Genomic DNA, 144,179 nt, shown 5'->3' with positions numbered 1-144,179 from the left:
GTACGCCAATAGAAATTAGATCGCTCACAAATTGATATTGATGCATTTTATAGAGCCAATCTGTGTTTTTGTTGTACTATGTAAAAACTGGCTTAGATTTGATGCTCTAGCTAGCTGGATGCGAAAGGGTCATATCAAGGTATTTGCGCTTCCTTTTGGAGGATTTCTTCTGTTCCTGAAGCTTTGAGTGATTTGCTTGAGCGCAAGCCAATGATTGTGCTCAGCTCAAGGCAATGAAAGATAGAAGTTAGTAGTCATTGCGAAGTAAAGGACTGGAAAAAGTACTAGCTTAAGACTTTGAGAAAAATTACCTGAAAATCTCTGAAAACACCTGGGTGAGGAAATGAAAGGGCAAAGGAATCAAGTCAGGTAGGGAAAAAAGTAATTTTCCTTCATCCATGTCACAAACAGAGTGATGTACTTAACTCATAAGAGTGAAACACCAATATATTATTGATATAAAACAGTGAGTTTACAAAATTCAGTGTTAAATGTGGTTTTACAAGATTTGATGGCAAAGTACACTAGACTATTAATAGTGTAGAGGGCAGAGACAGATAAATCTGTTGGAGAGGCTTTGCTGTTGTGTCATGAGGTTCAGAAAGGACTTCCTTGCTTTCTAAACTCGTCTCACAGAGGAATCAATCTAGGTCCAACTAGATCCTCTCCTGGTTCTAGGCTTAGTCAATGCTTATGTCCAAAGGACTGTACGTGCACAATCCATCCTCTGTAGCACTTAGCTAAGATGTCAGAGTTTAGCATGCTGTTAATCACTTACTGAGAATGTGCTGCTGCAAGGAGTCTTTCAATTCCTCTAGGAGTAATCTTGAGAGGTCCCATCTCAGGGAGAGAAAGGAGCAGTACTGGGAGATAGTTGCATGAGTTTTCAGTTAGGCATTATTTTTTGCATCGGTTCTCAGATTATCACATTTCCCACAAAGTTTAAATGGAATTTCTATCCTGGGGCATTTTATAGATAGTTGCTTTTAAATCTGACGGAGTAGACTGGTGAAGCATAGGCTTATCAGTTAGAGTGACTCGTTTGCGAGCCCTTTCTGTTGCAATGTCCAGTTAGATTTTTTTTAATAGGTAAATAACAACACAGTGGCAATATATCTACCTTCAGAAGTGTTTTGATTTGCCTGCAGTGTTTAGTATTTATTTCTCCATTTTAACAGGTTTTTTTCAAAGATAGCTTGCAAGTTGCTAAGGGAAAAAATATGTACAAAGCATGGATTCAAAAGAAGCTTAAAAATATGTAGACAATGTCATTTTCAATTCACATTTGAACACTGACAAGTAGTGACTTCCTCAAATCAAAGAATTACCCAGTGTCATGAGTATTCAGGACCTCCTTTTTCTTAGTCCCTATATTGGCATACTAAAACTGTGAAAGATGTAGATCATGTTGCATGATGACATAAATCACCAGTCTCCATCTTCTCAAAAAAATCCTCAGTTGAATCACAAATGACTTGTACTGTTGAACACATATTACATTTTCTGCCTTGAAATTTCTTGAAATAATTCTACTGCCTTGCATGTGTTTTTTTTCATGAGCTTCAACTCTGAAGTAAATTCTGTTTTGAAAACTCTGTATTATAAAATGCTCCCCTGATTCAAAGATACATTTGCAGTAACCAATTGCTAACTACAATAAAGTGGCACTATGTAAGGATGGTCATATCATTTTTTTAACCAGACAGGGATAGGTTGACCTTCTCAATTGTTTGTGCTACCTGTTGCACAAGGCAGGTATATCTTTGGATTGAATCATAGACAGAAAGTTAGAGGAACTTTTGTTCTAAGTGGCATGATATATATGATTTGATAAGATAGAAAAGGTATGGCAGCTTAGAATGAAAAAAAAAAAAAATAGTAGTGTTGCTTCCTCCCATTAGCGAGTGTCATAATTTAATTTTGTAGGAAACATGAAATGAAAATTTAGAAATATTCATTAATTATTGCACATGATATGAAAAATAACACTCTTGATACTCAATTACCATCATACTGTTTAAAAGAAACAGGTTCATATAGGCTCTACTTAGGTGGGTGTTTTTTTAGGCTAAGAGCAAGAAAATTGACCTGTAATACATAAAGTATACTTGTGTGGAAAAACAGCCTGACTAGCAGTGTGAAGTCAAATGAAAAATCACTGTGGAAGAACTGGCTTTGGGGCTTGGTATCTTGTGTTTCCTGCAGCACAAGGTGTACTTGACCTACGATGCTGGTTTCAAGAAGGCTACATAATGGAAAGCTTACCAGCCAGAAAAGCTGGGATACATCATAATTGAAAAAGTGGTTGTAGAAAACTGAATTAAATGTCCTATTTGATTCTTACTGATGGGTTTCATTTCAGAAAACAATGTACACATTTATTTTTGCTATGTTTTCTGCCTAGAATATGGGGCTTACACATAAAGCTGTATGGTAGGAACTGAAAGTTCCAGCGGAGTGTTCATGAGGAGTGGTTCTTGATAGCAAAGGAGGGTGGATGTCGAGGGAATACAAAAATTGTAGGGACTTGTGTGAAGTGTTGATGAAAGAACTACATCCAAAAGATGGACTGGAAATGATTTGAAACAAGATAAAACATTTTCTAGGAGCTGTTTCACTTCCATCAAGCTGCTAAATTTGCTAAGACTTTATACATCTGCACTAGTTGAGAAGCAGACTTCGTAAAGTTCTTTGTATGTGACTGCATATTTCTAAGGCTTTTTTCTTTCTTTTGTGAGAAACTGCAAAGTACTAAGGATTGTGAAGATGAGAGGGCCACTTTCCAACTTTTGCACAAAATAGTTTTATTGTGATTACTCTTAATTGAGTGGGGGACATATTCTTGGTTTCTGCCATTATATTTCCAAAAGTTTTGTCTGTTGCATTGTGTTATTCATTTGGTACACATTACAAAGCATTGATTCAGTATATTTTCAGACTTGATACTGCATTATAAAGCTATTTTCCAGCACAAAATACTTAGGAAAAAAACAGCAAAGAGAGCTTTATTTAATGGGTTGTACAAAGCATTTAATTGGTTTTGAAAAGTATTTGGCTACTGCATCTGGAATTGCTTTCAAATATATATTTCTTGATCTTCTGTGGTATTTATCTACTTTTAATAAGAAGTGGTTTATTAATTATTCAGTCTCTTTCCAGAATGTCAGTCTTTTGCTCTTCAAAGGTTAAAGATTAAAGAAAAAATGCCAGAGGCAAAATCATACAAAAGTTCTTTTGTGGCCCTGAAAAATAAAAGGCTCAATTTAAGCACTACTGAAAATGTTTCTGAAGTTGATTTTTTTACATATATATATATATATATATATATATATATATATACAGCTTTATTTGAAATATGTTGATATTTAGCCAGGCAGAACTGAATGCAACAAGAACTCTTGCCTCGGCCTCCTTGGCGTTCCAGAGTAAGACCAAGGCACTGTGGCCCCTGAGCTCACAGACAGCAATTGTACAATGCTGTCGTATTTTCTTCCACTTGGTATGCCAGTGGCTAAATCTCTTTTTCACAGGAAAAGACTGTGTAATTCTGCAGTGACATTATCACAAGTGAAGCAAAAAATAGTGTGTAGGTTTGCTGGTCCAGCAAATAATCCACTTTTGCATGTTTGAGACATTATTTTAAAACCAGCATTTCTGTAGGTATGACTTTGCAAGTAGAAGCACATTTAATCTTCCTTGCTACCAGCCAGATGCATCCCAGGCCTGGCCCAAGGGCACGGTGTTGTGTCCGTGCAGCCAAAGGATCCAGCTGTGAGGAGGGTTCATTTCCTGAGGCGCAGTGCTGCGCGCTGGAGGACACAATCAGTTCTCTGCAGCTGATTGCAGCTAGCTGGGAGCTGCGGGGCAGGCTTGCAGGTGCCAACACACAGTGCTATCTACTTCCTCAAGTGAAAGAGTTCTCAAATTGCAGGTTGAAATTTGGTTTCTAAGGTTTTCTAAGATGATGAGACAAGTAGTCTTTGCAACATCAATGTAAAATACTTTTAAAGGCGGTCAGTTATTGTCTTAAAATTTGGACATCTTTTCTAATAACACTTTCAGTACACTGTGATCACATGCACAGTTCCCTGTTGCTGTATTGTACACCTGTTCTATTTGCAGGTTTTTAAAATATCTTTTCAAGACCACGGATTGTAGTATATTCTGTACAAACATTACGGAATTTTTTCTTTTAATTTATTTTCCAAGATACCTAAAGATACGAGATACAAGATAAAGATACGAGAACTCCATAAAACATTTTAATCTTATTTTAGGCTTCAGCTTAAATTTCTGCATTCTTTATTATATTCCAAGACAGAGATAGTCTTATTTTTTTAGCTTTTTTTTTTTTGTTTAAATTTCCCAGTGTTTTCCAATTCTGCATACTTATGAAAAACATTACTTGTTTTGGTGTGCTCCTTGGTGCACCTAGAACAGCTTTGTTTCAGTCTCCTGCAAAATGCAGATGAATTGATAAAAACATCTGAAGTGCTATAGCAGTAAGTGTGAAATTAAACAAAAAATAGCTTTTTAACCACATGCTGGCAGGGAGAAGTGGTGTTAGCCAATGTGTTAGCCTTTTCCAATGCTAAGTTTAAATTCATCCTTTCCTGTTTTTGAAAGAAAATATTTGTATTTCTTGGGATCATCTCTATTTATAGAGAATGCAGTTGTTATTTGCTACAGACCATACACAGTTAAAATACTGTTACTCAATTTATTATCTTCTCCTGTCTAAGTTGGTCTTCATGATGCCATTTACTGTGGGTAATTTTTGGTGATCTATTTTTCATCAGTAAAGAACCAGGTGTTAGGCTTTGTTCTACAGTTTGGCTTAGGTTTATATCCATCTTTTTAGGAAAATAAGGGTGCCAGTTCTGTGTTTGTAAGGTTAGAGTGGCCAGCCAGGCAACATGCTTGTGAACAAGTCCCAGGAAAGTCTAGTTTTCATGGTTTGGAGGCAGAGTAACTATCCAGACAGCACAAAAGTTTAGTTAAAAGAACTCATTAAATAAAACAGAGAAGAATTTATTAGTGGCTACTGGACAAGTATGAGCTACTACTCCAGGTTTGTAATAGGAATAATATTTGTGTTGTCGTCTTGGTGACTGAGTGTTAACTTCTTATGTATAGGTACAAGCTGTGCTAAGCAAAGAATGGTACACGTATCAGCTCATGTTCCCAGTGTAAATCAATAGTGAGAGGGACATTGGTTTTCTGCAGTGCCTTGTTTCTTGTAGAACATGAATATGAAAATGGAACTTCAGTTGTAAGCTTTGAGAAACTTTTATAGTCTGCATTTCTGAACTGTGTGAGTCAGTTTTGATCTGTTTGCAGTCATTCTGTTAACATAACATGAAAGAGTTCAAACTTGTATTTTACCTATGTTATTTGTGATTAAGTAAAATACTATGCACCTTATGAAAAAATGGGGTTTTTTCTCCTTAATTCCTGTAATTCTGAGGAGAATCCTCTCCAACTTCCCTGTAGTTCTCCTTTTTCCAGTGCTTCTGCCAATACTATTTTAAATTCATACACAAGTCAGCTAGAAACAGTAGAGAATGTATGCCATCTTAGACAGAAGCTGGAAATTTGAAAGAGTTCAAGCTAGGTATTATTAATAACTCAATTTTCACAGTCACAATCAGTAATATTTTAAATGTTCTAAATCATTAGCACTGTATAGTGCTTTCTCTACTAAAAAATGAAATGAAGGATGAAAGACAAGTTGCCATAAACAATAATCAGTAGATTATTGTTAGCTAGATATGTAATGTAGGTTACCATAAACTCCACTATTCCATTTACCATCTGCAGATTTGAACATCTCTTTGGCTTGTAAGATTTTCTTTTACAGGACCTGTGGGAAATACAGCAAGCTACCTTTAAATACATTTATTATTTGTAAGTTAATTTTACATTGCTTATCATGACGCTTACTTTAACACAAAAAAATTATGCTCATGATGTTTCAAAGCACACAGAACATAGAGAAGGCCATGCAGTATATTTGCATATTTAAATATGCCAAACTGTTTGTGCATGAACTCAAGCTTCAAAGCATCTGACTTCCGGCTAATACAGAAAGGGAAGATGAAAGAGTAAGAGCACAGCCATACTGGATCCAATCAAGATCATGTTTTGTCCAGAATCATGTATGCAAGTTATCATGTGTAACACTCCTCTTCCAGTTTTCAAGTATCTCTAACTAGAAATTTCCTGAACCAGATGTGCATTCCGTGTGGGTTGTAAACTGCAGTGGTTTTGTCTTCCATTGAGTTATTCAGATCCCTATTAAGCTCATTACATTTAGCCTCCAAAATGTTCTTTGCCAGCAAAGTCTACAGGTTTGTTCTGCTCTGTGTAGTCACCACCTCAGTTTCATTTCTGACTAGTCTGGCCCCTCTAGCTTCTTTTGTTTTGTCTAACTTCATTTTTTTTAGAGGAAAGCATTATTATTGTTGATTCTAATTTAACCTCATTCAGAAGAATGAGGATTTGGGTGGTTGGTAGTAAATAGCTGCATTTTTTATTTGTCTACTTACTAGTGTTTCATATTTTCAGCTGTTGTAACTATGAGGATTATAAACACATGCATTAAAATTAAGAGATTTGTAAAAGTTACATAACTAATTCAGGAAACTTCAAGACCATTTTCTCTAATAACTACATAATAAAAATCTATAGTTGTCAATACTACATCAGTGTGATGAAACTCCTCCTCTATCATTAGATGATAAAATGATGGTGGAGGATATAATGGTGAAGCGAACAGGAGAAAGCAAATGGGCTGGAATTTGTGGCCGTTGGTATTTCATATCATGATACATGTTGAACATCATCATAAGATGGGAAAGGGGAAGAGCATGCCTCTAAAGACCTCTAGAGGGATGTTCTCTCCTTGTTCAGAGACTAAAGTGAACAGACCCTCTGGAGATCATGAAGAGAGAAGCTGACATGGGTATATTTTGTTTCTAAATTTTTCTTGAACTAAATAATGAACAGTTACTTTAGCAGGTGACTCATTAGTACTGTCTCATTGTGTAGCAGGTAGATTGTAAATGTAAATGACACAATTGCAATCTCTTATTTGGTTTGAAAGTAATACTAACAACTGTTGTTACTCTTTTAGTAGTAAATTTCAGTTTTTACTTAAAATTAACAAAAGAAGACATGAACTAGTGACAGCTTGACTGAATTCCTAAAAATTGGCTTTGTTCATTTTAATTATACTTGAATGACTGAGAATAGGGGAGGAAAATGCCTATTGTACATGAACAGGCATAGCAGAATTTCTTTAAGCATAAATGTTTAAGGGAGACAAAATTATTTTCCAACTAATTATTTCCCATCAGTCTGACAATGATTAACTTTTTCTTATCACTTGCAGTGAATATTTTCTGAAGAACTAATCTCTGTTTTACTTTCTTTCACTTCTTTATATTTCCTGATTCTGACTGGAGGAAGAAAAACTAAAATAACACGAATTACTTTTCCTTTTTTTGCTGTCCATTGAAACTGGAAATACTTACTAAATGACAAATTGTCTTCTGTGATAATTTTACTGCATTAAGCAGGAAATAAGATGCTGAGAGAGACAGATTAGCATTGACCACTTGGGAGCTTAATTATAGTAACAAGCCTTCCATGAGAATTTTGTCAACTCAATGGTGAATAACACAGATGTGTTTCAGTAACTGGACATTATTTAGATGTTTTGACATGCAGCAAGTATTGGGTATTTGGGTATTTTTATGTAACTGTTGTGTCAGCAAATGATCATGAAATGCTTCTTTGAAATGAAATAAAATTTATGTATATTTGTGCTTTTAAGCAGCCTAAACATTCTACAAATTCCCCTAATTTTTTGCTTTTGTGAATTAAATATACAGCTCTGCAGCAGCAGAGTTACTGGTTACTTTTGAAACTGATTTACACAACAAAGATGGAATAGATCACTATAAGAAATAGTAAATAAACAAAAGATAAATAGCATTATCTGTATATATATATAGTGTTATATATTATTTATATATAAAATTATTTATAAGAATATAAATTATTAATAATTATATTTTAATATAAATAGTGGTTTATGCTTCTTAATGGACCTTGCAGTTATAGATATCACTTCAAGCTGGATTTTTACCCTGTATCTCAAGTTTTTCTGAAACTTGATATACAGTCAAACTTCTGTAGTATTTTCCGTGGTGATGATTACTGAACTTTAGGGTATGGGAAATCAGTCGGAAGAAGCATTTGCTCTTTTCATTGATCTCTTCACAGTCCAAGATCACCATCGTATAGCAACTTTTCCTAAATGCACAATTATCAGAGTTCCGCAAATAATCACATATAGATACTATGGAGATCAGCAAAAGATTGCGTAGAAAATTTATTTTATTCTTTTCCACATATGAATAGTTTACAGGAATTAAAAAAAAACTATATACTTTTTTTCTCTAATATAGATTAAAATTAAATACATCTGAAAGCTTTTCCTTATTCTTTTCCAATTTGCTTTTTGTTCAAAAATTTTCAGGTAAAAAATAGTTATTTCTCAATTTAAGTAACCTTTATAACTAATTACTTGAATGAGGGAACACTTGTATTAAATTCTTGCTTTAGAAGTGAATGGAGCTAAAATAATAACTAAACTAAACTAAATAAATAACTAAATAGTTATTTATTCTTAGAAGTTTTACTTACTGTCATTGGAATTGATTTTAAAATGAGTGATGTGAGTTTGAAAAATATGTTTGGAGTACAGAAGTCCAGTTGCTAACAACTATGAATTTAGTTATGTATCTATGTATGAGGAAGTATGGTTTAAATCTCTTACAAGCTGTGATATGTGTGCCACAAATGCCACTTTCAACGTCTTGTACCTTTCATTAAGTCATAATTGAATGTTGGTTTCTTAGAAGTATTTGGGTTTATTTATACTCTACATACTAATTTTTTTTTAAATACTATTTTTTTAAAGCTCTCTTTCACCTTGTTTGCACTTCCAATGTTGATGTGAAAAATGCACTGACCTTTAGTGGGCCTCTGGAAGATATGTTCGGGTACACAGTCCAACAGTATGAAAATGAGGAAGGGAAATGGTAAGCTCTTTTTCTTTTTTTTTTTAACTGAACACTCCAAATTATCAGGTATTCAGTGACTCAGGTGCTGTGCTTTTATTTTCAAGTTAAAGTCATATTCTGTCAGGTATATTTCTTAAACCTATGCACAAGCCCTTAGGAAATCTGGAAAGATTGGGAGAGAAAGAGATCCACATGCATGCCTCCAATTATGTCCTCGAAGACACAAATGACTTTACAAAATGGGTAAATTCCCTCATTGATGGAACTGAGAAAGTACTGTGTTTTGCGGTCTGTTTTTTCCATTTATCAAATGAAATCTTTACCTTTTTCTCTTGTTAATGTATTTACAATGAAATTACTTCTGCATTAAGGGTTTGTTTTTTTTTTTCTAAAGTTTTCTGTCAGGGGTTATCTACACTGAATTTTTTAATTCTGTTGGTTGAATTTTTTAAATATGTTTAATTCAGATTTACCTGTCAAAATATTAATTAGTACAGTACTCCCTCTGCCTTCCCTTTTGGAGGGCTAAGTATGTCTTGTAACTGGTAATATGTTTGCACTGAGGACCTGGAGCCTTTATCTTAACCTCTTTTTTCCTTCCTGTTGTTCTAAGTAGAGGCTGTAATTTGGTATGCTCACCCATGTCATTGCTTCTTGGTCATTTGATAAACACCTGCCTATGCTTTTCCCTTGTTAAATCCCAGAGGCTGATGACTGGGCTGGAGGACTGAAATAACAATTGTATGGTAAAAGGTTTGGGAAAGAGATCTTTATCGTTCTTTGCAGCTGGCTCTGGTTTTCCCAGAGCCCTTTTGACAATTCTTGGTAAGCCAGGGACTCCTGCAGCATGCAGCAATGACAGGCAGCAGGAGTCTGTGACAGACAGGCCAGACTGTTCTGTGGTGAGCAATCACCACTGCATGTGCTGGGTCTGCCAGGCTCTGAGAGTCCGACCACCACTGCAACACAGAGACTGCCTTTGAATGTGCTAGTTCTGGACTGCTGCAATTGTAGGATGTTTAAATACACATTTGTATGAGGGTCGTGAGAGAATAAGAATAATGACCTTCTTTGAGCTAATTTAGACCTTCAGGAAATGGAATCTGTTTTAGGAGCTGGGAATTTGCAAAGTAAGCTGTATTGTTGTAAGCAGTCCTGAGACCTTTCAAAAGCAAGCAATAATATGATCTGGAAATGGTGGATCTACCAGTAGTGATATAAACTATTGTGCTACATCTGGACATCTCTGAAATTGAACTTCAGAGCTCCTGTAATTTGTCAAGCTTTCAACACATCAGTATTTAAAGCAGAAAATATGTAAGTTGATAGTTAAAAATATACAAAAGATCCTTGAGAATTTTTCTACTGCTTTAATGCTACCTATAGGGCACCAATAGATCTTTCCAGCATCAAATGGTCTCTGAACCTGACTGCATCTGTTTCTCAATAACTTGGGTATTCCCTCATACAAAAAGACAAAATAAAATAGCCTTTCAGACCACTCTTCATGGGGCTCTTTCTTTCTGAGAAAGGAACAGCACAGGGGCATGAACTTGATGCCTATTGATCACCTCCCAGGGGATGTCATGTACACGCAGCTTCTCTGCATTTTATAAGTTTAAAATTGTTTTAATAACCTTTTTTTTATTAATGACAGGGAAGAACATGTCTTTTACAGTGCTACTCCACATTATTTTAAGACAAAATTCTTACTCTGAGTGCTTGTAATGTCTCCTTTAGCATTTGGTCCCTGAGCATGGAAAATAGGTTTTCATCTAAGCTCTTGTAATGACCAATATTAAACAAAGCATATTTTTCCTTCTGTATTACTTCTAAGACTTGTTGTCTGCCCACCTATATTGCTTTGATTTTCCCCTGGAGTTTTTTAAGTGTTATTCTATTCTGTAATTTGGTATATAGGCACATTTCCTTTTCATCTCATTATTTCTCTTGCATCTGGACTGGTATAATAGATACTTTCTTTTTCTCAATCCTATACTGGTAGCGTGGAGCTTGTTGCAGCTGTCCTCTCTTTGCAAGTTTTATTTGCTCACCTTAGTCCCTTGATAGAAAGAAGATATTTCAGGTAATTTATTTAATTTGCAGGGTACTTATTGGTTCACCACTAGTTGGCCAACCTGAGAAAAGAACAGGCGATGTCTACAAATGCCCTGTAGGAAGGGACAGCCCATCACCCTGCATAAAACTGAATTTACCAGGTACGAAAGGAAATAAAGCTGTGTCACAGCTTTTCTAGTGAAAATTTGTTGGGGCTTCAGAGCTAAATGTGAAGGAAGTTGTGTTTGTAACATTACAAATAATTATATTTTAAGGCTTCTCACTATCCTGTAGGAAACATGCTAATACTTTTAGAATGGGGATGTGGTTGTGTTATCAAAACTTTATTATGACTGACTTTAATTGACTGTGGTTGGCAGTCCTGGCCATTGAGCCAGGAAGGTCTTAGACTGTTATTTCATGGATTGCCTTTTCCAAAGCTTTCTGAAGCCAAGAGCCTTCATAATGCCATCAGTAATCTTTTGATGAAAATGTAACTAGGCTGATGCATCTTAATATGCCAAAGGTAAACTTTAATAATTTTTTTGGTCAAGTCAAGAGATACTTGATGTAGACTAGAAGGAAATTCCTGTTGAATATGAACATCACTAAATATACCTGCTGTGATATTTTTTATCTCCTTTTATTCCTTGAAAACCTAAATGTCAGTAATGCAACATAATAGTAACAAATAGAAAAGCTATTAAGTCAGTCATAGCAAGACAAGGTAAAAAAATTAATTTTTTTTCCCTAATCAACAACACTTTGTGCATAGTAGTATCTTGTTTTCTTTGTGCTGTTATTTTTACTTTTTTTTCTCTTCTTGCGGTTCAACAAAACTATTTGAGACAGCAACCCAGACAAATTTTCTGGGATAAAAGCCAGTCTCAGAAATTTTTCTTGATTGTTGCAGTTGAAGAATGAGGGGGAAGGGTGCTAAAATATTTGATGAAACCAGTGTCAGTCTGGGTTTTATTTTAGAAGCTGGAAGCTCCATACTAGGGGATATATAATTTAACATTTTGTTTTCATGTTCCCAAATACTTAACATTTTAATCTATTTATAGCTTCTACTTCAGTTCCTAATGTCGTGGAAGTAAAAGAAAACATGACTCTTGGAACAACCTTAGTGACTAACCCAAAAGGAGGGTTTCTGGTAAGAAAGGACTTTTTGCTAATTTTGAAAGTCTGTTTTTTTCTCGGATATCATAACAAAAACATTTCACCCTTTTTTATTTTTTAAAGGCATGTGGACCACTTTATGCTTATAAATGTGGACGTTTGCATTACACAACTGGAGTTTGTTCTAATGTCAGCTCCACTTTTGAAACTGTTGGGGCCATTGCTCCGTCTGTGCAAGGTATGCATGCTGCAGGAATTTTCCCGTGTGTCCAAAAATAAAGAGTGCCAAACAAGACAAATGTATACACATAGGCATACTGAAAAAAATGAACTGCCTAACTTAGCTACCAGCATTACCAAGTTAAGTAAATGTTTTCTTTGTCTGTATATAACCTAAATTCTTCCTACTTTTGGAATTTATCTCAGTATAAACAATCATTACAGTGCTATGTAACATCCAAACACAATTGCTAAAAATAGTTGCTTATGTTATTAACTTATGGCCAAAAGACTCCTTTTAAATAATGACGGCATACGGAGACCTAATACAAGCCCAGTTTAGTAATATACATACAAATCTTAAAGACCTGGTCCTAGAATAGACTGACATTGGCAAAAGTAGGGGGATACTCCAGTTATGTGATCTTCTTCCATTCTTAAATTTCTGCTTACAAAAAAACTCCTTCTTGATAAAGGGAACACAAGCCGTGTGAAATACAATGCAAAAGTTGAACAATGATAGTTGGCATCAAGCATGTCAGTTCAGCCACACTGCAGAATGATATACATTTGTTACTGATGACAGAAGCAGGTGGAGCTGTGAGAGAAGTCTGATCCTTGTTATTACTGTCAATTCTTATGTGACAATTTGTGTTGCAGAGTGTAAAACCCAGCTGGACATTGTCATAGTACTTGATGGGTCCAACAGCATTTATCCATGGGAGAGTGTCACAGACTTTCTGAACAGCCTCCTGAGAAACATGGATATAGGTCCTCAGCAAACACAGGTAACATGGTAGATATTTTACGTTTTTTTTTAATTTAAGAAGAAAAAATAATTTACAGGAAATGGTATAATAGTGTCATCTATGGACCTCTTCAATTCTAAGAACTTGGTGCAGCAGGATACTAAAGCAAAATAGCTGAAACCACAACTAAGTCAGTACTCAGTCATCAAGCAGCAATGTCAGGAAGACTATCCCTCCCCCCACTGCTCAGGCAGTCTGGAGAAACAAACTTTCTAACCTAGAGACAAAAGTAAAGTGCATTAAGTGAGGCTGCTTGAACACTGTCCTTTCCCACTTCCTTCCTCTCCACAGCCCCTTCTTGTCTTCCTTTGTACTTCATTGCACAAAGGTCATTTCTGCTCTTCTGAAGTACACATGCGTGGTTTGGACAGCCTTTGATTGTAAGCTTTTTTGGAGCAGTGTTCCTAGTACTGTGGAACATTGGGCATGCAGCTTTTAAACCTTGAGATCCTAATTAGCAAGTGGCTGTTTAGCTGCATGTCATTAATGGCAGAAGCTGCATTTATATAATAAGTGGAGAGGGCCAAATTCCCAGCTGCAGTAAATCAATGTGGTTCCATCAGAATTAATGGAGCTATGACCAATTACCCCCTGAGGATCTGGCATATGTCCCACACGCTGTTTAACAGATTATGTAAATATCAGTTCTAAAAGAACTCTGGGAAGGGAAAAACAGTTGAGTCTGGGATACATATTAACACAAAAACCTTTATTAACAGCAACAGAAGAAACTGTTTCTTCCTTTCCTTTCTCTATTTTCCACCTCCCAAAATCAAGGGTTTTCCAGGGCCTCCTGTAATTAATTATATGCTACAGGCAGTTTTGCAATTGTGGATTAGCTCCTAACATTCAGCTCCTGCCTTCATAAAGGAGACTGTGAGAAGATGTAAAGGATATCTCTGTCTGCAGAGAGTTATGCATCATTTTCCATGTTAATTAGGGTTTTTCAGTTACCACCCAGGCCCTCTGTTGTCTGTACTGAACCCTGGTTGATAAAATAACTTACAGACTGTCAACTTCGCAATCATATCCTGTTACTTTAAACACACTCTTCTTCAGATATTGTGAGGAAAAAGGAAAAATACTTTGTCAAATTCAGCAGAAAGGAAAAAAATTGTTTCTGTTCCTTTAAATAGATGATTACTTGAACATGTATCATTTTGAACTACTTAAATCTGAACTTCCCAGTATAGAGCATTGGCTGCATGGAAATCATCACTGTTTTCTGCCCAAAGGTCTTCATGGGAGTGGTACTCAGGGCAATCAACTCCACTGCACCCTCACTGCTCTTCCTCACCCAGCAACTCCTAAATTTTTACAATGCCACACCTCTGTTATGTTCAGTTTTGGAATACTGCCTCATCTGTGTGGCTTAGCTGGTGCACAATAGGTCCCTTTCTGGCCTGCACTCCAGCAGTTTCCCATCTCCACCTACAAAATCCCTTGTGCCCACAGTTTGGCATCCTTCTTCTCACACGTACACATACTCACTTGAGGACGTCAGCTTTGGCATCTGGCTGCTACAGAGCAGAAACATTTGAAAGGGAGATAAGAATGGTATAAGGAGGAGAGAGGCTGAAAAACTGGAAATGGACAACAAAAGCTCAGTGGAATTTTCTCAATCCCTTTTACCTTCCTCCTTCTCCATCTCATCTCTCCTCTCCTCTGAGCCCCTTGCTTAGGAGCCCTACTGCAGCTGAAGTTAGTAATGAATTTATATTCTGTCACCCACCCACTCTGTCTGCTTTCTCAGAAAAAATGTTCAAGTGACTATACAATAGGAAACAGGAGAAACAGCAGAGCAGGCTTTTTTATCCCCTCTCCTCTGAGAGTCCAGAAGAGAAGCATTGGAACAATAATTTACTTTTTTTCTGTTTAAATTGACTTTTCCAATTTAAATTTTTATTACTGCTTATGTAGAAATCAGTGGACTTTCACTGACTTACGGTTGTTTTGCACAGGAAAGGAATGAGGTGATTACAGAATAACTCCTTAGCAGATTGGGTGTGACTTGTTCAAAACTGTGTTTTGATTAGAGGCTTTTGAAATTTTTTTTCCCACTTACCTCTTTCATGAACAATGGTCATTAGACTAGTAGCAAGACTAGTAGCAAGTCGAGAGAAATTGCTCAGTGTCCCATGTTTGGCAGATTTAAAAATGAAGCCTGAAGTTTCAGATGCAGAAAGTCAAAGTTTATGGCATTTTTTTCCTTCCCTTCCTCTTTCTCTTCTCCAGATATGCAGCACCATACTGATGATTAAGCTGCATATCTTGAGTTTTGGGATTAAAAAAACAAATGGAAAGTGATGATAGAAAAATAGAAAAAGAAGGAGGAATTACGTAGAAATAGTAGAAGTAGAAACAAAATCAAGATATTTCTCTTGGCCTTTTTTTGCCTAATTTTTAACTGTTTTGAAGATAATTATCTTTTTGCTATGGAGGGGTAGGTTTTTTAATCATTTGCATATGAGTAACTTTCTGTGGATTTCTCTCAAAAAAGAAAGCAGAATACTTGAATAAGTTCAATTCTTCTTCCAGCATAGCTTCAAAACTTCAAAGCTATGCTGGAAAGGCCTTCAGAAATCTTTAGACCGTTTCTATTTTTACATTATTATATGACCTAGGCAGTTATAGATGTTTGGCCTGTACCTTACTGCATCTCCAAAGGGACTGTATCAGTACACTGATAAGTCATGCCATGTCATATCTTATGATTAGTTTTGTCTTCAGAAGAACAGAAGTGTATTTAAGAGATACTACAAAGATTAAAGAAAGGTATTTGCAAGAGTTTACAAGTAACTTGTGTCTTGAAGTAAACAAAATGTGGTAGAATTAAAATTTTTTCATTCAGATGCCTTTAAAAAGATCTCCTTATGAAAAAATATATTGTCCATTAGTGCTTCCCAAGGCATCTCTGCTTTTCTTTTACATTAAGTATCAGAACATCCAAAAAAATTCCTGATTTCTCTCCACATCCCAATGCTGAAAAATCTCACATATGATTTCATGTACCAAATGGTTTTCCTTTCATTTTGTTATTTTAGTTGTTGTTTTTTTCCAAATTGATTAGCTTGATAATTTATTGGTAAAGCCAGAATGCGCTTTCCAAATAAGGGTCTGTATTCATTTATAGGACAACAATAAATCATAGCCCTGAGAACTGCTTTGTTCCGAAGTAGAACAGTCCATCACTTGCCTGTTCTCTTGTACAACATTTTTCACAGGAACTGGGGACAATTAAAGAATTATTCCCTTGTGTAATGTAAAAGCCATGGAATGCTAGGGAAGGGAACATAAACTTAAGAATTACAGGAATGTTCAATAGATTATGGTCAGTAATGCTGGGAAAAATAATAGGTTCTCTGGAGTACAGCAGAATTATGTCCTTCTGTGTAGCACTATTGCATTTTCCAGATATATATTAAACAAGGAAATCAGAACATATTATGCCTGTAAGCATCATACTTAGGGGCTTGCTAAAGTTCCATAAAGGCACATTTGCATCATGTAGATGTGTCACTTTCAGTTTTTCGTAAGATGAAAAGGCTACAAAAGTTCAAACCTTCATTGCTGTCTAATAGAATATAACTATAAATATTAATTTTGCAAGGTGATCATCTTGTGATCCTGTAGGAGGCTGGAACATGGAGCCTAGTAGCATTTTCTCAGGGACTTTTTGTTACCTTTTATTAAGGAATGGTTCCTCTTTGATATCATGGACTATGTTGAATATAATGACCAGTATTTTTGAAGCTAGTGCTTAGGAAGGGTCGCACATGACAATTGTATCCTATAAGATAACCACATGCCCCCCTTCCTTCCTGATTTACAAGCTAAGCTGCACAGTGCTGTTTTCAGACTCAGATGTTCTTCCCATTCACTTCCTGAGAAGGAAATGCTCAAAATGTGTACTTGCTGTGATCATGGACATTTCCTTTCAAACAGGAAATTATACAACTCAATGTCAGCCTGTAATCTTTTTTTAGGAGAATGACAACACCAACATGGGTCTCTAGAACCATGAAAGACTGGCAGATGCTTTTCACACTGGCAGCAGTCAATAGATGATTTCATTATTGGTACCTCAAAAGCTGCACAGAAGGAGACATGAATCCACACCAAACAGCTTCCCAGCATACTATAGTCTCTGGCTACAATTGGTGCATGACACTGGAATTTTTAAGCCATATACTCCTCCTCCAGAAAATCAATCATGATGCAAATCTCTTGTTCATTACCAGTTCACAGCAGTCCTTTTAAAAGACTAACAGCATCCTATTCAGATAATGTGGTGTGTCATTTCAGATGCATGCCACAAAATAGTTGCCTTGGAGGGAACAGGTTAAAAATTTCATCTTCAGGTTGTAATTTATTCAGTGCCACATGAGTGTTCTGAGTGATGAGACAGTGTGCCCTGGCCAGTTCTGTAAACACTGAACAGGGTCCATAGCCTGCTGCTTACAGGAATATTGCAGCCTCTGCATTCTCTCTGCTGCAGATAGAAGAGGGCATACCTCTTCTATCAGAGGTCTTTTTCAGAGACAAATATCTGAAAGACAGAAACTTGTTATAAGTTTGAGCCTACATTAGTTATTACAGATATGACTGTGTTTTCAAAAAGATACGGACATTCAGTGGCAGAGGTTTTGCTATCACATGCCAATATAATTATAGTCCCATAATCATTTATAACTATAATTTCATGATCATGTTATTGATATTTACTGTGAAATATTTATCCAATTCTAACTCTTCTGCTACAAGTAAACAAATGTTGAGCAGGATCTGAAGGGCTATGAAAATACCTAAAAAAAACCCTGTAAAGCAATTGTAAAGTACATACTAAGCCACTTCTAAAGTAATACGATGGCAAAAACATCCCATCTCCAATAACTTTATGCTAGAGTGCTTTTAATAATAGATGAGTGAGATATAAATGCCACGCAATGCTGCATTATCCTAAATAACACCTATAAATTGCCATGTGCAACGTAAAATTGAAATATGCTAATGGAACATTGTGTGCCTTCTTCCCAGTAAAAGCTGTCAGGAACCTGACAAAATATTAAAACTGACAGAGATGAATGGGAGAAATAAATTAATATTTAAGAATATTGCTCGTCTTTTTATTCCACTCTTGGTTTTGCAGCAGGTTTCCTCAAGCATTTTGTGATTATTGCACAATCCCATGTTTTGATCTTCCAGACAAAGACTTGCTCTGCTAAGGTCATCTACGGACTTTGCATTACCCTCCCTCATACCAAAGCTTCCATTTCCTTCATGTTTTACCCTCTGGTGATACTTCAACTTACCTCCTTCTGGGAGAACATGCATGTAATGGATGACCCTGCTGTCTTCATCAAGACAAGAATAATTGGGTCTTCCTGTTTCTAGGCTGAATTTAGGGAAAATAAAGTATGGGGTGTATGAATATTATATTTGAGTGTAATGAAGAGAGTTTTCAGTGAGCCATGACTTTGTATGCCATAAGGAAAACATTTTTGAAGAGTTGGGACTTATGGCTGGGGCATTGGTCTGCTTGGCTTAGAGGAGAGCAGAGCTCCCGTCCAGATTCAAGCCAGGAAGACCAAGGACTTGAGACAGATTTTGACTTTATTTCAGTTTCTAATAAAAGCAATTTAGAAACTTCAAAATGTTTCATGAGACTATCATATATCTAGGCTTGCTCAAACTCATATAGGTGTTTCATCCTGAGGGAAATGCAAAGAGTTCAATTCTTCCCCTGGCTGTAAGTACAAACAGACATTTACCCTACTACAAGAGTCAGGGATATTTTCTTTAAGGGCAGTTCTTTTCAAACATGAACTCTGTGTTTCAGGTTGGAATTGTTCAGTATGGACAGACTGTAGTCCATGAATTTTACCTGAATACATACTCAACAACAGAAGATGTGATGGCTGCAGCCTCGAGAATACGCCAGCGGGGCGGCACGCAAACCATGACAGCCTTGGGAATAGACACGGCCAGGTACGCACACAAGGGAGAAGCTAACAGGGCAGGGTGGTGATTCTGATTCTATGTGTTAAAAACATGGCATGCTAGTGTCTGACTTCATTTTAGCTAAGCAAGCAATATTTATGATGGATAAGCATACTCTATCCAGCACCTAGAGCAATTGAGTATGAAAGGCAGCTGTCACCTGAGTGGAGGAATTAGGAAAATATAATAGATACGGAGCAAGGGGCTGACATTATCTGATGTCCACATAGAGCAGGTAGGAACTGTATATGTAGCAGGATGAAGAAAATCAAGTTTTTCAGAGGAAAAGCAAAAAAAGAAAAAAAAATTTAATGTTAATTAGTTTTCATTCTGAAGTTGAATATTACAATGTTTGGGCCCACACTTGACAGAAGGCCTAAAAATTTTATATTCTAAGTCTTTGAAGTTTCTCAGTCACTGGGAGATTAAAGACCTGTTGTAGCAATAGCAATATTTAGAAATGTTTCTTTTATAAGAAAAATGAAATCTGACTTTCATAGAACAGACAGTAAATGTAAAATCTCTCAGAAAATTTCAAAATGTACAATGTTGTCCTAGTAGCTCTTTTCTTTTCTGGGTTTGTTTCTTCCATCACAAAAGCGTGTTTTATTCTGCAAAAGATTGTATTCACTCTTTGCAAACAACCATTTAATGAAACACACAGCATCCTTCTGAAGAACAATTTGATTATCTGACCAAAATTTTGTTGATGTGGTGTACAATTGAATTCTTATATATTAAGGTTTTCCTGAGATACAAGTAGAAGCTTGAGGAGTCTAAACAAGTTCATGAAAGTGGAGCCAGTTGAGAGTTGCCAAATATTCAGAAACCACATCTAGTTCAGAAAGCCCCTGTATACCACAAACTACAGCAGGCTTGTATATACAGAAACTATCATCAAAAGCTTCCTCTGTTCTCACAGTCATCCCCCCTTGGCCATTTTCAGTGGTAAACTTCAGCTTTTACTCATGTGGCCAGTCCTGGGATTCTGTGGTATTTTTCTGAAAAGAGGAAGCCCTGTTTCCTTCCTTCTCCTTCAGAGTCCTAATCCAGCCTTGCCTTGTTAGGTCCAGAACAGCTGACCAAAACCTCAGAGCCTTTTTGTCCATCTGCAACTGTAGAATTCAAATGGGTGCCCCAATATTCCTCCATTTACCTGCAACCTATTTCTGCCACGTCCCCAACACCCAGTGTTAATTAACATGGGTGTGCAGAGATGTGCTGGTAGCTGAGTAAACAGTTTGACCACTTGAAGTGCTACTGTAGGGTGGAAGTAGGTGAGAGTTTTCTACATAGGTTTTTGGAAAGGTAGGGTGTTGGCTGTGTCTTTTTTTAAGATGCCAAAAGCTGTTTTAAAGTCCCAGAAGTTTATTTGTAGAGGGGAAGAATTTTTCACTATCCAGATTTGTATTTTTTGCTGTTGCTCTCAAGTGAGTGAATGATGAATGAATGCTTGTGAAACTTTGGCTGTGAACTGTCATGTAAGTTCCAATTGAAGCTGCTTGTATTTGTTCATGGTTAACATTAATCTCCATTTCCTGCTTCCTGGTTAATATAAAATCTTGTATTTTATGGTTGGCTATGCAAATATGATGCATATGCTAAATGCTGACACTGCCTTTCTCCAAAACACTTTATGGTCCCTTTAGGGAAGAAGCTTTTACTGAGGCTCATGGTGCACGAAGAGGAGTGCAAAAAGTAATGGTTATTGTGACTGATGGGGAATCACATGACAACTATAGATTACAAGAAGTGATTGATGATTGTGAAGATGAAAACATTCAGAGATTTGCTATTGCTGTAAGTGAAATTTAATGGGAAAATTCAGAATGTTAAAAGCATGTTTCATTTTCTAAATGTAATTTCAGTTTTAGAAGTTCATTTTACAGAATCTTTATGGAAATATAATTATTTCAGAATGGAAGAAGCTGAAAAAAAACATTAGAAATTTGCTTTCTGATTTTATAGCATATAAGAAAAGCAATTTATCTGTCTTCTGTGTGATGACAAGTGTGTGTCTGTGTGAAGAAAAAGGAGGAAGAGTTTGAGGGACAGTTCTAAATCAAATAATTTTTGTTAAAAGCAATGCTGAGCAAAGGAACTAATACAGTTCTAAACAACTTCTATGGAAACATTACCTATTTAAAAAAAAAAAAAAGCAAATGCAAGCCATCAAAAAATACTTGTTCATTATGTCTCTGTTGTATGCTTGCATTCTAAAGCTGTCATTTTCATGCTAAGCAAACAGTAGCTGAATGAGAATAAAGACTAGCCTGTATCAAGAAATATGAAACCACTAATTATGGATTTGGTATTAATATTCCACTATATTTGTTTATTTTATACACAAATCTTCTATTTTCTCCTGTTAATTTTGAAGGGACATTGGGTTGTTTCCTGTCCATTATTATCTTTCTTTGTTTTGCGATCTTATTTTTTGGTAAAATAAGGTGGTATGAAACCATAAAACTTAAAGAAACAAGTTATACTTAATTTAAATAAGGATATAAACCAAAAGTTGAGTCCAGCAGCACACAGATTTTTGGTGGTTTTCTTCATAAAATTAGAGATAACTAAAGAAAAATTTGACACTGCAACAATTTTAGCAATAAAATCCCTGTTTAGAACCAAATATGAATTGCTCCAGTGGGCTGAGATGCTACACCATAGGAATTTGGTTTTTGTCTCCCTCTCAAATCAAGTTTAGTCTATATGAGCCATTTTTCATATGAAAAATGTCTGTTTGTCTGGGAATTAAGAGAAGTGCGGTGTTTGTTTCTGAGGTATCCTGAATACAGCAGTGTTGTTAAAACTGCAGACCAAATCTAAAGTCTTGTATCATTTTGAAGTTGTTCACTGAATGGAAGTGTTGTTCCTATATGTATTTGTAGGGCAAATCTTCACAGAATAAAGAACTATTCTATGCCTAATCCACTTGTCATTAATTGCATGTATAGCATGTTACGATAAGAACTTGTGGTTATGCAGAAGCCAGTGTAATTGTACTCTGGGTTGGGAAGTGTTTTGTTGGTTTTTCCCAAAATTATGGCCTACTTCAACAAATCAGAGAACAAATTATTACAATTTTGTGAAGATGTGAAAACTACAGTTGAGGATAGCAATACTATTGCTTTGTTTCCTGTCAAATGGTATTTTCAAAACAACAACTGAGCCATCACACAGTTCTGTTCTCCTTGAGAAAGAATGGCTTCAAATCAATTTGAGTGAGGTTTTAACAAAACAAATTAAGGTCAGATATGATTTTCCACCATTCCCTGACAACTTACGTCAATGATATCCTTTTAAACAGGTTATGAAATATATGCTTGACTTTTTTTTGTTTCTTTGGTTTTTTTTAATTTTCTTTAGATTCTTGGCAGCTACAGCAGAGGAAATTTAAGTACTGAGAAATTTGTAGAGGAAATAAAATCAATTGCCAGTAAGCCTACTGAAAAGCATTTTTTCAATGTCTCAGATGAATTAGCTCTTTTAACCATTGTTGAAGCACTTGGAGAGAGAATATTTGCCCTGGAAGGTATGACATTATTTAAGATTTTCCTTTATGCCTGCATTACAACTGAAACAAATAGAAGAACACCTATTTTTACCTTCCTTTGAAAATGCATTGTGCTGTGTAAATTTTATTATGCAATTATTTCTTCCATGCTGGTTATAAAGATATTTCATAATAGACATCAAATAGTAGATACAGATGCAACTACGTGCATAGGAGTTAGAGCCTGTGGAGACAGTAGCCTAAAAGGGTAAGTAACCAGAATTGTTTGAATGTGATAAATAGGAAGTTGCCCTGTTTTAGGTAAAAAATATTACCAGATCATACCCCAATTACCCTGTGATCATCTGGTTTTCTGCCTAAATGTTTTGAGTCTCTTTTTGGTTAATTATTAATTACAGCATATTAATTTGCTATACAAGTCAGCAGGGACTTGCTGTATAGAGTTAACAAGAGATGATTTTTCTTTGGGAAGGTTGACAGTATTCAGATTGTAGCACAGAAAAGTCATTCTCTCATGTCTGCTTACATTCCAAATGAGACAACACTGCCCAAACAACTGTTTGTTTCAAGTACTACTGGTAACAGGAGACAGAGTTTATTAGTTATAAATTATACTGGCCAACTCTGAAGGGATTCGTGTAGTACAAAGAAAACATCCATCTATTTGGACTATTTTTTGCAACACTTCAACTTTCCAAGTAGCTAGAATACTGTAGTTTATAACTGGAACAAAAGAAAATATTGACTTGAATGTACAAAATTGAGAAAGTATTTTCCCTTTTTTGACATTGTAATTGTATTTCTCAGACATATTTAGATTTTTTTTGTGTATTATTTAGTTTGGTCAAATGTTAATGTTTTCAGCTATTTCTAAATATTTCCAGCAATAAAAATTTATTAAAATATAATTTATGTTCTTTTTTACCTTCTGGACTATTTGGTTTCCTCAGCTTTGCAACAAATTAATTTGAGAAGAATCTAATCTCTCTAAGCTCTAAGTTTAGCTTACTTAGAGCCATTGAGTACTTCAAAGTTAATTGAATAGGGTGTTCTTTTCTTAAGTCACTGTGTACTAGGAAGTGTACTTTTAGAGGGAATATAGTTGTTCAAACAGAGGTTGAAAACTTGGTCTTCAATTTGTCCTTTACATTTCTAAAAAAGTGAGAAAAATACTTGACTCCATTGTCAGAATGAAATGTTAGTTGCATCTATTAGCTATAATGAATATAGAAGTTAATGTTTCAACAGGTGAAGGATTTAAGACCTAACATGACTGAGTTTTTGAAAATCTAATTAACTTCATTACTGCCAAAAGGCATCTTGGTTTGAAGATTTTCTGTAGGAACTCAGAGATGCACTAAGATTTCTACATAAGACTCCTGCAATATGAGATGAGAAATGTCTCCTCCTCGAACTAAGTTCCAGAAATCATGTAATTTTTATGCAAGAGAATCAGAATAGAAATAAAAAGAGGATTTTATTTTTTTCTCAAAGCATAGCAAGGTCAAGCTGCTCCAGTGGGTTGGAGCTAGATAATACTGACTAAATCGATTTCTGCTGATTCTTGAGGCATAGCTTCTTGTCCTATCCCAAAACCTTTCAGTTGAATTCTGGATTCACAACTGTGTCCATGTATGCATTTGTCTGGTGGTGGAAGCAAGCATTAATTCTGTACCCTGCAGCTTTTGACAAGCCAGTTTATTGGATGTGTTCAATTGGAGATTAATCAGCTCTGTACATAGTAGCTTCTGTGCATCACAAGAACCTTGGCTGTTGAAATTTGATATCTGAATCTGTTTAAATTATCAATCTAAATTGTTCCTTTAAATTGCTAGTAGGGTAGTAGTACATTTGATTCTTTTTCCTGGATTTCTTAATTTCATTTTGGTTCGTTAAAAAATTCAAAGAAGAATTGGGAGAGATTTAAAAAATCAAATCCAACAAAAACTCCTGCTTGACAGCCAGTGAATTTTTACACATAATCTTTTTCATATGCCTCTGTGTCTCATGGCATGGACATTGCTTTTAACAGCAATTTTATGTTTTATCCAACCCATAGGCAGGCACAAATGTTTTTTCACAAAATATCCTTTGTAAGATGCTTGGCAGTTTAAAACTGAATGGAAAGTTAGGCTAAGGGCCATTATCTAAGTAGTATTTTGAGCTGCACACACCAACAGTACCAGCTTTGTCCTCTGCCTCAGGCTGTGAGAATTCTGTCTTTCTCAGCTCATTAGGAGTATCCTTTGCTGCATGAAAATATTGTTTATCAGCAGATGTGCAGCTTAAGAGTTTTATGCCTAAAAATGACTTGTTCAGACTTAGCAAAGCAGCTACATCTTGTGAAACATGATAGTCTTTGTTTGTACGTCCAACACTGTATTTGAGATCATGTCTCCTTCCTAGGACTGGCTGTAAATTACAACAATTAGAAAAGCCATTATGTCCTCCGGAGCAACCACTGGGGTTTGGTTGCTGAGTATGAAAAATTCAGTATTATTTAATAGTCCAGATGTCTGAAATTCATGCAACCATGGCTTGCTATGGCTCAGTTTCATTCACACAGTTGAAGGTTTGCTGCAGCTCTCAGCTGGTAGCAAACTGTGGATTCTTCCTGGACGAGTTTCAGAGCAGATTTCATAGCTTGTCTCTACTGCCTGCTGGAATATCTTGCTCTCAAGGAAGAATCTACATGCAGAATATGGTTCCCCTACTTGGCCACTTAGAGTGGCAAAATAGCCCTTGACTATTAAGGGCTACTTATCTTTCTTTTAAGTAGAGGAAAAGGCAGAACTTTTTTTTCCATGATGATATTTTCAAGTTTACCTGGAAGAAAAACAGCCCATCAAAGTTTAATAACTAGCATATGACTACTTGACAAGATATTGAAGCTAGTACAAAATCATCTGATAACTTTTTTATACGAAGTAATTTAAGAGAATCAGATCTTCATATAATTGTCAGGGCAGGGTTATCATTCCCAAGCACTTCGCTGAGGCATATGAATCTTGGACAGCAGAGATTTTCCTTGTTGTTTTTGCAAAGGTTCATACAAATATCAAGTGTTTTTCATTTAAAGTTCCTCCAGCTGCCTACAAAACTTTAGTTGCTTGAATATAAGGCCAGGGTTACATGGCTGGTGTTTTATTGTTCACTTAGCTCAAGTGGAAAATGGCTTAACCATATTAATCAAACATTCCAAACATACTTACCATCAGCCTGAGTTCAAATCTGGTCAGTTTTAGTCCAGAAACTTTGTTGGACAAGTTCTGAGACATGATCTTAAATTAGAAATTCCTGTACTTAATAGTAGCATTCAACACAGGTCTTTATTTCTGTGTTTATTATAAAACTCTATAGTAAACTACAGTCATTGAATAGATGATAGTTATTTATGCTATCCTTTACAATCACATGGTTGTTTTCATAACACTCTTCAGTTACTTTTTCAGATTGGAACAAATCTATTTTTGAAACTTATTTTTTTCTGTTTAATAGCAACAACAGACCAGCAGGCCTCCTCTTTTGAAATGGAGATGTCTCAAGCTGGTTTCAGTGCTCATTATTCTCAGGTAAACAAGCTGTTTGAAAGTAGAAGTTATTTTGCAAAGTAGATTTTTGCTGGTGGTTCTGTGAATTTGTAATAAGTGTTTCAGATTTATTTGTATAGTCCTGTTTGCTGTTGGAGGTTTTGGAGTGTCCTGTGATCCAGTTACCTTTTTTGTAAAATGCATGTAAAGAACACTTATGAACACCAAAAGTTTGAGAGAGTACATATATACTTCACATGAACTCTAAATTTAGTGTTCCCACAGCACTTTCTATCAGGAAAATACCCTAAAAATATGTTAAGAAAGACTGAGTAAAAACTTTTAACTAGAACCTTTATTGACAAAACAAGGGGCAGTGTTTTAACTTGAAAGACAGTTCCAGAGCAGGGCCACAAAGATGACCAGAGGGCTGATGCACCTATCCTGTGAAGACAGGCTGAGAGAGATGGGGTTACTTAGCTTGAAGAAGAGAAGGCTCCAGGGACACCTTAGAGCAGCCTTCTAGTATTTAGAAGGGGCTTATAAAAAGGAGGGAGAATGACTTTTTACATGGGTAGCTAGCAATAGGACAAGGAGGGAACAGTTTTAAACTATAGGAGCAGAGGTTTAGATTAGATGTTAGGAAGAAATTCTTTACATTGAGCAATGTAAGGCCCTGGAACAGATTGTGCAGAGAAGCTGTGGATGCCCCACCCCTAGAGGTGTTCAAAGAATTGGGCTTTGAACAAACTGGTCTAGTTAGTGGCATCCCTGCAATGGGGGGTTGGAACTGAGCAATTTTACCCAGGCCTTTCTATGACCCTATGATTGTGGGACCTGTACCATAATAGGAAAAGCAAAGTTACCTATGTAAATACGCAGGAAGCATTACCCAGATGTAAGCATCCTGAATCATGAATGTCTAAAGATGATTCACAAACAGAAAAGATGATTCACATAGGGAACAGACTTTTTGTTTTACTCTCCTTAAGGACTGGATCATGCTCGGAGCAGTTGGAGCATATGACTGGAATGGCACAGTACTCATGGTGAAAGACACTGGTATTTCAATGCCAACTAATGACACCTTTCGTGACAGGCGTTCAGAAAGAAATGAGCCTCTTGCAGCCTACCTAGGTAAGAGAAGTAGCCCACTTGCAACACTTTTCAACAAGTGCTACAAGATGCCTCTCAAAGGTCATTCAAAAGGAGTATGTTACAGAATATTTTATATTGCAGGAGCCTGGGAGCAAGTCTACTCTCTGATTTTTATGTTCTTTTAAAAAAAATAAAAACAACTCCTACAACTAGAAAACAAGTCCAAACATAGACCTAAGTATATCTAGACTTTCCCAACAGAGGTGCATAATCCGTTCAAAGATTTCCCAGATTGCTGTAGTATCATTATGAAGTTTTTCTATGCCTTGATAGTTAAAAACTCTTATACAATATTAAGTCCAAATATTTGCTTAAAATTAGCCTGTTTTCTGTCACTCAATGGACAAAACCGGCAAGACCAACATCTTTTTTTTATAATAATGTTTTCCATATTGGCAGGGTATTTTCCTATCAAAAAGCTTCAGTGGTGTTACTCTCTGCTCTAGGTCTTGCATTTTATACCTTATGCTTCTCTTTGCTCTGTTATCTCATTTAATTCATACTTCTAAAGATGAAGAATCAATGCTAGAATATTATAATGTTTTTCCCTAAGTACACTTTCTTCATTGTCAAATGCCTTCAGCTGTTGCCTTTTATTACAACTCTCAACTCCAATATGGTAATGTCATTTTCAAATTAAGATTGTAAACTCCCTTAATACTTGCAACTCTTTCACAGTTTTAATTTCACTGCAAATTTTTCAAGTCTTCCTTCACCAAAGTTGTTAAACTGTTGTTAATATTAAACGAACAGAGGTAGGTTCAAAATGCCCCCAGGATCACTTTTTGAAGACTCCATGAGTTTGACAGCAGGCCAGTGACAACTGTTCTTTGAAAGCAGCTTTTCAGCCAGCTATTCATGAGTTATTTCTTACACTGTGTGAGAATGGCATAATGAACATGGCTCACCAGCCTGGGAACAAGTTTAATAACACAGGGATGCTCCTCATTCTGAGGCTGTAAAGGCCTTTTAATTAACTGTTATTGCTCTCTACCATGAATAGGGCTAAACGGTTGTGGAATAAACCTTACAAAGGCTCTGAATCACAGCAAGTATTTCTGATGCATTCTGTGTGTATTGCATTTTGATTTCTTTCATCTCCCTAGGATATACTGTGAATTCAGCAGTGACACCTGGAGGTGTGCTGTACATAGCAGGACAGCCACGATACAATCACACTGGCCAAGTTATCATTTATAAGATGGAAGGAAAAGAGGTGCAAGTGATTCAGAGATTAAATGGAGAGCAAGTAAGTATGCATTCACAGTTAACATACAAAATTAATATAGCAGAAGAAATAAATATTTCAAATGAGAACACATGAAACTGGGAGTTGTAAGCAAGATCAGAAGGAAAAGTTAGGCAGATCCTCTGGTATTATTAGCAATGCAAATTGGACTGTATAGTAGGTACTTGGGAATTTTGTCTTTGAGGGTTAAATCTTCACCAATGTCAAAGTGGTTGCTGCCATCTCTGTATGCACAATTTTTTCTGTCTGCTGAAAGGAAGAGCATGTCACTGGCAGGAAAGAGTTTTGATGAGTTTTGGGATAGACTGAAATATTGAATAGTTGCTTGTTATGCTGGGTAGCAGCTCACTGAGAGCTGCTGTAGGAGGAAAAATCTCCACCTAATTGCATAATTAAGGATGGTATTATTAAGATAATATTATGCTTATGAGAATTGAAAGACCTACCTATTTTCATGTCCCCAGGCTGCAATATCAGCTTCTCTCTGGAGAATTCAGGTTACCTAATCTTCATCTATAGCTGATGTCTGCAACTTAGCTAATCAATCACTCAATCAAACACACTTTTTAGAGTCAGTGAACTAACGTAGGTATTAGGGGGCTGGGCCTATTCAGACTTGAGAAGAGACAGCTGAGAGGGCACCTCATCTATGTCTGTCAGTGCCAGCAGGGAGGGTCAGAGCAGGGGCCAGGCTCAGTGGTGCTGAGCAATAGGACAAGAGGCAATGGGCAGGAACTGAGATACAGCTCCATCTGAACACAAGGAAGAAATTCTTTACCTCATGGGTGACCACTGGAATGGTTTGTCTGAATCTCTCTGGTTTGTCCAGAGAGATTTTGAGTCTCCATCACTAGAGATATTCAGGAACCATCTGGACACAATGCTGTGCCATGTGCTTAAAGATGACACTACTTTAGCAAGGAGGTTGGACCAGATGACCCACTGTGGTCCCTTCCAGCCTGACCCATTCTGTGATTCTATGATTTTTAAGGTTTGAGACATTTGGACTACATGAAGTATCTCTTTGAGAGGAGATGTATCTTGGTAGAGGAGGCTGCTTCTCCTTTTAAGTGTAAAAGAAGTGCAGGGTATCTTGCTTATCTGTGAAGTGAATATAATCAGATAAATCCTATAGCTTGTACCTGAACTATGAATGTATCTATCTCTTCCTGTAGATTTTGTTCCTCTGAAAATAATAACTTGAAACTTTTGGTGGTCTGCACTGAGCTGTCTCAGAGGTTTTGTCCAAGCTTTTTTACTTGTTTTTTGTAGAGAAAACTAGCTTCCCCAAGATACTCTTATTCCAGTGCTGTCTTAAGGGGTCATACTCCCCATAACAGGTAGAAAGTACCCTTTTATCCTTTCAAACTCAGAGGAGTTGAAAGTTAAATGGCCCACTTGTTAATAAAAAAAAATCAGACAAATGGTAAAACTGAAAATAAGCATTAAAAACAAACAGACCAAAAAAGTCTAGCTAGTAAAGAAATGTTATGCCTAGTGGTTAATATTTGTTATTGTTGCAGGCAAGAAGTAGGTCTCTGAAAGGAAATGCAGCATTATGTTGCTCACTCTGTCTCTGATGTATACTTTGTGTTTTCCTACAGATTGGATCATACTTTGGGGGTGTTATTACCACAGTCGACATTGACAGGGACTCATTTACAGATCTTCTTCTTGTTGGAGCTCCTATGTATATGGGAACTGAGAAAGAGGAGCAAGGGAAAGTATATGTTTACAGTCTGAACAAGGTAAAGCAGTGATTTTTATTGATCAGGAATAGAGCATGCTCTTTTTTGCCTTCTTATCCGTATTTTAAAGAAATACAGTAATTTGAACTGGGGAAGATGACCTGTTGAAAATAGGGGAAAATGGTATTGACAAATGAGATTATAATGCAACTCCTCTCCTCTCCTCTCCTCTCCTCTCCTCTCCTCTCCTCTCCTCTCCTCTCCTCTCCTCTCCTCTCCTCTCCTCTCCTCTCCTCTCCTCTCCTCTCCTCTCCTCTCCTCTCCTCTCCTCTCCTCTCCTCTCCTCTCCTCTCCTCTCCTCTCGATATTTTTGACAAGGAATTCTTACAGTCTCTACATGCATGTTGCCAGCAACAAATTGCTGGTGAATAGGGTTGGTGAGAAAACAAGAATTCTATGTCCTCCAGTAGTGTGGGGTTTGAAATTTGTTTTTCCTGTGCTTACTGTTATCCAGCTCCAAATAAAGGAGATGCAGTAACTGCTTGCTACTGCTTATTTCTGACATGGAATTCATGGGAATGATTGGTTATGTGCCCTAGTGTCTGTGTGGTTTAGGTCCATGATACACACTGGATCAGAATATATATGTTAGGCCACAGTGTATGTGTCTACTGGAAACAAAATTCAGTCTGTGTGAAAAAATGCTATCTTTTGTTCTGAAATAAGAGTATTGCCATCTGTGTTTCATTAGAAACTTGGCTAACTTCTCAGATTAAGAGAATGCCTTTAGAAAAACTCTTTGCACTCCCTAAAGAAAGAAGTGGTTTACTTACAAGAACATTCAAATATTGGTATGATACTTTGCTTTCATGTGAACTGTGCTTTCATATTTGAGAAATATGCAGAAGCATCTAGAGGCAGAAAGAGAGGGAGCAAGTATGTTACTGCCACATGCTGCTCAAAAAGAACATATGAATTACAGTTGTAGAATCACAGTTTATACAGTGCACATAGCCACTAGGAATAGTTTGTAATTGTTCTGTTTAATTCATCCATTTATCTCCTGGACAGGAGCTCTTAAAAGCCTGCATTGATGAAATGTTGGTGGAAATTCACAAACTCTAAATCTGTTCTTCCACAGACAAAATTTGAGTATCAGATGAGTCTTGAACCCGTAAAGCAAACATGCTGCTCACCATTAAAGCAGGATACCTGCAAAGTTCTCAAGAATGAGCCTTGCGGTGCGCGCTTCGGGACTGCCATTGCTGCAGTGAAGGACCTCAACCTGGACGGGTACAATGACATTGTGATAGGCTCTCCCTTGGAAGATGACCATCGGGGAGCTGTTTATATTTATCATGGCCGTGGCAAAGCAATCAGTAAAAAATATTCACAGGTATGAAGTAAAACTCTGCAGGTTGCCAGCTGCGCTAATGTATATGATGTTTTTAATCCTGCCTTCCCAACATAGAATGAGGCTGTGACTTGACCAGTTGTAACAGCTTCTTTTTTAAATTGCTCTATACTTTTAAACTCATACTGATTTAACTGAATCCAAGTCTTAATATTGTTAAAAAATATGCTCACACACTTTTATTAGAAACCTTCTGACATGCTCTGAACAGCCAGAAAAGCAGATATTTTGCAATCTGAAAATTTATAGTGCGTTCATCACCATGGTAACTGTTTTAGGGATATTGTAATGAAAATTTAGCGTAGTTAAAGAGCCTAAACCCCATCTCACTGCTGTCAAATGCATCTTGACTGTTACAAAACCCTTCAAAGTGCACTGCATTAACCTCTTTATGCATTTCACAGCGTATTGCATCAGGTGGAGATGGGGAAAAAGTGAAATTTTTTGGCCAGTCTGTGCACGGAGAAATGGATTTAAACAATGACGGGCTAATTGATGTTACCATCGGAGGCCTTGGTGGGGCTGCCCTCTTCTGGTATGGAGAATCGCAGCAACTGTCAGGACAGAAAAAAACTGCTTGGATACCAGTGTAACTTGCATGCATGATTGTTTGGACTTTGTAAGGTTACTGGTTTCATCTCATGTTTTGACACTGACTTCAGATATTCATCTTTTCACATCTCTCTAGAGGAATGAGTGTTAAACTTAATTTACACTGTTATAAGTACAGGGATATTATAGAAATCTTGCTAGCCTAGAATGAAGAACTTGTCCTCCTAGACCACCTTCAAAATAGAAACTGATTCCAGTAGTGACACTAAGTAAAATAGGAAAAAAACTGAATTTCTCTCTTTTTCACAGTATATTGCATGTTATTTTATTAATAATATCAATAAGAGGTTCAAACATAAAGGGGTCACTGAGAAAACAAATTTTATTTCTTAGTAGGAAAACTGCAATTTGAGTCCCTACAGTAAAATCTGTAAAATTAAACTAATTCTGCTTGTGCTTAATAGTCAATTCCTTCTGTTAACAGTCAATTAATTTTCTTTATATGAGTATGATTCTGATCTAGTAGTGAGCAATATAATTTTTAAGGGAAAAGACAAATAAACAATATGATATTAAATATCTCATTTCTAAACCACAACTAAAACTATTTCTATTTCTGGTAAGGAAATTGCTAACCCAGCTCCTTGCTTTCTCTGTCCTGCTGCTTCACCTTGAGGATGATAGCAAGCCTTGACAAATTTGATCACTTACCTACTCACCTAGTAGGTAAGTGATCAAATTTGTCAAGGCTTGCTATCATCCTCAAGATCCCAGGTTCTTCTGAACTTCACCTAATAGTTTCTTCCTAACTGTTCCATGTGTAAACACAGTGTTATGTCCCTCACTGCATTGTTGAGACCGCAATTCTGAAGAAAGTTACTTTGCCAGCTAAACTTTTTGATGGTACACTGACATGCTGCATCTCATGGCCAAAAGGGAACTGAATCGGACAGGAATGCATTTCAGGAACTAAGAACATTTAAAGTGAAACAAACTGGGGACAAATATTAGCCTGTTTATCTACATACAACCTAAGAGATGGTTTGCTATCCTTCAACTTATGTAAAATATTGTGTTCATCTGTGATACTCTCAAGGATAGGTCTAGGCCTCCAGTCTCTCTTAAAAGTGATCTGGATCTGTAGAGTTGCTTAAATGCTTTTGGAAATATTTCACCTGATATCTTTTCTGAAAAAAGTACAGCGCTGTAGAGAAATCCTGTGAGTGTTTTCTCCATAATTCCTCTTTTACTGGTACTAGATGTAGGATATATAGTTAATTACTCTTCCAGACCATCATGTTGTTGTTGTCCCCAGTTCTTCAGGGGCTTTCCCTCCTGAGTGATAGCTTTAAAAATATGCTCTAATGCTTTATAGGTTTTGGCTGCTGAGGACATTTTTTTGCCTCTTCTTTTTGTTGCTCACTTTTTGGTTTTCTGTATGATGAATGCTCTCTGTGATGGCAGTTAACAGGCATGCAGTACTCTGGAGAAAGGCAAATGCAGACTGACAATGGGCCAGAGAAGAGCCTTGCAACTGCCAGTTGTTTTTATAGCATCACACAGCCAAGACAGAAAACATGAAATAATATATGGCCTCTTAATTGGCACAACATGGCCAGTGCTGTGTCAGCTACTGTACTACAGCGTGGTGCCATCACCATGTGTCACAGGAATCTCACTTCAATTGTGGATTTTATGCTTCTGTTATTTTTCAAAGAACATTAAGGAATTTTTTCTTTTTAGCTATAAACTTTTTGACAGTTGGACTCAAATGATCTTAAAGTCCTTTCCAACCTAAATTATTCCAATGTGATTCTATGTCTGTATCTGAATGTTGAATGCTGCATATTTTGTGTGTTAATTCTTAAGTTTAAAAAAGTTGCTGTTCTTATTTCCAAGCACTTTCTTTGTGTTTTTTCAAGGTCTCGTGACGTGGCGGAAGTAAATGTTTCCATGCAATTTATACCTAAAAGCATCAATATTCAACAACAAAATTGTCAGATAAATATAAGAAAAACTATATGCATAGAAGCCACAATTTGTTTTAAGACCAAACTAAAGTCAAAAGAAGATATATTTGAATCCAGTAAGTAGATAAGTACTAAGCTATGGAAGCTTTAAGCTATAAAACTCCTATGCTTGCATGCATTTATTAATTAAAAAATGGAATTCAAGTCTTCTAAATTCAAAGCACATCTAAGATATATTTTGGGAAAAAATAATGTGTAGCGGCAAAGTGCTTCACAATATTGATCTCAACCTCCTTTGCAGGTCTGCAGTATTGGATTACCCTTGATGCACAAAGACAAATATCTCGAAGTTTGTTCACAGAAAGCCATGAGAGGAAAATGCAAAAAAATATAACTATCAAAGGGTCTGAATGTACGAAACATAACTTCTACATGTTGGCAAGTAAATCATTTAAAGTATTTTTCTCATGTTGATGCTAGTGTAACCCAAGTATGTATTCCATTAATTGCAAATTGGACAACAAAATCTCTGTTCAAAGTTAATCTTAAGAGTGTGCATAAAATTTGTTTAAAACTTAGAGTTATTTATTTATACATGTATTAACAATGTACTTTTATATGCAGTCTTTTTAGCTATGTCTCTGTGTCTGTTGTAAGAAAGAGCATAACTCACTTGGTGGAACCAAGCAGCTGTCATGGTTAGCAGTTCAGGTGCACTCAAAACTCGGCAGGACCATGTGAGAGAATTTCAGTTTGCATTTTAGTGCAATTCCTCCTAATAAAATACTGTAAATAAACTTTCGGGTTTGCCATAGAAAGTATTTCTTTTCTGCAAAACAGAAGCATAATTAACAACTGTGAATATGAATTTGCCCAGATTGTAGCTAATGTGTGGAGTGATTGGAATTGCACACTGTAAGTACATTTAAAATGTTTAGTGATTTCACAATTGTGTCTTAATGCAAAACTAATGGTAAATGATACCCAGAGTTTCCTTCACCAAACAGCAGGCCTAAGTTTGACATCACAAAAGGTGACACTGCTGATACTTATCTTACTGATCCTTTGAGCACAACTAGAAGAGAAACATGAAAGTTTGTAGGATATGCTCAGGCTATTTGAAATTTTGTGATCAGGTACACTAAAACCTTAGTAAATATTTATAAGTAATGCTTGGCACATCTAATATGTTTTCATTAACTGCAGGCATTCAGATGCTTCTCTAGAAGAATGGCAGCAGTGTGACAGGAAAATCTTTTACCTCAGCACTTTTTGGTTCTTTCTAACCTCCTTAGTTACTAACGTGACTTTTCATAACAGCAGTTTTGTTTTCCTTATGTTCTAGGATAAGCCTGATTTTCAGGACTCAGTAAAGGTTTTGCTGGAATTCAATTTTTCTGATCCAGAGAGTGGACCTGTCCTTGATAGCAACTTGCCAAATTCAATAGCAGAATATGTAAGTCAGAAAATGCTGTATCAATAACCAATGTATTTAAGGTAAAAAATCATAGCCCACACAAGAGCTGAAGCTGTTGCCCACAAATTCACTAGAAAGGGGGGGTCATTGATCCTGTCCAGGAGATGCTTCCTCTAAATTAGTATTCAGGAGTGAAAAGTTTGATTCAATGTGCTTGTGAATCATTCTGGGGTTTCAAAGCTGTCCATAGCTTACTGAAGATAGAAGATAGTTACAAACAATTTTATTGTCAGGTTTTAGGCAGGTGGAGCAGAGTGTTATCAATTTCCTTTGGTGGTGTTCGCCATCATTCTTACTTCTATTAATGCCTCTTTTTAGAATCCAGGGGAAAAATTTAGAAGGGAGTGATAATAATGCTTATATTTCACCCCTGCATTTCACAAGATTTTGGCATGTTTAACTGGTTAATATAAGGGAAGACTTCTTTGATCATTAAACAGAAGGTCTTACATAAAATTAGTGCATTAAAATGCAAGTATTTGATAATAAATGTAAGAAAATTAAGACTAGGCATATTATTTTTGCAGATTCCTTTCACAAAAGATTGTGGAGCCAAAAATAGATGCATTTCAGACCTTGTTCTGATCGTAAAAGCAAGCATAGCTGGAGACAGGTAACTGCACTGTGTTTAATGTATTACTTGATATCTTTATAAAGTTTCTGTGTGAATTATACATTCTGCCAGGGTTTTCTTTCTAATTCAGAAACATGATAGTCTGGACACAGAGGTTTCTCTTGATGTCAAAAACTGATTCAATAGTTAAGATGTCCAACATTCTTACTTTATTTTACAGCTCTTCTCCATTCATTGTAAAGTCACGCAATGATAAGTTCACCATCCAGCTCTCTGTGAAGAACAAAAAAGATAGTGCCTATAATACCAGAGTTTTGGTTCAGTATTCTCCAAATATTATTTTCGCTGGCATTGAGGTAGGATTTGTTTTTACATTATCATAACATATAATGCTATAGATATATGAGGAAGCCTTTTTATTAAACTTTAATTTGTCTGCTTTGGCATCATTTCAGTTGTTTGAAAGCAATTTTCCAGGGCTGCTCTTCTTGCTTATGCCTTCAAAGAGTGTATTTATTCTGATATGAGTGGACTCTTGCCTAGCCCTGTTCACAAAATACAGATGTAAATTTCGTAATGGCACTTAGAAAAAGTGCCTGCCTCTTAGACAAACATCAGATGTACATCTGCAGAGCCAGAAATTCCTTGTTCTTTATCAATAGAACTCCTGAGCCTCTAAAATTCTCCTTTTGCACATGTGTAGAAAAAAACCACTGTCATGGTAGGACAAGATATATCAGTACCTCTGTGTACCCTACCTCAGACAGCATTTCCAAAAGTGGCTGTTTTCCTTCCTGCCTCAGCAGATATGGTACAAACACACCTCAGTTCAGATGGGAAGCATTTAGGGCAGTTTCTTTTCTGTCAGCAGTCGTGACGCTACACATTAGGAGTCAGGGATCCATAGCACTGTTGCTGATCCTATGGCAATAATTGATGGCATATGAATGTGAATTTATTGCTACATAAAGAACACATTTACAAAATTTGAAAACTGTGTGATTACAGATATGTTGATTGCTAGACCCCATGACTATTTTGCGTGATGTCCAGTAGACATATAACTGTGACTGTTCCAAACACTGTCTTTGGGAAGGCATAATGGCAAGTAATTGGTAAAATGTCCATAGGTGAAAATTGTCTTGCAGAATTCGTAATTTCATATTTTTGTTCTAGTTCAACTAAGGCTTTGACTCTCACAATATATTGATAGTGAAAAGTGGCAGTGGTGTATAGGTTCAACAGGTCTGTCTGTGATGCTCAGTCAAAATTTTAAAGGAGTTTGCACAAAGCCATGCTTTCACTGTCTTTTTCCCTTCAGGATATACAGAAAGATAGCTGTGAATCTAATCACAACATCACCTGTAAAGTGGGATATCCATTTCTAAAACCTGCAGAAGAGGTAAAAAGTCCCCTGCATGCAAATTCTCCTTGTCCCATGTTATTCTAAAGGCAGGGCAGTTCAAATCAGCTCTGAAGTTCTTTTGTTCATCCCAAAAAACTATCCATGCATGTTTCCCAAGCTATCCTTGATGTCAACTCTACACAGCCAGATGGGAAACCATCAGATTTGCAGTACCTGGGCAGTCAGATGTGGTATGTGAGGATGTAATATATGCATATTGCCATCCTTGACACTGTCAGAACACAAGTGACATGCAGGTGGCTCACCTGGCCACAAGTGTCTGTCTGGAGGTTTTCCACAGCCTGGAGCCTATAAGTTTACTTACTTAGTATATGAAATGTAGTTCCTCGATTGAAGAAAAATAAGATGTTATGTAGAAGTGCTAACCCAGATCTGCCAAAATCAGACTTCATGACTTCACCTCTGCTCAGTGGGGCATGAGAGGCCTTTCCAGCAAGTAGTCCACTTAAACTCCATCTTGGGCAATTCCAGTGGTGTCTGTATCTCTTGTTGGAATGGAGAGGGAGCTTTAGTTAAACTAAGGCTTCGAAAAGCTGTACTTAGATATTGCTCTTTAATTGGGAAATATCAAGTTGCATGCAAATAAGACAATCTTTCCTGGAAGTTTCTTGTTTGCCCCTCTGTCATGCACTGGGAGGATCATGAGAGATGTCGTCTTACACTGCCTCCCACACAAATGTTCCACCTTGTGTCTTGGACTTGTAGGCATAAAGTTAGCTGTTACTTTCTTGAAGCCAAATAAGTGTATTGTCCAATGCCTCTGCCCACAGTGTTCCATTCCCAGCTTTACTAGATTTTTCACATTTTCCTTTCATGCTTTGCTTTTTAGTTTGTCTGTAGCTGTAAAGCCCTAAATTTAGAAATTTCACACTTTTCTTTGCATTCAGAAATCAATTAATCTCTGATTCACAGATAAACATTCCTAGTATATTCCTTTCAAAAGCTGTTTTTTGTTTTAAATATGAATATCTAGGACAACTTTCTGTGGACAACTTTGTAATAAAGATTTGCACACATAAAAGTAATGATAAAAATCTGAATTGAAAATTCTATATGGTAACAAATAAGAAAACTTCTGCTTTGTATAAAATTACCCTTAAGCATCAGGATATGATGAAGAGCATTTGGGACAGTGTTCCTCATTTTTTTGTAAATCCAAATTATGATAGATTTGCCCTGATTATAATAGCAATGAGATTTTTTTTGATATCTAGTGGTTTGTCCTTTATTTACATTGTAAACATTTCTTTTGATATTCTAGGGGTTCTACTATATATTAAATGATAATCCAGCAGCCTTCTACAGGGCAGCTCATCTCCACTGCAAAAGCCAGGCTTTGAAGCTTTTTTCTTTCTTATTAGAAAGAAAAAAGATGTTTTGATAAATTGCTTGTAAGACCAATTGCTTTTGATTAAGCTGTATTTAGCCATCTGTTTATAATACACTACATAGATTTTTTTTCTTGAGGTTTGTGAAAATTTGAGGCTTCTGTTTAATAAGTGATAACTATTGGATTTCCTTCTTGGTTGAGGCAAATTCCAAATAGTGAATTCATTCAAATTCACAGAAAACTGGTAAAACATAAATAAGAATTCCCTAGATAAAAGCAAAAGTTTGGACATTTTTCATTATATCAATCCCTGCTAGGGTGGGCTTTTTTTTCCTTTCAAATTGTGCAATGTATTTTTTTACACAGATTTCCTTCAAAATATCATTCCAATTCAACGCATCCTATCTCCTGGAAAATGCTACTATTCATGTATATGCAACAAGGTTAGTTGCACTCTCTGCCTTCTGAGTTTGTTTTTGTTTGTTTGTTTTGTAAAGCTCCACAGTTTTTTATTTCGTGGTAAAACACAAGTGGCTTCTGAACTCACAAACAGTTAAATTTTCTGTAGAGCTGGCACTCTTACAGATGTATTCAGTCCAGCTGTTTATTAAGTAGACTAAATAAATGTTGATACTCTCTACAGCCTTAGAGTTACAAGTGAGTCATAATTTCCGTTTATTTCACCTTCAGCAAAGGGTTATTGTCCTAGAGAATTACTGCGTACTTTAGCATGAATCACAGTTAACAAAAAGCTTGGCCTTCAAAGAGTAAGAGCATTGCAGAAGTTGTCCCTGATAGGGTAAAGGAATGCACTTGCCCTCAGTGTTTGCTGTCCCTGCAAAATCCAGGGATGGTGTGGCTTTTAATTGATCTGTTTTAATTCAGTCACCTGCCATCTGTAATTTTAACAAAGATGCATCTATGAGCTGGGGCTGGGGCAGGACTTAGATCATTAATTCTTGGAAAAGGTATTTTTAATTTTTAATTTATTTTTAGAAGATAGTAGTTGAGTGGAAATGAGTAGCATACTTTCATATCCAGAGCCAGTGGTTGTGTTGTGTGTGCAGCAGTCTGATCTGAGTGATGTATGTTGTTTTGTTTCAGTGACAGTGAAGAACCACCTGAGACCCTCAGTGACAACAGAGGACATGTTACAATTCCAGTAAAATATGAAGTAGGATTAATATTTGTAAGGTATTGACACTTCCCTGTACTTTACTTGCTTGCACAGTAAATTGCAGGTATTCAAAGAATATAGTGTTGTTTTGGTTTTGAAATGTGCTCGGTATCTATAGGCAACAGCTTCAAAGCTCATAAAGCAGAAGCACAGGCTTCAGTGAAAAGGTAAGTCATGAAATAATGGAGCAGTTACTGTCCCTAAGTTGATGAAACTCTATTTGCTCTATGTAAACTTGGTCTACAGTTTGCAAGTACAGCAGCAGCTTTTGCTTGGCTCCTGTACTTTGCTATATTTGTTCAAAGGCATTTCAGCAATGAAGGAAGCATAAGAAAGTATAACATAAGAGAAAAAATACTTCCAGCTTCCTGATGGCCATGGATTTGTATTGCTATAATACTGCATGGTGTGGTGTTTGATTTCCATCTTCAAAAATTAGACTTAATTTTAGGTTCTTGGGTGTTTGGTTTTTTAAGTTCAGACTTACACTTTAATGCAGGTCTTGTAGTACATTTTATTTTCAGAAACAGCCAAAATTCAGTTAAATTTCATCCCTGAAAACTGGTAAAAAAAAAAACATTTTGTGGTGTGCAGGTGAAAATAATTAACCCAAATTTATTTTGCATGTATTTTGTGGTTCACATCCAGACTTGTTTGTCCTATAGGGAATAAGGCTGAATTTAGAATATGCTGGCTTTGTTCTGGTTTTGCTTGATTATGTCTTTTACAGGATCCTGCCTGTTTCACATGTCAATGCCCAGGATAAGGGCACACCTAGAATAAGGACAGCAAAATCAGACCCTAATGTATTAATTTTGGGAATAGTATTTATTTTCTTTTTTAGTAGTTATATTTGAACAGACCATAAAGCAAAGTTCAAAATTCTCAGTATCCAAGATTCCAACACATTCTAAATGTAGGTGGTAAAAAGTGGGGCCTATTCAGGGACCAAAGCAGTTGAACTTCAGTGGACGCAGCAATACACTTTTAATTGCAAGACCAGTCCTGAAACTCATTAAATAATAAAAATACCTATATTATTAATGCCTAGGAGTTTTTATGAAGTCTGTGTGCTTACTTTTTTCTGTGTTTTTTTAACCCACAGTGTTTTCAAAGAACATCATGTTATAATTGCAGCAAATGAAACTGTCCCTACTGCAATCAACACAACAGAGCAGATTGGGGATGAAGTTACTCTACATTATAGGGTAAGGAATAACTAATAATGTGTTTTTTTATAGATACTGTCTTAATTTTTTTTCTGTTTGGTTTGAATTACTTAAATAGCAGGTATACAACACATAAGCCCTCTACATGCTTATTTTGTGCTGAAAACCATTTTTTTTTCCTTCCTTCTTCTGGAATACAGTGAGTTAGAAGGTCTCAGATGGTCTGTCTCCTGCAGAGTAGTTCTGGTGGGTTTTAGACCTTCTATCCTCAACTGGGAAAAGAGAGCATGCCTGGGTAAATGAGAACTTGGACTACCCATGCTTCTGGTTAGAACAGCCATTTCCAAAATCCTGTCAGGTTTATAATGGGTAAATGCCATTCTTCAAGAATGTGGTCATCCTGGTTGAATGGATACTGCAAAGTAAAATCACAAGGGAAAGATATTTAATGGACTTTGCTCTTGTGAGGTCTCTGCTGCACTACTACACCCAGCTCTAGAACTCCCAAAATAAGGACATGGACTTTCTGAAGTGGGTCCAGAGCAGGGCCTTAAAGATGATCACAGGGCTGGAACATCACTCCTGTGAGGACAGTCTGGAACAGTCAGGGCTATTGAACTTGTAGAAGAGAAGTCTCTGTGGAGACCTTATTGGGGCCTTCCAGTAACTAACGGGAGGCTTCAAGGGAGCAGGAGAAGCAGGGGAAGGAGTTTTGACAAGGGCATGTAATTGTAGGACAAGGGTGAATGGCTTTTAACTGAAAGTAAGGTAGGTTTAGATTGGATATTAGGTGGTGAGGCACTGGAGAAGTTGTGGATGCTCCATCCCTAGAAGTATTCAAGGCCAGATTTGAGCAACATCTTCAGGTGTAAGGAAGGTGTCCCTACCATGGCAGGGGTTTGGAATTTTAGATGATCTTTAAGGTCTCTTCTAACCTAAACCAGAAAAAGATTCTGTGACAAAAAGCCCAACCTAAAGTTGCAGCAAAACTGAAATTTGTTATCTTGAGAGCATCCTATTTCCCAGTGTCAAATCCAAAACTGATCAAGGGTCCCGTATAAAAGCATAAAAGTCTCTAAATCAGCTTTCATCTGTAAAAAATGGGATATGATAAAATTCCTGCTCTCTCTGAATATCAATGACAAGTGGTCTTTTCTTTTAGGCCACTACAGTGTTTTTTCAGCTACCTTTCTTTTTGTCTATTATGGATGTCTAAGGCATTATTCATCTAATTTGCCAATCCATGTTTTCTGAGTTAAAACCTGCTGGATTGTAGACCATACCATTTATGACCTTGTAAAGTAAAACTCATCTTTGCAAGCAGCTAATCACAATTTTTTCCCAGGAGGAAAAAATTTAAAAGGTTCTTGAGCATTTATTAAATTTGTCCACTTCAGAGATGATATCACCAATTCCCCTGCCAGCAATTCCACCTGGTGGTTACCCAATCCTCTACAGTAGGTCTTTCCAGAAAGAGCTGCTGCTTACAGATATGTCCTGTTGTCTTCTCAGAGAAAACAGGAGAGAGGAACAGGTGAGCACAAGAGCAATTACCTAAGCACACCTGAGGATGAACCAGCAGGAGCCATCACTGATACAGTGGCTACTGTCCACTATAAAGCACTTTTTGCGTAACTAACTGTGGAAATGTCTAAATGAACAGAAGAAATCAAAAACACAAGAAAGGAAAAAACTCCCAATCAAATTCAAAAAAAATGAGGAAAGTACTAGTCAAAACATTTCTCTATTTTTTTATAGATTGAAAAAGGTGAACACTTTCCAATGCCAAACCTCACACTGCAGATCTTATTTCCCAATGTAACAGCTGCCAAAAACACTCTTCTCTACCTTACTGCATTGTCACATTCCCAGGTAAGACAGGAATTTCTATTTTTATGATCAATTTAAATTTGAAATTTATGCTTAAGGAACTGCAAATTGCAAACATTTGGGATTATGCATTGCTTTTATTCTAAATAACAAGATACTATTGTTTTAAAAGTATGTACAGAGGTACATAAGACAGAGGGACAATTTTTCATAAAAGGAAACAAGTAGATTTAAAATGGTGTTGAACAATAACTGCACTGTAACAAGCCTAGTTTGTTACATTGCAAGTGCTGAGATGTCCAGACTCGGATATGAGCCTCATATTCTCTTCATTGTCTGAATTATTGCAAGTGCTGGAATCCTGCATCTAGAGCCCAGCTTCCTGTCACCTTTCTTTTGGATACTGAAATTAGCTTTCATGCATGTCTGCTCTCCAGTACTAGCAGTCCTCTGGCTTCTTCCTTCTCTGAGGCACTGAGACATCATGGAGGGGTAGTTTGTATGTTTCTAATGCTCTTCACTGCAGCCGTCATTTGTGTTTTTCCATTTCACACCTCCAGTGCAACTGGCAGAGATCACAATTCCAACAAATTCCATTATCCTAGAGCGCAGATATTACAGTTATATCAATAACTACATAGCTGAAAAACCCAGCTTTCACTAAGTAGTGGCCTAAACCTCCTTTTTTTTTTCTTTCACTCAGAGACATACATGCATGCACCTCCCTGCTAATAATTTCTTAAAACGACTTAGTTTTGTAGCATTGCCCAATTGAAAAATAAACCAAAATATATGAACAAGGCTTACTTTAAAACAAAACAAATATCAACTGAGGAAAAAAAAACATATTTAGAAAACAAAAAAGTTGTCTGCTCTTGATTTCCTTTCCCCATTATTGCCACTCCTAGTCAATCACCCATTTGACATGTTTGCACATAAACTCAGTAAATCTTGTTTCTTCTAAGACAAATTTCATGTCCTGCTAGCTACACCTAGTGATAGTAGTGTGACAAAGTGCATTACAGAGGATTTGTAATCCTTTTCATGCTACAGTGTGAAAGTCAATGACCTGACTGAAAGAAATCAATTCCCCCACACTGAAGACACCAAAGAATTTTCTAGCTACCTGTGGAGCAGTCACAGAGATCCATCAGTGCTCCAGCATCCACTCCCCCTCCCTGGATGTTGCCAGTGAGGATTCTGCATCCTGCACTTAACTTGCTTGTCTGCTTGCTAGGGCAGAAGCTTGTGATTTCCCATGCAAAAGCTGTTTAGCTTATTTAATAGACAATTCTTAGTGGTTCACATAATGGTCATCTTGCAGGAAGTTCTTGTTTGCTTGTACAGATGTTTAAGTAGCTGCATAGAGTTATTTATAAATATTACATGTGCTCTTTAAATAATAATACTTCAAATACATAGACATCTGAATTTCCTATTCTGCACTCTTGCAATATGCTATTTTATTTAGTGGCTAATAAACATTATGATAGTTATTAAATATTAAGTATTATCAATGTTGACTTATTTCCAGATCATTTTTTGTAATAGATTGCATATCGAGACAATAAGATATTCTTTGTATTTCTGCTTACAGAATGCCATCTGCCAAAGTAGTTACCCTGTAGATCCCTTAAAGATTGGCACCGGGAAACCATTTGTGCTGTCAAAAATAAAAGAACCTACAAGGGATACAATTATGGTAAGCCTATTCATAGTATATATATTTACCCCAGACATTAATCCAGGTCTTGGAGCCAAATACTTCTGAAAAAGATATGTAAAAGCTACTCTGAATTTGAAAACCCACTTTGTATTAATAACTTAGAAAACCTTTTCTATGTCAACTAGAGCTTGTTTTTTATTTGGCTGCAAAACATGATGTGGAACTGAATTTAGATAGTTTGGGGTTTAATTTAAAAAATATGTAAATAACAGTAGCCCATTTAACAGCTGAAAAATCATTAGTCTATTTTTCCATTGTAATTAAAAAATAGTAATATCTTAAATGCTTCTTATGTCCCTTTCAGCTTCTTTAGAAATCCAGTAGATGTGGCAGGTTTTCTATGCAACTGTAATTGATGATCCCATTTGGAAAGGACTAGCCATTTACATTTAGATGAAAGAGTTACAAAGGGATTTTGATGCTGTAGTTATGTTAGCATGTCAGAGGGAAGGTGTCCTCAGCACAGAGGTGCTAGTGGAGTTTCTGAGTGCAAATGAAACCATGTCATGGGAAAGTATCTTGTCATGCTTATTGTTGTACTTCACAGAGGTGAAAAAGGTCTAGGCTAAATGACTGTTCCCAACTTTTTACAGCATAATCCTGCTGTACTCACAGCTAGCAAGTGATACTAGGAAGTAAAGCTGCTTGAATTTTCACATACACATATTTCCCTGCTTGAGAGATTCAGGTGTTCCAAGATTTGAAAAACACTTCAGAAGAGCCATAGCTGTGTTGGTAGAAAACCACTTGCTTTTACAAACTGTGCCTCCCTTAGGGGCTCTGTGATGACTTCTGCTCCATAGTTACAGCAACAGAGACTCCTCAGGGCTTGCCAGCTTGCAGAAACTGAGCCTATTCTAGCACAGCACAAATATCTCAGCCTGTTTTATATACTGCAGTGTCATTTTTACATAAAAAGCTACAGTAATTAATACTGTAGTTGTATATATAGTAGTTTACATGTTTTTGTTTTGATGATGTGAAAAGTCTCTTCCTATTACCTCATGCTGGTCCCTTTTAAACAGGACTGTGATACATACAGCTGTGCCTCTATTAATTGTGCCCTGGTCCCATCTGACATATACCAAGTGAATGTTTCATTGAGAGTATGGAAACCTACCATCATAAAAGTAAGTAAATCCTGCTTGTATTCAGAATACTTTTGGGTTTGAGAAACCTAAGCCGGTGTTTCTACTGTCTATTAAAATAGTGTCTTTCATTTTCTTAAGTGTATTTGAAGTATTTTCTCCAGTATTTAAAGTAGTTTCTTCTGCTATTTTAAAACTTCCTTAAAGCTATGTCAGATGCTCTTTCTTGTCCTTAAAGTAAGTACTTCTAATTTAGCAGGAGTTTAAAGCCATAGTAAGACACCCCTTACTTATTCTGTATTGATGGTCCTTTTTTAGTAGCTGCTTATGCATCCACAAAGTCTAATCCAGCAGGTATAAGAAGGAGCACATATTTTTAAGTAAGTCTTAATGTGTGAAGATTTCTCAATTCTAGAAAGAATTTTTTTTTATTTAAAAAAACCAAACAGAAGAGAGACATTAGTATTCCAGGATTAATTAATATTATTTTGAAATCTCTGTCATCTACCCTTTCAAAGAAGTATTGCTGTCTTGCAGGTGTGTGAAGGTGATATACATGCTGAAGGTGATATACATGAGCAGTTTCACTGACTTCCATGTTTTTCAGCATCCCCCAAAGCATTATGTTTTTCCTTCATCCTTCTCATTGCTACAAAGCTTTCTACCAAAAATACCTAAGTATAAACCCTAGTAACTACTCTCTTCTTTCAGGCCAGTATTCACAGCTTAACCCTTGTTGTGAAAGCATTACTTAGGAGTGAGAACTCATCACTCATTTTGAGAAACGACCATCAAAAACTGGAGGTAAGAATGTGATAATTGATGTATTTGTTCTTCATAGAATTTGTTATGCTGTGGAATAATTCTTTTTCATCCATTACTAATGAACTGATTGTTACGTTTAGTAATGCATTATCCTACTCTAAACAGAAGTGATTTTATATTACAGTAGAAATGTCAGAATTAGTCAGAAAATAACACCAAAAGCCCAGTACCCACCAATGTAGTTTGGTAAGGATAAGTACTGCTGAATTTTTTCTGTTTGCTGTAATATAAATACTTCCTGCAGCTATGTAAATTAAAAATATAATTTAAATTCGTTTAAGGAATCAGTAGTATTTGAAAATTGTTCTGTATCTATTCAAATAGTTCATACTTTGTATTTTCTTTGCTATTTCCTTATTTTTCTTTCCTTCTACTTTGTTACCCAGGATATATATTTGAAACAGGATATTTTATTTTTCAGAAGTTCATTAGTATTTTCTTAGATAAGGAAGTATATAACATGATAGTAGTGGCATCAAATATAAAGACAAATGTTTTAAATTTTGTTAGAGGTATTATTCATCTTTTTAGTACTAAACTCCAAGCATTTCTAGTGTTTAAACATTAGTCTTGTGTGATAGACTTGTACATGGAGGAACTTATTTACTACAATATCCATTTTTTAAGCAGAAGTCTTATTAGGAGTTCCTATTGTTAATGCTCCAAAATTTAGAAAAATAATATTCAGTGTGAACTACATCTTGCACAAAATATTTTTGAAAATGTAAAACTCAGTCCATTGTTAGCTGGTTTTGTATCTAGAAAATTCTTTTAAGTTATAGATTAAAATTCAATCCAGGAATAAACACAGCTGAGAAGCTTGAAGATAATGAGGGATGAGGAATTTCAGATTTACCTTTTTTAGGGACATAATTTCATGCTTATTGTTCAGTTCTTCAATGCTTTTTTTAACTACAAAGTTGGTCTCTAATAAATTCTTTAGTTAATTCAAACTCCTAAATGGTCACATTTATTAAAAGGTGAATACTACTTGTTTCTGTTGGGTTTACACCAGATATACCATGTTTAAAGTCAAGTTGGTGTCTACACAGGCTTTTACACTTGATGCTTATCTCCATCTTTCAGGAAGGCTGGCACTGAGTGAAGAGTGTACCGAAGAAAGTCCTTGTTTATTCCTTCCACTGCTCATGATTTTGGTCCTGTGTCCTTTAATAAACAATGTTTATTGACTTGTAGCAGAGCCATTCTCATAAATGAATGCACTTACAAAAGTGTAAAGTATTGTGTAAATAATCTCCACTTTTTCATGCTGGAGATTTTCTTAATTCCCTCCTACTAACTCATATAGGTAAATTGAAGTGGTACCCTGGGAAATCACTGCATACTGATTAATCACTGCTGTTGTTTTGATGTTTTGGAAGGACACATTATTTATTGCTTATGTTCTGAATGCTTTGCAGACCATGATCAAGATTTCCAAAGAACACCCACCGGGTACAGTCCCCTTGTGGGTTATCCTCCTGAGTATCTTTGCCGGACTCTTGATTCTTGCACTGCTTATATTTGCTCTGTGGAAGGTAAGCTGCACATCCTTGTCTTCAGGAGCCTAAACAAATATGTTCAAATTCTCCATCATTTCTTTCTCATAACTTGAACCTCACAGACAATAATTTTATCTAATAAGTGGTGTGAAATCTTAAAGAAATGACAAAATAAATAATTATACTGCATTTTTCTGATGTGGAGCAAGCAGTGCCACATGATTGAAACCTATATTGCCATTGTGTTAGGAAAGAAAAATAAGAAGATATTTTAGTACAAATAAGGGTTTATTAATGATTTTTTTATCAGCTCTGGCTATGATCTTTTTCAACTAGGTTTTTTTTGTTGTCCAAGAGATGCTAAGCCCTGTAGTGTAAGTCTTGCCACAAGTGGGCACTCTTCTCCAGGCTAAATATTCTGTTCATAATTAAGTTAGAGGGTTACAGCTTAGAAATTTCAACATGCATAATCTCTTGAAAATTTTTAATTATAAAATAAAATATAATTTATTCAACTGAGTAACAAATATTACTATTAAGCACTTTAACCCTTGACAATATGTGAGCAAAACAATGATTCAGCAATCACTCTACTATATATTAACTGTACTTAGTTTCTCCATTCCAGGAAAAACATTGTAATGATAAAATATTCATTAACTTTGTACAGAAGTAGAAGTATTGAAATAGTTAGAACCAGCACATGAATGTAATGAGTATGATTTGTGCACTTTGAGCAGTTCTTAGTAATGTTTTTTCTTTTCTGCAGGCTGGATTTTTCAAAAGGCCATTAAAGAAGAAAATGGAGAAATGAAAAAAAAAAAAAAAAAACCCAGAAATTTTTGCTCAGGTCTGCCTCCAAAGTGTTACTGTAAAATTATGAACTTACATGCAGTGGTTACAATGCTTTCCAAATGCTGGTGCATGGGGAAAAAAAAAAAAAAAAAAAACAAGAAACAACAAAACAAGAAGAAAATAAAGCACACATGCAAAGAAATTATGCAAAAAAAGAATTAACAACCTTGCAGCATTTTGTCATCTTCAAGAATATGCCTTTAAGCATTGCTCATTTTTCGAGAGTAACTGAGTTCAAAGATTCTAACATTTTTGAATACAGAAAGTTTGTAATCATATTTTTATATACCTATGCATGTGGAATCATTTTTCATTCCAAATTACACAACAGATCAGCTTTGATGTAGCAATCCCAGTCATTTCTATCACCTTATGATTTTCAAGAGGAAAGTGCACAATTTTCAAAATTCCCTCCTAACGTCAGTTCTGTGGAAGCAGATTCTCAATTCATAAGGCAGAACAAGTAAACTTTGAGAATTCACCAAATATTGTGTGATAGCTGATGCAATGGCAACTCAGAAGACATAAGCACCTCCAGAATACTGGGTGAAAATTACTGAAATACCATGGATTTCTCTTTCTGCTTATTTTAGCATGTCCAGCTGAATTAAGGATACTGCAAGAAAGAGATTTTTATGGTCAAGGGCCATAAAGTGTTGATCCATGAAATCACATGACTGAACTTGAAATATATTTTTGGCAGGCCTAAAAATGTGCAAATCATTCAAGTCCATCTGATTGCACACCATATTCAAATAAGCAGGGGCATAATTTTGTCTGCAAATTGAAATGTCCATATTTATGCAGAAAATGTTTGGAGGCACCCTGAAAGTTTGACTCTTGCTGTATATCTTGGAGTAGCCAGCAGGGTGCTTTGTAAACTGTCACTGTAAATTTCTCGTGTAGCTATTTAATCCAATGAATTTAAAGTGTACAAAATGGAAATTATCAAAAGAGCATAGATAGGAAATTCAGCACTGGCAAGCTTCTTCTAGTATAATAAGTCACAGCTCATCTTTATTACTTGGGAATTTAAGAAGTTATGAAGAATTTGCATACTAAACTAGCACTTAAAAATGATGTTTATTTTGTGTCAAAGATTTAAAATTTATATGAGAATACACTGAAATGTAGATAGCAAAAGGTTTCTTTAAGAAATTTTTTCTTTCTATTTAGATCATTCAGTTTCTTCCTTTCTGTCATGCACTTGTCTTCCTCCCATGAGGATCTCTCCCTGAGGCTCATGGCTGTGCCATGACCTTGAGAGCTTCCTGTGTTTCTTGGAGCCACATGAAATTACAGAAGAAAAAGGATGCATTCTGGCAAAGTGTAATGCTGCCTCAGCATGACTCAGTATTGATTGTCAGTAGATCAGAAAATGCTGAGGAGGTGTTCTAAGTTCTGTAAGACATACTTGTTGGCAGAAAAGCTTTGCCTTGCTAAGGAAGCCAGGAAAATTTGTTCCTCCTCTTGGGACAAATATCACTGGAGAAAAAAAAAAAAAAAAAAAAAAAAAAAAAAAAAAAAGCGGTTTTCCAAAATGTTTTTGCTTATCACTGTATTTATAGTAATAGCTCAAAAAAGAGTAATAAATTTTATGAACACTTATTTTTCAAGAAGACAATATAGATTGGGTTGAACATGCTGGCAAGTAAAACTCTCAAAGTGTGCCAGAAGGTGTTTCATTGCTTGAAAATTTAGTTCCTAAGTTAGAGAAAGTAGCTATTGGGAAAGGCTGACTTGTGAATGAAACAAATAGAATTGAGTTTGAAAGTGTTGGCAATTTCTCTCATGTCTGTGGGAAAGGTGGTTATTTCATAGCAGGAGTCTGCTGAAGGTAGTAGTATGACTCAGAGGAGAGGGCAGAGCCCTCTGTGGGAACACTGTGGGTGGCTGTGCTTTGCAGAGCCTGGGAGATCTGCTGAGGCAGTGGGACGTGGTTGCTGTGCTCATCTGGACAGCTGGAAGGGTCCCCTGCCTGAAGGGGGTCTGAGCATAGAACACATGAATGGAAGGAAAAAAGTGACATAGAGGAATTGTGGATAGAAACCCTGCTTCGTTCATTATGAAAGAAACCAAAAATCTATTTGTTGAATTGTAAAGATAAATTAATACAGCAGTGATTTCAGTTCCAAGTAAGACATAGATTTTACTTTAGGAAAATGTATTATTTTGCCCATTTGTTTGAAAGAATTAAATAGTGCTTGTCACTACAGCATTTGAACACATCAGAATTGTAATTCTTTTTCTCACAGTATCTCTGAAAAGACAGCAGTATTGTTAGCCTCTTATGACTTTGTAAAGGAACAGAATTTTGAATTGTGACTCACCTATGCACATGTAGGAAGTCTATGGTAGAAGAAAAAATATTTGTAGTTATTATTATTCATTCAGTTTGTTAACAATTAGATCATTTTCCCAGCTTCATAAAATTACTCACAAATTGCGTAAGACACACGTAATTCTTATGCAGTATACTTTTAAGTTTTTCACTATTTAGTTATGATAAGCTGTTAACCAGAGCTTTTCATTTTTCCCTGTGACATTTCATATCTTATTTTAAAGCATCAGCCTAACTGAAAAATATATAAATCAAAAGAACAGTCTGTCTCCCTAGATGAAGACTATGCAAATATAAATCAACAGTATTTATCAATGTAGAGTATGTTTAAGATCAGTGTTTCATTTTAGACTTCCTTTGCACTGTAAAAACAGTAATAAGCTGTGTATAACCACACTACTTTCCTCTTTCATGATGCTTTCTTTCTTTTCACATTTCTCCTATTATCATGTTTTCAATTATAATGTCTATTTAAAAGATAAGTATACATACATACATATAAGTATGTCAAGGGGATAGCACTGTAGCACATTATTCATACACATTTCTTAGCAATTAGTAAACTTGTTATTTTTATCCATACTAGCCTTTCCACGCAGCACTGGAAGAGCAGTATGTTACTGCTTTTCTTGATATACAACAGAAAAACCTACTGAAAGCAATATTGCAAGCATCAGGAACATCTCACTTAAATCTGGCAGGCACTAAAAGGTACCAGAACCTAATTTTACAACATGAAACCAGTTTTATTCCTAAAAATAGACACATTTGGGTTAAAATGTGATTCTAACAACTATGAAGATAAATATTTTTATTTGGCAAAGCAAATAAAGCAAATTTATGTAAAAATTAATAATAAATTGGATGTGCAACCAGAGATTAGGCAACCAGAGGTTTCTGGCCCCTCCAGCTCAGTTCTTAACTTCAGCACTGAAGTAGGTAACTTAGTGTGAATGGACAAGCTCCTTTTCTATAGGGCAGGGATTATCTGCACACTCCTGCCTCAATATCAGGTTGTTTTAGAGATTGCTGATCCCATACATGATTTTAGAAGTCTTAGGAAACAGCATCTCTATTAGAGAAATCTTGAGCAGCTTCTTGTGTTCTGTGGGCAGTTCCTTTGCTTGTCTGGTTTCACTGTAAATCATTATTACTACAGACACAACCCACGTACCCTGACCCCTTACCTGAGCCCTTTAGTACATATCCTGTGCTGAATCATTTTGAGCATAGTGTTCCTCTTCTTCAGAGCTTGAGTCAGGGGAATCCACCCAAAACTGAAGCCAAGGGTTTTCATCTCACCTGGCACCAAGAGGCTGGAGTTAGGGTCATGTTCATCTAATGAATTCTACATAACCCAATTGGTAATTTCTTTAATTGCCTATTGTGTAGATGATGACCCATTCAAAAATAAAAGCAGATAAGATAATCAGACTGTACTGTTCTTAACTATACCACTTAACAGGAATAAACGGGGATTTACATACTTTTTAAGAAAACCACAACATTCTGCATAGCATTTTCTTTTTCCTGTAAAAGTATTCCATGTGCTTTATTGATTAAAAAAGAAATTAAGAGTCTAACAAGTCTCCTGTGTAGTTTATTTGCTTGTTATTGATACAGGAATAATATTAAGTCATCTCAGTACCTAAAAACAGATTCATCTACCTGTCAATATAAAGGCATTGTAGAAACAGGCATTTTGCATAGCATCACATCCAGGAAAGCTTGATGTGGTCAAGCTGTCAGAAATATGTTGCCATTAGATTCATGGACTTTGTGCTTATATCCATGTTTGAAAGCTTTTTAGAGGATCATATGACTTCCTGGCACAGAGTTCTTTCCATGACACTAAATAAAAGTTGAAAGACACATTCATTTGTTCATCTAACCATTCTTCCTGTCCAGCAATTCCTCTTTACAACTTATTCCTGTAACCCAAATAGTTTATGGTCTTCCATAATTATAAATTACTCTCATTAACGTCCTTATACCTAGTAAATGTTTGTATCAAAACTTCTTAGAAGACAAAGATTATATCTTTTATATCACCATTAACTTTTAGGAAACACTACAAAATATGTAATTGTTCTCTCATCAGAGACTACTTCGATGCTGAATCACATTCTCTAACAGCAACATCCTGTCTAGTCATGGGGGAGTGTTTACCAAATTAACTAGTCTGTATGGATCTGATCATTAAGAGTTTGTAGGACATTGCCCACGGACATTTATCATAGGAGCATTTCAATGAAAATCAGGGGAAAAAATCCATCTCTAGTTTTGTTTGGTTGGTTTAAATTGCTTTTCAGTGGAATTAATGAATGACCAGAGTCACTTTCTCACAGCAAGAACGGTGATATGATGTGTGATTTTTACAGAACTGGATTATAATTAATTGTGTTCCTCAGAAGTAGGCCGTAATACTTCAGAGTTCAGAGATAATACCATTTCAGGGAGTGGGTGGGGTTTGAGCCCTGTAACAATAAAGATTCATAAAGATTAACATGCTGATGAAGTTTTTGTAACAACTGGCTGATACCAGAACTTAGGCAGCACAACTGGATTCTGTTTTGTAAAGTGGCTGATAAAATGATCTATTATCAGTGAAATAATTTTTTAGTTAAAAAGACTGAAGGCTGATACCTCAGAGATACTGGATTTTGTTCATTCAATTAAAAAAAAAGTGAGTGAAAGACCTCAGAAGGGCAGATTTTGATTCTGACTCTAGCACAGTGAGGGATAGAGCTACTTTACTGCTTCTCCCTGGTCATGCTCTTACCCTTCTGCCCTTCTTTTCTCAGTTCCTTAGTGTTCTCAAAAAGGACAAACATTCCTCAAGGGCTCCCTGAATGTTGCATCTCCTGGGGATTTTCAAATAAATGGGATAGGGAGCAGAAGTATTCAAAGTAGATTGTACTTACAGATCTAGTGAGCCAGTTGTCTTGGCACATTTTATCTATCCATGCCCTTCACCCACTCACTTTCAGTGGTGGTGAAATCACATTTCTTGATCAGCTTGATTTGATATCAAAAGTTAATATTTATTGCAAAGCTTCACATATCTGGTTCAGTATTACTTATGGTCCTTAAGATTTATTCATGTTCAGGGTATTCTTCCTGGGGTAAAGAAATAGAATCTCTTTCTCTAGTGAACGTTTCTTCATATTATATTATTTTTACTCCATCAAAATGGTTAAGATGAAAAACAGAGGATATCCTCAGTATTCCCTGAAGAGCATTTGAAGTTTAACAATTCTGTGACAGTAGACATAGTCTGGGAAAAGTAAATTATTTTCTATCATTTTGGAGAACACACGGAGAAATCTTGCTCAGTTTGCTTTTCTCATGGTCCAAACCAATAGCCATTAATAACTCACTTTCTTGGATGCCAGGTCATAAAATCTCAGTGACAAAAAGCCTATTACTCTGGTCTTAGCCATTTTCACTGTGCCAGAATAGATGCTGTTGCATCTCAAAACTTTTAGGGTTCAGCTAAAATTTCCAATGACCCTGTTAGACAGGAAAAAGAAAAAAAAAAAAAAAGAGTTCTGGCGATTAAGGTTTTGAAATTCTCAGAATCTCACAAATTACCTAATTGCTTTTTGCTGTTTATTTGAAGAAACTACCAAAATAAACTGTTTTCTGTGTGTCATGAATTCCCAGTATTTGTAAAATTACCTATAACACCCAGCCAACAATTATTAGAGAGTAATATATACGTCATAATGTGTGCTACAGCATAGAATCATAGAATCATTAAGTTTGGAAAAGACGTTTATAAACATGAAGTTCACCCTTTGACAACACCAAAGCAAACCACAGCACAAAGTGCCCTGTCCACTCATTTCTTGAACAAGTCCAGGGATAATTATTCTACCATCTCTCTGCGTAGCCCGTTCCAATGCTTAACCATCCATTCTGTGAAAAAATTCATCCTGATCTCCAATCTAAAGCTCTCATGGAGAAACTCAAACTTATGTCCTCTCATCCTGTCACTGGTTTCCTGGGAAAAGAAGCCAACCCCCACCTGGCCACAGGCTCATTTCAGGCAGTTCTAGAGAGTGATAAGGTCTCCCCTCGTCCTCCTTTTCTCCAGGACAAACACCCCAGCTCCCTGAGCTGCTCCTCACAGGACTTGTGCTCCAGACCCTTTCCCAGCTCCATTGCCCTTCTCTGGGCTCTCTCCAGCTCCTCAGTGTCTTTCCTGCAGTGAGGGCCAGAGCTGGACACAGCACTCGAGGTGTGGCCTCACCAGTGCCCAGCACAGGGGGACAATCCCTGCCCTGGTCCTGCTGCCACACCATTGCTGATCCAGGCCAGGATGCCATTGGCCTTCTTGGCCACCTGGGCACACCCTGGCTCATGTTCAGCTGCTGTCACCAGCACCCCCAGGTCCTTTCCAGCCACTCTGTCCCAGCCTGTGGCACTGCCTGGGGCTGTTGTGACCCAAGGGCAGGACCTGGCACTTGGCCTTGTTGAACCTCACAGCACTGGCCTCAGCCCATCAATGCAGCCTGTCCAGATCCTCTGCAGAGCCTTCCTGCCCTCCAGCAGATCAACACTCCCACCCAAACTGGTGACATCCGCAACCAGACTGAGTGCACTCAACCACTTGTCAAGGTCGTTGATGGCGATACCAAGCAGAACTGGACCCAGAACTGAGACCTGGGGAAATAGAACTAGTGACCAAATAAAATCTACAGAAGATGCTAAATGCACACCTTTGCACATGGCCTAATGGCACATCTTCAGTCACATGTCACCAACTCTCAGAGGGGGCATGTCCTCTCTTATCACATGTCCCTTCTTCCATGACCATCCCACCAGCCCCTCATGCAAAGAACTTTCTGATTTTATTCTAGTTTTTGAGGGCTGTCCTGGTGTTCCCCCCAGGAAAAATTTTCTTAAAAAGTGGGTAAGATTTTTGCAAGCTGGTAAGGAAATATTATAAAAACGTTAATAACAAAAGGAAGATGAATGGAAAACTGCATTCGTTACTGGACTCAGTGGGGGAAATACGAGGAAAAGACGAGGAATAGACTGATGTCCTTAATACCTTCTTTGCCTCAGTCTTCAGCTGTAAGACCAGTGATCATCTGAACTTGACATGGGATGGGAGCACAACAGACCCCTGTAATCCAGGAGGAAATAGTCAGTGACCTGCTGTGCCACTCAGGCACCCACAAGCCAATGGCACCAGATGGGATTCACCCAAGGGTACTGAGGGAACTGGCAGAAGAGTTTGCCAAGGTACTCTTCATCATTTATTATTAGTCTTGGCGAACTGAGGGAGGTCCACAATGACTGGTCATTGTAATTCGCATGCACAGGAAGGGCTGGAAGGAAACTACAGGTTTGTCAGCCTGACCTTGGTCCCAGGGAAGGTTATGGAATAGACCATCTTGAGTGCAATCACACAGCACTTGCAGAACAACCTGTAGGGATCAGAGGGATAATACCCAGCCACCACAGGTTTAGGAAAGGCAGACCCTGCCTGATCTCCTTTGATGACCTGGTGAAACACCTGACAGATGAGGGAAAGGCTGTTGATGTTGTCTACCTGGAATTCAGACGAGCCTTTGACACTGTCTCCCACAGCACACTTGTGGAAAAGCTGGCAGGCCAGGGCTTGGACAGGAGCACTCTTTGCTGGGTTAAGGTTGAATGGCCAGGCTCAGAGAGTGGTGGTGAGTGGTGCTGCATCCAGCTGGGTCAGTCACTCTTGGGCTTCCACAAAGCTCACTGTTGGGCACAGTTCTGTCCAATATGTTTATTATCTTGATCAATATCTTAAAGATTTTGATGAGGAGATTGAGTATACCCTTACTAAATCCACAGTCCACATGAAGCTGGGAAGAAGTGTTGATCTTCTGGAGGGCAGGAAGGCTCTGCAGAGGATCTGGACAGGCTGCATCGATGGGCTGAGGCCAGTGCTGTGAGGTTCAACAAGGCCAAGTGCCAGGTCCTGCCCTTGGGTCACAACAGCCCCAGGCAGTGCCACAGGCTGGGGCAGAGTGGCTGGAAAGGACCTGGGGGTGCTGGTGACAGCAGCTGAACATGAGCCAGGGTGTGCCCAGGTGGCCAAGAAGGCCAAGGGCATCCTGGCCTGGATCAGCAATGGTGTGGCAGCAGGACCAGGGCAGGGATTGTCTCCCTGTGCTGGGCACTGGTGAGGCCACACCTCGAGTGCTGTGTCCAGCTCTGGCCCTCACTGCAGGAAAGACACTGAGGAGCTGGAGTGAGCCCAGAGAAGGGCAATGGAGCTGGGGAAGGGTCTGGAGCACAAGTCCTGTGAGGAGCAGCTCAGGGAGCTGGGGTGTTTGTCCTGGAGAAGAGGAGGATGACGGGAGACCTTATCACTCCCTGCTAGGACGCTGTGGTTGGATGGGGGTCAATCTCTTCTGCCATTCAAGCAGTGACAGGATGAGAGGACTTAAGTTCAACCTGCACCAGGAGAGGTTAAAACTGGACATCAGGAGATAGTTATTCACAGAAAGGATGTTTAGATATTGAAATAGGCTTGATGATCTCAGAAGTCTTTTTCAATCAAACTGATTCTGTGATACTGTGAACACTTTTTTACTAGATAACACATGATCACATTACCACTTTTTGTCCACCACCTCTCTGATGTTCCATCTTTTACTCAAGGTTTGTTAATCCTAAATAATGTAGCAAATAACCAGGAGAGAATAGGTCCAGTTCAGTACTTACTAAAAGACTTATTACTAAAGGGTTTATTTTATATTCAATATGACTTTTTATTAGTTTCACACACCTAAATTGCAAACAATCTAAGAAGGTAAAAAAAAGGGAAAACAAATCCGTCACAAAGAATGCAGTAAGACTTAAACATTTCCCACATAATTAGTCAAAAATTCAGTGGCATTCAGTGGAAATTGTTAAGGAAGTCAGGTTTGCTAAAAATTGTCTACCAAATTCTAGAGTAACTTTTGATGTCAGGCAAATAAAAAGGAATAATTTATAGACCTTAATTAAAAAGAATCAAAACAATTATAAAATTTTCAAAATAGAAATGGTCAAAAATGTAAACAAAGGCACATTCTAAAGAAAAAAAGGCTTCTGTCTTTTCATTGGGTACTTTTAAATCCTATCTGATAAATATTTTAAAGATAAACATTATTTTTAAGAGTCCATGTGGTTATTGGAGCTGTATCAACGTTATCTCTTTTGGCAATTGGAGTAGCACATCAGCTGCTCCAGAGACCCTGAAATTACACAGGTTGTGTTAGCAGGCTCCACTGTAGGACTTCACTTTAGATATCACAGGTGAATGGAACTCTTCTTCACTGGCTTCACTGCATCCCATTTATATGATTTCCCCATGGCAGGTTTAAGCTTTACTTACCTGAATAAAGAACTGGTAGAAATATGTGTATACATTCTGTGCTGGGTAGAACACAGTTCAGTCAAAATAGCAAGAAACAGGTAAATGCATGCTGGTACATCCAGAGTAGAAAGTGGTGCTGTGCATCAAGACCAAGACTGGAGAGTTCCTGTATAGCACTTTGACATGATTGAACCAAAGTTGCAAAAAACGTTCAAAATGTGTGGTTTGCACCATAGTGTAGCAAAGTGCTGGTTTGTTCTCTGCTCATTCCCTATATGATACCTAAGATGCCATTAGTGTATTTTTGAACTTTTCCAGTTTTATTTCACAAATGAATTATTAGCAATGTCTAAACTACATCCTCACAGCTAATTTTAACATTTCCTTTATAGATTTAGGGGTTTTTTTAGTAGCTTGTTCTTTTTCCTTCAGTGAAGCCCTTAATGTAACATTTTTTTGTTATAGACAATATATTTCTGCTAAAAACAATAACTAATATCTGTATCCCTTTCCTCTAGCATCTCCAGACAAATCAAAGAGTGACCTGGAGTCATTCATCTTGGCCTTCTTTGTGTAAATTAATCACTTTTCCAAGATTTCCTCCCAGAAACACATTAACAGATAACTAATTTTAGCATACCACAGAAACTCTAATTCTCTGGTCAGCCCTTGCAAATGAAAAAAAAATGGAGATACCCGCATATTTCTCCAAAAAGGTTGGCATTAATTTGAGCATTTTTCATCACATTAAAAGTCTAGAATAACATGAATAAATTGTAAAATTGATCATTAAGTATATGTTAATCAGAATATCTTTTAAAAGCAAGATTTCTTCATCTTCACTCTGCAACTTCTACTATTTCTTGAAAATGCAAAACTATAGTGATCTTTTCATAGTGATCAAGCAACATGCTTCACACAGTCCTTACTGTGAAAAAGAAAGTTTGTTTGGCCCTTGATAACAAATTATAGTTTATTCTAATGTGAACACTGTATTTGCATAGAACCACGCAGGAAACTTTGCAAATTACCTCAGGCAGATACAGAGGTTCTGGCCAGTGTCCCTGTGACATGACAAGGTGCTATCAAACATCATTAAACAACAAACATGAGTACAGCAAAGGGTGTGTATCAGACCCCATTTTATAGTGCAGAGATAAGGAGCACCAACCAAACTGTTCTCTGAGTAATTTGATTATCGGCATAGGTGAACAATAATAAATAATAATTTCCCTGAATATGTTCAGTATATGTATAAAATTTCTGAAGTGAATCAAAAAAGGTGAAATATTGTACAATATAAAAACTCTCCTATAAGAAAGTTTCATATCCTAAGGATATGTTTATAATAAGAATTATGTAACTGTATCAAAGGCATGGTTTCTTAGGAAATTGAGACATTAGTCTGCAGAGGTTATTTTAGGCAGAGGCAATTCTAGGTGTATTCCACTATTAACAAACCATTTTTCTCTATGCTGTGGATTTTTGTTTGTTATTTTTTATTGTCCTTTCATTAGTATTTATTAATTATGTTCTTATTCCTTGTGGAAGTATAGATTTTCTTTCTTATCCTGGAGCGGCACATACATTTATACACTCAGTGCAGATGGAAAGAAAAGCTCCCATGGCTGCTCTTCCCATCACAATTTTCCCACTGGTCACTGGACCAGTCTGGGTGCTGAAGCTGGTGTTACTGCTTCAATATCTGCACTTCAGTGCTGCTTGATGTGTCTGCAGGTCTTCTGTGACACTGTGCAAGGGAAACAGAGTGCTCCCAGAGACTTGCGAGTCATCCCTGGTGATGACTGACCAAGGGCCTTGGAAAGGGCTTTGGAGCTCAGCAGCAACTGTGTCTTGGGCAGTGTGCACAGTGAGTCCATGTACAAGCTCTTGCATTAGGTTGGGTAACACTCCTTGTGTGTTCCATAAAGCAAATACATGAAAGAATCCAATGTAAGTTATATAAAGACAGGTCCCTGCTGCACTTCCATCAAGTGGATTTTAACATCCTCATGGAGATTTCTTTAATTGCATGATGTCCGTATAAAACTCTTGTCCAAAAAAACGTGCTGAACACCACCTGCTGACAAATGCTGACAAACATCTTCATTTTAATTCATAGCTCAGTTTCCAAAGCTTAAAAACAAGTAAGAGAATACATGTGCTCCTTAAATAATAGCTACAGTGTGTCATACCTAAATGGCCATGACATAGATGGCAAGGACGATGAAGGAAGGAAGCTTTTTTATTTCAGTTTTCCAGACCAACTGTCTTTTTCATTACACAACATTAATGCCAAGAAGTTAAAATTATTCAGCAGAATTCAATGCACAAAATGAAATACATTCCATATGAAAAGGTAATGCCATAAATTTTGCTATTTTCTGGAACTGTGGGATGGAGAAAATGCATATTTCTCAAATACTCTGCACATTCAGTATTCAAACAGTGCTGGCAAGGCTATGTAGACTGAAAACTACACAGCATCTTGCATAGGAACTTTTTCTGATTTCTCCGGAAGCCAACCTCCTCACCTCCCTGATTTTGCTGGCTTCGATTCTCTTTGTCTGCCTGGATATTGGCCTGGCATCTAAAGCAATGCAGGCAGTAATTTTGCCTAGGCAATACATCCTCACCATCATTGCCAAGTTTGAGACAGTTGTGTGGCAAGGCTTCTGGATTCTCTTTCACTCTTGCATAGCTGGGGGTATATTCTACAAAAATCTCATTTAAAGAAGAAGACATAGACTCAGTGTCATCAAATATGCAATTTAATAAGAAAAAAGAGGCATCCCCAGCCCTCCAAACCGCTGTTGCTCAGGGTGCCCAGGGTGCTCAGGGTACCCAGGGCAGGGGTGGTGGGTGTCCCGATGCCGGAGCCCTCGTTCCAGCGCAGCCATGAGGCAGCACCAGGCGGGCCGAGCGCGGGGGCTCCTCCAGAGAGTAACACCGGGGGGCAGAGAGCGGGGCAGAGCCTGCAGGGTACAGCACCGCCGGCTGCGCCGCGGGCGCGGAGCGAGCGCCGGGAGACGGCAGGAGCGCCCTCCGGCCCCTCCGCGACCGTGGACCGCAGGGGGCGTGGAGGAGGAGGAGGAGGAGGAGGAGGAGGAGGAGGAGGAGGAGGGAAAGAAGGAGGAGGAGGAAGAGTATTTGGGGGCGGCTCGGAGCAGGTGGCGCTCAGTGTCGCCCTGGGAAGCGGCCAGCTCGGAGCGGCCTCGGCCCGACCTCGCAGCGCGCCGGACATGGGCTCCGCGGGCACCGCGCTGCCGCCTCTGCTCCTCGCGCTCGGTACGTCTGTCCGTCCCGCCGCTCCGGGAAGCAGGAAAGGAGGGAGGGAAGGAGGGAGGGAAGGAGGGAGGGAAGGAGGGAGAGATGGTCCCCCGGCGGGCGCGAGGTGCGGAGCGGGGCCGCCCTGGGGCCGGGCGGAGACGCGCGGAGGGCGCGCAGCTGCCGCTGGTGGGCTGCGGCTGCGGGCGAGTGAGATGCACCGGCGGCGATTTTAAAGCGGGTTGAACTCCTGGAGCGACATAGATTTCACTTTCCCCTAAAGGGACTCCGTCTGTGTGTGCGCGCTGGAACGGAGGGAACGGGGACAATCTGATGTGTGAAATTAGAATTATATTATGATTATACCTTTCTAGGCGCGAAGATGAATGCTTTTTGTGAATGCTGCTCCTATTTGCAAGAGTCCTCTAGGTCTGTTACTATACTGTTGGGCAGATGTTGCTCCTTGGACAAGGATAGGGAAACTTGAACCATCTCCTCCTTCTCTTGGCTAACTTAATTACCATTACATCTATTTTCCTGGGAACTATAAGCAATCATATTCACTTGCCATGAGCAAATTCCCAGGCAGTTTTAGAGTTTTAATATTACTGTATACTCTCAAAAACCCTTAATTAGCAAGTCACCGAAGAGGCAGCATGAAAATGAGTTTTCACTGATGAGCTGTTGTAACTTGTTCTTTCAGTAACTATAGCGTACATTGCAGTGGAATGTGTGGCTGCAGGGTATGAAATAAAATACAAAAATATTAACCTGTGATGTGATATATAGAACAAAAACAACCTGGCAATTTTTTAAAAAAAGAAAAATTCTGAAAAGTAGCAGTAGGCAAAACATTCCACCCTGTACTTTTTCTTAATATATCCATTATTCTCCTGGTTACAGCTACTGAAAACCAGGACCATTAGCATTCACTGTAATTCATGGAGTCTTAAGACTTACAAAGGCTGTTGAAAGCGGGCGATAAGGGCTGATTGTGAAAGAATTTCCCTGGCATTTTGAATGACAGAAGTGGAATAGGTCTTCTTTTTTAGGCACTACCCATGATTTATCTCAATTTATACATCTGAAAGCTGTGAAAATTTTTATTTCAAATATGTCATGACTCTTGATTAGTGGGTTAATACTTGCTAAGGCCTTTGATCTTGTTGGAATAGCAACAAAAAGAAAGTTTCAGGACAGGGGAGTTTTTTCTTAAGTGTTTTTGGAGTTCTGCTATGGTGATACACTTGTAGCTCTCCCACAATAATTTTGGAGTTGTTTGAATTCTAGTGAACTGTTTTTCTTTCAAAGGTGATGTTCTTAAATTTAATTAGGATAGCTTGGCTGAATTAGTCTTTACTTCCAGAAAATATTCCAAGTTATTCCAGACATAATTTTATGTCAGTATATTAACTACTGAATTATCAGCTGAATAAAATGGGTCACATGGGGTGCATTGCTGTGCAACAGTGAAGTAATGGGTTACTCTTTGCTGATGCGTAATTTAATGTCTGGAAAGTCATTAAGACTTTGTAGATGCTGTAAGAAGAAGACATCTGAAAGAGAATTATCAATATGATAGCATGACTTTGCTACCAACCTTGTTAATGTTGACCAAAATGTGTATAGCATAGAGGAATAGATTACATTAAGAGGAATAAATGATGTATTAACAGGGTCAACAAAGCTGGAAGCTTTTCTGTTGCTACATGCTGCCGATAGATTTGCCACATCCAGTTCTTTTAATTTACATTTTATGATTGCATTTTTTTTCCTAATGCTGTTCTTAAAACTCAGAGCCAAAACAGCCCAGCCCTCTCTGAGAGTGAAGCCAGCGGAAAATACAGTGTAGCTTTCCTGGGCTCAATTGTGGTAACATTTGCTTTGGAAAGCTCTAGTGCCCCCATGCTTCAGAGGAGATATTTGAAATTTGGCAGGAAGGAACTATTTGCATTGTCTACCTAAATCTGGCCAGGTAACAAGTCTATGCAAAACTGTATTCCTCTGGGAAGAAATGCATTTTTATCAGCTAGATTCTAAGTTATGTCCACCTTGTTGTGGACCTTAGTCAGATATTTCTGTGTGAGGTCTTAGATATATACCTGCAAATACAAAAAAATTCTCTCTTGACTTGTCAAGTTGTTATTTTTAAAGCAATATCCATCATTGTTTAAGCCAGTTTTGCTGGCTTCCAGTTTTTTTGCTGCTTTCCAGTTTGCTTCTGGATGGTGGTCTCCTGACTGTCTGTACTGCATGCTCTTAACTGTTTCCTGGGCTTCAGATGAACCAGCTTGTTCTCCTTTTTATAATAATAATTAACTTCAGAGTGAATTACCAAATGATAGTGTTGGAAGACGAAACCTAGAGAAGGAAGTAAAATGCAGGGTGACCTCGCCTATACTGTCTCAGCAAGCCTTCATATTGAAGCCTAACATGCACCTTCCTCCAGCAGCCCAGGGTGTGAATGATACAACTCTTACTGCATTCATAAAAGCTCCACTCTGTGAAGTAAGCATCCCTTGAACTCTTTAATTCTGAAATGAAAACTTGAAGCAACATGAGGGTTATGGCTTTCGGGCTACAGGTCTACCACATGAGTGCCATGGATTCTCACGTTTTTGTGGGACCCAGGCAAACTGAAGGAGAAAACAGGTCTACCTGAAACTGAGGTGTCTGTGTAGAATAGAGTTTCCAATGATAGAAACTCTTGTAAGTAATAGGCTGTAAGGCCCTATATAGGAATAGGAGACCCTACTTACAAACTATTTTCTTCAGTAAGCTTTTGTTTAAATTGGGATAGAAGCTGTGATAATGGCATTTAACATGCAAAAATTGGAAAGTGCCCAGAGTAAGTTAGCCACCTGAATTTGTCTCTTTTGCACATCAGTACATCATACTGTCACTGCCTATGAACAAAGAAAGATGTTGTGATCAGATAATCAGCTAGAACTCCTGCCTTGCTTAGTTTTGGAATTAGAAAGTGGTCTAATGAATGAGAATGAAATGTAGGATTAAGAGAAATAAATTTCTGTTTTCCTTACAAAAGTGGATTCTTTCTCACTCTCTCTCTTTTATTTCCCCCCCCCACCCCCCGCAAAAGCTGAGTACAATTTCAGACGAGTCATTTAAATCAAATCTTTGACATGTGGTTGGAGCTTTTGTGTTCTTCTCTTTCTCTTTGCTCAGCCAGGGGTTCTCAAAACTGAAGCTGCGTTTTCACGATCTGGTTAAGCTGACCTGAATGTGGAGCTGACGCTGCAAGGACATTTCGTCCACTCCTGTATGCATGTTTCCACCAGTTTCTCTGTGCTATCACTATGGCTTAGTCTCAGGAACAGGCCAGGGACTCATTTGCTTGAATAATTTTTTCCCCCTTTTGAGCTAGGTTAGTTTTGGAGATGAGCTAAACTGGTCCTGCTCACTTGAGCAATTTATTTGTTAGTGCTGGCATAGGGTACAGTCAGAACTCGTGGCCAGAGGATGGAAAGCTGGAAAAGTCTCTTTCACTAGTAGCTGTCACTTCCACTGGCTTGACCTGGTTGTGCAAGTGCATCTTGGTGTGCAAAAGTGCTCTGTAGTCACAGCTGCGACTGAAGTAAATGGAAATTGTATTTTAAATGTGAAAAAAATAAGGGTTTAGCTGTATCACTAGATATCCAAAAGTGGTAAGTACTTTTTTCTTTTTATGGAGATAAGGATGGTCTCTCATTTCACTTGAGTGTTGAAAAATAAATCCTCTGTCACATGCAAATACTTAAATGTTTATTTTCATTATATGTAGGCAATAATCAACAAGGAAGTTGCTAAGATTAAAATTACATACATAAAAGGACATGGCAATGTACAAAGCAGAATGGACTAAACTGATAACTGAATAGCAAATGGAAATGGAACATTTGGTGCTATAAATGAAGATAACATTGGGATGCTTTTAACATGCAATCATGCAGACCAAGTCAAATCTGTACAGCCTATTTTGATTTCTGCCTTTTTCCCTCTTTGTGATCATCTTTTGATACCTTGTTGTTTTATTATCATATTTGTGAGTAATGTTAATGTTAAAAATAATTCTAGAATCTGGAGATGGCATGAAAGGAGTACCTAAACATGAACTCTTCTTAAAGTAAACCTGTCTCTAGTTTTTCCTTCTTTCTGAGGTAGCAAGAAGTAGCAGCACTACTATGTATTATTTTTGGAGTGTTGCCTCTCACAGCATTGCAGATTGAAGTAAGGCTTCATTCATACTGTATTACAGGACTTGTATTTTGTATTATGTTTGTTTTAGAAAGCATAGAGGCTATTACCATCAGACACCTAAACACATTAACAGTTAATATTTATTTGTGCATAATTTGGTCAAAGTCAACATGAGATCCTACCAATAAGTTTTAACTGTGTGCTGCCTCTCTTTGGAACAACATGTGAATTGTTCTTTGCTTTTTTGATTCAGTATCACAGAACTTTAATTTAAGAAGTTAAAGAAGTAAAATACAGCTGCTCCTTTTTTTCATTGTGCTTCGTAGTCACTATATAAATATTATTCATTGTGGTCTTTCTTCACTATTGTAATTTTGAATGAATGAAAGTGGGGTTTGTATGTACTTTGTGTGATGTATTTTCATAAGGACTAATAACTGGAACTACCAGTGTAAGGGCTTAATGTCAAAACAGCTAAGTGTGAATAAAGTATTATAAAAGGATAAATGCAGGTAAAAGGGGGTTTCTGCATCTCCAGATAAGTAAAGCAATTCATTTTCCCCAGCACAAATCTTGTGCAGCCTCTATCCAGTGTTGTTATTTTCATTTAAAGGTTTCCTTTGTTAGGCTCTGTGCAGGCTGGTTCCCATTTCCATGGTGACCATGCTGAAATGCAGACAGGACACAGACTGGATTCTCATCGGCATAGCCATGCACTTGCATACCAACACATGTTATCTGCTTGGCTTAGGACATTTCCATTAGCAGTTTTAATGTTTAGAGCTTCTTTAGCGCTTTTAGATCACATAGTGATCTCTGGCCCTGTGATACTGCACAGTGTTGGGATTTCAGACTGTGCAGCAAGACAGAACAAGTTGATAAGCTTTTTTTTTAGAGCCAAATAATTTGGCTCTACTGTTCCAATTTAAATTAATCAAGGACATCAGAGAACTGTCTGAGCCTTAGTTTTCTCTTAAAAGTGATAACACAGAAGGATTTTTATTTATAAACCCTTAGGTGGAAGACTGACATACATCTGTGCTAAATAGTTATGGGAACATACCCCGTCTTAAAGCATTGATAAAAGGATAATAAAAATAAGTGAGTGTGAATTACAAAGGACAAACAATACCTTCTGTCTTTATCAGTCTAGTGTGAGTATGTATCTTTGTGAAGCAGTATGCAATAATCTTCTTCCTGCTCATACCGCAGTGGTTTTCTGGAGGTGGTGAACACTAAAGGCATTTAGTGGTGTCAACATAAGCATTTCCATTACTTCCAAATCAGGCTGTGATTTCTGAATTACCAAATAAACTCAATATTCGGAGTTATTTTGAATTTTTCCCTGAGTAGCATTTCAGGATCCTCAACAGAGAAAATTTAATTTTCTCCTGGACATATATATGCTGTAAAAATATAAGAAAATTGCATATTATTCAGGACTTAAAAGAACAGGCAAAGAAGAAGGATCAACAGACTTTTTGAATGGAGGATGAGCAAAGACATTTTGTGTGCCACTGAATGGCATCTGCATGGTTGAGTGTCACACATGATGAATGTCACGGATTCTTTTGTCCCTTTCAAATTGCTGTTAGGCAGCGCAAAGGGCTTGGAAGTTATGCACAGCCCTGATGGAACTCTTGCCTTATTCCTGATTTATTTTGTTCTTTGCAACCTGCTTCCAAGTTTATCATTCTTCCTTTATATCATACAGTTGCATTCCTTTTTTTTTTTTTTTTTTCCTTCACAAAAATTTTCTTGCATAACATGGCTATTTGTAAAAGACAGACAATAAAGAAATCTTGGAGGAATTACTGTCAACAGCAGGCTTCAGGGAGGAAGCTTATTGCACAGTAGAAATACCTAGAGGAAATAGTGGAGTTTGAGGATGGAGTGGTGAGTGAGGGGTGGATGGGCATGAAGGATTGAACTAAATTTTTACCTTTTATCTCTCTGACAGCTAGTCTATCTGCCTGCCTAGCTATCTGTCTCAAACATAAGAGACCTTAAGCAAGAAAAGCTGGCAGCGGTTGATGCTGTGTTAAGACTGCAATACAAAGCTTTGTGTGATGATAAGATTGCAGATGATCAGGCTACTTCACCCACTGGATTACCAGGTAAATTACTATCTCAGCCAGTTGCACGATCAGTGTTCTTACCTGACTGAGGAGCAGATGCCTCGTGCCAGTGCTTAGTGCTTGTGCTGCCTGCTTAGTGCAGCTAAGGATGCTGTTTCTAGAAGTTGTCAGCCCAGCACTTCCTGGAGGAAATGCCTGTGCCATGCCTTATGCTACCTGAAGTAAGGCAGCTGCACACAGATAAACCAGTGGAATTAGCTATGAGTATATCTAACTTTGCACATGCACAGAAGTCACTTCTCATAATTTGTCAGTTTCTGTGACTGTTGTGTTCAAGTTTCCCTTCAGTTATGAAAGCACACTGGGTAAGAAATTCTACTTCATTATATATTCAGCTAAAGGAACAAAACAGTAAATTACTGCAATTCAGGCCTAAATTTATTGGTCCCATTCTCTTTGTTGAGTAGATGTCTATGTAGGTATCAAAGCAGGGCAAGAGTGTCAAATCTGTGTCAAGAGTTTGTGTCCTGGTTTCTTTATAGCAACAAGCTACAATAAGGAGAGTAAAACACAAAAGAATCTCCTTGAGGCACCTGTCCAAAGCAGCAGCAAGTGGAGTATTATGTCCTGAGGCAACTAGTGCATCCTAGATAGTTACCAAGTATCACTGCAGAGGAGGGTGTGTGACTCAAATGTCTCTGTGCTTTTATTCTTATTTGAATCTTCTGTTCGAAGAGAGTATTAATTGCTACCTAAAGAATAGTGAAACAGTTTATTTAAAAATTTTCCAGTAATTCAACTTTCTTTACAGTAAATTCTTATAAGATAATGACAGCAGTCTATAATAATGAATTTTTAAACTATTTTATCCATTATTCCTACTGTGTAATATAAAATTCAGTTGTCTTTATATGCAGTACTTTAGATGCATGTAGAATGGATTGAATGTAATGTATTAAACTCAGATTTAGCTGAAATTCCTCAAATGATGATTTAGCTAATCTTTCCTGCATAGAAAAAAAAATTAAGTGACATAATACTTTCTTTAATTGTGCTCACCAAATAAAGTTTCCATTTAAACATGCCTGAAATACATATAGGTCAAATATAAAATAGCAAAAATGATGGAGAAAGGACTTTTAGGAAGATGGGCAAAACAATAAACTAAGAAAAAAATCCAGCAGTACTACTCACATAGTCCTTCTGCTAATAATAGTTATCCATTTAACTCTAGCCAAATATCCTTTTTTTCCCCTTTTTTTTTTTTTTTTTTTTTTTTTTTGGGTGGGGGGAATGGGAGTTGATACACTTTTTTTAAATTTTATTTTTTGTTTTCCCTTCCAAGCTGCCAAAAGCCAGTTCATCATATTGAACAGTTAGAAACTACTTGAGTCTCTGGAGTTGCCTTTCTGAGAAGCTGAGAGCTACAATAGACTTTGGCTCTGTAAAGACAAAAAAGCAACTGTTCTGCTTTTGTAGAAGCAAGTATTATCTCTAGAAAACTCTTCTTAAATGTACATGGGCCCTTCTCTCTGGCCCCAAAATATACAATGGCTTCATTTTACCAAAAAAAAAAAAAAAAAAAACTTCCTTCTGAACTCTTAACTACAGTATCCTGTCACCAACCTGAGCACTGGCATCTCGGTAGACCCTGTCTGGTGTGTGGGCTGAGGGTTGGGAGAGTGCCTGCTGCAGTCCCTTCCTCACCTAAAACATAGTCCCCCTGCCCCAGAGTGCAGGGTTAGGTGCCTTGGACTCAGCACCTTAAAATGCACAAAAAGCCAGCTTCTTGCAAAGCAGGAAGACTCCTGCAGCTAACAGATGGATCAAAGGTGTTTGAACTCTATCCTTCTCAGGCACCAGCACGAGGTGCCTCCTTCTACAGAGGTCAAGGATGGGGAAGAATTTTGGGAGACGTGTCCAGTTCAGCTTTTTTTCAAGAGGTAGCTGCCTCATAAGTAATGGAGTTACCTGGGAAACATAAGTCTAGTTCTCCCTTGAGGCTCATGGTGATGTAGATTCAGCTCTTGGATGATGCATCTTTGCATCACCTGGCAACAAAGCAGCCAGACAAACAGTCTTTACATCATAAATTGAAACAAGGTCTCAGCTCACCCCAGGATGTATATTAATATTTCTAGACAGGCAAAGATACATCCTGCCTGTGGCCTAATGTCTGGGTATATAGCTGGAAGGAGCTCAAAGCTGGCTTTTTGAGACCAGCTACCCATACAATTGACATGTGGTAATTTGGTTGTGCATAAAAATAAGTTACTTAACTATTTAGTTAAATCACTTAATTTTTACAAGTCAAATAAGTTGAAAATCCTTCATTACCTCTTACTGTGGTATCAGAGTGGTAGGGTAGAATACTTCACTGTTAAACAGGGTGCTTCTACACCTGATTCATTTTCTAAACTTTTGTGCAACTTTGTGTAATGACACCTAAGTGACACGTAATTTTACCTTCATTGTGGGTTAGCCAGCTGCTGAAGTCTGGGCTTCCTGAATTGTTTTCCTGATTTTAATGTGCCTAAATTCTGCCTAGACACTATCTGGTGCCAGAATTGATCATTTCAAGGTGCATTAAGGTGCAATTTCAGGTGAGTGAATAGGACCACCTGCCTATCATTCAGGATGCCCAGCCATGAGCTCCCATTAAAATCAAAGGAGAGAAGTAGTCATTACTTCTAGCATAGGAGAACAAATGTTCTGATAATTATAGCTCTTCCAAGTATTGTATTATATATCCTGTGGTGCTTTGGAGTTTTTCTTCTTGCAGGAAGCTGATGTAGCAAACTTTTTACAGCTGAAGCTTCTCTTATTTCTGTGGCCATCTGTGTGCAGAGCAAAGCTTCCAGATAGCTTCAGAAGCTGTGAGGGAGGAACAGGGTCTTAAACATGCTTTCCTAAAAATGGTATGATAGAGCGACCACTGGACCCACTGCAGTCCTAATGCTTTAGGCTGTGACACTGGAGTGGCAGAGGGGTGGATGGTGATGGCAAGTCCCTCAGCTTTTTTCTAGTCTTGCCCATCAGGTCACATTTAACGGTGATATAACACACAATATAATATGGTGTAATACACTGTAATTTTCATATAGGCTAGAGTGTGATATGGGTAGGGAAGTAAAGATACCCGTGGTTGCTTTCTCTTCTTGATGTCTGTGTGAAAACATGCTCTGTACAATTGTGTTTTCATAGCAGCTGAGATGAGCAAATGTGGCATACAGGGTGTACAGATAGCAGTCACATTGCTTTCAGTGTGGTGACATGCATTTCCTCTCTTATGGTTGTACTGTGGCTCATGCTTCCCTGACTATATTTGGAAGTATTCCTAGTTTTTAAAAAAGAGAAAATGCAACCACTGATAATGTTGACACAGGGAACAGAAACTGCTGGAGTGAAATGCCACTTGTAAAGTCAGTTTTTATCATAGGGAAGCATGCAAGGTTTTTGTGTTTATCATCATTACTTGCGAAGGCCAGTGACAACTGCATAAATAACATGTGTATGTGTACAGCTTGTTACCCTCACATGCTTTTAATCTTTTTGTGGTGTTGAAAAACAACTTTGGTATTCTAAGGACAAAGTTTAAAAATCCAATTAGTACCAAGATAAAAGAAAAACAGCATGTCATTACAAAAAAAGATAGAATTTAAGTGAATTTTCTGTTAAATTAAGCTTTTCACCACTGAAAACATGGATGGAAACATGCCAAGATAATAAATTGGAGTAGGCTTGAATACTTGCTGTCTTTATTAAAAACTCATAGGAAGTTGTCAGTCCTGCAGGAGCTGCTCCTAAGCATTTATAACTATACACTTTTGTGTATAGTAGGTTGTCTGGATTTCTTAACTACAGATGAAGGGTGGTTTATTTGTCTGCTCTGGCAGCCAAAGAGGGCAGTATCTGGGCCACAAGTAGGGAGTTATCAGGGGAAAGACAAGTCTTGTAGACTAACTAATGAAGTTGTGGATAAATTTAATTAGCTCTCTTATTCTGCAGCAGTGTTAGAACAACAACATAGACAGCTCCTAGCTGTGTTATCACAGTCTCTCCAACTTTTCAGTCACAATTCATGTCCTATCAGGTTTGGGCTGCTTTAATAGGAGGTTATTGATAACTCCTCAGTGCAGCTTTTGTATTCTGAACCATTGCAAGGGAAAGGCAGTGTCTCAGGCTTTCAACACACACAGAGGCTCTCAGGCTGGGAGCTGACCTATTTCCAGGAAGAAGCAGTCAGCCAACTGAGCCAAGAAAACTTGTTGTAAAGAAGGGGAGGAAGAAGGGTGGGAGGATTGTTACTAAATGAGGCATTGTTTCTCTTTTGTTCCAAGTCGTGGATGTGGGGGAGACTTTTTTGCCTATAATTTATTTCTACTATAAATGTTATGATTTCTGTTAATTATTAAGAAGCCTGAGCTATTGTGGCTGTTGTAAAGAAAATGTTGATCTCAAGACAACAGAAAGTAAAATAGTTAGATGAAGTAGTAAAATAACGACTTGCATTTTTCAAACTCCTGTAAACATATGAAATAATGACAAAGAAAATGAAGTGAGGGTTATACAATGTCTCAACTGCCAGTATAAAAAGCAGTGTCTTGCCAATCACTTTCTTTATTATTTTTGATTCCTGTGGAGGATTACATTGTCTCTATATAGGAAACTGTAAGTCTGTTCAGTTTTAAGTAAAAACAAATTAAATGTGATTATAAAACTTCTGTTTTAGTATATGAGCTGAAGGTATCTACATGCTGTGGGTGTCCATATTGAAGAATAAAATTATTATAGAAAGTAGGAAAGTAAATATAAAAGAGAAAACTAATGAGAACTTTTTTTTCAGTTATGTTGACCATACTGGGTAAGGGCTAATACACCTTTCCAGATTGAAGTATAAGTACTCCCTATTTTCCTTGCATGTTGGGTTGGATTCCCTGTAACCATTTGTGAGTATTCTAAAGACAGATAAAAAAGTTATTTTATATTTGTGTTCATTTGTAGGAAAGTCCCAAATAGTGAAACCAATATAGTTGGACTAGTACATTACAAAAGGAAAAAAAGAGTTTCTTCTTTTATGAAGATTTTACTTATTGCAGTGAGAATTGCTCAGTGGCTTCTGAATGCCATAATGAACATTATCCATATTGCAATTCAATAATTAAAGTAACTGCATGCTGGTTGTTTTTTCCTTCATGTTTCCACAGTCTTGTCAATAAAGCATCCAAAGCACAACATATTATGAAAGCTGGGTAGTTATTTCTGTAAGAATACTTGAGTAATTCCAGTTGGATTATTGCTCTGATAATATATGTTCTGAATAATAAAGGAGTAACATTACTCTTAAACCAAAATATTGTTCAAACAGTAAAGTAAAACTAAATATATTTAATACAAAGCAAATACTACTTGACTACCCTCTTTCATAACTTTATTGCTTCCCCTTCCTGCCTTCATTCCACCTTCTGGCTCATATTGCAAGGACAGTAGGTGATTATAATGTGAAGGGGGTCTGTAGGTGCCTGTACTCCCTCTCTAACTCTGGAATCTATGAGCCAACTTCAGCAAACATTTGCAGACGGATGAAAAAAATAACCAGCTGGGTATCAGGCAAAGACAAAAGTGCTTTTTCAAGTTCCCTGACAACTAAAGAGATCCAGTGTAACATGGCACAATAGAAAATAGCTGAAAATCTACCCCAAAGAGAGCCCTTGGAAATATGTTAGTCATGGAGTGTTGGGTAAGATGAAATAAGAAGGCCTTATAAGTACGATTGCCTTTTGGGGGATTTGGAAAGTGCAGAGAATGCAAGCCAGATTGAGATGAAAATGAGCTTTGAGATGGCAGACCTTGGTTGCTAAGCACTGGTGGAGAGTGGTGTAGCTAGTAGAAGGTAACTGCCTTTTTTGACCCACAGACAAATCAAAGGGTCAGGTAAAGTGTTCTGTCTCCTTCCTCAAAAATGTAGAGTCTATCTTGCACCTGTAACCATCCCCTGAAGTATGATGTATCAGTAATCCCATTGATCCAAAGTCCTTTTCTGCGACCCCCTCTGAAACCCCTTTAAGGTGTTCCCAGGAGACAAAACTCTTCCTTCTTCTCCCCTCTCTCTCCCCTATCCCTCGCTCCAGCTGCTTCTCCTACTCTCTTGGACCCTCACTTAGAACTCTCTATCTCACCCTATCCCCACTCCTTGGGGCCTACTTTGAGCTGTGGCAGCTCTGAGCAGGGCCCACAATAAACCGTGTACCCTGAGACCTGACTCCAGAGATCTTTCATCTCCATCCATCCCAACCATGCAGCCCTTGCTGCAATGGAGAAAGCTTGAACCAGAGTGTGCATCCGCTGTGAGATGAAGTCAGTGGAAAACAACAGCTACAAGTTCTCTCATCCCTCCCCTTTCTTTTCTCTGTCCTCAGCAGGGTCTGACAGGCTTCAGGGCCCTGCTGATGCGTGTTCTTTGGAGGTAGAAATCCATGAGACCAACAGAAAAATTTTCTTCATGGAATTTGTAGTGGCTCTCTTGGAGCAGTATAACATAAAGGGCAAAGCAAAGCCCTCTTCTGTAATGAATAGATACTTTTTAAAAGACCAGACTGAGCAATTAAGGCAATGCCAGCAGCACGCATCTTAGTGGCTGCCAATCTAAGAAACTAATTCAAGAAGCAGCCAATAATCCAGAGGGGTATTCTTGATTCATTTTTCCACCCAAAATAACTTACAGATGAAAAACCATAGTGCATGGTTTTAGCATAATGGCAGGTCATGGCCTTGCTTTGCTTTAGTGACTACCCCCAAATCCCTCAGCTTGCTGATGACCTGGAGTTTGGGTTTCTCAGGGTTGGCTGCCCTGCTGGAGCTGGCACTAGGTGCTGTGGTTATAGCTGTGGCTCTCCTACCCAGCAGAGGGGAGCTGCCAAGGATGCTCTCCTGGCATTGTGACTGACACAAATGCTCACTCACAAAGACAAAAGGTTATTTAGCTGGGTTATATAACAACTTTTTTCTGGTTTATAGCTAGTAGTTGTGCAAAAACATGAACACCATAACATTAAGGAAAAAAAGACAAACTTTCCTACTGGCAAGGTTAATATTAGACAAATTTAAAACTTAGTGGGTGATGGATCATTACAGGCTGGTGGTCAAAGTCCATTGTCTCTTTTTTTCTTGATACTGTCTTTGCTAGACCTGTTTGATGGCGAGCTATAAATAACAGAACAGAATGCCTTTGTTAGGCTGGATATTTTAATAAGAGGTGAGACGTGGCATACCTGAGTCTAATTACAGTATTTTGTAATTTATTGCCATCTTAAATTGGCACATCACCTTTGCAATGTAGAAAAATGTGATTGAAAATTCAATTTTTACTATTTAGAGTGAAAACAAAATGACACATTTATGATGATACCTATGATACAAAATACAGGCTAATAATACGTTCAGTACATTCTATTAGAGTTTTATAAAGTTGTTTCACCAAATGCAATAATCAAATACATAAAAATCAGATTTCAATTTTTTTATCCCATTGATGCTTTTATGCTTGATGTTAATCTGAATAAGAAGTTTCAATAAAACAGCTATTATAATCCTAACATCAAATGGTTATCATACATTTTTTGCTTGATCACTTTAAGCTGTGAACTTTGCTTACAAAATCAAAACAAATATGAATTTGGTGTACCTAATATGAGCTGTTACTTCATTAAAACTTGCTTCAGCTTGTAGTGCAAATAGAATGACACAAACAGAAAGCATTAGAGCTATCATTAGACATGTCATTTATAGTTACAAAGGAATTCCCACACGTTGAGGCTTAAAGGTGCCCAGTCATAACATGCATTATTTTTCAGCCTGCTAGGAGAAAAAAATAAATCCTGGTGTTAAATTATAAAACCAGCTATATAACTACACTGCAGCTCCCATGGCTCACACTGCAATAATGCAGTTGCTCAAACATGGGAATTCCCAGGAAAAAAAAATACCATACAGAGAGATACTGGAGTTTATTAGAAAACTTACAGTTTCTTTTATCCCTTTAGGATATCTTTTCTTGCACTGTTTCTGAAGCTTGGTGTTGGGACTACTCTACTTAGTGAAGGTGTTCCCTTTAAACTGAACTGCTCAAGTAACTTTCCCAGTGGAGAGGAGCTGCTCCTTTTGAAGACTGCAGAGGGGCTTTCAAAAGCTGTAGGCTTGCATCTAGCTTCCTTTGTTCCATGGAGTCTGTTTACTTGACTGTAAATAAAGTGCCATTTACAGACAGAAGTTAGGAAGTGGATTTTTACTTGCTCAACCAATCTCTCATCATGATCATTAGGTCACAAAGTAGAAGTCTGTCACCAAAAGCTATTAAAATCCAGATAGTGAACTAGTTTTCTTTATTTCAAGATTCTTAAATTATCAAAGTTCATTGCCTGAAGGCAGCAACAGACCCTGAATCATTCCAGCCTAGAATATACAGTACTTTGAACCTAGATACTTCAATGATTGGTACCCTTTTAACATGTAAGAGACTCTTATTTTGCACAGGCTTAAAATAGGTCTAAAGGAAACTTAGAATTTTCTCTTTTTTTGGCTGCAAATACTTAAGTTTCTTTTTATGGATACTATATTAAGATAGATGTGCAAAATGGATAAAAGATGTCTTTATAGTGCAAGCACTCTATAAGATGGAGAAAAATGGCAGGAAAAATGCCTACTATATTATTGCCAGTATATACTTGCTAGGCCCAAGCCAACTAAGATTTGTGTGGAGTAGATCTAAAAAGTCTGTGGAATTTAAAATGTGACTGAAATATGCTGAAACTAGGTTTTTGGGGTTTTTTAACAATGGTTGTGCTGATTCAGATTGTGTTTTCCAGCATTTCTGCGTTGATTTTTGCAAAGCAGTTGTGGGTGAGAGGCAAAGCTGATTTGTAAGAACACTGCAGACAACAGTGTGCCCTCAGAGGCTGGGTTTTATGATTGATTTTTTTTGTTCTCTTTTCACTGTCCTTGACTGGCTGCCTGTCTGGAAAGTGAACATGATAGAGGCAGATTTGAATGCTGCACTTGTGCAAATGATTAAAAATAATAAAATCAAGCCCCAGTGGTAAATGGGAAGGAAGGACAGGTGAAACAGTTCAGTGAGAAGAAGGCCTGTGTCACACCATGGGAAGAGAAAAAGGACATTGCTTCAGTAAGCTGTGGTGAAGCCCAGCGGAGCTACAGGTAGTTGAAGCTGCCCAGTGCAGGGAGAGGCAATGCCCTTGCTCCTTGGAATAAGTCCCCATCTTGGGGAAAATAGGACCAGAGAGAGTCATGGGAGGTTCATGGATGGATGTTAGACACTGTAGTGAGTGGTCAAGGGAGAAGATGAACAGGCAACACATAACCAACCACACATTTTGCTGACCCCATCTGACTTTTTACAGCTCCCCAGAGGAATTTGAACCATAGGACCTCTCCTTCAGGCTGTTGGCTGTCATACTCACCTTGGACACAAATTAGAAACATCTTCCATGTATTTGCACCGAAGTTTTCCTGTGCACTCAGCAGTGTTACCATTTGGTTTGCAGTGTGATTTGACATTAAGTGTGTAACAGTCCAGAGATTCAAGAGTTTTTCTCTAAATTGTCACTGGATTTTGGGTCAGATTGGAACTGTTTATTATTCTAGATTGCTTCCATATTTCAAGTTTGAAAGCCAGGGTTTATTTTCATGTACAACATAAAATGTGGAGGGTTCTTCTTCAGTATTTACACGCAGGATGATGCTGTGGTATAGTCTTGTTTATTCTCTTGAGAGTGGGAAACTGCTATATTATGCTTGATTTCTGACTGAGGATAATACAATTTAACAACAGACACAAAAAAAAAAAAAAAAAAAAACAGGGAATGACATGAAAAAAATGTTTTTATAAAATACAAGTATATTAGATCACAAAGGAATTACTGGTAATTGTTGATTACTATCTCAATACACCATTTCCTTATCCTCATAACCCAGACATAAACTGTGATTATATGAGGTTGTGTTTAGTGTCAAAAGACTTGCAAAACAAGGTAATCAGTCTGTACACATTCTCTTTTCCAGTCTTAAATAGCTTGACTCAAGAAATATATTTATCTCTAAGGATGTTTCTCCAGGAACTATACTTCTAGCAGTGGGTGACTTCTTGCTTTCCAGAGGCTGACTGTAGATGTGGTTGTTTGAGATAATTAATATATGATTTCCTGTTTGAGTTTGTGGTAAAAAAGTGGTAACTCTAGAGTTGTATTTAGTCTTCCGCTAGAGATCCTCCTTTTTTGAATAGTGAGGGCAGGGGTACAAAATATACTTTTTACAGGTCATAAACTTTGCCTGCAAACCTGTGATTTTAATATTTTCACTATGATTTTATTACCATTCTTACTATTACAATTCAGCTATTGTGATGGACTGTTCCATGCTGATATAAACCCTGTTAACCTCTCTTCCAAAACTGCTCATGGGACCTGGGAGATAGTGATACCAACAGTAAGCTCCCATCAAAACTAGAGAAATGGTTAGAATTTGAGATTATATTTTTAAGATGGCATCTCTCCTTAAAGTATCCTTGTTGTAAGGATTATTGGAAAGGCTGCTTCTTTACTACACAATGACTCATACTAAGTAATCGTGGTGAAGCATATTTGTGTGTAAAGCAGATAAAACTCATTCTGTCTGGGCACACAGGAAGGGAGGGGAAACATGAGGGACATTGTTTAACCCATGAGCAGCTCTGTGAACCTACCTCATCTAGGAACCTCAGGGAGTGGCTGCACAATGAAATCACAAGTCATGATTTCTTCCATCATTGCCATTTTTGGACACTTTTCAGGAGCTCTGAGGTGTTCCTCCGTTGGGCTGTAGCTTGTTCCTGGAATCCCACTGTTGTCTCAGTTCTTCCACCTCCACAGTGGGGAAGGAGTTACCTACTCACAGCAGAGTCCCTCAGGGGAGTCTGGTCTTTTCCCTGCAGCCTTCCCAGTGCTTATTCTCTTAGGTATCCACCTATAGTTCTTGACCAGAAAAAGATCAGGCCCTTTGTGAATGAGGAGTGGACTCCCATGTCCTATAAAATCAATTTTGTCCCCAGTTTACATAGCCAGTTCCTTCCCAAAATGGCATGGAATGGCACACCATTATACCCAGGCACAGCAATTACCCAGGAAAAGCAATTAAGAACAAAACCACAGCTAAGTAGAACTACAATGTTAAATGTCACAATTTATTAATGCTGTTCTACCTTGCATGTTTATAGTTCTAAGTTTTCCTGTTTGGACAACTGTTCAGACTGTTTGGACTGAAAACAAAAGCTTCTGGCATGATAATGAAATTACTCAAAAATTTAGGTTTTATGATGCAGCTGATAATCTCATTTTTATTCCAGTGCTGCAAACTCAAATATAAACAGTATGAGCAGATACAGTCAGGGCATTTTGTTTGAGCACAAAAAGTTGAGGTGAATGGAATTGCACCCAGGTGGTGAATGGTCACAAGTGGTGTTCCAAGGCTCAGTTTTGCTTCGATATCTCCATTGCCTGGATGAGGGGATCAAGTGCATGCTCAGTCAGATTTCAGGTGACATCAAGTTGAGTGGTGGGAGTGTTGATCTGCTGCACATCCTCTGCAGAGGATCTGGACAGGCTGCATCGATGGGCTGAGGCCAATGCTGTGAGGTTCAACAAGGCCAAGTGCCAGGTCCTGCCCTTGGGTCACAACAGCCCCAGGCAGTGCCACAGGCTGGGACAGAGTGGCTGGAAAGGACCTGGGGGTGCTGGTGACAGCAGCTGAACATGAGCCAGGGTGTGCCCAGGTGGCCAAGAAGGCCAATGGCATCCTGGCCTGGATCAGCAATGGTGTGGCAGCAGGACCAGGGCAGGGATTGTCCCCCTGTGCTGTGAAAAGAACAGGGCTAATGCCTTTATTATGTTCAGCTCTTTATTAAAAAGATCTGCTGGGCAGAGGTAGCTTTTTCCAGGTAGCCGAAGGGTGAGGAGGTGTGCAGAGCCTGTTGCTGAAGTTGCGATCAGCAGCTGTCCCCTCCCCTTTCCTTGCGGTAACACCAGGAAGGTCTGCCTCTTCCTTCCTGCTTCCCACAGCCCACTCCAGTCTGTTCTTCTGTAGTGATGGTGACAGGTCAAATATGGGGCAGGGGATGTGTTTCCCTCTTCCTCAGCCAGGGCACCTGTCCAGCCTCCTCTACTGTGTTTAGTTCTCCATTTAGGGGTGTCTTTATCCCCCAAAACACTCTCCCATTCCACTGGTTCCCCTGTTTGCATCTTAGTCCTAGAAGGCCAGGGGAGCGGGGCGGGGGGGGGGGGGGGAAAGGGGTGGGGACAGGTGATCTCCAGGTATTTTAGAGTAAACAAACAGAGCAATTAGCTAATGAACATTTCAGTATCAGTACTCAGCTAAAGCCAGCAGTCATCCTAGTATTGCCATGGGAACCAGGGAGGCTTTTCTGTTCATTACATACTGGGCACTGGTGAGGCCACATCTCAAGTGCTGTGTCCAGCTCTGGGCCCCTCACTGCAAGAAATGAGCCCAGAGAAGGGCAATGGAGCTGGGAAAGGGTCTGGAGCACAAGGCCTGTGAGGAGCAGCTGAGGGAGCTGGGGGTGTTTATCCTGGAGAAAAGGAAGCTCAGGGGAAACCTTATCACTCTCTACAATTCCCTGAAAGGAGCCTGTGGCCAGGTGGGGCTCAGTGTCTTTTCTCAGGTAACAACCAATAGCACAAGCAGAAATGAGCTCAAGTTGCACCAGGGAAGGTTTAAACTGAAAATTAGGAAAAATTTCTTCCTGGAAAAGGAAGTCAAGTACCGAAGCACTCTTCCCAGGGAAGTGGTGGAATCACCATCCCTGGGAGTTTTTAAAAGATATTTAGCTGTAGCACTTGGAGACATGATTTATTGGTGAATTTGGCAGTGGGTCAGCAAGGTTTTTCCAACCTAAAAGATTCTGTGATTCTAGTGTACCTCAGCAGGCTGTTGATGTATTTGCTGTGCCATAAGCTTAACTCATGCCTGAAGGTAAAGGAGGATAACAGACGTCTGAATCACACATTTTGTCTCCATTCAGCTAAAACATTCCCATTAGTAACGCTGCAACTTTTGTTAAGCCAAACAGTGAATGAGTCACTGATCTCTGCCCACAGTAATGCAACACACATAAAGAGAGCTACAGAGGCATTTCACATGGCCAGGGTACTGTAGCAATATCGCTGTTTTTTCAAGCATGTGTCAAAGGCTGTATTTATTTTCTTCTGTTGGGGGAGCTGTCGCAGATGAGGAGACTTTTTCACTGGGATCAAAATTCTTCTTTAATTGCTTCTGTTATAATCTTTCTGTTAACAGGCATTCTTCATAACTGCTGTGAAGCCTACAATGTTGGGCTCCTGGAAGCAAAAATATTTTCTGGTCCACCAAGAGAGCAGTTTGGATATGCAGTTCAACAGTTTATAAATGAACAAGGCAAATGGTAAGCAGTTTGAATGGCTTGGTTTATGTCCAGCTAAAAGGTTAAGTATAAAATATTGCAACTCTTAGTATTTCTTTTATAATTCCATATCTCATTTAAAGAGATTCTGGCCAATTGGTTTTTATATTAGAGCTATCTTTTTACAAATAAATACTTAATGTTATTAAACCAAAAGTTGAGATATTCTAAAAGCATATGAATGTGATGATTTATGCCTTTTTCCTTAACACCATATGACCCGAGGTCTTTCTCATGGTAATATTTTACCTTGTCTCCAATACTCTAATTTCCTTAGGCTTACAGTTTCTTTAGAATTCTAACTTGCATTTCATTCTTTTGTGTAACCAGAATATCTTTGTTACACTTTATATATACGTAGGATATTCTTCCATTTTAACATTGTTAAGGTCAAAACAAATTATCAGGTCTAGTGAGTTTTAGTTATTAATATTAAAATTAAATTAAATTGATATAATTTTGTGTCTGATACAGTATTAACTGTTTGCTTCGGAAGGGATGGTGTATTTGGATGTATATGATAACACTATATAGCAAAGACTTGTGTTTGCTACATCTCTTCAGCCACAAAATTTGACCTGAAATCCCCTGTTGCCACAACATTGGACTTAATGAGCAATTAGTAAAATATTTTTCTTAGTAATGTTGGTTTCAAGGAGAACTTTAACATATTATTGGGAATAAACGCGTTTAATAGAAGACACATTTTTTCCTCTTCTGCAACCTCAGCAGGCACAAATCTTAAGGTGTCTTTATGTGTTAGGACTGTAAGTCTTTGAAAGCAGTTGAGAACGACTGAACTCTTCAGTGGCTGTGTATACATGGGTTTAAGTCTAGAGCAGAAGATTACACCAGATTGTACATATTATGGTATGCTGAGACACTTCAGACCAGTCATCCTTCATGCACAGGAGCTGCGTCAGAACCCAAATAGCCACAAACTGGCAGTTCTGCTTTTGTGACAGCAGCCTCAGTAACTGCACTTTTTTTCAGTAAAGAGAAAGTAAGATGCCGCACGTGAAAATTTATTTTGCAGTTCAAGTTTGGAAAAGCCAGCACAAAGTTACTGAGGCAGCTGAGAGGCTTGTGGTGGCGCTGCTGCTGCTGTCAGCTGCCCATGCAAACGTGCAACTCTGACTTCTCAGCAGTGTTTGCTTCCAAGGACCAGGAGACACAGCGAGAGGAGACCAGAGCTGTAGTCTCTGAATTAAAACATTGGCATTTTCTCTCCTTCAGCTGAGCAGGTTTCCAACCTACCCGCACTCTTCATCTGATGCTGTGGTGGCTTCTTACTGCATTTCTGTCTGCTTTAATTATGTATTTAGTCATCCATAGATCAGATATCTCTTAAAACCAAAAACAAAAAAACAAACAAACAAACAAAAAAAACCCCCAAAAAACACAAAACAACAACAACAAAACCTTCAGCTTCTGTGAGAAGCCATTGAAGGAGAACAGGAATGTGTGCCTGTACTGAATTGAACAGTTTTGCCTCAAACATGGAGAAATTGTTGTGTTTTATACTTCTAATGAGTTTTTCTGAAAACTTGAAGAATAAGCAATAGCTGCCTGATCCATTCAAGCTATTTATGTTTTATATTTCCCCCTTTTAATTTTGTTTCTAATATAAAACCTCCTCCACTACCACTTTCTTGGATAATGTACGCTGGATGGAAGGGAAAGGAAAGTAACTTTGGTACCTTTGGTTTAACTTTTCCTACCTTACAGAATTACAGAATCATTTAGGTTGGAAAAGACCTTTATGATCATTAAGTTCAACCTAATTTTCTCCTAAGTATATGAATATTTTGAATCTGGTAAACTTTTCTGTATGTAGGCACTTCACCATTAGTTCTTTCACTGCATGCTGTCTGACCTATCTCCAAAAATCAGGGAAATTTCATCAGCTTGTGTTCAAGTAACCAGGACTTGTTAGAGACTCTTCAGTGAAGAAAAGCCCTTTTCAGTCTCCCACTCAAAAACTCATTAGACAAGCTTAAAAAAATGTCAATCATTTTCTACTGTGTTGTTCTCTTAATTTCTAGGCTATTTTCTTTCTCTTGGGACAATAGAACTTTTTCTTGTGTGCATTACTAAAAAACAAACAAATTAAAATCCAAAGCAAAAAACCCAACCAAATAGACAAAAATAAACCCCAACCCAAACAGAACATTCAATCTCTTTCAAGCTGTTCAGTAGAGTTGTTTTCTCCTATGAGCAATGTGGAGGCTGTAGCCCATGCGCAGAGTTCTTGTTGACATGGCTGAACTGGGAACAAGATAAACAGTCTGAGATAAGATCAGGGTTATTTTTCTGTCTGAAAGGAGCATTTATCATCATATGCTTTTGTGAAGATGTCGTCACTGTCGGCAGCAAGAATGTGATGTATCAGGAAACTCTGTCCAGGCACAGCAAAGGGGCTGCTCAGCACACCATGTGCTGCTGGGGTGCCATCTCTCCCCAGAGAGACTTATCCAGAATCTGAGGTCCACAAGAAATTTTATCACTTCCTAGATTTTGCTTGATAAGTTCACAGGGGTCTATATAAAATACAGCTTTAAAAAACCTCCTGTGCGCTCACAAAGAGTACAAAGGAGAGATACAGCAGATGGCAGTTATATTATTCAGCAGTATTTCTGGGAGGTGCATCTCCTGAGGCTGTAAGAACTAAAGAAATGATAAAGAAAGAATTTTTGCAGAATTGTTACTGGTTTTCACTTTTGCTTAGAGATGAGTTCAGAGAGAAGAGGGAAGCCAGTCCAAAAGGGAATGCAGGACTATTGAAGAGTCTGGTACATGTTGGGATGCTGTGGCACAAACCACCAAGGAAGACTTTTTATGTTAGAGACAGAGGATCCAGGATAACTGGGCACTGATCCGCTGTGCATTGATGAGCCTTGATGGTGTGTGATACTCATAAATAGGGACAAACTTGCAAGTCAAGCACAGCTCAAGCTTTTCACAATTTCAGATGGAAATTTCAAAACAGGAGTCTTTAATGAACTTGAGAAAAATTGTGAATACCAATGAAAACTCGTCAATTAGAAAAGCAGTTCATCACACAAGTAATTAGACACCATAGAAACATAATTCAGTTTATGCTGTGGCTCTACCTGTCAAGAGGTCTTAAATCTTAAATCTTAAATTGAGACTTAAATTTCTGTTGTTTTATAAATACAATTTTTTAGAAAGCCAGATTGTACCCTATCAAATTCATCTTGAATGCATATTCCCTGAACAGTAGCTGACAGTATATTCCTCAGAGGTAGCCATATTTACTTCATGCTGATAGTTGATTTTATAGCTTCCTCAGGTGAGGAAGATTGAAATAGTTGTAGATAGCTGTGAAATGCTTTTTCCTATACACATGTCTTCAGACACATGCTCAGCTGTGTCTGTGTGCTTAGAATTTGCAATTTTAAAAATTATTTTGGTTTTGAATTTATATTGTGGGATTTTTGTCTTAAAATATTTTGTTTCATCTCAAATGTCAGTAATGACAAAATAAGCAAGTGCACAAAATGCACTTACTGATGTATCTCATAATTATTTCACTATCAAAAGTATTTTGAGAAATCATTGCCTACTGTTCACTGGTCACCAAATATAGTGGCCTTTCTCCTGAGGTTCTGTATGGCCTCTTCAGACCAATAAGACATTTTGCCAAAAAGACACATTTCTGTATGTACTTCAATTGAAATCAGTACATTTTCAAAGCTTTCAGATTTTAATGAGGAAGGCCATTTCTTTTGAGGAGGGTAATTTTTTTATTTTTTTTCCCTCCTAACAGAAGCTGCCATTGTTGCAGCTCTGTCTTTTCAGTGCCAGAGCCACTACTAATGCTGAGTTCTTTACCCAGTTTTGTTTTCCCTGACTGCATGCACCACAGTTTGCCCTTTTCCTGCTTGTAGAAGCTCTGGTTGTTTTTTTCTAGGACTTCTGAGTTTATCATTCAAACTCTTTTGCTATAGCTCACTGTAGTTTTTGAAATTCTAATTCTTGTTAAAAGGATCAAAAGTTTTAGATGGTGAAAAGTGTTTTAGTGTGTGCAGAGAAGCTTCTATGAGCATGAGGAGTTTTCTGGTCTTCATATCTGCTCATCACTTCCTGTAATTGTAGGAAAAAGGCCAGATGATCTAAGAGGTTCTTTTCTACTCTTATTTTCCTATTAGCAATCTTTGTGTTTAGAAAACAAAACACAACACAATAAAAGAAGAGAAGAAATAAGAAAAAAATAAAGAAACTAGAAAACACAAAACATGCTCTGGCAACAGCTGGGAACTCAGCCCTTTACTATGAATTCTGATGTTACTTTCTGCTACATCACAGTTTGCTGATTACTGGCTTTGTCATGGTGTAATTTCCCAGAAATAATTCCTGTTGCACTTTGATCTGCCACTCCTACAGCTTGTGTGGTAAGGCTGTACTTCATTTGACTTCCTAGTGCCGTTGCTTTGTACACAGTTTTGTAGAATGATTAGGGAGATGAATAATAACATCAGTAGCAATATTACATTATACTCACTATAGTATTTTGTAAAGACGGTCTGCAAGGACACATAAAGAGGTTTTGTAAGAATAAATATTTAACTCATGGCTGAAAAAGAGCCATAATACACTATACATGATACAGTTTATTTGGAAACAAGAATTTTCAAGTATTTCCGTACTGCTTTCTTGCATTCTTTCCTGATATATTCCGTTTCGGTTTGTGTCATGTATCCTGTCTAATTACAGTAAAAAAAAAATTGTAGTTAGCAGGATGCTAGCCAGATACTCCTTTGCTGTCTTCACTTCTAACGTTTCAGAAAGATACACATGCATTTTCCCAGAGCAGTGTTGTGTAACTCCCCACTGTAATGGTTTATGTTAATCAGCAAGTAGAACTTTCTGATTCTTTATATAGATTAAGGCTGGTATTAAACATTAAGTAGGGCAAAGAATACAAAAGAAATAGAAATCATGTTATTTCCTAGAGCCTTTAAAGCTGGCAGTTAAAAGTAGAGGGCTAAGCTTGGCATAAGTTGGTTACTAATTTTTTCTCAGGCATGTATTGATGACAGGTTAGACTAGTTAAGTCAAATAATGCCATAGGTTTGAGAGCTCTGTTGATTTCTGAAAATCACTTTCAGTAACAGTCAGTTCTAAGTGTGAATTCTGTGTATGGAGTGGCAATATTTTGGCCTGCAATATAGGTATGACATTGAGATTCACAAACTGCAAATCTACAAGGAACACAGAAAAATAAATAAAGTAAGTCCCAGTAAACTGTGAGGAGTGCAGGACAAATGAAAGACAAAATTAAATTTCATTATTTGGCATAGATTTAAATCTGGATTTAAAATGAGAAAAGTTCATCTCATTTATCTTTCCTGTTTGTACCATGCAGCCAACCCCACTGTTAGTTTCAGGGGTAGCAAAAGTAAAATTATCTTGTGAGTATCAAGTTTTAAGTGATAGTTCCTTGGTATAAGCAGATGTCTGGATTGCAGTAAATGTTGAGGGCAGGGAAAATAGGAGGCAAATAATGCCCATGGAATGAGCAAAAGTATGCATGCTGAAAAGGAGAGAACAGCTTTTAGCAAATGCTAGAGCAGGGATCATGCTTGTTCCTATGCCAATAGCAGGGGTGGAGCTTGGAGTTAGCTTGGAGATAGGCTTGGATTTGGCGTCAGCTAGTGCTCAAGCATGCTTCTGTTTCTCTTCTCACTCACTCTTGTGAGTGAAACTGTGTGCTCTGGGCTCCCAGGAAAACCTGTGCCTGCAGAGCAGTGCCAGCACAACACCGAGATTCACAGTGAGTTTCATGACTGGATGGAAATGGATGCAGGGGGTATTTCCAAGATACAAGGCCATTTTCTGAACAGTAGCTGTTATCCTGAAAGAACTGAAATATGTTTGTTTTCTGGGAAACTTAATAAAAAATTGCCAGTGTTTATAAATGTACACAGTGCAATGTTCAGCTTGACAGTTAATGATGGAAAGTTGTTCCAGTTTCAGATACTGCACACACATTGTTACCATCCATTTTAAAGCTCTTTCCTCTTTCCACAGACTCCTAACCCTTCCCCCCCATCAGCCCAGTTAGCATTTTATGCCTGTACCTAACTCAGTAGTACCTAGCAAGGTGAGAGAGTGTAGCACCATGTCTTCCTCCTGTTCTTCCTCCTTCTTCCTCCTACTATTGACCAACTCCAGCCCTCTGTGTCTGCAAGTATTTGCAGATTATGTTATCTCTTGGCACACGACCAGTGCAGTAGCTGCTTATGAGCTCTATTTATTTGGTCCTAAGCTGTGGTGATTCTGGTTTCCACTGTGCTGAAAAGGCTCAGAAACATTCATAAAATAACAAGAAAATTAGAGGCCTCCTCACATTTACTGCAATTGTTTTGATAGAGAGAGGTGTTTTTATGAAGCTAAGTTGCATATTTAGAGATGCTAGAAATACACAAAGTCCTGTTCCTGCTGCCTGCATGATCACCTTTTTCCAACAAGGTAACTGAGAAGGAATTAGGCATTCTTAAAATACCCAGACACACAAGAAAGGAAATCTGAAACTAAACCCCCAGCAGAATCGATAAAATAATGTTATTTGTGTTTAATCAAGGTGGAATAAATTTAAAAAAGAAAATGCAGTTTAGCAGTATTTTCTCTGAGCATACTCAAAAGGTCTAAAGCTCTTTCATATGCATCTAAAACTCTTAATTGTCATAACCATTTTATTCAAACTAACATCACATCAGTAAAATCAGATGATCCCTATGAAGTTAATATGATGTATATAGAAATTGCTTTAAAATATAATAATTTCACAATTTTAATACCACAAGATATATTTGTGTTAGCCACCTGTAAAATTTTATAGAATAGCAATTTTGCTTTAAACAACCTATTGATGGACTAAAAAAAAATTATTTCTAATTTAATTCAATATTCTGTATTGAGGCCCCATTGCTTGTCTTCCTACGGTCTCCAAAATGCATTACTTACTACCATGGATTGTTCTGTTTGAAAATAAAGTCATATTGCTGCTGGAGCAAACACCCACAGTCCCTGCTTTTCAATAATCTGGTTTATTTTTAATAACCCTTGAGACCATCATTTAGAGACCTTTGATGAAACATATGTGTCCTTAAGCAGTTTTCCAAGAAGGTGAACTAAACAGTTTTGTGAAGGCTTTCAGATAAGAGTCTTGAGCAGATGTTGGGGGGGAAACCTTATGGCAGATGAACAAATGAGTCAGAGAACATGAATCACTTTTTGTTGCAGGCAAAATTATCATAAGTATTAACTTTCTTGTTCAGGATTACAGACTTTATGGAGCATATTGTTAAAACCTGCAGTATTTTCTTTCTGACTCAGAGGTGTGGTAGTGCTCAAGCTCAGACATAAGTGTTTTATTGTTGCTGAGAAGATCCTGTAGAAAATGCTTCCATCAGTTAAAAGAATAATGTAAAAGGAATCAGTTAACCATTAGCTGATGGAACAATAAGTAATATGTATCTTGATCCCTAACATATATATTTTTATGTTTCTATGTATATTAGTACCTTCACTGTATTTCTTCTGACCTATGACATAATATCACATTAAAAATGGTATACGTGTTGAAAGGCAGATGAATCCCCAAAGACTGTCCCATTCTTCTCCACCAAAGCTGCCCCTGGTGAATCCAGTGCAGTGTATTGACATGCAAGTAAAGCTTCAGAACAATTCTGGAGAAGATTACTACACCTGAATGCCTTGGGTGCTCGTGAAAGCTTCTCTACCTGGTACCCATATTGTGCCATGCAATGCTGCTGAACTTTTTCAATATGGTTAAGGACCTAATGAAGTTCCTTTTCCTTTAGGCTGTTAGTTGGTTCACCCTGGAGTGGCTATCCTGTGAACAGAACTGGAGATATATATGCATGTCCTGTTGGTGTGTCCAAAAACACATGTAAAAAATTGAATTTACAAGGTACGTTCTAACTAACAGTATCTTGCTGCACATGTTCAGTTTTCCCTTGCGTTTGTACGAGGCCAGTCTACCTTATTAAAACTTTCATTAACTATCTGTCTGCATGATCTCAGATTCTGTGGAGGTGTGTGTGTGTGTTGCAAGGCCTCAGCACTGATGAGATGTGTCTGTCTGAGCAAAAATTGGTGCCTGCCACTGTACTCAGGCCAGGTGGTTCCAGCTGCTGGAGGCACTGGGGTCTCAGTGTCACCCACTGGAGCACCTGGGGTCTTTACCCTCCAGCCAAGGGGCAGGAGCACTGTGGGTCCCAAAGATGGTGGGTGCAAGCTCCCTGCTGGCATCCAGGAGCGGGTGCCTGTCCCTGTCCTCCCTAAACCAGGTAGGCATGTGTGTCTGTGTTTGCAAACTGTTATAAAATGGAGTGCAAGTTTGGATACAGTGAAAATATGAGCCAGCTGGGTGTGCTGAGATGCCTCCTTTCTGTTTATTTGTGGTGCAGATAATTTCTGCCCTCTGCTGTCCCTTCCAGTTTTTTGTCTAAAGCCTGATACTGGATCAGAGGAGTCTGGTGTCCTGAGGAATTTAACAGTAGCTACTCAGCTGCATCTACTCAGCCAGCCAAAAACACGCAATAGGTAGATTGTTTCTTCCTCTCTTTTGCCTTCAGCTCTCTTGAGGGAAGATACTCTAAAAGGCCATACTTAATCAGTCTCTATATTTGATGGTTAGCAATTTTTTCCCCCAAAGATTGGCTTTTGTTTCTTTTGTCTTGGAATTGTATGCAGCCATTTGGAAAAGCCACCTTAGATTATGAAAAATCAAGTTTTTGAAACAAATTCTATGTTTGTAAATTGCTTCTAAATCTCATTTATTTTTCTGCAATTATGTAATCTAATTTTATTTCAGCTTTAATAAATATTCCAAATGTGACTGAAATTAAAGACGACATGAACCTTGGCTTGACTCTGATACAGAACTCAAAAACTGGAGTATTTTTGGTATGTATCAAGATCATATGTAGTGCACACAGAAATTTCTGAAGAGAATTAAGAAACCAGAGTTCTCCACATTTTTTCATAAGTCCAAGCTAAATGTATTTTATTTTGGAGCATGGATTTGTATATCCCACTGCAATTACCTAGGGTCCAAAATAAATTGTGAAATATATCATTAATGCAGGAAAATTGTGAGATCTCTCCTTTGTTGTTTATCTAAACATCTTATACTAATAAATGTCTCAGTAATTTAAGTCAGACAATATAGGCAAGAATATTTCCACCATTAAATTATTTAATGCAGTCTTGTATAGTTCTGATTGTACTTTCAGTGGACTTTATATAATCTCTCCTCTATCATTCACACTTGCACAGGCACTGTTCTCCTGAGGTGTCAGTATTTCTGATCCCTTGGATTTGTCATGTATTTATTTGGTTAGTGACCTTGTCATTTTCTCAGAGTATATTTCACAAACTACTGTCCTTGGAGCCTGCAAAATAGAATTCTTACTTGAAAGGAAATGAATGCCTCTTTAATGCTATTTTATGATCCTAATCATAAGCATGAAAACTCTTGGTGTGTAGGTGTATTTCAGATTGATGTAGCCATGTGCAGTACGTAAGTAAAACAACAAAATACAGAGAGAAGAGCTCTAGGCTGTTCTTATGCTTTGTATTTTTCAATGTGTCTTCCTAGTAATCACAAAAGTATTCAAGTATTTATTATATTCATTAACAAGTAGTTCAGTTCACTGAAGTACTTAAAGTATGCCTAATTCCAACCTTTCCAGAAGATCTCATGTGATGAGTAAAGTTATTCATAACTTCAAACTACAGCAACAGTAATTTTCCTGACTTGTGTCTTGAAAAGGTCTTGATTAAAAAATCTTATTCTCTCTCCTGAATAATACTTTCAATTACTGTTAATGTCCTATGCGCATTGACTTTTAGTTAGTATGAGTAACTTCACTGTTTTAAAATAGCTCATGCAGGGAAATTTGTGTTTTCTAATAATCTTTGAACTTCTCTCCAATAAAAAGTATTTCCTGATCCACGTTATTGATTGAGTCTTCTTAAATTGCATGGATTTAAAAAAAAAAGAAACAAACCCACAAAAAGCCAGGTTCAATTCTAAGACATAAACAGTCACATCTTCATCAACAGGAGTTCTTTTTTTGACATAAGGAGAACGAGGTACTGGAGACAGGTGCTTATCTGTGACTCAACCTCAACAAATACCAAAAGCCCCATGGCTTAGTTGTGGCAGGTATTGAACCCAATGTGTGGACTGCCTGTTTGTGTTTGCAAGCTGCTTCCAGCTGGGACTTTGCTCCAAGACTCTCTCTGTGGCAGCTGGCCTGTGTGGTGGCTTTGGGGGTTATTTCAGGGCTTCCTCCTCCCAGCTCACCATTCTCCTTCCTCCTGTGGCCTCTCTCAGCCTCCATCTGCCTGTCCCGGTGCTCAGTCCTGGGCTCTTTGGCTTGGGAATGTGACTTCAGGCTGGCATGTCTGTGCTGCAGCTCCTGAGTCCTGCTGGTTCGGCTGTTGGATGGCAGGGGATTGCTTCCCACAGGTATTCTAAGTGCAAGGCAGTCATTTCCCACACGTTCATTACATTTTTCTGAGGCATGCTTAGTCCTGTTGGAGAGGTGCAGAAGAATTTCACTGACAGTTAACAAAGTTTTTCTGGATTTCCAATCTGTATTTTTATCAGGTTGTTTACTGGGCAGTGCTGTGCCTTTAGTTGAAAGCAGCAGCTCTCATCTCCCTGCATGTAAAATCTCCCTTTTCTATCTGACAGCCCACAACCACCTTTCTCCTTTGCCTTGCTAAACAAATACAGAGTTTTTTGACTGAAATGTTCTTTTTAAAATATGTCTCTCTCAAACATCAGTGATCAGGTCTCTGCTGTATTCCATTTGAGTATTTCCCGGGCACTACAGTGTATTTGGTATTTCTCCAACTCAACAGCTTCTTGTCACACATCTTTAAGCCATATTTGCTTTGTATCCTGGCTGCATGTTTGCAGACACCCTGCAGTCATCCAGTGCCCAATCCATGTGCTTTTCTCCCTTCCATTCAATTACCTTCCAGTTTATGCCCAATTTCTTAATGTTAGTCCTGAAGGGCAAGTCTCTGCCCCTTTATAACTTTTTGCCTTTCAAGTTCATCTGTCCTTGATATGTGATCTCCCCTTCAGTAATGATGCATCTTAAATTTCTGACTTAAGCAAATGCTAGAACATTAATTTCTCCTCTTTTTTGTTCCTCGGATGATCAACAAAAATTATTAGAACATTTTTGCTTTTTGCTCCAAGATCGATATGTCTTGAACTACCACCAATACAGAAAAAAAAGTTAGAAAATGGGCAAATAAGACTGATCTAAAAAGAAGTTTTTATTAATTTTAAAGGCTAGTAACTCTCCTCCGACTTCAAAGAGATGATTTATTTTGTACCTTTCACCTGTCTAAAAATCTGTCTTTTTCAGTATGAACTAACCATGCTTTGTGTAGCAGCTAAAAAAAAGCACTTATCTCAGGATCAGATAATGTGGATATACTTCCTTTCTCATCTAGAAAATCCGCCATCTGGTCAAATATCTTAGGGTAGTTTGATGCTGTCTCTCAGTGAGAAACCAGTGGGTGATTTAGCTCATTTTCGACTTACTTTTGAATTTAATTACTTTTTTCTGCCCTCTAGTATTCTTGAGAAAAGTCCCTCTTTTCCTAAATAAAGGCTGGTGCAACCAGAGTGTATATATAAGGAAGCTGTAATTTCTCACAGAACGGTTGGAGAGAGGTTATGTAGAGGTTATATTTATTTCCTCGAGTTTATAATGTTTTCTTTGAACAAGGAAATACACCCACACCGACTCGCCACCCCAACCCACACACATACACAAACACACACACACACACACACAGCTCCCCCTATATTCTCACGGCAAGATACCATCTTAATATGTGGTTGCTATCAGTACATATAAAGATGTATAAAGACGTAAATGACAGCAGGCTGATCCAGCTGAAAATACTTCTATTTCCGGGGACTGTTTCCAGCAGCGAAGCAGGGCCATTTTCCCCCAAAGCCAATAAAACACGTAGCTGGGGGGATGCGCGGCCGGGGGCGGACCTCTCCCGCTGGTGTGGCCGAATGGGCCGGTGCTCACCGCGAGGCGGGAGGTGGTGCAGCCCGAACCTGTGCCTGCCAGGCGAATTCCCGCTGGGAGGAGGTTTGCGGAGAGCTCCGAGCTGCCGCCCCCGCGTCCCGCCCGGCTCCCGCCCGCGTCCCGCCCGCGTCCCGCCCGCGTCCCGCCCGCGTCCCGCCCGCGTCCCGCCCGGCTCCCGCGCGGGGCGCTGCCGCCACCTGGCGGCCGGCGGCGGCGCTGCAGCGGGCCCGCGGGAATTGCGCTCCCGAGGAGCTGGTCGGGGGGTGCCGGCTGCGCCCACACCGACGGAGCCGCGCTGATCCATGTGCCTGCCGTCCTGCCGGGGTGGCTGTGTATAGGTACGGTGAGACAAGTATCTGTTATTTTTATCCTTTCTTTCTGCTGTTATTTTTTTAAGACTTGTGGTCCCTTGTGGGCACAGCAGTGTGGAAGACAGTACTACGCAACAGGAGTTTGTTCGGAAATCAGCCCAAGTTTTGAGATCCTAAGAAGCTTTTCTCCAGCTCTTCAAAGTAAGGCAACATGTCCAAAACAGATTCAATTTCAAACAAACAAGCAAACATATCAAACAAAATCAAGAGATACTGTGTTGATGACTGTTAATTTTGATATCTTAAAGAAAAAAGTATGTGCCAAAAACAAAGTCCTGGGATTGATATGCAAAGACTGACAAATTGTGATCCAATGCTGATGCAAATATGGTCTTAATCCTCTGTATACAGATATATTATGCCAGTGCTGGCTTAAAACCTGCGTATGCTCTTATTGAGTTCTCATTCTGGCAAAGCCTCCTGATCTGAAATTTTGCCTGTGTGAAACCTAAATAGGCACCTCTGGATTTAACTGAGGAGTATATTGAGACTGCAGATGCATTTAATGTCCGTTTCCTATTTTTGTTTTAGAGTGTTCCTCTGTTATAGATGTTGTGGTGGTTTGTGATGAGTCAAACAGCATTTATCCCTGGGATGCAGTGCGGGCATTTTTGAAAAAATTTGTACAAGGCTTAGACATAGGCCTTAACAAGACCCAGGTAAGTTAAAGACATATTTGAGAAAGACCAAAAAAACCCAAACAAAATGTAAACCAACCAATTTTAAAGAAAACCAAGCATGATTTTGTGTAACTAGAGTACCTCAAGCAAAGCCACAGATTATCCTACTTGGTTATCCTACTCAGTGTTTGGAATTTTATCTCATGGTTATCCTATTTCAAAACATATTAGTAATTTGATCCAAAATATAAATTAGCTGAAATAGAAGTCTGTGTTTCATCTAGGGGAGTCAGATCTCTTTCACGCATTAGATGTAAAAGTAGTTGAAAATAGTCTTTGGGGATGTGATAAAAGTAGAACATACTTTTAATGGACTTTTCATATAACTCTTACTTTCCAACTGCTGCATCTTTAAAACAGGAAATTTTCCTGATGCTTTACTCACTGATCTTTGAGGGGTTTTTTTCCTTTTGATTTGATGATGGTAAGGAAAATTTTATTGCCTTTTTTGTTTTAAACATATTCTGTCTTTACAGTTGTCCATTTTCCCCAAACAGTTCTGAGAACAAAGACTGGGGCACTGGAAATCTCTCTCCCAAAGGCTGCCTTCTTCCTTTGGCTACTTTGGAAGTGAGGTGCTTAAAAGCTAGGCTTCCTGCTCAGTTCCTTCTGAACCTCACCTTTTGCATCTTCTCTTTTTTCCCTTTCTTTTAAATGCACATCTTATCTTACATCTTTAGTTTCACCTATATTAAAAACAAGTAGGGTTTGCAGTGCTGTAAAGTAACTAACCTTTAGGACTTCCTTAGAAGAGATGAGACTAAGGTGCTGTCAGCTTGTAGAACTATTGCTATTTTCTGTTTTTTTCCCGGAGCTCCTTGTATATTGCTATCCATCAGCCCTTCCGGAAGTAACCAAGCAAACATTTAATGTCTACTATTTCAGATCATTTGCAGTAACATACTGTAGCCCATAACAAATGATACAAAGTGCAAGAGCATTTTAGCTTTCTTTGCTTTTCAAATGTGTTAATATTAATTGGTTGCATATGTGTTGAAAGGGAACTGTGCATTTGCAGACTTTTTACACCAGCCTGATGCATAAGCAATCACCATGATTCTATGTAACTAATTGTAAAGCATCATAATCTAACACCATTTTTTTAATTGCATAGGTGGGTTTAATTCAGTATGCTAATGATCCTCGAGTAGTCTTCAACTTGAATACATACCAAACCAAGGATGAAGTTGTTAAAGCAATGGAGAGAACATTTCAGAAGGGAGGAGATCTCACTAATACTTTCAAAGCCATTGACAATGCAAGGTGAGATGCATTGATGATTTACTGTGCAACTATTATAACTTACATGACAATGAGAACATCCTGAATTTCATTCCCACTGGAAGACCATGTACCCAGCACCTCTGGAGTAGGTTCCCAGCACTAGGCAGAATCCATCAGGTACATTTACAGTGTCCCATGCAGACTGGTACAGGAATATGTAAACTAGAATTGCTGAAAAGCATATTGTTAACCATTGGGTTGAACTCTGCTCTAAAGGAATTCTAGCACCCAAGAGAATTGCTTGTTATGTCACATATCTCTAAATGTGACAGTGCATCAGAGCAGACAAGGTTTTAGGAAAGATACAAAATCACTGAAAAAAGTAAAGTTTATCCAGGGATTCAGTGGGCCCAGTAACAATTGTGTTTGCAGATCAGGCTTTGGTTGATTGCAGAGAAAATAAACCCTCTTGTCTGTTGTCTGTTTGTCACTGCAGCACCATGAGTGTGAAAAAATAGGGAAAATTTAAACCAATGTTTTAGGCTCTGGGAACATATACAAACTAGGTCAATTTCTCAACAGAAGATGCTGTTTTGAAGTTTAATCAAGTACAGAACTCGAGGCCAAAATACATGCTGAATCAAATGAACCTGAGAATTTGGCATAGGAACAGATTCAGCTTACAGTGGAGTCAATAATTGCTGTAGTATTGAGAAGCCTATTATTAAATCTGTTCCATTCTTGTCTGAGCTTGGTGATGCCGATTCCTGTTGGCATTCCAAGTTGCTTCTTATGCACTACAGAAGTAACTTGTTCTAATTCTAAGTGATGGACACATCCGTTACAGTATATGTGCTGGATTCCATCCATTGTGGATTGATGTGTGACAAACACAATGTTTTATAACAGACAGTATGCCTTCTCAGCTGAGTCGGGAGGACGCCCGACTGCCACAAAAGTCATGGTTGTTGTGACAGACGGTGAATCACATGATGGCTCCAACTTGAAAACAGTGATAGGTAAATGCAATGAAGACAATATAACCAGATTTGGCATTGCTGTAAGTAATACTGAAATTATACATTACTGCATGTTTGAGAGGTTGTTTTGTTATGGATGTATCAAAGCACATGTTTTATACAAAAGTGGTATGTAATGCACACATTGTTACGCTAGTGAGACTGAAGCAAAGTCACATTAATCCTCTGAACTGTTGGAAATTCTGGTCTTTTCACTGGATTAAAAAGCAAGACTAGAATTGCCTGAGCAACTTCAGTGATTTGCTCCCTTGCCAAGCATTATGTACTTTTCCTGTATGAATGGTCCCTGTATGAATAGGAACGAACTCTAATAAGCAACTTAGTAATATGAATAAAGGTAACTTTTTTAAAACTATGTAGAATATTTGCTAATATAATACAGAAGGAAATTAAGTAGCACCATGATCTCTCTCTTCTTATTTTGTTCTTTGCTTCTCAACACAAGGTTTTGGGATACTTAATAAGGCATGAACTTGATACTAAAAACTTAATTAAAGAAATCAAGGGAATTGCTAGTCACCCAACAGAAAAGTATTTCTTCAATGTGTCGTCTGAGGCTGCACTGCTGGAAGAAGCAGGAACACTTGGAGAACGCATTTTTAGTATAGAAGGTAAAATACTCGACATCTTTGAAAAATTAGATAAGATTCTCCCAGCTGACAAGAATAGGATTTTATTTAGCTTCAGTTTGGTGCAGTATTGTGAAAGTGAGGGGGTAGCTTGAGCTGCAGGTTGCTCCCTGCTCACCAGGAGGGCTCTGGTTTTCATAGTTTTTCCCCCAGCTACTCCACCCCTAATTAGCCTGAGCTTTAAGTTAATTTATGCAGTTTGGGGAAAACATTCCCCAGCTAATGAAAATTTCTATCATATCATGGGCTTCAGGCTTGGGAGTTTTTCCATATGCAACCAAATGTATTTTTTACCACCAGAAGAATAAAGGCATCTTTATGCTTTTGAGCTTTACCTGTGTGAATCCTAAGATATTTTAAATTAAAAAAAGAAAAACAACAAAAAAAAACAAACCAAAACCAAACAAAAATAACAACAACAAAAAGAAAACAAAACACAAAAAAACCAAGCCAACAAAAACCCACAACCCAAACAAAGCAAACCAGCAGACTGGGTTACAGAACTCAAAAAGCAATTTGTGTGGTGCCTACCAGGCCCCTTCCCTAGTACCACCCACACTCCTGTGTATTGCTCAGAGGAAGGTGTTGCAAAGGTGTCACAGAGGTACTTTGGCTATCCCAAAAGCCAGCTTTTTAATTTAAGTTAAATTCAGATCTTGCCTTGGAGATGTGTAACCCGCCCTCAACTCCCTAAGAAGCTTATGTCTGCCACTTTCCTGTGCTCAGGAAGAAATCTTCCCTTCTCTTTCACCTTCATTTATTCTTTGCTAGGCCCATGCTACTACTCAAAGCAAGAGAATCAGTATTTTTACTGAGTGCTCCCACTGAATTCCTATCAATCTAGCTTAGGAAATGGATGTCACAGTACAATTCCAACATGTTTTTTTAAGTCCTATACGAAAATAAAAAATCCTATTCTGCTTGGAAGTTGTGAATATACAGTCATTAAAGCTGTTAATTTCAGGGTGGTAATGCTTCCTGGGAAACACAAAATGAGACCAGCCACAACGGCAAGACTGTGCAAATTGATTCAAACCATCTTGAGCATCACCTTCTGCCCTTTTTTTGGAAGAGACTTATAGCATGGCTCTTGGCTCCATCTTATCAATTTGCCATTAAATCCTCCAATTTTCTACTCTTTACCAGCTCTGATTTCCATTGCTTGTAAATGCTTTAGCCAAATTGGTGGATATACACAGCCCCTATATAGCTAAACTCAGAGGCAGCAACATTGGATTTTGTGTGTTTACGTAGAGATAACCATATATGCATATCTGTTTTACCAGGTACTGACCAAGGTGATACCTTCCAAATGGAAATGTCACAGGTGGGCTTCAGTGCATACTACTCACAAAAAAAGGTATGTGAGTTTAATTATTTAATGGTACAAATAGGTGCACATATTTACACATGAGTGTAAGAAAAGAGGAACAAAAACAGAGTGTCCAGTTTTAAAACTTTTTATAAGCAGGAGTATATCAAATTATTGTTTCATTTTTTTACTTAAATATGTATTAATAAGTATAGTTGTATTATAGTTTGTTTCAGGTACTAATTTTGAGATGTGTTAATGCAATAATTGCAGTGATTTCTGAATCACATAGCAAGAAAAATATAAATCCTCCTTGTTTCTGACTAGCTATATTGTAAAGCTGGTAGGCAGCCACCAAAATATAAATAAATCAAATCTTATCTCTTTTTAGAGAAAATAATTTCTCTATAAATTATAAAGTTAATTATATTTGTTTAAAGCATATTTCACTTAAAAATTAGAACCAAAATATTAGATATATTTTAGTGCTAATCAATTTCAAGATTATCAAATAAGTCATTCTTATAAAATCCAAATGTGATTCAATCAGTTTTCAACTGAAAATACCAGAAGATTGTTTCTTTCTCAAAACACTTAAAGATGAATGAAATAATTTTTATAAAACTGAATTTGTATTTGCACAAATTGAAGTTTTAAATTTTGAAGCAGTTGATCCTAAGAAATGGAAAAAAAAAGATAAAAATATGAGCATTTTTTTAGGAAAATAACAATCAATTTTATTTCAGTTTTCTATAACAGTGTGTCAGTTTAGTGAAGAATTTTAATAACTTGAGTAAACTGAACTATGTTTGTTTTCTGTGTATAAGATTAAGTGTTTCTGTATGAAGTATTCTGTATAATGAGCCATGCTAATTTGGATTTTAGATTTAACTCTTCTCTCAAGAACATCTCCTTATGTAATGAATTAAACTGTATCTATTCACATCAGCTTTTCTGTGCTGTCATTGGCACTTTTGTTGTCGAGAAAAAGGACTTTAGCTTTTTTGTACAGCTGCATTTGTGTGATCCTCAGTCTTCTGAGGATCATGGGTGCATAAAAGCATGGATTTAGCAAGCACAAGCCCAGTGTGGACAGACATAGGAAATTATCACAGTGTTTAAATAAGCCCATTTTATCATGAGTTGCAGTTCCATGGGAACCAAAGCAGTTACTTATCCTCTTGCAGCAGAAGGGTGATGATCCCTCATAATGGGACAGAGTTGCTGCTCATAGTTGCTCCAATCAGCTGCCTGCAGGCTTTAGTCTGCATCACTGGCTTAGACACAGTGATGTAGGAGACTATGCATAGGACCTTCAGCTTTGATCACACTTTTTCTAAATCAGGTAGTTCTAAAATGTAGACTTTCCTTTTTTAAAGGATGTTCTGCTGCTGGGTGCAGTTGGGGCCTATGACTGGAGTGGAACAGTAGTTCAGGAGTCTTCAGACAGAGCCATCACCTTTCCAAGCCATGTGTTTGAGAAGATTCTACAGGACAGAAATCATAGCTCATATCTAGGTAAGGGGCTGAAATACAAATCTGGAAATGTATGAAACCTTGATTAAGATATTAAGTAAGTTGGAAGGTTCTCCCCTAGCCAGATTTGTATTAAAAAATTCTTTGAGAATGTGAAAAAATTTTTGGTCAAAAAAGATTCTTTTTTACTTGTCAGCAGTTCATTGAATAAAAACTTGAATTTTAAAAAAAATCCTACTAAAAAAAGCAAAATCAGTCTTTGTCACTGCTGTGGTTTAACCCCAGCTAGCAGCTAAGCAGCCACTCAAGTCAATCCTCTTAAGGAAAATGAGAATGGGGGAGTCAGAAGAGTTAAAGTGAGGAAGCTTCTAGGTTGAGATACAGACAGAGAAAGTGAAAGTCAAGCATGCAAGCAAAGCAAATCAAGGGATTTATCCACCACTTTCCATGGGCAGACAGGTGTGTTCAGCCAACCCCAGGACAGCAGGACTCCAACACACACAGCTGTGACTTGGGAAGACAAATGCCATCACTTTGAACATGCCCTCCTTCCTCCTTCCTCCTTCCTCCCCCAGCTTTACATGCTGGGCATACCAGGCTATGGAACGAGACATCCCTGCAGTCATTCGTGGACAGCTGCCCTGGCTGTGTCCCCTCCCAGCTCCTTGTGACCCCTCCCGGCCTCCTCGCTGGTGGGACACAGAGGAGCAGAAAAGGCCTTGGCGCTGTGTGAGCACTGCTCAAGTAGTACCTAAAACATCCCTGTGTCATCAACACTGTTTCCAGCATAAATCCAAATCACATCTCCACACCAGTTGCTGTGAAGAACATTAACTGTATTCCATCCAAAACCAGCACAGTCACAGAGAAATAATAAATCATGGGATTTGAAAAGACTGCTTAGTGAATCATACTGATCATTATGAGTTGCTTCTGTTACACAGTTCAATGTGGATGAGAAGCTGATTGACTTTCTGTTGTTTCATGTGTGCTTGCTGTTCTCTTAGCCTTTTCCAGTTCAGTTTATAGATTTTGAATATTGCTGCTACTCAATAGAGATTTTACTTTCAATCTCCATGTGTATTTTTGACATGCTTTTATGACCCAATAAAGCCAGTCTGTATTCTCAGATCATTGGAACTGTTTTCAGTAACTGTTTTTCAACACGCCTACTCTGCTGTTCCATCCCTGAATAATGCTAATACATTAAGCATCTATGACTTTCTCATTCTTAAAGATATTTAATAATGTGCTCTTTTTGCAACTAACATACTCTTTTTTTTCCATTATGGCTCAGCATTACTTGCATCCAACAAAATTAATAATTCTAAACCCAAGCAAATGAGCAGTAGCTCTTTTTGCGTGTATGACCTCTTTAGACTTTGTCTTACTTCATTTTCTTAATAATTTTTAAAAACTCAGGTAATTTTCTTTCTCTACGAGGCAGTATCAGTGTATTTTCTTTAATCTTTTTGGAGCAACCAATGTTGTTGCCTTTTCTGTCCCTTTATTTCCCTTCCACTTTCTGTCATCCAGTAGATCTCCATGCCAGCTCTTTCTCACCAGTGTGGAAGAGTGTAAGTTAAAGGGCCACTAGAACATCACAGCCTGCTCAATTAGCCCCTGTTCCGCATGGCACCCACTCACTTCAAATTATTGTATTCTGCATTGATTAGGAAGGTGCGAACTTAACTTGCAGAATAAAATCTCATTTTGTTGCTCATTGAACTTTCAGTCACAAAAGTTGTTCTCACCCTGTGTCTGAACAAAAAATCTGAATTAGACTAGTGTGATGTAAAGATCAAGCCATAATCCTGTTAGACTGCTCCTCATATTGTTCTGAAGCTTGCTAAAGATCTGCATATTCTGTCCTATCACTGGCATTTTATTATTAACTGTAGACTTTATAAAGAATGACTTTGTTTTCTTTGCTTAAAATAAATTTGCTAGAACTAAACCACAGAAATCTAAAGTATGTACTAATGCTAGCTTTATACTGCTAATACATGTTTACATTTTTACAAGTATTAAATGACATTTCCTGAAAGCAAATAAATGCTAAAATAATGGTAATGAGCATTAAAATGTTCAAAGAATTTCAATCAGCCCTTCAGCTGACAAGCTGTTAATATAGCCTCTTCTATTCAGACAAACCACTGGTCTGTGGTTTAGTGAGCTGTGGGAAAATGCACTGCAAACTTTGCAGAAGCTAGGTGTTCCTCCCTAGTTTGAAGACTGGTTCAAACATTCATCTCATATTTCTCTTTATTTCTCCTTTCCAAGGATACTCTTTGCACGTTTTTTCCCTGTCTCCTTCATAAGCATGACATTTTTGTGGTCTACATTTTACTGAATAGGCTAAGCTATTGTGTTATTCTGTAGACCTGCTTCAACTTGATCTGTGTGTCATTGTTCTCTCCAGCAGAATATTGCAAATATTATGCATATGTGACAGCATAACTTCCCATGTGGAATCGCCACTCTGTGCAATTAACATACCAGATTGACTCATCCTCTGTGCCTTTATGGCTAACCAGCTGATAAATTGTAATTGCAGATCTCTCACATATGTTAAATATTGACTTCTATACCCAGGTTATTCTGTTGCTGTTCTCTCAACTATGAGCTCTGTCTATTTTGTTGCTGGTGCACCAAGATCCAACTACACTGGCAGAGTGGTGGTTTATAATGTTGACAGTGATGGTAATGTTGCAATTGTGCAATCACAGAGAGGAGAGCAGGCAAGTATATTTTGGTTATGAATACAGACTTTCAGGAATCGTTTTTTTATTGACCCAGCAGTAAATTGCAATTTGTTTTGAAAATTCCTCTTTGTCTCAAAGCATTTACAATCCACTTGAACTTTTCTCTGCCACTAGACTATTTCAATGAGGTTAGGTTAACTCTTAAACAGTATTTTAGGAAGTCATCCAATTAGTGGCAGAAGATAATATACAAATCTAACTAATGTATCCTTCTGCCAGCAATACAAATCAGGAGATGGACATTCAGTAAACTCTGCTCTGCCTGAGAAGTTATGAAGTAGCTGACATGAGAAGGCAGATATGGAAACGCAATCACTTTTTCTCTGTTTGGAAAAGAGGAATGGTATTAGTTGGTTTTGGTATCATCTTTAAGACAAATCTGAGAGTAGATCAGAGGCTGGATAGTTTCATGTGCAGTTATTAAAAATATATACCTCCCATATCTTAATTTCTGTTGGTATTTGTATTGCTGAGTGATAAAGCCATAGCAACTACGGGACAGAAATAGTGAAATATGTGTAAGGATATGATTCTTCCAACAATGGAGCATGCTACAAAATAATTTAATTCCTCAACATTCAGTAGCATTGGAATATTACTGGATGTAAGTTTTCTGAATCAGGTGCTAAAACATGATTTAGAAAAACCATACACAGCGACAATCTATTTACTTCTGATTTCAGATTGGCTCCTACTTTGGCAGTGTGGTGTGTTCAGTTGATGTTGACAGGGATTCTGTGACAGATGTGCTGCTTGTGGGTGCACCAATGTTTATGAATGACCTGAAGAAGGAAGAAGGGAGAGTATACATGTTTTCCATCACAAAGGTAAAAATGGCTCAAGCCCTAAATGCTGCTCTAGGGCTAATTTCTTTCAAATCAGATTGGCCACATGCATACTTAAAAGGCCTTTGGCTCTTCCAGATCCTCAAAGTCACTATTTAGTGAATCTTTTCAAAGTGTTAGATATATTTAAAGTGACTTTTTTCTTTTAATAAAAAACAGAGCACATGCTTATCCTGGGATGTGGCATAAGGGCAGGGATGAATGGTGCCAAGCCTTCCTGGTTAGAGGGATGTGTGTGGAGACCTTTCTAATGCTGCCTTTCATGTTCTGCTTTTCAGTAGCAGCTGCAAACTTGCCCCAGAACTGCTTGTGCATGTAATCTGGGAATTAGGCAGATGGAACAGACCAAAATTGAGCCAGTGAGCAAGGCAGTAGCTAAGCACTGTTAGTGGTCAGAGGCCTGGTGCTCTCAGTGTCTCCCTGGTCCTGGTGTCAGGCCATGTGCTTCATGCTAATACAGCATGGGTTGGCTGTATCTCTGAAAAATTTAGCTTAAGGCTTTTGTTAAGTAATTTGCCATTTGTTTTTGGTGAATGTATTCAATGCCTGACAGTATTCCCAAAGCAGTTCTAAGAAATGCTCTTCTACCAGCTTTCTGCATTGTTTCATAGACTCTAACACTGGATGGTTACCATAACTCTTGTTGTCCCCTCTGTTCAGTAAGCCTTAGTTATTTATCTGATGCTTGACTGACAGTGCTTTTTATTCAGACCTGTAGTAGATGTTTTTAGGATATATGTATAGACCATACTGAGCCCTCTGGCATTTTTGAACAGTCTTTCATTCACTGGATGTCTGCCAAGTAAAATAATATCTGACATCCATCAGAGAAAATAGAAAATGGTGTCTTTACTAGGTAAATTGCAATTAAGTAAATAGAGAGGAAGGACCATGCTCCTTAGCAAGATCTCAGTCAGAGTATCCTGATGCAACAGGAAACTACCCTAGAACAATTTCAAGGTCAATGGAGGAGCTGAACGTTGGCAGCCGACATTGGCCTTTTGCCTGTGGTATCAGACATAAGATATGGAAGAAAAGAAAAGCAAAAGAATTTTTTTTAATTTGCTTTTTAAAACCAAATAAATTGGATGACTATCTTAAAATTTTTAATTGTTGTCAAATGTTGGGTTTAAATTTTAAATAAGAAAGAATAATGAAAGGTACTTTTAATCTTTTTTAAGAATAATCTCAATTTGTGCAAGTTGCACAAGCAATACTTTTCTAGTAATTTTTAATAAATAACTTGGTTGTTATTTCTAAAATTTTAAGACAGTATGGAAACTGAAGTTAAAGGTGAGAATGCTATTTGCCAGAATTGCATTTAATCTAATGTAAATGGGATTATTTAACTATGAAGATCTCCAATCTTTCTTCATTGGCATTGGAGAGGTCAGGAGTTTACCATTTGGACACATGTTTTTTGCATTAGTTTTGTAAGGAAATTCCATTTCTGTTTCAAAGAATTATGTCCAGTTACATAATTTCCATTCCCTCTGCATAAAAACCAGTAATCCAAAACTGGAAACTGTATTTTTCAATGTATTGTGAAACTTCAGAACAGTCAGATGAGGACAGAGAGAGCATTTAAGCTTCATACATATGGTTATATTTGCTGTTAGTACTTTGCTTAGCATGCTTTGATTTTGCTGTGTAATTCTTGCCAAGACTTTGAGACATAATGCAAACTGAATGGGCAATACAATGGGGAAGGAATTCAGTGTTGAGCTATCTGAGGGGAATGTACTGGAAAACAGAAACAAAAAACAATGCACATAGATAGATAGAGTAGATAGGTCTAATCTGGTGCAGTGGTAGCTGTGTTTCTGCTTTCTCTTATTTTTCAATTTTTAAAGAGAATCTTGGATCAACAAGAACTCTTGGAAGGTCCACAGGGGTCAGAAAATGCACGCTTTGGATCAGCAATCACAGCACTTGCAGACATTGATTTGGATGGTTCTAATGATGTTGTAATAGGTGCGCCACTGGAAAACCAAAACTCTGGAGCAATTTATATTTATAATGGATTTCAAAAGACTATACGTACTAAATATTCTCAGGTAAATAACTGTTGCATAATGCTGTACTTGGTGCCTTTAAATGTGTTAGAGGAAAACAGGTCTTCTGTACTTTAGTTGGGTGTTGTTTCAACCTCTTAAAGGAATACTGTTATTCTCATGGTTTATTTTACATTTTGTGCCTATCCTCCTTTCAGCTGTCAACATATCCAGGCTGAGTTGTGGTGCTTATAAATGAACCATATAGAGGTTCATTTGCATGAGCATGCAAAATGCTCATTCTGAGCCATTTTTGATACCTGAGTGTGAAGTCAACTACTGCCCTAAAACTGACACTCATTATTTTCAGGTTTTTAGTGTTGATGTACAGCAATGAAGATTAGATAAATCCCAGCTCTGCAAATTATAAATACATAGTATTAAAGGGAAAGTCTTTCACTGGTCTTCATATATACTATAATGGTAATCTTATTATCTCTTTCTATGCAGATTTTCTGGTTGCAGCAAGTATTTGTTAGAACTCTTATTAAGCTTCATATTCTTAGAGTTGCTCAATATGAGATGGAAAATGTTCCCAGCTGTATCTGGCACACAGCGGCCAGTTGATTTGCTCCCAAGACAGAAAAATCTAGTCTTTTGTCTGCTCCAACAGAGGAGAAAGAAGTGTTAGAAAAGCATCTGATAAAACACCCACAAATGAATTTTGTTTAAACAACACATTGCATATACAGGGAGTATCAGTTAAAATTAGGGTACTATCTGTGGACTTAAACATGATTTGGCAAACTCAGTAATCAAACTCTTTCCCAGAAAATCTTAGGATCGGATTCTGCTTTTGGACAAAAGCTCCAATTCTTTGGAAGATCAGTAGATGGCCATAGAGACTTAGATGATGATGGCATTACTGACGTATCAGTTGGTGCTGATGGAAATGTGGTTGTGCTATGGTAAGTATACTCTTTCTTAGAAAGGAAGCAGTTACTGCTTCAGATGCAGCAACTGAACATGCAGTTAATTAAACAGGAAAAATAAGCAAATTAAAAAGCTCTTTTGTTCAACGTGTTCAGTGCTAGCACACTTACTGCCTCATCACTGCTATCAAAACTACCTAAAAAAAAGAGCATTAGACTAAATCTCTTTTAGGAATTTATCATGAAACCACTGAGAGCCAAGGCAGCACACAGGGCAGAACCAGGACATGTGGGAGGAAGCCAGGTGGCAGAGCCTGGGAGGGACCTGACCAGGAATGAGGGCCAGGAGACATCTGCCTGCTACTGCTGTGCAGACACATGGTCCAGAGGGAAGGGACAGCAGCAGGGAATGGGGCTTGATGGAGGGTATTTGTAGCAGGTTGTGCACCTAAGTAGCCACAGTATAATTTTGATAGCTGAGCCTGAGACAGATGAAACCACGTCTCACACAACCTGCGTGACCTTTACTGGCTGATGGCTGGTATGGGGGGAGTGTTGTCCTGCAGGGTAAGGACAGAAAGCAGTAATAGAGAGCTGACAAGTAGTTCTGGCAAGAAACACATTTTTAATGGCACATTGACTTTTCCACAGAAGCTGGAGTACTTTCACAAAATTTAAAAAAGTTTCACAGAACCCAAATCATCTGCCTTCCTAAGTAGGCTGTGATTTCCACTCTTTGCTTGAGGAACTAAATTCAAATGTTGTTTCCTTTCCTATCTGTTGCCTGTCTTCATGCCTAAGGCTCCCCATTGCAAGAAAAATACCAGTGAATTGCTACTTCTTTCATAATGAAACAAGATAATGAAAAATGAATGGTCAGTTTGGACTTTTGACTGCCGCTGCTGCTGCTGCTGGGAATTTTATTAAAGAAAATTATGCTCCTTGAAGTACCAGCATTTATTTAAATTTGATTAATGAAGATGCTGATTCTTCTTTCACTCTTACATTTGGGCTGATTAATGCATTTAATTTTGATTAAAGTGTTTGTTTTTACATGTAGGGTTCCTTTGAAACTCTTCAAAATCTTGATTAATTACACCAAAGTTCTTTTTCAGAAAAATTACACTATTAAATAAAATGAAAAATTACCCATTCTCACCTTCCCAGAAGAGCAGAAGGTTACTTATTTGGAAAATAGGCCAAGAGCTTCATTCTCTGATACCTTGAGGGATTGATTAGACCATAGGATGAAGCCATCAATCAGCCATTAACTTGACATGAAACTACATATCATTATTACTATAAGCAATGATATCAACAAATTCATGTATACCTAAGGAAAAATAATTTTTCTAGTGCCATTAAAAGAAGTTGACATTGGGAACCAAAAAAAAATCAATACTAACATTTACAGAGAATGTTAGACAACAGCTTCTATGTTACCTAGTGTTCTTCAAAAACCCATGTAACTTTTTAAATATATTTGTCAGGTCAAGAAGCATTGCAAATGTGTCCATAACTGCTTCATTTAAACCTGAGAAAATCAGTCTGCTGAACAAGAATACGGATATAACTGTCAAAATATGTTTTCAGGCTTCATTTAGACCTGCTAAGAAAAATAATCAAGTAGGTAAGAGTATTTCAATTATTTTTCTTATATTACTTTCTTCAAATGTCCATTATTTAAATGAGCAATGGAAAGTCCATTTATGTATTAGATTGATTGTCAAGAATCACAAAATCAATATAAAACTTAAGTGCTTGAGAAAGTGTTTTTAAGACCTAATTCATCACTGGTTCCATACTCTTTGAAAAGTGGGGAATTAACAGTATAGAGGACAGCTGTGTCCTTGTGGTTCAACAATCCCCAAAAATGTAATTCATGAGGAGCTATGTTCATCCAATCTTCTGTTTTCAACAGCAGACTGCATATTTCTTCAGAAAAAGAAAATTAAATATTTTCCAGAGTGTCAGAGCAGTTTTCAGTGGGAAGAAGCTCTTGTTTTCAGAGCACAATGAATATTTCTGTGACCAGCAGTGGGCTCCCATGAAGTTTTTAAGTTCAGTCTCAGAGACAAGGCCAGTAGGACTGCCTCAGTGCTACATAGGAACATAGGGTGCCTTTAGGAACCCATGATTTTAAGCTATAAAATAACAATGAACTTCCACAACATAATAGTCATAAAATAAAAAGGAGGTGGCAGAAAGTATTATGTGATTGAAGAGAAGATGCAGATTCTTTAAAGTCACCTCTGAGTTCAGTGATATTGTTGCAAGGCTGCTTTATCTAGAATAACCCTGGCCCTGCTGACAGGCTTCTTGCCTGAGCTGCAGGCTCAGACATCTGCAGTGGAGGCTGGATTGATTGCCATTTAATGTGCCCCTTGCAGATCAGGACCTAAACCTGTTTGACTGCTTTGGAAAACATAAGAGAAAGTATTTTCATTTTGAAACTGCCCTGTGTTTAGCTATGAAAAACATGAAATACTTAGTGTGGTTTGGAAAGCCTGGTCCCTGTAACATCAAGCATAGTAATGAGATCACAGGCAACCATGCTCAGTCAAAAATGTACTGTTATCCTTCTTGTAGCTATAAAGTACAATGCAACATTGGATGCAGATCTCCAGTCCTCCAGAGTGACTTCTAGAGGATTTTTCAAAGAAAATAATGAAAGGTACATGCAGAGGGATCTTGTGGTGCATCATGAAGAGAATTGTGTTCATGATGTCTTCAGTGTACAAGTAAGTGCAATTGCACGTACTCTTGCATAGCAAAAGATCAGAGGAATGCATGGATTAATTTTTTGTCTGTAATGTGAATTTCATGCATGGTATACTGAATTATTTATGTTTCCCAAATACCCACAGCTGAGAAATACTTAATAAGTTTAGGATTTCATAGAAACTAATAAATGTCATATTCAGTACAGATTTTTAGGATAGGAAAGAGGGTTCTTAATTCTGTTATTCAGCTTTGGTGTAATATAGAGCCCATGGTCTATAGTTTAAATAGATTTTAATTTCCCTCTGAGTAGACTCTTCTGTAAGAACTAAAACATACATGCAAATGTTTTCTTCAAAGTAACATTCAGGCAGACTTCGGATGCATTCTAACCCCCGGTACACACCAAGGAATTTAATAAAAATAAGGAGGTATCTATGTTTCTCCAGAACTAAAGCCTGAACATAGCCTTAAGACTTGCCTTAAACTCTGTTGCATGATGCAAGGTCAGGTAAAGGACTTCTGTCCCTGCTCTGGTTTGCAGTAACCTATTGATCACATTTAGTGCCATGTGGAGCAGTGAGCCACAGGACTAGACAGTGATTAATCCATGACTGAGAAAAAAAGGAAACATGGCATTTACTGTATTTTAGTGTCACTCAGGCCCAGATGCTCTTTGTGATGGTAAGGCAGAGTGGAATAGGAATTTGGCTTCTGCAGCTAGATGAGAATGAAAGCTACCTAGTGATGGCTTTGAGAACCAGCTCCTACAGCTGCAGACAATCTGCATGTTCCTTAGTCCTAGTAGTTACTTTGATGTGCACAGTCTCCAGGAATCCTAGAAAAATCAGCTTTATCATGGAAATCACACTGAAAACTGTTAATCTACAGGAATCCACACTAGTCAATCTCACAAAATTATATTCTTTAAGAAATGAAGCTTTGAACTGTTGCTACTCCTTTTTTGGAGCAAGTATTATTTTACTGCCCATTCTCAATTCACAATAGAAATTATCATTTTTACCCTGTTTTCTGTGCTGGCAGCCATCATCTGAACCATGCATGTTTTACAGGAGCCTTCGGATGCAGTGAATTCACTTAGCTTGCGCATTGACATTGGCCTTGCAAATCCTGGCTCCAGCCCTGTCCTGGATATATCTTCTCCAGCATCTGTGGCCTATACTGTAAGTATGCAGATTTACTATTCGTGGCCATACACATCCATAACGTGCGGCCCCAACAAACACCAAAAAGGTACATGCAAGTGAAAACTGGTGCTCTGAGTAAGTCACATGGAGGGGTGTCCCCTGGTTCCTTTCATTCCTTTGCCTGTATTACATGAGCTTGCTCACACACACACACACACACCAGCCACCATAGCACATAACAAGCATATAGTTCAGCCATGTTACTATTGATGTGAACTTCTAGTTGATGGCAAAGACGAATTCTTTCAGTTTTATCTACAGTAAAAAAGTACATAGAAGAGAGATAGAACTAATTTTATTACATCACCTTTGCTGTCATTGAAGAGTAACCTGTCTGTACAGTTCTTGGATCAGTTGAGATGTAGCAACACATTATTCACTTCACTCATTCACTTGCCAATATTTTTCATGTCCTTCAGAGGGTTTTCATGTCCTAAGAGGATTTAATCTACAAGCCAAGAACGTGCTTCAGCTTGAAGATGTTTGTATTCTAGTGTCTTCAGATAATGTTAAACGTTGAGCCCTGTCATTTAGAAAATGTTTTTGTTTTTATTAGATTCCTTTTATTAAAGACTGTGGTGAAGATGAACTTTGTATCTGTGATCTTGTTCTGAATGTTCAGCAGAAGGCAGATGACAGGTAAGAGCTGAATCAGTGGAACTGTTAAAGCCCAGTGTTTTCAACAGTTGGTTTGTCTGTAGGCTTTGGATTAATTTCTAGAGGAGAACACCTTTCCACTTTAACATCTACTTAGAAACAGTACCAATTAAAAATGCAATGACATTTTAATCTAAATTTAATCAAGGAAAAAGAGGTAGGATAGGAACACAGACACAGAAGTAGGACTCTTGTCAGCTTAGACCAACCCAAGTTTTGTTACCTTAGAGATGAGTACATAGTGATTATTGAACAAATTGTGTCTGACTGGCTGCTGTTGGGAAAGGGAGCACAAAGAGAGAGCAGCAGCAGCTGCAGCAGCTGTCTTCATCCCTCCTGCAGGGAGCAGTGAGGATCCTACAGTAGCTGTGCCAGGGGAGTTTTGGTCAGCTATTTGGGCAGCACATATTCTAAGTCCACGTCAAATGTATATGCACATATGTACATCACAGAAATAAGGCTGCCCATGTGTGCTGCCCACTCTGTCCACCTTCCCACCAGGGTAGACCCCTTGAAAATTCAGCAGAAACTTTGACAACACGTAGTCAAAGTGCTGCACTTTTGGAATACAATAATTCTATCTGGTTTTAGGAAACACCATCACAGAATTTCTTACACCAAGGGATTTAGAAAGCAGGGCATTTAAGCTTATACAATGTAGGAAATGTCTTGCTTTGCTTGCTATTTGTTGTGGGCTTTGGACAACACATTTTCCTGATCCACAGCTGTTCTAGTACCTCTATTTACAACAATGGACTTTATTTTCCAACAGCAAACAACAGTTTATTGTCAGCAGCAAAAACAGAAGACTAACATTCAATGTGAAATTGAGAAATAAAAAGGAAAATGCTTATAACACCAGAATCCAGGCTACATTTTCAGACAACTTGTTTTTCGCTTCATCTTCTTTACCGGTGCGTGATACCCAACTTCATTGTTTCTGTTATTGCCCCTGATTTTTGAGGTTCTCAGAGAAATTTTCTTTTTTTTCCTTTCTAGCAGTGCCTGTTCCAGAAAAGAATGTGTGTACAAAACTCTCTCACAATTTGTTTTCTTGGATACCAGAATTATTCCCCCGGCATATCAGTTTATTTAGGTCAAGGAGAGATATTTCCAACTCAGCATAAAAGCTGGCAACTTTTTGAGTTTGACCTCACCTCAGACATCTTTTCCTCACTTTAGGCCTTGGCACCCACATCTACTTCTTAAGTCCCAGCAGCATGACTTAAGCAGTTTCTGTGCCACAGGGAATTTGTATTTGATAAATCAGACATGCAGCATTGATGATGAATCCTTAAAGCACAGACTTGGGATCTAGAAATAGTGTTACTGCCAAGGCCATGTAATCAGTGCCTTGACAGTTAATCAGATTGACATGATGGCTAATACCAAAAGCTCTTCTTCCAACAAATTTTATCTTAGAGAAAGCAAAAGAGAGGAATTATGCATACTATTTTGGGGAATGCAGCATACCTATAATTTAAATTGTTGCTCCCAATTGAAGGCTGAAATGCAGATTTCAGTGCTTGGTTTATATGGTCAGGCTCCTACTGGAGAGGTGCGTGATAATCCTGGGGGTGAAATCCAGAGCAATCCCTGTACTGAAGGGAGAGGAGGGATAGCATTCATTCCTGCCCAAGAGCAGCATTATTCTGAACAATGAATTGGCAAAAGTATTGCACACAGTGCTGGGGGTGCCCCTCTACCTCCCCATCCTGTTGTGCAGCAAGATTGTTCATTTCACTCCTGCCAAAAGACCACACTGGAGCTAGAATTTTCTTTTGCTTTAAAAGCCCTTTTGCTTAGAAGCACTTCAGCCTGAAAGTGAAGTTTGGGCGAAAAGTGTGCCTGCTTTAAGGTGGGAAGAAAAACACAAACTGAGAATCTACTATGGGTCTTTTTGCAGGTTTTGTTTTGAGGGTTTTTTTGGTAGCACAATTCATGAATGGTAAATGTTTACTAGGAATGTTTTTTACAAAAGACAGTAGTTTTTAATAAATTATTTTCCAAGGGTTGATAACTGGCTCTGAATTTTGAATTTGTCTTTGAATCAAGGATGATGACAAGCCAATATTTTAGAAAGTAGTAAACAAACTATTATGTATGGCAGATTTTCCTACAGAATGTTTGATTTCTTCCAGGTCTAAGATTGTGTAAATATGTCTGCAAAGTTCTGTAAAAATTCTGTGAAAAAGGATTCATAGAAGTAAGTGGTGGAGCTGATCTGTACTCTGTGGCCTCTATTCCTTCTTCCAAGCTCAGCATAAAGTTCTAGTAAGATGATTGCAGCCCACAAGAAACTGAGTGGAAATGGTCCTTGTCCCACCTTCCTTGTGACTTCCTCCTGGCCCTGACCCACCCATCTGCTGCATCTCCTGGATTTACTGCCATACCACCTATTTTCACTCCTCCTTAGTATAATACATATGCTGTTGAAGGTACACACCTCTCTGCCTTATCAAAACCTGAAATAAGATGGTGTTTCTGTCTGTTTTCTTTGCAGAGTGATGGGACTGAAGTCTTGTGTCAAACAGGAACAGCACAAAGTACAGTCATTTGCCAAATAAGCTATCCTGTTTTCAGAACAGGACAACAGGTACAGCTAGCATGTTTAAATAACCTTGAATGATACCCAAAACCTTCTCTGCTGTTGTTTTTCTATAACTCTGCATTTATTGCTGATAAGGGTTTCTTAGATTTTACAACAGAGGGCATTAAAACAGGCAAGCTAGGGCTTAAAATTTGTGACTCCCTGTCACATTAAAGGACAAAGGGCTCTCAAAGCTCATTTGTCACAACCCACAGCTTCCAAATGCTGCTGCAGCTATATACCTTTTGGAGAGTGAAAGTTGGGTGCAGAGAAGCATAGAGCATCATATGCAGGCTCCTAAGAACTGTGCACAATTCCCATTAAATCCTTTCTGCAGTGTGAACCTGGAGTAACTGCCTCACCTGCTCTGTGAATCTTATCTCTCCAAGTATTGTTTTGGGAGGAGATGGGAGGCCCACACAGCCCCAGGATGAATTGTGTATCTTCTTTTTCCATATATACCATAAACCTCATGATATCCACAGTTTCATGGAATCTCTTATTCCTCAATGGCAGAGCAGAAACAGGGTTCTAGCCTCTAACATAATCAGCTGGAGCAACAAAAAACTTGCTTGAAAGAACAGAAACATGATGTTATTCTGTATTTTATATAGAATATATACTATATATACTATATATATACACATGTATATTATTCTATATAATATACATTATTATTATATATAAACATGTATATTATTCTATATATGACATATAGAATAATAGCTTAAAAAAACCCATACATAGAAAGTTAAGCTTGTTCTGAATGTTAATGAAATTGCTCAAAGTGGACCTGCAGGAACAAATGGAAGAAAAGAGTGAATACAAAGCTTATGTTAATGCTAGAGTTTAGAATGAAGGAATTGTGAACACCTTTTTTTGCAGTTTACAGCTAGTTGTACACAATTTTAAAATGCAAATAACTCATGTTTATGTAAGAATGCCAACTTGAAGGGGAATTTAAGAACAAATCAATTCTGAATATTAAGAAATTATCAAAATATTACACTGAAATCTGTAGAGAATTCAGATACAGAGGGCAGTTCTAGACTGTTACACACATTAATAATGTCCTTCAGGATGTTGTACCAACTCATTTACTTTGTGTTCCTTGTCTCTTCCGTAGGTATCCTTTGATATCAGCTTTAATTTTAACCTTAAAAATCTTCAGAATGTGGCAGTTCTAAGTTTTCATACATGGAGGTAAAGTACATAATGATATTAAATCAAGTTAGATATTAAAAGCTTATTTGTATAAAACAATATTATTACACCTGACTCAAATGTGTTTTGATGAACAGTGAAAGTAAGGAACAGCAAGACTCGGACAACCAGGTCACCTTATCAATTCCTTTGCGATACGATGCAGAAATTCACTTCACAAGGTATGCTGATTTATGTAAATAGACACAGTTATTTTGCAAAGCTACTTGAACTAACGGTCTTGAAAGGCCATTAAAATATAGCAAAGCTTTGCTTTGGTTGTGGAAGTCATAAGAAATTACCTCTTCACGAGTAGTAGCAGATTTTTTGTCCATCCTTCCAACCAAACTTATATATAAATTTAGGAAAGTTGTGGACTCATGTTTACCTCCCAAAACTTGTTACAGATGCTTCTGTGAACAGAATTGATACAAAGGCCAAACAGTGCATGTGGTTTAGGTAACATAAATAGTATATACTGCATAATAACATTGAGTTTCTTGGCTCAAATATAATGACCTGGGATCAAATCTGGAACTACTGTGATTAAAGCTAAACAAAAGAATCTCAAAAGGAAAAATATTACCCCCTCAGTAAAGGAGGGAAAGAAAAAAAATAAAAAAAATATGGATGTATTTGCTAAACCTGGAGCAAGAATATAAATTTTTTATCAGTTTGAGATAATGATTTGAACTAAAACCTGAGGTACACCTGGCAGATTCTCCCTTGCTGCAGCTGCACTGGCATTGGAAGCAGACACCCTGCTTTCCCTTGCACCCATCCAGGTTCTGGCTCAAACCTACCCCCTCTACCTGGTGCCAGCCCTTTCTTCTCCATGTAGAAGGCAAGTCAGGGCTGTTGGAAGAGAGATCCTTTACCCTGGGAAGGGTAATTTGTAAGGAGAGGCAGCTGAGCAGGCAGGGGGAAGAGACCATGAAAAGCCTTTTAAGGCCTTTTATCTTCATATGATCTTGAAACTTCGTATCTTGAGCCTGGAAATGCTTGCTGACTTGGGATGAACTCCAACAGTAATGAGTCTGTTACTGTTCCAAACAAGAAACATTTCAGTTACAGTTTAACTTAGATTGCAACTGAAACAAAAATATACTGGTGTCACTCTCAGATCAAGGTAGGATATTTGAATTTTCATCAAAGAAAAGATTTATTTATCTCTCCCAAATACTCCATTTCTAGGATCAACATGTAATTACAGTTAATGCATTTAGTCACCAATTCTTGGTGAAAAAAGGCTTTTGCATCCCAAGGTGTTCACAAATTTATAAATATAAACGAATATTTTAAAACCCAGTAGATATTCAGAGAATAACAGAAATTTTAAAAAGAGGGAGCTGCTTCAAAATGCCCAGCAACAATGGATCCAGGAAATTAATATTCAGAGACCACCATAGCTACAAGAACTGTTGGCTTCTGTGTAGGATGAGCTAGAATAGGGACCACAGTACAGAAGATTAGTGTTTTAATTAATCTTTGCAGAAGTAGTTTCAGAATATTGAAGGCCCTGCATCATCAATATGTGCACCAGTCTCAGAGTCAAGCGGAATTTTTGAGATTATTTTAAGTACAGAGAAGCATTTGAGTCAATGGTGCAAGTTCTTTCAGCTCCTTGAGAAAGTTGCATGAGACCTTGCCAGCAGCAGCAGAGACTGCAGGAACATCTGTGTAGAGGGCTAACTTCTTAGGAAATTCAGATGGTGCCAACTTGAGTCAATGGGTTTAATTAGCTGAGAAATATGAACTGAAATGAAATTAAATGCTTTGGAAGAAGCGAGGAATAGAGTCTATAAAAGTTATTCAAGGGAAAGCAAGGGTTTGAATTCAGCTACATCTCCTGAATATGAAAAAATGCAATTTCATATGCACATCAAGGAATGAAGGAATACCTACTGCCAGAAAATGGTTATTTTATTCTTGGAGATGATAAATTTAAAATAATTAAATGAAATGCATATTAAGCCATGGCATAACTTGGCTTAGGAAGTATTTACCTGGAATTTGTTCCTTCCTGAGGCAGGTAATGTAGCCAAGAAGTAATCCCTTAATATACAAGAGTTGAGAAAAGAGTATTGTTTTGCTGAAGCGAAGTCTTTCTAGGATTAATTTCCTGAGTTTCTAGGAGAAGATGTAGCAGTATGTCTTTCCAAAGACTTCTGAAAGGACACAGAAGTTGATACTCTGCATCTTGGAAGGACTGGAATCTCCAGGAGAAAGGAAGCAGAAAATATGTGTGTTTTCCTTGGAGTCCTTGTGAGCAAGCCCTTCAAGGAAAGGGCCCATGGGAGAAAGTATGGAGGATCAGAAAGGATCCATAGTGCAGTATGGAGGACCAACACTGATCAGGAAGCACATCTGTGTGACTGCACACACATTATATTGGGATTGTATTCCCAGATGTTACCAGATTAAACAGGGAGAGCAGTAAAGATGATAGATTCCTTGTGGAACAGGAAGAGCTGATGTAGGAGCTGTAATAGCCTCTATTTATTGTTAACTCACTGACCAGCTTGCTTTTTGACTGCTCAAATTAGCCTTCTAATGAAAGTTAATGATCAAGAGCAGACACAGTTCTGGCATGATTTAGCAGAGTAGCTGCTCACAGGTAGCAGGTAGTGGGTGTAATGCACTGGGATGTTTTCCTTGCCTTTGAGCATGGTTCCAACTAACAGAGCTCCTCAAGCACCATGTCCTTCCATCACATACCTGCCATTCCATGCTGCAGAGGGCTGAAACCACCCTTGTATTACTTTGGAAATGCTGGATTTTAAACCCCGTAATTTCTAAAGAATGTGGCCCAAGAGTACTATGAGGACTATGTGATATGTACCATCTACATAAGCAGGGTGATGCCTGTGTTTTCACACCCCACCAGTTACAGATGTACCAAGGGAGACAGCCTTTTACTCAGGCCCTTCCTGGGGAAAAAATGATGACTGCAAGGGTGAATTTGTGTGCAGAGGAGTTTGCAGTATGGCCCTGAAACAATGCAGGGTCTAAAAGCTTGAGAGTCTGTATCCTGTACAATTCTCTTGTCCTAATTTCACATGTTTTTTCCAGCTCTGGGCTTCAGTACACCATTTTCTTAACCAATTTTGTAAAATTCAAACAACAATCTAAGTGACTGACTACTTCTTTCTCTGTACTTCTGACCTGTTTCACAAAGCCATATCCAGTAACATATGTTTTCAAAGCAGCTGCCAAATTGAAATGTATTGTTTTATGGTTGTTAACCAGGCTTGCCAATATCAACTTTTATGAAGTATACTCTGATCATAACATTCCTTCCACTGTGAATAATTTTGAAGATATTGGCCCCACATTCAACTTCTCAGTTAAGGTTAGTAAGTCTGTTTTTTCTGGTTCAAGAAGTTGCCTTAGCTCCCTCTGTAGCCTGCTCCCAAAACCTTGTTTAAAAAAACACTCCTGCTTTCATTGTCTGATTTTGAGGCTTTTGAATAGGTCAAGTAAAAAAATAATTGCAAATAGCGTAAGTTCTTGGAGTCTTCATAAGGTTAAGGATGACATTTGTACAACTAGAAAGGGGGAGAGATTGGTCCTGCACTGTGTACATATTTAGAAGGTGGTTAATGCTTAACTTTAGGCCAACTTAGACTGTTTTTTCACAGAGTCTCCTGACAACTTGATAAAGAAAAACAAGTGCTTGCAGGCTTGGACTTTGAAACTTGGAAGTTTGGCAAGGGTTAGGAGCTCAAACCTGATGCAAGAACTAGCCAAATCACAGTGCTTATTACATAACACAGAAAAAAACTTAGATCAAAATATGCAACGTGGAAGAAAGTTAAATTATGTTCCATTTCCATTCCTGTAACTGCTACTTCAAAGACTAAACAGGCCTATTGGCTGTGGCAAAATATTTGCTTTTCAAAATATATTTCATGCTTTACTAAGAAAACAGACAGGAACCTGGAGCTATACAGTATACTTTCTGCTTTACTATTCACAAAATTACTACCCCAGTGTCTTAGTAAGAAAAAAATTGATGTAAAAGGAGTCCAGTTCTTCCATACTCATCCATTATTTCTAATTTTCTTGCTGCATCAAATAATTTATGCATAGCTACCTGAATTAACTCTCGAGTTTTTTACTTTGCAGGTAATAACAGGAAATATTCCAGTAAAGATGTCATCAGTAACAATCACTCTTCCCGAACTGACCAGCAAAGGCAACCCACTGATGTACCTAACTGCAGTCACCATAGATGAGGTATAGATCTGAACTGTATTTTGGGGGTTTATCAGTAATATAAACATCTGTTATCTCCCCATATTATGGCTTAAGAGAATCCATGCTTTTTCTCCTTGTCCCTTCCTCATAAAAGAGGGACCACAATGCCAGTAGTACACTAGCCTAATTACTTGGCATATGTAGAGTATCTGGATCTTCTCAGTTAGGTCCTTCTCCAAGTTCCTGAGAAAGTTATTGTAAAAATGAAATTTTTAGATGAGGAAAAACCCTTCAGGTCAATCTAGGGACAAAAAAGAAAGTGTCATAAGAATTACTTATTTCATACTTTTAGTTTTCTAAAGAATTCAGTGTTCATAGTTCAACCTTTAACCGCCACCATCTAAGCCCAGAAATTTATATTATTATGATGAGTATAAACTACCAAGTAGCATGTTGTCCAGTCTCATTCCTGCCATATTTCCTAGGCCAGAGGTGTTACTTGTGATGCTCAGATAAATCCACTGCAAATAGGGAAAAGACCTTATTCTCCATCTTTCATGAAAGAGAACTTCAGAGCTTCCAAAGAACTGGTGAGTAAAACCCAGGGCTGCAGTAAGCAGGACCTTCTGAGCTGAGGGAAGCAGAGCTGACCGTCTGAGCCTATTGCTGTACTTGTGAGGAAAGCTGTGATGGGGTGGCATTCCTCATTTACAGAGCAGGAGCTTGGCCTATGGATGTTCTTACAGACACTGCATCTGCTTTAGCACAGCCTGCAAGCACTTAATTTGTATGCACAGAACAGCAAAGGCAAGGGCAAAAAGTCTGGATGTTGCAAGAATATTTTTAAAGTGCATTTTTAATGCATGTTGTTGTCTCTTCTTGCTGTTTCTCCTGGAAGAACTGTAAGAACGTGAAGTGCAGTACCATCACATGCAAATTGGAAGACATTGCACTGAAGGGAGAGTACTTTGTGAACATATCCACCCAAATCTGGAATGGAACCTTTGCTGCCGTGAGTATCAGCTGCATCTTTATGAAGGATCCAGTACTTAAGTACTGGAGATATTTATATATATATATATATATGGATATATACTTAAGTGTTTTCAAACTCCTGATACTTTTCGAAGTTCAGTACAGAGACCTTACAGTCTAGAAAGACCTTCCTTTCCTTTATATTGGTTTGTGTTTTTCCAGATTGAAATCTTGAACTTAAAGTAGTGAAGCTGTATAACAGAGTTGATAAAAGTTCAGTTCAGCACAGAATCTAAGAAAATGCTGTAATAATACAACCTTCACAGCTGGAAAAATGTTTTCTACATCTGTTAGATTCATTCTGGGGGAACTTCAGTTTCCACAAAACTCATCATAAGACAGCAGAGCACAGTATCATCATAGCCTGTAAAGTAATTGCGCTTTTTAGCTTTTGAACATCACAACCTACATTGAGATAATTTTAAATCATATCAAATTACCAAAACCCTGTTAGTGCTGCCAGTTTTATTTGATAAAGTGTGGAAAATATCTTCAATTTATTTTTTGTGTTTGTTAGAGTAGGTGTCAAAGAAACAGTCCTTGCTTAAAGACCTATTTTTTAAAAGAAACGTCAATATCTCAGCCTATTTTCAATCCCCATGTGTCCTCCGGATATAACTCATCATGAGTTAACAGACTTTTGAAGTTAGACTGTGTTTGCTTCTTAGCTAGGCAACCAACCAAATGATCTTGGAGTCCTGGGTTTGCTTAATGCATCAGGAACATGATGCAGTCTCCTTAGTGTGTCTGGTGATTTTTGTGGCAGGTATTGACATTTAACAGCAGGGCTGTTGTTAGCTCCAGCATTCAACTCTTAAAAGGAAAAGGTCAGGTTGATAGGTGTTAAATGTGTTGTGGAAATGTGTGACGAAAAGCATCTGTCTGTCTTTAGCATTTGTATGTTTCTAATCAGCTGGGTCAAGACCATTTATTAGTTCTGTTAGGTATGCAGAAGGTGGAGACCTGAACAAAAGGTTACTCACAAAAAAGTGAGTGGGAATGGATTGTTTACTATCACTGGCTGATGGGAAGGAAAGCTCATATGTCACAGTTCCCCTCGCGTCTCCCATTTTGTAATTTTCTATTTCGTTGTCAAAATTCAGCACAAATAATCTTGCAAGCACTCAATCATGCATATCATCAGCCTTTTAATTTAGTGGCAATCCAAGAAGTCCAAGAAGGCCATAGCAGACTTGCCAGTACCTGCTAAGCAAAGAAAAGATGTGTTTAGGAATTGAGATGCTTTGAATAGTGATCAGGTATGCTTCTAAACTTTTAGGTGTCCAGGACACACCAATTGGGCAGATGGCCACAGTGCAGGGAGTGCAATAACTCGCACTGCAGAGCCAGTCAGTTTGTTGTGTTGGCCACTGCAGACCCACAGCTGCCCATGGCACCTGGCCCTGACAGGCTGAGGAGGAAAAAGGGCAGAGCAGGCATTGCCTTTGGGTCGCCTGGAGAGAGTGGTCCTGTGCTCCCATGAACCTGAGGCCATTCCTTGTGGTGCTGTGGAAGAACAGCAGTGAACTGTCAGTGTCTACACAGCCATGCACCTCTCCTCCCAGTACATCCACAGAGGGAAGTTGGGTCTGGCACAAGGTCCCTTTTCAAATAGGAATTGGCTTAAGATTTTTGTCATCTTCTCTGTTTAAGCTGAGAGAGCTATGTCAGAATTTGAGATGTGGAGAGGAACACATAGTGAAAGGAAAAAATAAATGGGGAAAAACAGAAGCATTGGATAGAAGGGCAGGCTGGGGGAAGTAAAAGAACATCCAGTTTCCATTTCTTTCAAAGGCCAGAGATATATTCCCATCTGTATTTTGTTGCTGTGTCTCCTTTTCTCACTGCTATTTCCCCCCATCTCTTCCCTCCTAGCAGCAGTGACAGCTTTGAAATAGCTATAAAGAGGGTTATGTAAATATTTCCTTCTGTTTTGCTTGAACTGTACATTAAATAAAAAGAAAAAACAGTTCCTCAATGTCATTGCTAAGTGGATTACTGATATATTATTACTTTGATTGACATGTTGGCTGGGGAAAATATTAAAATAGCTTTAATTTTCTTACTACTATGATTTTTTTTTTATGGCTGTGAAGTCTTCATTTCAAGGCAATAGAATTATTTTAGAATATTTACATTTCAATTGTGTTGCCCTACAACAGAGCTTTACAGTTGTTTTAATATTTTCTTTCAGTTAAGTTTCCAGACATTACAACTCTCTGCAGAAGCAAAAATTGATACAAATAACCCTGAGTTATTTATCATTGGAGAGAACACCCTAACTGTAAGTGATGGTTAAGTATATTTTTTCAACTTCTCTATCTTTGACTGTATTAAAGTGATAGTATTAAATTTTCAGTGTCCTTTAGGAGTACACAGCAGCTTGATTATGTTGAACTAAAGTATCATTTGACTATATACAAATCCCTTAAGTTATTAAAATGTTTTTATTTCAGCCCACTGCTATATAAACCAGACATAGTTAAAACCCATAGGTCTCAAATAAATTCTAGAACTCTGAGAAAAAGTCAGCTGGAAACTCCTGAAATTCACATAGCTTTCTGTTCATGAAAAGATCAAGATTTGGCTTTCTTGCTGCAATGGAATTAATTGTTATAGAAAAATGAGCTCTGGGAAACATGTTCACAAATCTGACTTACAGTCTTACTTACTTCTATAAGAGTATGGTTTGAGGTTTCTACACAAATGTTTGGCAAAGGTCCCCAGAAATTAATCTCTTTTTTTGGAATGTGGAATATTTTTAGCATTTGGAATAGCTGTCATATGGACAATGTGGACATAGCTAATCTCAAGAGAAGTCTCCATACCACTGCTTTATTAGTACTAAATTCTTCTTCTAAGCTTTCTATTTGCTATACAGAAAAATAAAAACTCTGGAAGAATACAGTAGCACTGTGGTACTGTTGTAATAAAAGAGGACATCTTATTCTCTTACTCTGTCTTGAGAGGAACACCCTTCCATTTGCAGTACTAACTTCAGATTTATTTTTACAGGACTTAGTAGCCTGTTTTATCCATCAAATAACCAAGGTCATTAAAAAACAAAATGCAAATTAGTAAATGAGTCAAATATCTGTAAGAATGTGCAGCATAGCCCATTCACAGGCAATAGAGAATTCAACTAAATGTATACAAAAGCGCTTATAGATTGATCTCTCTCAGTCTGTGATACAATCACTATCCAATACCATTTTTAATCATTGGTTTCTCATGGATCACTCATAAGCTGTTTTGTAATCAGTAAAACCTCCAGTGCCTGAAGAACAAAGGAAGTATGTTTTCACAGAAAAATTACATGCCAGTATTTGAAGTGTTCTGAGTGCTTCAGTTTGGCATGATATTATTTCTATTAGGAGATTAAACTCATTACTATAAAATACAAATATTCCAGGTAATTGCACAGGCTTTTTAGGTAACACATAAACCATGTATTAATAAGTATTTCTCCACATTTGCAACATGGTACTGCCAAATCTACATTACCAGAAGTCCTGTTGGCAATTTCAGGAAAATTAGAATTTTATTATTTAAATGATAGTGACAAATGAAAATCAATTCCTCCCCCAGCCATTGCGCAGCTGGGACTTCTACACCTTTGAGGCAGTAGCTGAACAGACGCTGAAAGTTATCCACAGGGTTCCTCATAAACAAAGTGGCTTTTGGTGACTTCCAGACTGACCTTTACTCAATGACCTATTGCCCTGTGAGAAGCCTTGGTAAATGTGCCAGGTTGTGGAGGTACACTCTCCCTAGAGCAGACAGTTTGACACTTGGAGTCAGTACCCAGCACAGTACTTCCTTCTTGTCAGGCCAACAAGGAATACCCAGTCTGGCCTTCACACTTCCCTAGGAACAGGACAGTACAGAAGCAACAGAGTTTATTTCCTTACTTACCCTGTTAATTTAGATGGATGTGGTAGGATTCACAATTTAATATCTGCATTAGTCATCCATATTCTATATACCCTAGTCCCTGGGTAAAGAATGGGTATTTCTGAAATGCAGCTCATCTCATCCTAAATTTGATCCTGAAAATAACTAGGGTGAATTGGGCTTTTAAAAAAGCCTATTCTCCTTTGAGAGTCAAGGAACCATTTTGTAGAAAAACACCAGATTAACTGAATCCCAGTCTTATGGTGTCTTATTGACCACAGTTTAACTTCAGGAAAGATAATTTGTTCTTAGGCATTATTTTTTCTTTCCAGTAATGCCACTTCACTGTTAATCTAATGCAGAAAGCATTACTAGACAAACTGCATATATGAGATTGGCTTTTTATATTGGATGAACTGGGTTGTTGGTTAGCCAAATAAATTAGTATTGCCTTGTGATGCTATGTGGGGAAGTTGCTTAGGTATTTTTACGTAAAAGCTTTCACATTTTTTCCAAGTAGGAAAGGTCTGCCAGCTGGAGGCCAGAATGGTAACCTGCTAGAATCATCACTATGGCCATTCAGTTAGAAAATACACAAAGCCATCCTGCCTTGGTGAAATGAATACACATAACTACACCTAGCACAACACTGGAGCCTTCCAACAGAAATTACTTAAATCACAGAAATGTCAGTCCAGTGCAAGTTTCCCAGAAAGCTTAAGATTAAATTACTCCAGACAAATGCACTGAACAACCACCCTGAGAAAATAAACCAGTGTGACTTGTTTTATCATGTTTCAGGAAGGAAAAAAAACTTTCAGCTAACTGCATGTCATTCCAAGATTAAATCCAAAAATTTGACAGTTCATAAATATTACAGCAATGTCTCACCGAGAAACTCTGTTATATGTAATTATATATTTGGTTATACTTAATCCAACTAGATAGGGTATCACCTCAAAACTAACTTCCAGACACTCTGTGCTCTTCTGGAAGCTCTTTGGTATTGCGTGTGGTTCAGGAAATGTAGGTGTGTTAGAGGTGCTCCTCTTTGACCTATACATCTTGCAGCAAATTCATGCAGTTGACCCTGGAGAACACATGATTTAACAGATGAGATCTTTAAATCATGGTTTCATAGAAGGTAGGAACAGCAGGCAAAGTAGACTGAGGCACCTCCCCAGCAGGAGGAGTTCAACAGATGGGATGGTGTCTGGTCTCAGTGATTAGTACTGCCTCCTACAGCTGCTGAACACAGATAATGGCTCTGACAAGACTTGGTGAAAAGTAGTGCTTCTCCAGCAGTCTGATTTTGGGGCTGTACACCAGGCTATTCCCTGCCTTCATGTAAACATGGCTGTTCTACACAGTGATGTTGTAGTAGATGTAGTAGTGTGGAGCTTCTGAAAGGCCTGCTGTTAATGGAGAGGCAGCTGGCAGGAGAGATTCTTCTCTGCCTGTTATGCATGGCCAAGAGTGATGAGGGCCTCTAGTCCTCAGTGTAACCAAGCACCCACAGACACCAGTGAAAGGGTTGTAATTGCTTGGTGCATTCCAGTCATTCATCCTGGAATATATGCAGTCCAGGCATTCTTGATATTTGGTTTACAAATCCTACCCTATTTGTAGTTAACATTAGCCCCTAAAACACAGTCTCTCTGCTTTCAGATCCCAGTTACAATAATGAAGCCGGATGAGAAAGCTGAGGTACCAGTAGGTGTTGTGATTGGCAGCATATTGGCTGGACTCCTCTTGCTGTTGGTACTGGTTGCTGTTTTGTGGAAAGTAAGTAGGTAATTGTATCTTAAAACCAGAAAGGGATAAATACATTTGGGCTATTTTCTTTGCAATATCTCTGTTCTAGTGTGAAACAAAACCACATCTGCAGTTTGGTGGTGTGAATAATACTGCACTGACATTACATCCTTAACATATTTTAGACGGGTTTATGAAATGAGTCCTTATAGAAACCAGCAACATGAAGATGATAAATGAGCTGCCAGTCATTCAAAACAGGGGCTGTGGTATTTACTTTTTTCCTTTCCTGTCTGCCTCCTTCGATAATATCCTATCTAGGCTCTGAACACCTGTGATATTCCCAGTGGACAAGGGTGGGGATTACAGCCAAGGTGAGAGAGAATATATATTGAACAGACAACAGACAAAAGAAAGGGCAGGAACAAAAAGTAAATTACAAAGGTTACACAGAAAAAGGGAAAAGTTTTTCTGTGTGCCAGGGGATTGGTGTTTGAAGTGCTCCTTAGCATTATCAAGGCATCATGGAAATGTCAGCAGGGAGAAAACTGGCTAATCAGCACTGCTGCTCTAGCATTTAGTTGCACCAGGTAGGAGTTTAAGGCCCACCTCCTTTCATTTTAGAGGCAAGAATTGTCTACAAATCACTCTACAGTGTATGCATGCACACGTGCATTTTTACCATCATAGTATTTAGTTCTGCTGAGTAATGAATTATCAATGACTGACTGCAATGTGGTGTTATTTTAATACTTCTCACAGCTTGGCTTCTTCAAGAGACAGTACGAGAAAATGACACAGGATATAGAAGATGTCGATGAAATTGCAGAACTCACAAAGGACAAAGACTGAAGATGAGTTAGATGGACAAAGAGGAGATCTGAGCCACCAGTAGTAGTTGTGATCAGGCAGTTCTTCAGCTGGAGTGCCTTAAAGCTTAGTAACATTTAAACATTTTTAATGAAAGTGTCTTTATAGATTAAATATTTTACAGATTCTACTCTATTGTAAGAGTAACTGCAGGACAGTTTGGTTTTTTCAAAAATGATTTATAATGCCTTTTCTTGTAAATTTTTGCCTTTCAAACAAACTTAACCCTTAGAACTGGCAGGTCCGGAGTATACAGTAACATACTGTTCCAGCAGCCCTTCTCTTGATCTACTGTAGAGTGAAACAAGAATTTATTTCAGATTATTGTGGAACAGCATCAGTTTGTAATTCAGTTGACAAGTACCACATGTGTTAAAGGACATTTTCTATTAAGTTGATGATGAATGTGTGGTAAACACTGCTTCCAGACTGGAAGAAGAAAAGTCATTTTTTCATTGACTAGCTCCATCCTTATTGTTTTAGTAAAATAATTTCCACCAGCAAACCTTTGCTTTAACTAATTTATAAACTGGGAACTGTGTATGAAGATGTCTGTCTGGTTGCTATAGGACAACTGGCTAGGCAAAGTCTTCCAAAAGTTCACCACATTTCTTGCACTAAGGTTACAACTAAATTACTAAAGGATATTGTTTGGGGGAAGTATTGCCAAATGATATGTATAACTGTCTTCTGCATACTTTCTCCCTGAGAAGAAAAGATGAATTTCATAATCACTTATGGCATGTTTTCTGCAACATTAACACTCAATTTTCATCCTGAGAAGAACTACCACTACTGTTATGCTGGCCTTTATACTCTTGGTCCCTCTGATACCAGTTTTGCTTTTGACATAAATAGAAAAGACAGTCAAGATCTTGCCTTTAATTCTGTACTGAAAGATTTTGCAAGACTAAGAGCATAGATTGAACTAAAGGGGATAGCTGACTGAGGAATTATGCACGTTACAAAAGGGGATAGTGAAGATCTAAGCTCTGTAAAATGTTTACTGCACTTCTTTAGCATCTCGGTGCCCTCCAGGAGACCAAAGTTCAGTACAACCTCCTTACCTGTCACATTTTTTTTGGTCCTACCTGTTCATGTCTTGGTGAAGTTAACTTATGTTTTATACGGTGAAGTACTGTAGTGCTCTGTAATGAGCTCTAAGAGCAACACTTGAGTGACTTTGTGTTGGTTACACACCTCAAGTTTATCACATGCTGTTACGCTGCCTGGTTATAATGAAAGCTCGGTCTAATAAAGGCCCATGCTGTAAGACTGGCAACAGGGGAATTGGCCTTTTGGCTGCCTTTCTCTCTCATGCCTGGCAGTTACACTTACAATTGATTGGGAGAGAAGATGTGTATGGTTTTTGTATGTATGCTGCCATGCCAGTGAGATTGTTTCCAACTTGAGGTGATTTACTTGAAGAGTAAAACATGCAAATGTGCCTGGTTGAGAACATGAATTCATGGTGTCTTCCCCCCAAAACTGGATTGTAATTATGCTTAGGCACTTTTCCATTATTTTCTGAGGGACTAGCCTTAAGCATGTTTGAAAGTTTTACTCAGTCTTTTTTAATAGCTAATCAGTCAAAAGCCAACCATCTCTTTGGCAAATAACAGCTTCATTTGCAGCAACAGCTGGATTATGCTCAGTGTAGTTTCATATGTGTTTTGAATTTATTTTGTATCTATGAAATGTTATGTTTTGAGACATTTTGTTGTGGTTTTTCTAACGTTCTGAAAAACAATTCAGATTCTTATATCAATTATCAAACAAGATTCTTGCCACCAGCTGAGTCTGCAACCAAAACAAATATTTTAAAAGTGGAAAAAAAAATAGAAATTGCATAAATCTAACGAATAAGCTCCTGACTTGTAATTATAAACTTTGAGGGCAAATGTGCTGAGAGTAAAAAGAAAAAAAATATCTGCCTCAATTCTTATATAAACTTATGCAGAAAAAAATAACCCCTACAGCCATGTATGTGGGAAACTCCTACATAATCAGGGTCATGCACTCCGGAGCAGAGAGGGAATTTCACAATACACCAGATGGTAGAATTTTCAATTTCTGGTGCTGCCTACCAGGGCAATTCAGGCATTCACCCAGACTTCCTTCTTCTGCCTTCAGTGGGAGGTACAGATTAATATCCAATATGCAACTTCTTTGGGGATTTACCAGTTTATCAATCAGGTAGCAATGATTCAATTCACTAGTATTTTGACATGGACAATGTAATTCCCCTTCCCAGCCTGGACACAATACTGCTTTTTCAAAATAAAGGGGAGACATAACAATGGGTAAGGTTTTTGTATCCTAACCACTCCAAGTTAATAGTTTATTTTTCTTTCAAAATTAATACTTAAATGGGTAATTCAGTTTTTTGTAATGGGCAAGTCTTGCACTTTTAAGTTGGCACAGCTGCAAATAATACTGGAAATATTATGTATATTTTGTATTGTGTGCAAGGGTTTGTTTTTTTTTTTTTCTTTTTAATTTACTTTTTTAAAGCAGCATGTTTTAAACACCCTGAAATTTTGAGCTTCAGCATGTACTTCTGTTTGTGCTTGCAGCAAGAAAAGTCAGCAATACCTTCAGCAAGCTCAAGTTATATCTGATTCTAGTCTTGAAATCTAGCTGCTGATTTCCTGAAGTACTGGAATTAAGTCCAAAACCTGAGTTGGTTTCATATAGACCTATGTATAAATTTGGACTATACAAGAGAATTTATAATAAAGTTGACTTTTAAAAGCTAGCATGTAAGCTCTATAGGAGCAGGGACTGTATCACTGTGGTGGCCTGTCTGAGGGCCTAACAGCATTACTGCAATAAAACCCAAGACTACTGCTGAACACAGACTCATTTATTTTTAGACAGCAACCTAAAGAAAAGCAATGCTACTGAAAAAGCACTGCATAAAATGGGGCCAAATATGGCTTTGTCCCAGTAGCACACAGTGAGAACCTAAGGGGATCACTCTGCTAGGTAGACAAAGACACTGCACCTGAAGTCTTGCAAATCATACTCCAGAATGTGACATTACCAGTAAATTGTACTGTACTGTAACCTGACTCACATTAGTGCAAAAAAAGCTGAATTCAACTTTTCAGCAGGAACAATGTAGCAAAAGAAGAGAGGGAGGAACTCAGCTATGAATAGAAAGATGACAGGAAGACAATATTGTCATAAACTACCACCTGAAAATTACACACTTTCACAGAGTTTCTTATTTTCACTTCCAGATCCTCCATGCTTTTAACAGTGGTATATAACCATTCAGGTAGGCTACTAATTTTAATATTTCCATCATACAATATCACATGAACCTAATCTTAAGGCACGAAGTTTTGTCTTTCAGCAAGTCTCAATGTTTTGCAGAATTACAAGCTAGATTCCTTATACACTGACTTATGTATGTGCTGGTTTTGGCTGGGACAGAGGTACATTTCTTGACAGTAGCTAGTATGGGGCTGTGTTTTGGATTTGTGCTGGAAACTGTTGATAACACAGGGATGTTTTATCCGTCACTACACAGTGCTCACAGGTCCAAGGCCTTTGCTGCTCTTCACCCCATCTCACCAGCAAGGAAGCTGGGGGTGCAGAGGAAAGTGGGAAAGGGACAGAGATGTGACAACTGCCCACAACTGACCACAAGCACTCAGAGTATTTGGTGTCTGTCTTCCCAAGCCACTGTCACATGCAATGGAGCTCTGCTTTCCTGGGGCTCACTCAACCTGCCTGCCAATAGGAAGCGGTGAATTGTTTTGCTTTGCTTGCATTAGCAGTTTTTACTTTCCCTATTAGATAGTCACCCATCTCAACCCCCAAGACTTCTCACTTCTACTCTCCTCTTCTCTCCCCCATTCCACGAGTGGCAGAGTGAGTGAATGGCTGTGTGGGGCTGAATTGCTGACTGGGATTAAAGCGCATCCAAAACAGAACTACAACAAAAGATTGCAAATTAAAGACTAAAAAAATGAAGGTATGAAAATGCATCTCAAAATCTGTATGTAATTGCCTCAATTTTTTATTGCTTGTGAAAGTAAATGAAATGCACATTTTCACAGCTTTTTGAGTCCTACATTTTAATTGAATCTTTCTGTTCTCAGTTAATTGGTCAATTATTTGTATGCAATCACAGGTTTTAGTATGGTAGCAGTTTTTAAATTGTATTTGCCTCTTAAAATGGTCAAAATGGAAATTTTATAAAAAGAACTGCTATAAAGATACATCAGGATACTAATTTTTGATAAGTTGATAAGATCAAACTTTATAGTGTGGTTGTTTTTCAAAAAACTGGCCTAATGTACTTAAAGAAACTGGTAATTTACAGTCATCAATCTATGCCAAACTCTTTTCAATCACCTCCACAGGACATTTAATTGTACTTAATAATATTAAATGCTCAAGACTGTTTTTCACAGCATTTTAAAAGAGAAAGGGCAGCACTGTCTGCTTTAACATACAACTTGTTAATAATTAGATTTAGCAGTTCTTTTTTTTAATGCTTCTGAAGCAACAAATTAATGTGCTACTCTATAAAACTACAACTTACTTGGAACCGCTGTGCATAAAGTGAGCAGAAAGGCCAAAAATCTAGTTCAAAGTTGAGCAATCCAAAAGCTTAATTCCTGAGTGCAGCAGTGGCACTTTCACAGGCAACAGCCAAAGCGAGGGCTTGTATTTCCCAGCACAGCCAGCACCTGAGTGGGCCAGGAGCTGCTCCTTCTGCCTAGCCATCTCTCGGCTGCCCTCTCCTGGGTTGGCCCCTTATAAAACAACTCGCTTCCTCCCCCGCCCCGTTATTCTGGGACAATCCATCAGTTGCTGTTTTCATCGTATGCATCAGGCTGAGCTTCTCTTGAGAGCAGAGCACAATGCTCAAAATCAGGAAAGGAAACTCTTAAAATCAGTGCTGGTATATGGATGTTCGGCCAGACAAAGGGGTGGATCAGTGTATTCAAATTTTGCCAGCCAAAACTGAGGCATCTTTTCAGAAGGACAAATTATTGCTCTGAAGACATGCATTTCCACAGACAGCCCTCATCTGGCAGATTTCTACAGGAATCACATGGTGACCCTCTGGGTCTGCAGTATTTGTGTCTGGGAACATCCCTCTATGTACCAGAGCCACTAAGTCAACACAGCTGGTCTCATGGTCTCATGGAGAGGTGGGATTACCTTCCCTACAGACAAGGAAGAGAAACAGCTGGACTCATTCCAGAAAGCTGAGTCTTCCTTGAGATAGGCACATCTGCAGCTGTCTATCATCCCGCTCAATGGACCTCACCATAACACAGAATAGCCCTCATACAGTACTGTAGTTCTGCAAGTGTGGACAGCAGGATAAACACAGCCACATCTTTCCTAATACACAGTGAGACACCGCCGGGATTCATCCCCTGGCCTGGCAGTTTGGAAACACTTCTGGGTCACTTCAGACACAGCTTAAACAGTGAACACAGTAATCTGCCCTCTTATGATAATACTGCCCTAGCAGAGAAGGTAGCCTACAGAGGGAGACAAAATGCCGAGTTAAGAGCATGGATTTAAGTTTCAATGAGATACATTTTACCTCTAATTAGCACACCATCCCTCCCAGAAACATTTCCATTTCGCTTTTACATGCCAGCTGAAGAACCCAAAGTTACACAAGACTGATATATCATTGTTCCAGAACAAAGGAGTACTTGCCTCATGCACAGCTAGGGACAAAAAATGACATTTCATTGTCTCTACCATGGCAGCATACACACATTGTAACACTCAGCTGTGACTAAGTACAACATCTCTTCCATTCATTGTTCCTGGTCACTGTGGGGAAGTATACAATTATTCTCTCTTCTTTTCTGCATCCTCCTTCCCAGCTGCATTGCTGATGGGGAAGGTGCACTTAAGGTCACCCTGGAAAAATCTTCCAGGAGACTGCAGTGCTAGAAAGGCACTAAAGAGACACTACTGCAACTCAGGAATTGCCCCTGATCATGAAGAACCAAGTAGAATTTAACAATGGTAACTAAGATATTCCATTGATTTTCTGTATCAGAGCACAACACTAGTAATGGAACCACTGCAAAAGTTTTACTTAATTCATAAAATATCCACTGAAAAACAAGCTAAACATTTATTTTTGTGAAATTAAACACACTAATTAGTTGCATGGTAACAGCAAACATAAACATGGAAAAATGAACACCAAATATGAAAAAGTTCATGTATTTCTTTCTCTTCTAAAGTGAAAAATAATTGTTTCACAGAGCAAGTGATTGTATTCTGTACAATTCCTATGAAAAATTACACTCAAACAGCAGAGGGCTTCTCTCCAACCTCCAAAATAAAGGAAAACTCAGTCTTGTACTTGACCAGCTCTGCCTAGATAATAGAGCCCACATGGCTTGTAGAGTGTGCATCTGCAAACACGCAAGGAGCAGCTGCTGTCCTGCAGATGAAGGACTGAGTTACACTTGAGGAAAGTACATCAGTAAGTTAATAAGCACAGTTAAATGATGTCTCTGCCTGAAGCTGTATGTTTCTTTACAATTTACTTCAGATACAGTAACTAAGCATTAAAAGTGATTCAAATCCCTGGGGGGGAAAAAGATCATCACCTAATGTCCTCATTTTACTTTATGCAGCTAGAAACTGTTAGTAGATTTTTACTGCAGACAGAATAAAATGGAATATACAGCTGAGGCTTCACTGGTGCGTGATGTAATGATTACAGAATCAAAGACTGGTTTGGTTTGAAAGGGACCTTACAGATTATCTAGTTGCAGCTGTCCTGATAAGAGGCTGGGACACCTTCCACTAGACCAGGTTACTCACAGCCCTATGCAGGCTGACCTTGAACATTTCCAGGGAAGGGGCATCCACAGCTTATTTGGGCAACTTGTGCCAATGCTTCACCCCCCTCACAGTAAAGAATTTCTTCCTAATAGCTGATCTAAACCTACCCTCAGATCAGCTTAAAGGCATTCCCCCTTGTCCTATCACTACATGTTGTTGTGATAATTCCCCCTCCAAACTTATTGTCAGGCCCCTTTAGGTACTGAAAGGTGATGTAAGGTTTCCCTGGAACCTTCTGCAAGCTGAAAAACCCAAGCTCCCAGCCTGTCTTCATAGGAGGCGTGTTATAGTCCTCTTAGATGAACTTAGTGGCCCTCCTCTGGACTCATAACAGCAACACTTCTTGAGCTGGGGGCTCCAGAACCAGGTGCAGTGCTCCAGTGGGGTCTCTTGAGAGCACAGCAGAGGAGCACAATCAAACCCTTTGACCTGCTGGCCCCATTGCTTTTGATGCAGCCCAGGACAGAACCGGATTTCTGGGCTGCAAGTGCACGTTGCCAGCTCATACTGAGCTTTTTGTTCACAAATACCGTCAAGTGCTTCTCCCCAGTGCAAGTCTTGATCCACTCTCCCTCCAGCTTGTATTTGTGATTAGGATTGCTCTGACTCAGGAGTATGACCTTGCCACCTGGATTATAAATAACTATATATGATGTAGAAACAGATATATGAGCAACTGAGCAAATAATTTTGCATTACCTTATTTTCCTTCACTTTTATCTAGCTTGTCTACACTGATAATGATAACTAGGTAACACTGCCTCTCAGCATTAGCAGAAATGCCATACACAATGGGACTTCAAACTCTTAACATCTAAACACTACCATGGCAATGTAGAATAACAAATAAAATTACCTTGCTCAGACAGGTAACCTGATATTTCCAGTGAAACCCAAGCATATTATGTCAGTTCATTTAACCAGTTTTCAAAACAGTAACAAGAGAAAAACTGTAATAAGATTAAATCTTAAATGTGAATATAAATGCATATATGAATTGCAGCAAGTTCAATAAACTCCCTTTTCTTTGAAAAACTATTCCATTTGAAGACTTTTAATCCCCACATATATGAAGTCAAATTACTGAAGCTAATTACACCATTGTTGTGTATTTGTAATTAATATTTGGTTTGGGTTTTAATTCGTGGAGCACCACACAACTACACAACCAAAAAGTCACCTTCAAAATTTTGTCTAGACATCATTAAGTAGTTACAGATTGACATGTTATTGCTAAGGCAATTATTTTTGCTGGTAGAGTACTAGCTTTAATTTTTAATCAATCTCTATTCATATATTTTTAATGTAATGGACTCGTAATACCATCTGCATGGTAAAAATCATTCTGTGAGACAGAGCTGCTGGAACATAAGCACTACTAAACAGTTAGTAACTCTGGGGTATAGTTTATATTTTCTTTGCACTAAAATAGTTCATCTACTTCAAGTACCTTTCACATTAGAAGAATGCCAAAATAGCATAAAGCTTGCAAACTTAATTCTGTAGTCATATAAAATTAAACCTCTCTGAACTTTAATTGTCCCATGCTGACCTCCCATGCAGACAGAGAACACAGACCAGCAAAGTAAAAGCATTAGAACAGTATTTATCACAGAGTAGTCTAAACGCTGCAACAAAGAATTTTAGGGAAGATTCTTTTAAAAACCAACTCCATGTTAAAATGCACAAAAAGGCAATTCCAAAGGACAGTCAAGACACCTAAAATCCCTAATTAATCTTTATTCACTTCACTCAGTCCAAACTAAATGATTGAGATTTAAATATCTATTGGATCGTTTAGAAACAGAGATTCTCTGTAAAAACTCAAAAGTAAATATGCTCATTAGGAAGAGTGACACTTTATTTTCAAAAGAGTACAATTATTTTTCTGAATTTGCCCAAAAGCATTCCTTGTTTTCTTTCCAAGAATATTCATCCTCATAAATCTCCTGTAATATAAACAAAGAATGGGAAATGTTGTGAGTCTGCTACATACAGTTACAAACCAGGCCAAACTACTCAATAGCCATCCCACTATTATTTACTGATCACATGAGGACTGCACAGCACTTGGCTGGCAAGCAGAAGAGACGGCAGCACCCTTAGAACATACAGACTTGGCTGAACCCCAGGCTGTTCCCTACTGAGTTTAAAAGGGCCTACCTATGCTGAAGTCAATTCAACAGAGATCTAGAAGAAATTACGTAATAGCTGTAGAGTACACAGCATTTATGCTGCTACATTAACCTACTGTACCATTGTTTTGAGATGAGAATTTAGATGTAACAAAATGTCAATATTAAAATAAAAATTATATTAATACACTAAATAAACTACTAATAGATCTTAAGGACAGACTGGATTACCCAGTTGCAGTCCAGTCCTAAGCAGCAAATTCTGAGTCCCTGATAATTTATTCTGAGAGAACTTCCATCCCCTCAAGGAGGTATCAGAAAAGTGAAGTAATGTGGGGAATATCACTGTTAACCACATGCCAAGCTCTGCCAGGTAGAGGACACAGATAGACATAATGCTCATTATTTGCATGCAACACTGAGGTTATACAATGAGGCTCTTTCTAGACTTGGGGTAGTTTCTCCACACAGTGTTGTGTGCCTATACTAGCTTTGGGACTTCTGCTCATCCCTTCATTGTGCACTGTTGCTTAGTGCTCAGAGCTTTCTCATGGCCACAGTGAGGAGGGGCAAAGAGAATGGCAAGAAATGCTCCTTTTACTTCCAAACTGAAATGCTGTCCAAAGCAAAGCTGACTCAAATTCTTTCACAAGCCTGTGCAGAACTGAGTTTTGCTACTCAAAAGAGGACAGCTCAGGCCTCCTTCGCTTTCACCCTAGGATGGCTCCAAAATAAAGAGGAGCTAGATGGTACAAGTGCAGGAGAACCTTCCAGAGGCTCTACCTCCTGTATATGAGCCTGGCTACAGTAGAAGAAACTCACTGGTGCTAGACACTGCCAACCCATCAGGACCAGCTGCTGCTGCCTGGAATGCTGCTAAGGCAGCCCAGACATCTAAGACTAGATAGGCTTAAATTTGATTTTGTCCTCAGACATACCTTTTTCCATATTGGGACAGATGCTTTTAAGGTATTGATGCAGTACATTACAGCTTCAAGGGATTCTGCTCTGTGTGGAGAGGAGACTGCAATAATTACACTTGCTTCAGTTACTGGAACCACACTAGGGAGAGAAGAGGAACAACAGCAGCTTTAGCTAACACTCAACATCAAGAACACCCAAAAGTTGCAGCCATGTCACGTCAGTATTCTGGCCACATGCTCTCCTGACTCATTCATACTGAGCAAGTGTCAAACCACATCCAAAAGATTATACTTTTTAAAGAAAGAAAACCACATCCAAAATCAGTACCAGATGTTAGAATTCCACACTTTAAAATAAGTAAACCCACCAGACATAGGCTTTTTTTCTTCCATTCTTTCTTTTTTTAAAATTAAGCCTATGGAATTAAGAAGGGGAAATTGTTAACTTGTAACAATGCATAGGAAACTCACTGGAAGCTGGCTTAATAATGAACAATAACAAGTTAGAACAGCCAGTTTGTATCTAAAAACCTAAGAAATCATCTCCGTTTGCACAAAAATTTGTGAAAGAAGAAATTAAGTGCCTTATACTATGCAGATTTTGCAATGAAACCAAATTTTTGATTAATTCTGATTTTAGATTCTCGTTTCTTAGTTGGTGTGCTGTGTTAAACTTAACAGAAGCACAAGGTTCCATGTTTCTCCTTGCAGTTGTAGCATTCCCAAAATCTGACTCCCAATCCTCCCTCTATAGTAAGACTCCTTCAACACAGCCCACAGGAAGAAATCTCAGCATAAATGCTTTGAGCTGCCCTCATGACAGCCACCCTCTCTGTTGACTATAAAGGAAATCTAGGGAAACTACCCCTCAGGTCTTTTATCTTACTTACCCTTTGCAATCACATCCCAAGTTCCTTCAGGATTTCTGCAAATCCTGCTAGTTTCAGCAAGAAATCTTCCCTGAACTGGGAAGGCCCAAGAGTATGTCAGACACCAGTATTCCACGTTTTGAATCAAAAGGAATATGCTTATCCAAGATTCAAGGAACAACAGGAGGCTGGCAATTACTATGCCCCACAGCCTAAGCTTCCAGACATTTTGTAGCACAACTAGAATAAAATTTGACAATAAGAACATTCTGCAGCTCCTCAACAGGAGAGAGGAGAAAAAAGAAAGTGCTGCCAACTTCACACCTTTAAAAAATAAATAACAAAATAAACCAAAAGCCTCCCCTTCCCTAGGGTGAAATATCTCCCCACTTTCAAAACATCATATCAGCATCAAACATCTTTCCAGGCTAAGTGTGGACTCCAGCAAACCCTATCTCAATAAATACATAAACCTAAATAAACACATTTTTGAAAACAAAATTTTTAGCTCCAGAGCAAGAGCTTGATCCTGCAGCCAGCCTTGCTGCACTATGGGTTCTAAACACTCCTGTGGGTTCTGCAACTACGTAAGCAGAGCCATGCAGCAGACAAGGACTGATACTCCAGTTGCAGAAGAAATGGGTCTGGACATACATACCCAAGTCTGTGGTGCACTGCAATATGTTTGACTGAAGGCCATTTCTGTCTAACATCTCTGCAGATTTTCTTCATTTCAGTTTCTGCCATTGAAGTATACGCTTCATATTCTAAGTGAATCACTTTTTTTCCTTCAAAATTATTTCTTGTAGTACCTAAACAAAAATGAATACATATTGTACCTTTGTAATACACCTCATATATTATATTAATACAGAGGAAAAACCCAGAATCTGTTGCTATGGTCAAGGTCAGCACTGTATAAACAACCTCCCCTAATCATGACTGCAAAATGAGATTATTTGAACAAGATAAATCTTTACTATATAAGGAAGAATTTAGTTTACACATTATACAGGTCTGTAGCCCACAATGCCCAAGGCTGGGACATCTTCTGTGGTAACTGCTAAGGTGCTATAATGGCATTTGCTCATGTAATTTTTAAATACCCAGTATTTAGGCACCTAGTAGCACCAGGGTTTAAGCACAGAGCAGTTTCATATGTGTGCCATGTACATTAAGCATGGTAACAGAGCTAGCAGCCTGATCTTCACCAGCCCATTGGTAGAAGAGGACTTCACTTTCAAGACCTGAGTTACAGGACCTCACATACAGGTGTGGACATATAGTTGGCATAGCCACAATATTTCATTTCCCACCCTGAACAAGTATCCAGGGGACAGGGTAACAACTCCCAGGCTATTCTCTACTTCAAAGCTACTGTTCTGTTCAGTCCTATGATAGCCATACCAGCCAGAAAGTTCCACACCACTTTAGTCCAAAGTCTTGCTCTAGTGATTCAGAACATGTTTTCTAAACATAATGGGCTCAGATCAGGAACTGATTTATTTGAGAACTACAAGTCTGGGATGTGGACTAAGTAAGTTACATTTATTAGACTAGTAACATATCCAGTGACTTAGCTCAGAGATAATAAACTCACCAACGAACAGAGACACTGCCCCACAGTATGGTGAAACAACCAGCTCTGACACTTCATCAACAGAGAGCTTTTCAGACTTGAGCTTGATAAAATCTTTTGGCACGTCTTCGCTTTCTTCCATATCACAACAGAAAAACTGAAACCAGACAGACTCTGTTGTTGTTCCCGGAGATACTAGCATCAGACAACTTTTTATCCACTGCTCATGCCTGAATTTATGCACAACACAGGCACTATCTATTTGCCCAAAAGACTAGTCTACATGTGAAATTCACTTCTCAGGAGCCTCACTGAGAGAATATTAACAACACATAACAAGCAAAGTCTTGGTTTTATTGCAAACATATTTTTTTTCTGATAGGAAAGTCTGGTACAGTGGGAGGAAATTATAATTAGCCCGAGGCCCTGGTTTAACAGTACATTCAACTAGCACAAACCACTGTGTAGTGCTGGTAAATCTGTGATGATATTGTCAGTCCCTCCTACTTATCAAATCAAGCAGTTTAAAACAGAGATTTCTGATAAACATGGATTAGAGTTCTAATCCTAAAGCTGAGTATGCTCTCCAGGACATTCAGGACCTTGTACTATCTATTACAGACACACAGGAGACATTTCTAACTTTTCTGGGTAGAAGCCAGTCATCAGATCACCTAGGAATGAGAAGTAATCTGATCAGCAACAATGGAACAAGCTATAGTGAATAGATGGACTGCCACTTGAAAGCAGGCAAAGAAATTAAGCTATTCTAAGGACACCTTTTTACCAGCAACAAACTAACAAAATTCCTAAGCAGCAGTCAATTATTTTTACTTTATTATCTTTTCTGTTAAAAAGTGGAAGGAAATTTTTCATTATTATCTTGTATAAGCAAGCCAAGTTTCCACTGGTAGGAAGAAACAACCATGAAAGAGTAACAAGACCTAAAACCCAGATTCAAAGCAATGCCTGACCTCTCTTGCAAATGTCTTCCATTTACTGCATACATGTTAATCATTTACTGGTGCACTGGCTAATAGTTTCCGCTCAGCACAACTGCACTCACCAGACGGAAACACAAGTTGGGTTTTCTCAAAAGATTACTGGGGTGAAGGGAGAGAATTGCAATCACATCTTCAGACCTAAACAAGAAAAGGTTCTTGTAAAATCACACAGAATCCATGAGGTATTTTAGCACTACACTCCACAGGAAACTAGTCAGTAAGTGATACTTACCTAAGAGAACCTGGGCAGGTTCAGCCTCCACTAATTGGTGGGATGATGGCAATCTCGTCTCCAGGCTGCAGGACCAGAAGCTGATCTCCAAGAAGCACGTACTCCTGCCGAACAGCAAATACCACTTGATCCCGGATGACAGCAAGCCTGAGGGGGATTGCCAAGAGCACAAATACATTTCCAATCAATGTTTGCATTTAGCCATGAGATTTCATTAAACAGCAAACTGGTGCACAGTATAGGCCAGCTGAGGTAAAAACCACTGAGACTTATACAAATTCACTTCCAAGACACTGTTAAAAATACAAACACCCACCTCCTAATCTTGGATTTTCTTGTAATGGCTAAGAAAAAATGAGATCAGTATAATTTTCAGAAATCAGGAACTGCATTTGTCATAGGCCTATGTCAGAACAAGCCAATCCATATCAGACCCACTTCAGAAGCTTACAATAAAAAAGTTGGTAACTCAAGAGGCAGCAACTATCCAATTCAGGATTAGAAGGAAATACTGTCTTGATGCAGTCTGGCAGGACTCAAACAATTTTCTTACACACCAAGAAGCATTGTGGTATGCTGTTCATGAGATGTCATGAAGATTCAGTGGTCAGAGAGTTGCTCTTGTATGTGCTTAGACTTTGTGAAATTTTGGGTCTTTTGTACTTACAGATCTGAAATCTGCTATTGATAAGGAGTGCCCATAGAACTAAGAGAGCAAATGTGATGTGTTTTCTGGCACATCTTGTACATATTTTTTACATGAGATATTGCTGTGAGAGTCCATAGTTCTGGACATCATGAGGCAGGGAATCATTTCAATGACTAAGCGCAATTACATAGCAAGCATGAGGGCCATAGCAGTAAGACAGTAGAAAAAAGAATTGCATTTTACTTCAGATGGTGCAGGCATGATAACAGTTCTTGTTTGAGAATACAAAACCTGGAACAGCCAGCTCAGCTGTATCACCTAGAAACAAGTAAGCAGACCAAAAGAGTACAAGTAAAAATCATCTTGTTTCCTACAAGCCAGATAGACAAAAGTAGTCAAGGCAAAGGCTTGACAAAACACAGTAGCAGTGATTCAGAGAACAGACTGAAGGGAGGGATTGTATGAAAGCAAAGCAAGCCACTAAAGAACTGTGCACTTCCATGAAACTGAAGTGCCCATTAGAAGGATGGGCTCTAATTAAAGTCCCTTGCAAGCTAATTAGTTGGGTAAAATGTGTGGAACAGAAAAGCACTGTCAAGTACACTCAAGCTCCAATTTGAATATCCATTAGCAACATGAATAGAAGTCTGTGGTCAATGCCCTACAATTATATTGAGTTTTTCCAGAAAATTCTACTGCCCCAAGTCATCATTCATAAAAGGACAAAGTTGACAAATTACAGCAAAACGACCAACGGTACTGCTGCTGCTTCTGACATAGACGAAAAGGCTGCAAAGTAAAATACACACATTCCCTACTGCCTCTAGCACCCAAACACACTATTTCAATTCTCTGTGAGGAAACGGTCCCTGGTGCAGTGTTTTGTGAAGAGTTTTTCACTTGGAAACAGATACCAATGTTAAATAGTTCATTTTTTTTCACGGTGTTTGAGAGCATTTTACTAAAGAAAGATTGTGCCTAAAGGAAGACTTGGACACCTATGTGCAAAGTTATTTATTTATTTATTTATTTATTGCAGAGCACTTAGTACTAAATTCTGAGGACCACAACCTCTTTTATACCTCACTTTTTTTTACCCTCTTCTATCCCTACAAAATGGTGCTCACCCTTGTCCATCAGACTAGTTCTTGACAGGACTGAGCACATTCCCTCAGCTTTAAACAGAGGGGACATTTGTGTTGACACTCCCAAGAGCACCAATGCTGCTGAGACCCTTACAGCATACACAGTACTTTCTCAGGACCAGACCCTTTATGAAATGCAAGCAGAAGTGTGGGTCTTTTTCAGAGCATTGAAGTGGCTGAACATATTTGCTGTATCAGGGCTGAGTGGCTGAAAAATTGTGGAGGCTTCATCTCCCTTCATGATTTGAATTGCAGAGTGTGACATAGGCTCAGACCAATGGCTTACAGTGCAGTTAATCACAGAATCAACTAAGTTTGAAAAGTACTCTAAGATGATCAAGTTCAACTTATGACTGGACATCACCATGTCAACCAGACCATGGCACAAAGTCCAATCTTTCTTTAAAAATCTTCATGGAAAGTGACTCCACCACCTCCCTGGGCAGCCCGTTCCAATGTCTTTGCATCCTGTCAATGAAGAACTTCCTAATGGCTAACCTAAGCAATTGGAAAAGCTCGCCTATTATCATTTATTTCTCATTTATTGTTCCTGACCATGCTTGATATTTCCTTGCAACATCTCATCTTCTCCAAAGACTAAAAACATAGTAGTTTGCAGGTTAGTACACCACAGCCCTCCTGGACAATGGGCCACGTGCACTCTCAGGCCCAGTTTTGGGTACATCTCCTGCACTTAGGCTTTCCTTCTGTATGCATAAAGCTATAACACTTCCAGCTGTGCAAAACACAAAACATTTGGGGCGGGTCACCAAAAGAAGGTAACACCACTGTTTTTGTGCTGTTGAAGTACTGCTATGTGCTCCAGCCCAATGCTAAACACCGAATTTACATTGCAAACATATTTTTTAAAATCCACGTTGCTTTGTGCACCTCAAGGGTAAATGGCTGCATACCTGGGGTGGACCTTGACGATCTCCTCCCAGAGCTGCAGAGAGGTGATCTCCCGTGGCACCGAGAGGGTCTCGCAGCGCAGCCCCGCCAGCTCCGCGCTCCTGGCGAAATACAGCACCGAAACCTGCCGGGGCAAACGGCGCTCAGGCCGCGGGCCTGCCCGGACACCGCTCCCAAAATACCCACACGCAACCCCAACCAGAGCGCCAGGGAAACCTTTCCCATGCTCGTCTCGATGCCGATCGGCTCAGCCGCTGT

At 38.1% G+C, this 144,179-nt stretch overlaps 4 protein-coding genes across 7 annotated transcripts in view; 2 read left to right on the top strand and 2 right to left on the bottom strand.

Annotated features, from left to right (window-relative positions):
* The window catches only part of ITGA1 (integrin subunit alpha 1), a 69,992-nt gene extending 19,492 nt beyond the window's left edge, over window positions 1–50,500 (top strand). The window contains exons 2-30 of the mRNA XM_021553853.3: window positions 8,990–9,110; window positions 11,199–11,311; window positions 12,218–12,306; window positions 12,396–12,510; window positions 13,152–13,279; window positions 19,140–19,288; window positions 20,950–21,100; window positions 22,670–22,835; window positions 26,316–26,389; window positions 27,340–27,484; window positions 28,612–28,754; window positions 30,359–30,502; window positions 31,584–31,838; window positions 32,261–32,391; window positions 34,331–34,494; window positions 34,680–34,816; window positions 35,724–35,834; window positions 36,383–36,468; window positions 36,650–36,785; window positions 37,751–37,831; window positions 39,552–39,628; window positions 40,290–40,379; window positions 41,468–41,570; window positions 43,290–43,403; window positions 44,959–45,063; window positions 46,113–46,217; window positions 46,887–46,979; window positions 48,422–48,538; window positions 49,272–50,500. Coding sequence (XP_021409528.1) covers window positions 8,990–9,110; window positions 11,199–11,311; window positions 12,218–12,306; window positions 12,396–12,510; window positions 13,152–13,279; window positions 19,140–19,288; window positions 20,950–21,100; window positions 22,670–22,835; window positions 26,316–26,389; window positions 27,340–27,484; window positions 28,612–28,754; window positions 30,359–30,502; window positions 31,584–31,838; window positions 32,261–32,391; window positions 34,331–34,494; window positions 34,680–34,816; window positions 35,724–35,834; window positions 36,383–36,468; window positions 36,650–36,785; window positions 37,751–37,831; window positions 39,552–39,628; window positions 40,290–40,379; window positions 41,468–41,570; window positions 43,290–43,403; window positions 44,959–45,063; window positions 46,113–46,217; window positions 46,887–46,979; window positions 48,422–48,538; window positions 49,272–49,316 — 3,488 coding nt within the window. The 3' untranslated portion in view covers window positions 49,317–50,500. The remainder of the gene's footprint in view (window positions 1–8,989; window positions 9,111–11,198; window positions 11,312–12,217; window positions 12,307–12,395; window positions 12,511–13,151; window positions 13,280–19,139; window positions 19,289–20,949; window positions 21,101–22,669; window positions 22,836–26,315; window positions 26,390–27,339; window positions 27,485–28,611; window positions 28,755–30,358; window positions 30,503–31,583; window positions 31,839–32,260; window positions 32,392–34,330; window positions 34,495–34,679; window positions 34,817–35,723; window positions 35,835–36,382; window positions 36,469–36,649; window positions 36,786–37,750; window positions 37,832–39,551; window positions 39,629–40,289; window positions 40,380–41,467; window positions 41,571–43,289; window positions 43,404–44,958; window positions 45,064–46,112; window positions 46,218–46,886; window positions 46,980–48,421; window positions 48,539–49,271) is intronic.
* An 11,718-nt stretch (window positions 50,501–62,218) lies between these two features.
* Window positions 62,219–130,097, top strand: ITGA2 (integrin subunit alpha 2). 4 transcript variants are annotated; one of them, XM_021553879.3, is made up of 30 exons: window positions 62,219–62,340; window positions 81,957–82,080; window positions 89,949–90,058; window positions 90,965–91,056; window positions 94,621–94,735; window positions 95,126–95,253; window positions 96,389–96,537; window positions 97,408–97,558; window positions 97,984–98,149; window positions 99,454–99,527; window positions 100,859–100,997; window positions 103,551–103,696; window positions 104,404–104,547; window positions 106,419–106,622; window positions 107,391–107,527; window positions 108,982–109,121; window positions 110,081–110,232; window positions 111,286–111,396; window positions 111,977–112,059; window positions 112,850–112,991; window positions 114,581–114,673; window positions 115,794–115,870; window positions 115,969–116,052; window positions 119,120–119,222; window positions 119,999–120,109; window positions 120,556–120,660; window positions 120,969–121,082; window positions 123,300–123,389; window positions 126,668–126,784; window positions 127,517–130,097. In XM_021553879.3, the coding sequence occupies exons 1-30, from the start codon at window positions 62,295–62,297 to the stop codon at window positions 127,604–127,606; spliced, it is 3,537 nt and encodes a 1,178-aa protein (XP_021409554.1). In that variant the 5' UTR covers window positions 62,219–62,294; the 3' UTR covers window positions 127,607–130,097. The 4 variants fall into 4 exon arrangements, with proteins under 4 accessions (XP_021409554.1, XP_021409553.2, XP_077646441.1 ...); XM_021553878.3 differs by lacking the exon at window positions 62,219–62,340 and having other exon boundaries at window positions 81,847–82,080; XM_077790315.1 differs by lacking the exons at window positions 62,219–62,340; window positions 81,957–82,080; window positions 89,949–90,058; window positions 90,965–91,056; window positions 94,621–94,735 and adding an exon at window positions 95,751–95,849 and having other exon boundaries at window positions 95,224–95,253.
* A 6,101-nt stretch (window positions 130,098–136,198) lies between these two features.
* LOC110483758 (molybdopterin synthase catalytic subunit) lies at window positions 136,199–140,121 on the bottom strand. Its single transcript, XM_021553884.2, has 4 exons — window positions 140,001–140,121; window positions 139,059–139,212; window positions 137,547–137,670; window positions 136,199–136,422 (listed from the first exon to the last, which is right to left on the bottom strand). The coding sequence occupies exons 1-4, from the start codon at window positions 140,119–140,121 to the stop codon at window positions 136,354–136,356; spliced, it is 468 nt and encodes a 155-aa protein (XP_021409559.1). The 3' UTR covers window positions 136,199–136,353.
* A 1,114-nt stretch (window positions 140,122–141,235) lies between these two features.
* LOC110483759 (molybdopterin synthase sulfur carrier subunit-like) overlaps window positions 141,236–144,179 on the bottom strand; it is a 3,219-nt gene continuing 275 nt past the window's right edge. Inside the window, exons 2-3 of the mRNA XM_021553885.2 lie at window positions 143,924–144,045; window positions 141,236–141,362 (exon numbers count right to left, since the gene is read on the bottom strand). Of these exons, the coding sequence (XP_021409560.1) occupies window positions 141,236–141,362; window positions 143,924–144,045 (249 nt within the window). The remainder of the gene's footprint in view (window positions 141,363–143,923; window positions 144,046–144,179) is intronic.

The sequence above is a fragment of the Lonchura striata genome, chromosome Z (genome assembly GCF_046129695.1).
Source record: "Lonchura striata isolate bLonStr1 chromosome Z, bLonStr1.mat, whole genome shotgun sequence".
NCBI classification, from domain to species: Eukaryota; Metazoa; Chordata; class Aves; order Passeriformes; family Estrildidae; genus Lonchura; species Lonchura striata.
Note: the sequence above shows the minus strand (reverse complement) of the source record. Positions and strands in the feature narration are given on the sequence as shown.

Coding starts and splice junctions, on each gene's coding strand:
- ITGA2 (XM_021553878.3), top strand. CDS start 81,887: ATGAGGAGACTTTTTCACTGGGATCAAAATTCTTCTTTAATTGCTTCT. Junction 109,122..110,080: donor TAAGAAAAATAATCAAGTAG/GTAAGAGTATTT, acceptor TCCTTCTTGTAG/CTATAAAGTACAATGCAACA. Junction 121,083..123,299: donor GGAATGGAACCTTTGCTGCC/GTGAGTATCAGC, acceptor ATTTTCTTTCAG/TTAAGTTTCCAGACATTACA.
- LOC110483758 (XM_021553884.2), bottom strand. CDS start 140,121: ATGGAAGAAAGCGAAGACGTGCCAAAAGATTTTATCAAGCTCAAGTCT. Junction 137,671..139,058: donor GCAGTGCACCACAGACTTGG/GTATGTATGTCC, acceptor TTCTCTCCCTAG/TGTGGTTCCAGTAACTGAAG. Junction 136,423..137,546: donor CTGTCCCAATATGGAAAAAG/GTATGTCTGAGG, acceptor TTTATATTACAG/GAGATTTATGAGGATGAATA.